At 39.7% G+C, this 144,179-nt stretch overlaps 5 protein-coding genes across 18 annotated transcripts in view; 4 read left to right on the top strand and 1 right to left on the bottom strand.

Annotated features, from left to right (window-relative positions):
* The window catches only part of magi3a (membrane associated guanylate kinase, WW and PDZ domain containing 3a), a 146,778-nt gene extending 78,849 nt beyond the window's left edge, over positions 1-67,929 (top strand). For 2 of the 3 annotated variants that reach the window (XM_058410535.1, XM_058410534.1), the window contains exons 3-22: positions 1,052-1,168; positions 8,153-8,272; positions 16,918-17,124; positions 20,709-20,877; positions 22,946-23,025; positions 26,280-26,337; positions 30,337-30,440; positions 40,017-40,208; positions 49,282-49,767; positions 56,886-56,917; positions 57,290-57,605; positions 58,623-58,717; positions 58,915-59,107; positions 59,612-59,794; positions 61,120-61,305; positions 61,412-61,508; positions 62,551-62,656; positions 63,027-63,164; positions 63,263-63,401; positions 66,015-67,929. In XM_058410535.1, the coding sequence (XP_058266518.1) occupies positions 1,052-1,168; positions 8,153-8,272; positions 16,918-17,124; positions 20,709-20,877; positions 22,946-23,025; positions 26,280-26,337; positions 30,337-30,440; positions 40,017-40,208; positions 49,282-49,767; positions 56,886-56,917; positions 57,290-57,605; positions 58,623-58,717; positions 58,915-59,107; positions 59,612-59,794; positions 61,120-61,305; positions 61,412-61,508; positions 62,551-62,656; positions 63,027-63,164; positions 63,263-63,401; positions 66,015-66,916 (3,920 nt within the window). In that variant the 3' untranslated portion in view covers positions 66,917-67,929. Of the gene's footprint in view, positions 1-1,051; positions 1,169-8,152; positions 8,273-16,917; positions 17,125-20,708; positions 20,878-22,945; positions 23,026-26,279; positions 26,338-30,336; positions 30,441-40,016; positions 40,209-49,281; positions 49,768-56,885; positions 56,918-57,289; positions 57,606-58,622; positions 58,718-58,914; positions 59,108-59,611; positions 59,795-61,119; positions 61,306-61,411; positions 61,509-62,550; positions 62,657-63,026; positions 63,165-63,262; positions 63,402-64,176; positions 64,244-66,014 lie in introns of all 3 variants that reach the window. The other variant, XM_058410537.1, reaches the window with a different exon arrangement.
* Positions 67,930-70,276: 2,347 nt separating this feature from the next.
* On the top strand, positions 70,277-80,630 carry LOC131366256 (lysine-specific demethylase 9). Its single transcript, XM_058410560.1, has 7 exons — positions 70,277-70,882; positions 72,737-73,338; positions 75,348-75,485; positions 77,647-77,789; positions 78,162-78,329; positions 79,221-79,329; positions 80,090-80,630. Exons 1-7 carry the CDS (start codon positions 70,318-70,320, stop codon positions 80,495-80,497), a joined length of 2,133 nt encoding a protein of 710 aa, XP_058266543.1. The 5' UTR covers positions 70,277-70,317; the 3' UTR covers positions 80,498-80,630.
* Positions 80,631-84,998: 4,368 nt separating this feature from the next.
* On the bottom strand, positions 84,999-108,056 carry ptpn22 (protein tyrosine phosphatase non-receptor type 22). Of its 4 annotated transcripts, none has more exons than XM_058410544.1 (29): positions 107,550-108,056; positions 101,346-101,454; positions 101,129-101,205; positions 100,194-100,289; positions 99,997-100,035; positions 99,776-99,847; positions 99,288-99,347; positions 98,996-99,195; positions 97,371-97,437; positions 97,154-97,231; positions 96,886-96,972; positions 96,139-96,260; positions 94,792-96,029; positions 94,577-94,660; positions 94,258-94,317; positions 93,641-93,745; positions 93,458-93,532; positions 92,697-92,824; positions 91,845-91,872; positions 91,675-91,722; positions 91,346-91,405; positions 91,175-91,252; positions 90,303-90,427; positions 89,892-89,919; positions 88,358-88,414; positions 88,157-88,269; positions 88,028-88,058; positions 87,814-87,879; positions 84,999-86,323 (listed from the first exon to the last, which is right to left on the bottom strand). In XM_058410544.1, the coding sequence occupies exons 1-29, from the start codon at positions 107,649-107,651 to the stop codon at positions 86,262-86,264; spliced, it is 3,495 nt and encodes a 1,164-aa protein (XP_058266527.1). In that variant the 5' UTR covers positions 107,652-108,056; the 3' UTR covers positions 84,999-86,261. The 4 variants fall into 4 exon arrangements, with proteins under 4 accessions (XP_058266527.1, XP_058266528.1, XP_058266530.1 ...); XM_058410545.1 differs by having other exon boundaries at positions 88,172-88,269; XM_058410547.1 differs by having other exon boundaries at positions 98,996-99,141.
* A 10,165-nt stretch (positions 108,057-118,221) lies between these two features.
* LOC131366274 (uncharacterized) lies at positions 118,222-122,051 on the top strand. Of its 2 annotated transcripts, XM_058410603.1 has the most exons (5): positions 118,222-118,331; positions 118,707-119,036; positions 121,018-121,329; positions 121,460-121,625; positions 121,746-122,051. In XM_058410603.1, exons 1-5 carry the CDS (start codon positions 118,298-118,300, stop codon positions 121,879-121,881), a joined length of 978 nt encoding a protein of 325 aa, XP_058266586.1. In that variant the 5' UTR covers positions 118,222-118,297; the 3' UTR covers positions 121,882-122,051. The 2 variants fall into 2 exon arrangements, with proteins under 2 accessions (XP_058266586.1, XP_058266587.1); XM_058410604.1 differs by lacking the exon at positions 118,707-119,036 and having other exon boundaries at positions 118,292-118,331.
* A 3,052-nt stretch (positions 122,052-125,103) lies between these two features.
* LOC131366259 (membrane cofactor protein-like) lies at positions 125,104-143,163 on the top strand. 8 transcript variants are annotated; one of them, XM_058410567.1, is made up of 14 exons: positions 125,104-125,241; positions 128,018-128,083; positions 128,255-128,440; positions 128,775-128,880; positions 132,232-132,305; positions 135,148-135,327; positions 135,465-135,641; positions 135,941-136,114; positions 138,621-138,797; positions 139,059-139,235; positions 140,655-140,831; positions 141,113-141,151; positions 141,388-141,439; positions 142,335-143,163. In XM_058410567.1, the coding sequence occupies exons 2-14, from the start codon at positions 128,026-128,028 to the stop codon at positions 142,429-142,431; spliced, it is 1,674 nt and encodes a 557-aa protein (XP_058266550.1). In that variant the 5' UTR covers positions 125,104-125,241; positions 128,018-128,025; the 3' UTR covers positions 142,432-143,163. The 8 variants fall into 8 exon arrangements, with proteins under 8 accessions (XP_058266550.1, XP_058266551.1, XP_058266555.1 ...); XM_058410568.1 differs by lacking the exon at positions 125,104-125,241 and adding an exon at positions 125,297-125,347; XM_058410570.1 differs by lacking the exons at positions 125,104-125,241; positions 142,335-143,163 and adding exons at positions 125,299-125,481; positions 141,802-141,886.
* Positions 143,164-144,179: the final 1,016 nt, after the last annotated feature.

Below are 144,179 nucleotides of genomic sequence, written 5' to 3'. Positions count from 1 at the left end.
CTTTTCAAATCAATAGGGTTCTGTTTTAGGCCACACCCACTTCAATCCGAATATAGATACAGACACCGATTGCAACAATGTATTACACCCCTACAAGATTGACCAGTGTGATCACTGGTCTCATAAACAGCACCAACTAGGACGTCTTGCCTCCTGTATCAAGTGTCTGGTAACAAACCTCTAAGAACACTCCACTTTTAACGCGGATGTTCGCCAAGCCCCTAAATAAAGCATGGAATAAATCATCTTTCACTGAGACCCGAGTTCCATAGAGAACACACAAACACAGGTCGCGCCCGAGCCTCCTTAGCCATGTTCCACATTAATAAGAGTAATTAATGCTTTAAAATGAAACCCAGAACACCGCGCCTCTTAAGTAATTGTAAGAGCGCATTAGTATGCGCCTCAGCTACCCAATGAAACGAGACTAATCAGGAACCCAGTAGGTCATCCTTTTAATCTCCTCCTGGGGGAGGAGGGGGAGCTACTCACATTGGAAAGTGATTTGTTTTGATTGCATTGCTTTCAGAATGAGGTGGGCGACACCATGACGGTGCGGTTCGTATTTATGCTACTGCAGGACAGCTCCTGTTTATAAATGCCTCCTCTCTTTAAGCACCTAGGAAAAAATAACAAAAAAAACAACTTCAGCTCCCCTTGTCTCAGGCATCTTTCCCAGGATGCTTTGCGCAGCCTCCTCATCAGCCAGCTAAACCCCTGGCGTTGGAGGCGATAAAGATCTACATTGTTTCAGGCTGTTCAGCGAGATGCCCGGTATAGACAAGAGAGACGTGATTAGTGGGACATATGTCCTTCCTTTAGGGTTCTGGAATCATCAGCCAATCAGATAGAGGGTTGAGAGAGGTCCTGTCCGATTTCTAATCGCAGCAGCACTAGGTTTATGATTCAGTCTGATTTATTCACACAAGTAGACGCTGCAGATGGTGCCTCCTATGGTCAACCGAACAGTTTTGTCCGTGATCTGATGTATAAACGACGTGATCTAGTAGTCCGCTGGCTTACACGTCTGCTGTTTTTGTCGTCTCTGTAGGGAAGGTGTTAAACACGGATCTGCGCCACTACCTCAGCCTGCAGTTCCAGAAAGGATCCTTGGACCACAAGCTCCAGCAAGTGATACGAGACAACCTGTACCTCCGTACCATTCCCTGTGAGTACACAAACACAACAATCCATATCTATTCATCCCATACTGCCCTGCATTTGTCTTCTGTTTTGTGTAGAAGTTTTACCATACAGTAATGTGCGCTAATGTTTACACCAATAATACAGCTTTTATGCTAATAACACCATCATGCACCAAATCTGTTTTTGAAAGCTAACAGTGAAACCTGGTCATTTGAGATTGAGATTGTTGTTTATTTTTTCTCCCCCCAGTGACATCAGCTGCTAACTTTACAGCAACCCTAAACCACAGCATTAAACGCATCAAAACGATTTCAAATGAACCGTCTTTAAAGTGTTCCAGGACGGAGTTTTCCTTTAAAGCCCCCACCTCTCTGAAGCTGTTTCAGTCCCTAGTGTATAAAACGTCCCCTAACGCTGCAGTACAGAAGTGTAAATCTTTGCAGCGTCTTGCATGCTGCTAGGCATCTTTAATCCGCAGCCTTGCTGCCTGTCCAAAAGCAGCTCCTGGGGAAGGAGATTGATGCCATCGCTGCTACACTTCACCTCCTTTTTTACTCTCATTCACTCACTCACTCACTCACTGGCTGGCTTTCTCTCAGTCGGACCGTCTGGCCAAGACGGACTTTGTTTCATTTTTCATTTGCAGAACGTTTCCGTTTTTGCTGAAGCTTCACGCTGCGAGAAGACGAATCCCTCATTTTCCCACAGGAGCTCCACATTAAAATCACTTTAAATCTGTACGGATTTTTAATGTCAGCCAGCCATATTTTTCAGTTAATGGAGTTACTATGAAAGCGGTAAACCCCATTAGTAAATAAGTGGGAGAAATTTCTTTTGTTTTCAGGTGGTTTCGGTCATTTCTACTGCTTTATTACATTCTGCTGTTTCAAGCTGAGGATCCTTGATGACTGTTGCAACATCTGACCTCAACATAACACTTGTTGAGTGTTTGCTTTAGACTGATGTCAGGTCTGTCATAGCAGTGCATCCTTCAAGCTCTTTCCAGCCAAAGGGAAAAGACCCACTTGTTTCCTCATAGCAGTGGCACTGCTGTGTGTATTAAGGTGCAAAAGCTTAGAACAGCGATAAGGATCTTCATTCTGATGCTCAGCTTCAGACTCACTTTATCCTAATGGAGAGTATCCATGTGTTTCTCTTTCCAAAAACACCCTACTGTAATCTGTTCAGTCTCTCTCTCTCTCTCTCTCTCTCTCTCTCTCTCACACAAAGAGACACAACTCACAATAAGACATAAATCTGAATATCTGTCAGCCAGTTCAACCAATAGGCCTCCTGGTGGTTCAGCGGCAGGATCCCGCACTCTCATTGCTGTGGCCCAGGTTCAATTCCCAGACAGGGCGATAATCCAGCCACTGAAGAGTTAACTCTCAGTACTGGTCCCAAGACGGGATTAAATAGGAGGGTTGCATCAGGAAGGGCATCCGGCGTAAAACCTGTGCCAAATAGAAACATGCAGACCAAATGATCCGCTCTGGCGACCCCGACCAGAGAGCAACTGAAAGAACAATAACCTGCTGGTTCGACCTAACTTTACCTCCTTCCACAGTTGACACTCAACAGCTCTGTTGCCACAAATGGCTTCCCATTGGTCTAGTCTGGTCCCTCTTAACATGTGATCAAGTCTCAAGGAGCTTTTCTTTCCATTGTTGCTTCTGACTTCATTAGGGATCTACTGCTGCGTTTGAGACTGAGTTGCACCTGAAATCGCCTTCCACTCGCCAATTTACCGTAGTCTTCTCAAGTGGCAGTGAAGTCAAATCAACATGGCCAATCCCTCTGTAAATACTACACTGCCCCTTCCCTTCTTTCAAATTAGTTTAAGTAGTATTGCCATTATTTAGGTCAGTTAATATACAGACACGTTTCATGGTTTTTGACCATAATAATGCTGTTTTGAGAAGATAATCAGTAACAGAGTTCTCGCTAATGTTAGGAGGCTAGCTTGTTGCTTAAGCGACGCACTTTGGTCATCTGTTAATGATGTGCTTCAGTTTAAGTCCAGATTGTTATAGGAATATTTGAATTTCACTATAGTAGACCAGCACCAGAAGCAACTCGGTCCTGGAGCTGTAAAAGTGCTCTTTTTCTGAGCTTTACATAATGTGACACAGCAAACAAAAGACACTCTTTAGCGGAGGTGTCCATGTGGAAAATGACATTATTGCAACTTGAAGAAGAAAAAAATTACCCGTTCAAATCACAGCCACAAGTCTACTGAGCTTCTTCTGACAGTGTCTGCTAAACGGAATTGAATTGTTACTTCCTGCCTGTATGGGCTGAATGTAGATCCCCAATGCCATGCTCACGCCGCTTTATTCTGACTCACAGATGACTCAGCTTTTCAATTTAACATGTCCTCCCATTGCGACACGCATCTGACTCGACATTGCATCATAACACCGAGGTCCTAGCAGTTCTCTTACAAACTGTTGCTTGTGTGTGTGTGAGAGTTTGCAAGCAAGTCACCTTTAATGGCATAAATGAGGCATCAGGCAGTGCTCCCTGCTCAAACATTCAGGTTGTTGAGTTGTATAATCTTTATTAAGATCGTAGTGTTTTAATTATGAATGACTTGCATTTTTAAGAAATTGTGATTCTCTGAGGATTATTCTGGACTCTGAGGGTGTAGATCTTGAACTTGTGTTACATAGGTATATATCATCTTGACACTTCAAGGATAAAGGATCAGGATGTTGATTTTAGGAAGTAACTGAATACGAAGACATGTATTAACACACACACACACAATGTGGGTGGTGTTGGAGGATGCACAATAAAACAAGAGCAAAACAATACTTAGTGTTTCTATGTTAATCCCGAGTAACAAAGGATGCAGAAGTTTAACTGCATGTTCAAGTCTTCCAGGGAAGTCGTAATTAGGACATGGGATGCGTCCTAATGGGATGCCGGTCACTTTGCTCGGAGCAAAATGGAGGCGTACCTTCTCTTAATTAACTATAAAACAGCCAGATTTTTGTTTAACTCTACTACTTCTACAAAATAACTAAAATCAGCATCTAAAACGAGTAAACGTTCAGTTTCAACATATTTACTACAGACGTTGCAGCCATTGATTCCACCGTGTTTCTGACTGAAACGGCCCCAACTTGGAATCCAAAGAGTTTCCAACTCATAATTACGACTTTCCTTGTATTTCCTTATGGGAAGTTCGTATAGACAGTTTGGGATATTGTAATTACGAGGTCAGGTGCATTTAAATCACTTTGCTCGGCGCATGATGGAGGCGTACCATCTCATAATCTCTTAATTATATTAAAAAATATAGGTTTTTCCTAGAACTGCACATCATGTGTGTGTTGGTTTTTTTCTCCATCAATTTATAGCTATAGATATAGTGCTATAAATATAACATCAACTACAGACTTTGTATCCATTAACTCCTGCATGTTTTTACTTATTGACACACACACACCCAACTCGGAAGCTTTGAGCTCAAAGAAAATCCAGTTTCCCCACTCGGAATTACAACTTTGCAGTGCGTAAACACATAAATACCGTCTTTCTGAGTTCACAGTATAAACAAAGCCACTATATGTGTACAGTATATAAACCACATGTATTTTGTCATGAGCAGTTATGTACTCAAGCCGCTGATGGTGTTTCTGTCTCTCGGATTGTTTCTAATTGTTTTCTAGAGGCTTCCAGAGTTTGTGTAATCTCCTTCCTTCATTTATTAATGACATTATTGCGTAGTTAGATTTCTCAGATACCTCGATCTGTCCAGTCGAGGCTCTAGTGGAGCTGGTCGGCGTCGTCCACTCCTCGTGAATCTTCCAGAACGACCTGGAGTGACCACACTAACAACCCCTCACGAGGCCTCTCCTGTTCAAGGCTGATCTAGTTCACTTCTTCGCTCTCACACATACCGCTCCATCATCACACCTCTGCAGCAGAAGTGTTACATGAAGTGTGTCCCCTCCCCCTGCAGACAGCAGGTCAGTGAAGTCATTAAAGTCCCAGAAAAAGAAGCGAGAAGAGAGATCAAGTGCCTGACGCCTTCCCATTCGGCACATAATCCTTGCCGCTCCGGCCATCCTCGCTCTCTCGCTCTCCCAGAGGCATTAATATCCTTTATAGCGTGGCGGTAATCTCCCTCCGTCTCATCTGCTGATAAAAAAGAAAGATGGCAGAAAGGAGGAAGCAGGGGGCTACGATGCCCAGGTGTTTAATCTTTGCCAATTGCCTTTTTTTCTTCTTCTTTCTTCAGAAGGTTTCAGGATCTCCCTTTTAAGCTTTTTGCCCTGATCGGTGTAATGAGGTGTCAGCAAAACCCGGCACTCCTTTGATGCCACAAATGAAATATTCCGCTGCTTATTAGAACTCCGGCTTAAATAATAACAGTCTCCTGTATACAAGTGCGCTGAATAACAAGGTGTCAAAACCTTTGTCATGCAAGCCTCTGGTGCAGCATCACAACCAACTCCTTCATCGTCCAGACGGGTCCTTCACATCTCAAAAGATTTTTCATTACACGAGAAATAAAATGCTTTGCTGGAGACCTTTCTTTTTAGCGCACATGGACATGCTGAACCCTGGGAAAGCAGGTCTAATGAAATGTCAGGAGTTGTCCTAGAGACTGAAGGGCACACTTTCTATATTCACATGCGAAGGTTTTCCATTTATAATAAGTAAAATCCAATACGGAATGAACTCCAGACTCGAAACTCCTCTTCCGTTTACACGCATTGTTTAAAGCAACATGAACCATGGGAATGCAAGCAGTGGCATTTAGGCTCAACCTCAACAGTTCCACCCATGGCTCACGCCGCGAGTCTGATATTAAGCTCCAGGCACTGATGAATGAACGACGCCTCGGCCAGTGTGAATTAAACGAATGAGTCAGCGGGCAATGGAAAGGAAATGAATGAGTCACGGGCAGTGTGAATTGAAACCCTTGACGTGCACCATAATTAAAGATTACAGCTCCGCTCCATTTGATGTTAAATGTTTTTGAAGGAATTTTACTGGACACGCCTTAACGCCTCTACGTTCACGCTAACAAGCGATGAGGCGTTGTTGCTTGGAGTTTCTTGAAGGAGTGCACTGCCTAGTGATTTTTATGATTATTATTATTATTTTGTTTACTAGTCAAACCATACTATACTACTATGCACTCTAGTGTTGAAGGATCTTAACGGTTTTTGCTAACCGGGAATATAAACCGTTTTCCCGCTGACAAACGCACCTACAGCGACATCGCTAGCTTCAGCCGATTACGGTGACTTTTAACGTGTTGAAAAATAAATCACTCAGTGTGCGAGGGCTAATTTATAAGATATCTTGTCCACCAGCGTGTCGTCAGATATAATAATCCTTTATTCTTTCAAGTCATGATATTTCTTTAAACATTGGTAAAGTGCCGTATTCACGATGCTTTTGCTAGACAGAAAATCTTTTACTGTTGCCGAAACCACAGGTCTCTGTCACTCTAGTGCAGGGTTGATGAGCGTGTTTGTGTCAGCTAGGCCAAATGTGTTGTGACAGTATGGGAATGAAATACACCCCATCCCCCCAGGATGACCTGTAGGACATTGACCTGCTAAGAAAAAATAAATAAAGCTGTTTCCTTCTTTATTCCACAATATATCTCTTTTTTTTTTTCATGCTTCTTTATACTCTATAGTATATTGAAAATCCATGCCATGGATCCTAGTCACAAAAAATCCGGAAAGCACGGAGCTGTGATGTACACTCTGAGTAATCGTTTGCATAATCTGGAAGAGGAGCCCAGGAAATCGACATGTCTGAATCTGTGTGTGTAAATTGTGGACTTGCTTACACAAGTGTGTTTGAATTGCTTTTTATGTAGTATGTAGCATCGGTTTCACGTGATTGAACATGAACACAGTTCGTTTTCTTACGTTCATAGGTTGCGAGTGTGTATTTTCTGAACAAAGGCAAACATCAGACCCGAGCTGAGAATGGAACCCATGGCACTGGAACCCAATGCGCTATTGTATCATGCGTTTAAATATTGCTTACATTTATTACTATATCTGTTATAGTGGAGTTTCCTTCAGCGGCGGCGGATTTCACAATGTTACGTTAATACTACATGAATTACTTAACATTTAATCTAGTCATTGAGTTTAGTTTAAGCAGTGAAATCGCACTGTATGGTGAAACGGAATACATATTTTCATGTAAATTACATTCACATAATTTTTTTTTTTCCAGTGCGATACCGACGTTTCAGCTCACATTGCCGCTGTTTCAGTCATTAAACAGGGAAATAAAGTCACTTCATAACAGAGCAGGAATGTGGATGTGTTCAAACATTAACAAATGTGTTAAGATAAGAAACCTGGGAAAACAGCGAGGAAGGACAAGCCAATCCCATAACACTGTTTATTCAGCGCCTTTTCAAATCCTAAGTATGTTTTTGTGATGTTTTCTGACCTTGAACGGCTTTGCATAAGTATCCCCCCCCCCCAACATTTTGTGGTGCTAATGGGAATCAAATTGGACTTATTAAAGTTTTACATGTTTAAGTTTTAATGTGAAAAGCGTTTGTGATAACGATGTCAGTAGTCTAGTGGGATGCTTGTCTCTATCAGCTTTGCACATCTGCATGCTGATATCTGCACTCGTTCTTAAATGTAGCTATCGGTTAAATAGTGTTGCTGTGTTTTAAACAACACTGACATCTGGGGGAAGAGTAACTCGAGGAAAAAGCAGGTCTGTTCCCAGAGATTTGGGCCATGATGCAGGCTGTAACATCAACAGACAAGATGAAAGGGTAAAAAAAAATAAGCCACTTTTCTTGAAAGTGGATCAGAATTCCATTTTTTGTTCTTCTCGGTGAGCAACGAACTCCACATGAGAGGCATGTTTTGACCCTTTGCACTTGCCGTTAAAAGAAAACAAAACTAAGAGCAATCAGAAGAGTTGCATTCTTTCATCTGGTCATTTCATCCGACTCCACAGAACTGACATGTCGTGTTTTTTTGTTCGTTTTTTTCAGGTACAACGAGACAGCCTCGAGAGGGGGAGGTTCCTGGTGTGGACTATAACTTCATCAGCGTGGAGGAGTTTCGTGTTCTGGAGGAAAGCGGGCTGCTGCTGGAGAGCGGAACCTACGATGGTGCGTAAGAGTGTGTGGGAACACAGCGGGGGTCAAAGTTCAGCCATGTAGGCCGAGTTGCTTCTTGCCGAACACGAACGCCTGCACAGTCCTCGGTCCGTCTTCAGTGCATCTCGAGATCTCGATCTCGCTGCCATGAATCTCCTAACAACAACTAGCAGTAACCAAAGACTTTTTGTTTTTACAGTTATCCACTATTTAGTTTGTTAGTGTTAGTGCATGCTGCTGTACGTCATGACTGCTTTATGCTAAATATAGTAGATTAGGGGTGCGTCTCAATCAATCAGCTCCCTAGTTCACTAGTCAGGGCACTGATAAGGGAGTCGTCCATTTTAAGGGCGCTCTCTCTGTGTGTGTCTCTCTCTCTCTCTCTGAATTTCATAATCTTTCCAGTGCACTGGAATGTTTGCTCCCCCCAAAAAATCCCATAATGCCCCACAATTGAGAGCATGAGTGCTCACTATGTTCCCTTATTACTGGAAATATTTTCTCAGCTCAGAAAAGATTGCGTACGACATGAGCCAGCTTCTTCTACAACTATAAGTACCTTGTTGTCGTCGTTGTAGCTTTTAAACGATTTTTTAAGTTATTCGATGTTCTAGATATAGTTTGCTTGAGCCTAATGGCTTTTAAGTGTTGAATGATTTAGCTATAAAGGTTAGATAATGGTGATGCTTTGTATGTGTAGTCATTTTGCTGGAAATGGAGTCATCGGCATCCCAATCTGTAGTGAGGCAGGCTCCTTAAAAGCGCCCCAACATGTGTACGTGATGCAGTGACTAACAACATAGTGAGCTCGGAAGCTGATTGAGATGCCCCCTAGGTTAAAATAATGTGAAATTTTCAATCCCTAGTCATGCGTTCCAGAGCGTTAAATCGTACCTACTGGGAAAAGCGCTGACTCATTATTTTCACTCTGATTTTTTTTTTATTGAATGGGTCTGTGTTTCATTCACGCAGTCTCACTCGTCCAAACCTCCAGTTCAACTCATCAAGGATGATGTTAATCAATCCATAGCGTTGTAATCTCATGGTAAGCTTCCGCGTCACTGATGCACTAGCGGTGAGTAAAACGACGCTTCTGTAGAGCCGTGTTGTTTCTCCTCAGCTGGCTCAGGAGGATGAGTTTAATGATGATCCCCTGAGTCATGGGAGGCGTTTTTTTCCCTGTACAGAAAGCAGAGTAGAAAGTCCAGCGAGAAAACTTAAATCAGGTCGACGGTGAAGTCACAGGGCCTGCTTTCAGACAGGATCCGTCCATCTCTGTGAATGATGCACGTTGCTTTTCAGTCTCTTGGGCTGAAGGATCATTTCACAGCGGCTAATTCTGGTCAATGATACCTTGTCTTTCCCTTGATGTCTGGTGTAAAAGTCAGCGCATGTAAATTAGTTTGGGCTGCCGCACTGCTATGTCATTCTGTCTTCTGTGCTTTCTGCTTGGAAGGTTCTTTAAGCTTGAATTACTAGAGCGCTAATTCGGATGTCTGCTGAGTTTCCAGAGGACGTCTGGAGTAATTATTGCTGATTCACGACAAGCGTGTAACCTCTGTGTAAATCACGTTTTGGATGGGAGTGTCGTCACGGTTTAGACGTATTCATCGCTAAACGTTCTACGTGCCCTACATTAATATGAATAGATTGTTTGATGTTTATTATAACTGCTTCTATGAAGGGTACAAAATTAAGGCTGTATCTGCCTTTTGATCTTAATAATTTTATATATATATTATTAAATAATTTTTATTTTTATAATATATATAATTTATATAAATATATTGTTTTTTTTATTTATTTATTATTTATTTTTTGGTCAGAGAAAGAGAATTGTCAGAGAGACCCTAACTTCCCTAAATGAATCTAATAATAATCTCCAGAAGTTAGGGCATCTCTGACAATTTTTTTTTTTTTTTTTAATGAAAAATAATATTTTTTTTAGGATTATTAACACAATTTAAAAAATGTTCATTTTATTGTTTTGCGTTTTTTAAAACATTGTTTTGGTTTCAGTAAGCGCTTATATCGTATGCCTTTACCAAAATTGTTAGTTAAAAAAAGAAATCTCCTGCATATTACGTAGGGATACATTTACTTAACCCTGCTGCTCATTTTATAGAAGGTGAAATACGGCGAAATCTTTCCAGATCCACTTAATACGCCAGTAATAATCCCACCTCACCATGTAGTCCAGTCCAGTCCACACTACACATCATTTATCACTCCAACCTGAATTTGTTAAAGAGCCTAAAACTCATTACCGTGATGATTATTTTACGGCACACGTATGAGTCCACAGACACTGGGGTGTAACCCCGCTGCCCCGTGCTCTCACTGTTTCATCTATACTTCAGGAGAAGGCTCGTGCTTACTCAATATTACATCAGAGTTGTGGGCAGGAGCTCATATGGATGGATGTTCTCAATTCTCCCTGAACACTTCCATTCCCGCAGTGACTAGTGTCTGCGCTGTGGGAATGTTCAAACCCAGAGGATGATTTGTGCAGGAGTAGGAGAGAAACTCTTTCTTTCTTTCTTTCTCACTCACTCACACTCTCTCTCTCTCTCTCTATATATATATATATATATATATATCTCACTCCTTCACTCTATCTGTGTGTCACTCTCTCACTCATTCATGCGCGCTCTCTCTCTCTCTCACTCACTCACTCACTCCTTCACTCTCTATCTGTGACAGTCACTCTCACTCATTCATGCTCTCCCTCTCTTACACTCTCTCTCACTCACTCTCTCTGTTTCATGCGCTCTCTCTCTCTCTCTCTCTCCCCCTCCCTCTCCCCCTCTCTCTCTCTGATACAGCAAAGAGTCAGGGCCTAAGTTGGGTTGTATGGGTTAGAATCCAGGAAAAAAAAATACGTCTTGCGTGTTTGACATGAAGGAGGAACGGAAAGAGCGTTTGACCTTCTTTACTTTGACTTCTCCGTGAGTATTAACTCATTACAGCGGCCGCGTATTTGGGTGGAATATCAAAACACAGCGCTGTCTGCCAGAGCAGCTATTTAATCCGTGCTGCACTCTCGAGCTCTGTAGTGTAGCACTGCATGAAAAAGTGTCAAGGCATTGCAGGGGAAAAAAGAACGAAGTGTAGGGCGATGAAATGTAGTGTGTTTTTACAGCCATCAGTCAAACCGCTCAATCAGTGTCCCAATCAGAGCAAAATGAACAATTAGATTTCATTTGGTTTCAGACTCCACATAATGGAGTGAGGGGAAAAAGCAAAAAAATAAATAAATCTCGCAAAACTCTTTCATTCATTGGTCAGAAATACAACAAGCGTTTTTGTAGCACTCCAGCACCACCCTTAGACTCTGTTCAGATTATCAATGTAATAAAACGAAAGGCTCGCAAGTACGCTGCATGTTTGAGTCACTTCCTGGAGTCGATTCAGAATCCAATCACTTTCTCTTTACAACTGAGGTGATCTGGGCCTGGTTATTTTACCCCACAGCACTCTGAGTCTACCTAGAGTCTTAAGCAGAGTGAAATTAGCGCTAATTTTTATTTGGTTTTGGTTTCAAACTGCACTTAATTGAGTGAATCGAACAGGCTGAGCATGAAGAAAACAAAGTTAGAGATTCAATGCCTTAAATTCAGACCTTGCATATGTGAAAGTGCCCTAAAATGGTGACATTTAGTCCCTGGAATAAGGTTATTTCCTGGCCCCCTTGCTGCGTCTTCATAAGGTGCTGTAATAGCCGCTGCTGTCTCTCAGTGGGAGCTCTTTCACATTATTGTGTGTTTCTCAGCGAGGGGGAAAGGTTACAGCTGACTCACACACTGATCTGGCATCTGTGACCCTGGAGAATTTCTATTCGAATTCTAGCGTACTCAGAGTTTATTCACCGGCCGCTCTGTTTACCATATAAACTAGCTCTCACGCGTGCCCCCCCCCGTTAATAAAGGCAACATGAACCCTCCCCTTATTTAGTGAATTTCTGCCAGAATTAGTCATAGTCCTTGTTGAAAATCTGCACTTCATTAGAATTCGAAATGCGTTCATTCACAAGGCTGAAAGAGAGAAATACAAACAAACAAGCATATGTCCTTTTTTTTTTTCTGCTAGGTCGTTACTCACAGGTCACAGTGTATTCGTTCCAATGCAGTGCTTTCTCTCGCTGGCTCTTGGTATGTTTATATATGCCGGGTTTGCCATATTGAAGTAATGAATATGATACTTGACTATATGATTGGATACGCTGCCAGACACAGCATGGAAATGTAACTCGGAAAGACGGGGTTGGTTTTGTTTGTTTGTTTTTTCCCCCCACAGCCTCACACTGATTTTTTTTTTTTTTTTTTTTGTCAGAGCTTCATGTCAGCTGTCCCAAAATAAATATGGAAATAATGTTTTATTTTTTTTTCTTTACTGCTAGAACACCAGCAATCTCGACTGGGTAGGTTATGAACATATGAATAGAGCTGCAACAACTAATCCATACAATTGGATAATAATAAAAACTATAATAATAATAATTATAATGATTATTATTATGATTAATAATAATAATAATAATAATAATAATAATAATAATAATAATAATAATAATAATAATCACATAGTAATGATGTAATTATTATTATTGATCACATCATTACTCAAGTTACAAAGCCATTAGAATCTAGAGGGTTTTTTTTTTATTGTTGTGGCCAAGCACATGCTTCTTCTTTGTGATTATTATTAGTGATTAGTATATTAGTGATTATTTAAGATGCGTTACTTAGTGACTTTACTGAATTTACTTTTTACTTTAACATTTTAGATACTGTACTTCGCTTCCCTGTCTGTGGTGACCCAATGATTTCTCTCACCACCTAGACATGTTCTGCGTCACCGGATGGTGTTCGGTTTTTTTTTTTTGCACCATTCCGTGTAAACTCCAGGCTAGTCATGCATGCAACTCCCAGTTGATCTCCAGGTCCTGAAATGCTCAAACCAGCCTGTTTTCCCCATTACCTGACTGCATCTGTCTGATTCTATGCACTGCCACATGATTGGCTGCACGGATAACAGCACGAATGTACAGGTGTTCCTGTCCTAATAAGTCAGTGGTGTCCGATCTCATCCACGATGGGCCGTGTGTGGGTGCAGGTTTTCATTCCAACTGAGCCGAAGCCACACCTGAGTCTATTGAAAGCCAAGATCAGTTGATTAAACAGCTGGGATTGGGTGTGGCTCCTGCTCGATTGGAATGAAAACCTGCACCCACACTTTGTGGATAAGATTGAACACTCCTGTATTAAGTCATCTATCCATTCAGGTTTCGCTTCATACTGGAGGTGTTGGGAGTCGATTCCCTTATTCATTGAAAGCACTGAAAGCTGATCGTCAGCCCCAAAGCCCTGGAGTCAATTCAAAAATCGGTTTTCCCTACGAAAATCAAAGCAAAGAAAATGAATTTCAAATCTGAGTTGTTTCGGTTAGTGAGGAGATAATTGAATGATTGCTGCTGAAGCTCTGTCCATTTCCATAAAAACATGGCCAATTAAAAAAATTGCAAAAATTTCCCAGTCTCCTGCTGATGAGTGGCGTTACGGATCTCGGGCGTCTTTTCCTCCTCCCTCCAGCATTCTTCTCCAGTATGCATCTCTTCCCTTTTTCCCTTCATGTCTCTCTTCATCTTTCCGTTGCTCCTCTCCTTTTCGCTCCGAGTGCGCTCATGCTCCTGAATGACTAATGGCATGTTTATGAGCGATTCATCACGCCGTAGCCTGACATCGCTAGCCCGATAACGCACGTCTCCACGATGAAGACGTGACCAGCTGAAGCCGCGTGCTTCCTCACATCTCCGTTCGGCGGTGATGGATGGACGCGTACGAGGCTGTGGCAGAAGGGAGCGATGGTTTGGACATTTCTGGGGAAATGGTGCAAGGTCTGGAAGTTGGGACTGGAAGAAAGATAGCCCACGTGGTGTTAATATATCATGTTGTGTAGCCGCTCTCCAGAGGTTTGCTTGATTGCTTATATGTGCTGTAACGTTTGTTAATTTTTCCAAGAAGCCAAACTTTTTCTTTTGGCCCAGATTAACTTCAGAAGTAGGTTGATTTTTACTGACCAGTCTTCCAAAATTAAAGTGCTGATACTTACAGTAGGTGGATGTTCTGAGTGATCTAACACACATACACACACTTAGAGAACATATGAAATCCAGGCCTTCAAGCCTGTTGTTCTTGATATCAAACAGCATGATATGGAACTGCACACTGAATCTTGTGACACAGCGAGATAAAAAAACATGCTTGTGGCATGTGAATGAAGCTATAATCAGCCTTTTTTTATTAGAACTTTATTCATTTAAATGAATTATTGCAAACAATGAACTAAACGTTTCTTTAGAATATCAGTGGCCCAGTAGCATGCAAGTGCAAAGGAAATAGAATGTATATCAAAAGGAATGGATCCAAGGTCAGTACTATTAAATTAATTTCCAATGCATGAAGCTATGTAATGGCTCTAATCAGCTATCAAGACTATGGTTACATTCAATTATACATAATATATGCACGTGGAGAGAAAAAGATAGTAAAGCTAGTCTGGCTCATTTTACATACAGTACTCAGGTGAGCTCCACTGTGGATTGGCTTTTTGTCAAAAAAAAGTGGCAAGGATTGTGGGGATTATTGGCAGTGGATGGTTGGATAATTTATAGCAGATTGTTGGATTATTGATGATGGATGCTGTTAATATTGACTGTGGATTGTGGGATTATTTGTGGCAGATGGTGGGATTATTGACTGTAGATGATGGGATTATTGACGGCTGATTGTAGGATTATTGACTGTGGATGGGGGGATAACGTATGGCAGATTGTGGGATTATTGACGGCGGATGGTGGGATTATTGACAGTGGATGGGGGATGACGTATGGCAGATTGTGGGAATATTGACAGTGGATGGTGGAATTGTTGATGGCGGATGGGGGGCTATCGTATGGCAGATTGTGGGATTATTGACAGTGGATGGTGGGATTATTGACTGCAGATGGTGGGATTATTGACGGCGAATGTTGGGTTTATTAACAGCGGATGGGGGATATCATATGGCAGATTGTGGGATTATTGACGGTGGATGGGGGATAATGTATGGCAGATTGTGAGATTATTGATGGTGGATGTTGGGATTATTGACAGCTGATGCTAGGATTACTGACAGCGAAGGTTGGGATTATTGACTGCAGATGGTTGCAGATTGACAGAGGATGGGGGGTAACGTATGGCAGGTTGTGGGAATATTGATGGTGCAATTATTGAGAATAGATGGTGGAATTAATGACAGCAGATGGGGGGATAAAGTATGGCAGATTGTGGGAATATTGATGACGGATGGTAGGATTATTGACGATGGATGGTGGGATTATTGACGGCGGATGGTGGGATAACTTATGGCAGATTGAAATAAATCAGATTTGTTTCTGCATGAACAAAGCCAGTCCTAGGTTCCATGCTTCCATGTAAAGTTCTTTACATGAAGAAATGGAAGTGCAGCTAATTCACTCCTGCAAATGACTCATTCAGTCACAGGCCGAGGCTCTGTGCTCAGATCCCCAGCTAGGGAAAAGCGCAGACATTAATTAATAGGTCTAAACCAACAAATCCCCTTTTGACATCTCCTGATGATATTACCATCCCAGCCTTGAATAAAGTCGCTAAAGCAATAACGGGTGTGATTAGTACAAATTAGGAGTGGCAATTAAGAAAATATTCGAGCCAGTTCTGCAAGATGATGACTACAAACACCAGTAATGTTTGGGTCTGACAGCAAGACTGGGCATAACCAAATGTTGTTTGATGCAGCATAATTAACATTTTAATACATGCTCTAAGTCACCAAAGCAGCTCTGAAAGCCATGTGATATGACGACCTCCTCTATTTTTATTGTTCGGAGCCAAAAAAAAAAAAAATCCAGTCACACTCTTTTCTTTACTTTTGTACTGTCGTGCTCGGTCTCATGTGATAACGTTACTGTGTAATTTAATAACACGTCTCCCGACGCTTCCAAGCGAAACGCAGCAAACGTGCCAGCTTGGGTAATGTCAAGAACACAACAGAGACCTCCTAATGCAAAGGAAAGCAAAAACGTATCCGTATTCCGCTTCTCTTAAAGACATGTTTGCACTCCATGAAGCCGTGTCACCATCTACCCACAATGCTTTTGCAGGTTCAAGCGTTTCCCCAAGCAGAGTGGACGGTAGGGGCCTCCCACATGCTGCTGTAAATACAGACGATAATAAAGCATGGAGCACTGGCTTAGCTCCAAGGAAGCAGTAGTGACAGACATCAAGCCCACACACACACATGCATACATACACACTTACAAACAGGGATGCACTGAAATTTTGGCCACCAAAAAATTTTGCCTGGAAAAAATCGCAAAGAAAAATGTTACTCTTTTTAATAACAATATATCTATTTCTCAATCTATATATCTAGTTAATTTTTATTACCGAGTCCCGCATTTCAGGTCATTATTTCTGCCGAGTTACAGCCACACCAAACACCGGATCCGACACTTACGGTGCTGTGAATTAGTTTCAGAATTACATTTCAGCCAGCCGCTATTCATCCGTGTCTCAACTTGTAAAAAACGAGCGTCCAGCACAGTCACGAGGCACCCAATCTGTTCTCCTATTCAGGTAATTACTACGGCACCCCCAAACCTCCAGCCGAGCCCAGCCCTGTGCAGCCGGACCTGGTGGACCAGGTGCTGTTCGACGAGGAGTTTGAGACCGAGGTGCAGCGCAAACGGACCACCTCCGTCAGCAAGATGGAGAGGAAGGACAGCGCAGCACCTGAGGAAGAGGAAGAGGATGAGAGGCCTGCACTTGTGAACGGACTTACAGGTGAGATGCTGTTGTTGGTATATTTGCAGTGTTTGGATGTCACGCTTGTCTCAGATTCCTGCTCTGGGCTGGCAGGAGCAGAACCTGATGTGTTTTTCTGCTGTAGCTTGTTCACCTGAAGGTTTGACATAGAGTAGTTATTTGTTACACTAGCCTTCCTGTCAGCTTGAACCAGTCTCTGATCTCTAATGTGAACGTTAACAGATCTCTATCTGCTTGACTTTATGCTTATTGGATCAGTCCTAATAAAGTGGGCACAGAGAGTGCAGTCTACACTCCATTCCAGAAGCTTGGGGTGAATACAGAGCTCTCAGAACATGTTGCAGTATATCTGTCACACTGGATGAAAAAGAATTGCTTAAATTGCTTAAAAAGAATTGCGGTCCTGTAACGGGTTAAACTGAGCTACATCAATTGGCTGAAGATAACAGAAACTTCACTTACTTTGCACGCTTATCTCCATACGTCCAACTCCTCTTCTCGGAACAGACGCACTTATCTGTATTTAAAAGACAACTCTAAATAACACCATCTATCTTACGAGGTAAATATTGAAAGAGATGCATATTGAAAGTAGATTATTTGTCTTATGATGTTGTCGAATGGATATTATGCACCTAAGCTCAGACAGGGCTTAAGCCTGTGCGTGTGCGTGTGTGTGTGTTGAGTGCATTAGGCTGCCAGGCCCTTTGATTTACCCTGCCAAGCCTCCATTGGAGCTTGTTGAGTTTTGCTGTGTCACGCTGGACGAAAGGAAGATTTAGGAACACACATTAAAGCCAAGGATGCTGTTTACTTTCACTCGGATCAGAGGAAGGAATAAGGAATGAATGCAATTCAAATGGGGTGTCAGTGTGCTGTGAACTGCGGAGCGGAACGCAGCCTTGTACAGAAATATTCATGTGTCAGAACAGTGCAGTGTTAAATATAAAGCCTCTGTAGCTGTGAAACACTTTAATTCTTACTGTGTAAAGTCTAGGGGCAGGTTTTGGTCTTGTTCCTTAGTGTCACGGACACCAAAATCATAATATATATATATATATATATATATATACACATTCAGGATACATATTAATTTCCAGGCATTTGGCAGACACCCTTATCACGAGGGACTTACAATTTTATCTCATTTTTATACAAATGAGCAATTGAGGGTTAGGGGCTTTGCTCAGGGGCCCAGCAGAGGCAGCTTGGTGGAACTGGGATTTGGACTCGCAACCTTCTGATCAATAGTCCAACACCTTAACCATTAACCTGCCACACTGACCGATCTGCAATCTTTCTAATACGTAGAATTTTTCTTCCACATACAGGGCATGTGATAAATGAAGATCTAACCTACAGGCCGAATCTCTCCTAATTACTCTAATGATCCTGACATTAAAATCTCATTAGCTTCATGCTCAGGATGTTGTTATGAAAATATGTCTCGCGTCACGATTGTCAGCCGTAATGCTGATCGATCGTTTGCGATGGTGGAGTGAACCTTGAAGTGAAAACTGCCTTAGCACTTAACTAGTAACCTTCGGGCAACTCCCATCACGTCTCAGCTTAGTGAGCAGCAGTGGCTCAGAGGTAAGAGCTCAGGCTTACTGAACAGAAGGTCAGGGGTTCGAGCAGCAGGATGCTGGACCAAGCTGCTTCTGCTTCTTAGCCCATTAACCCTCTATGCTGTAACATGGCTGACCCTGCGCTCTGACCCCAGCTTCTTCAAGACCACAAGCCTGGGAAGAAAAGTGTGCTGCAGATGAAATCGTCGTCTTCTGACGCGTTGTGGTCTTGCAGAAAAATGTAAGGTAGGATGGTTCACTTTTGGACCAAGTCATGAGCCATATTGATTCAGTCTTTTACATTTTAAGGAATGGTGAAGGACAAACAGCTCCACTGCTTGTTGAAGTCTTTATCCAGGTATACAGCTCAGAAGCTTTGGTAAGGACACCATGTTCCAGAGCTCCTCCGAGCATGACTAAAGCTTCGCAGCGCAGCCTTCACAAAGATATGGAGATGCGTGCACGTGTGGCAGAACAAACTTCCCATGGCTGTCTGAGCAGATGAGTCACTATCTGTCTACAAAAGAACGACTTACCTTTTCAACAAGAACTTAAAACAGCAGTAATTTAAAAAGAAAAAGAAAAAAACTTAACTCGTGTCTGCGGCTGGTGATGGTTAACTGGGTTACCATGGTAACAGCCTCAGTGACGATTAAAAAAAAAAACTCATTTGCTGACACTTCTTTTGGTTTGTTGTTTATTTCATGCGAGTCTAGACGCTAGATTTTTATGAAGACATGAAAATAATTGTTGTGAAAGTCCTTGGATTAATATTATATTTAATATTATTATCATCTAGATTGTTGTGGTGAGACTGGGTGAGCATCACGCTAACGCCTCTGTATCAGGAGTTTGGCTTTTAACCCCCTGACTTCCTGAACTAGCATGAGATGCTTGTTTTTGATGGAGACTACAGATGAAGAATGTACATGTAAAGGAAATGTCTATGTACGCTCCTGCGTTTGTTTTTATAGTAGGTTTCTATCGATTAGAATCTCTCTGGCTACAATGGCTGTGTGGGAGGCAGATCTAAAGCTTATAAACTTGCACCTATAGCATCGCTTTGTATTCAAAGGCGTCTATACCGCACCAGATCAGTGTGTCAGTGCGGTAGGTGTTTCTGTCGTTATGTAACTCCGTGTATTGTCTGGTTTTTCCTCTACAGGTTTTGATGGGTAATGTAGCACTGTAAGTGTAGCATTCAACCCTTTTTCTCATCATTTCCTACTTTCTTATGTGCTTGCATAAGTTCACAAGTTCGTCTCCAGTTAGACATTTTGGCTTTTGTTTTTTTGTTTTTTTGTTGCCAGTTTTTGATGCTCGTGGTCATGTGGGGAAATTTGCATCCAGTGGATCTGCCCATATGGCCAGGGCAGACAATAACACACACATTCATTCTCTCTCTGTCTGTCTGTCTGTCTCTCTCTCTCTCTCTCTCTCTCTCTCTCTCTCTCTCTCTCTCTCTCTCTCTCTCTGTCTGTCTGTCTGTGTCTCTCTCTGTGTCTGTCTCTCACTCACTCACTCTATCTCTCTCTCTGTCTCTCTCTCTTGCTCACTCTGTGTCTGTCTATTTCTATGTCTCTCTCTCTCTCTCTCTCTCTCACTCTCTCTCACTCTCTCTCTCTCTGTCTGTCTATCTGTCTGTGTCTCACTCTGTCTGTCTCTCTCTCTGTGTCTGTCGATTTCTCTCTCTGTCAGTCTCTCTGACTCATGTACTTTGTCTCTTTCTCTACGTCTGTCTGTCTCTCTCTCTCCTTCTCTCTCTCTCTCGCTCTCGATCTCTCTCTCTCTCTCTGTGTCCTCCTAGACAAATCTAGGTGAGTTTTTTGCGGAAGCACTGGACAGCTCTGCGCTCACCTGGAACGCCTCCTGCCATGCAAATCCACTTCTCTCTCTCTCTCTCTCTTTACCCATGCACTAACAGACTTCATATGAGAGAGTACTGCTTAGTGTAGCGATGCATTGTGAACCTGCATTATCTCAACCATCCAAACTTTCCCTCTCCCTCTTTTCCTGTTATACGTCCGGGTGCAGAACATAAGGAAGGCGCTGACTGGAGGAAGACCGTACCGAGCTACACACAGCCCGGCAGTGCCATGGACCTCGGGGCCTGGAGCATGCTGCCCGGGGACGAGAGCCAGGAGGCGCTGCCTAAGAATTGGGAGATGGCCTACACTGAGACTGGCATGGTCTACTTCATAGAGTAAGTTCGCCAGATCAGTGTGCATGCCTGAAAACTGCTTTACTATGGAAGTCTTTGAAATGTTGATAGTATATGGGTGAGCCAGTAACACGTTTTGAATGAACAGCAGCCAAAAACAAAGCGAAAAAACATTTTTTTAAAGTTTTTGATGCTTTCCACATGCAGCTAGTTCTCTGCAATTAACTGTATAGACTTGCTTCCAGTAAATAATCAGTAATCTAGCATTACCCCGATACCTTGATTTAACATTTCCTCATCTTATCCTGTTGCCAAAATTCTGCTTCCGTCATCTGCCTTCTAATTTGCAAAAGTGTAAATAAAAACGTCTGCTTCAGCAAGCGGGTTTCACTTCCGTGCTGCTCAGTCACACAGCTTATTTCACTTACCTGCGCCGGGCTAAATATAGACAAAGCCATAAATATCCGCTTTATAAATAGGGCGGGGTGTGCGGAGACGAGCCACGGGGCTGTGCTGAGAAGGACCGATGTTGACAGACCTGTGGCAGCACGAAGTTGAGACGTGTTTTACATGATACCTGGGGCCAATGCAAATGACAGACAAGGAAGAATACAGAGGCGGCATGGAAAGGTCGCGCTGGCTGTCAAAAACATATGGGATTTCTTTTCTAAGAAAGAAAAGAGCACACAGCTGACTCTGTGTTGCGTCATAGGAAATATAGAACAACATCTGGCCAGGGGTGTTTAATGTGTTTTGCACATTATAAGACTACACAGCATATCATGTGAGGAAGAAAACATAACTAGGAACGATATGATATTTGATAATTAGTGAAGTTGCTTATTTTCCACTTAAGGGCGTTTATCGTCCTCTCACACAAAAGCAATATGCCAGCAGTTAAATTTTTTTATTCATTTAAAAAAAAATTATTCCCCTCCTTCTTTCCCCAGTTTATTATATTACATGTAATGTTGTGAATCATCTCCAAGTGAGTTCCTGTTATGATTTACAGCAGGAATAAAGAGCTGTTGCTTCACCAGCCTCTCTTTCTTCCTTCTCTCGATAATTAGTTAATGCAGCTTGATATGTCCTCAGTCCTAAAGACTTTCCCATGGAGATAAACATAATTTGTTATTAAAGTGCTGACACTGGAGACTCCTTACTCTTATTATTACTTCACCATAGAACCGATTGTCCATTGGTCTTGTGTTTAAGTCTATTTTTTTAGTCTAGATTTTGCCAAATGAATAGAACAAACCCGAATTAGAGCCAGAACTACAGTCAGAGCTGCTGTTATAGAAAATGAATGACCACTTTCTAACCAATCAGAATGGAGAATTCATCAGCACTGTGAATAATGCCGTTTTCTAATCTGGCTTACATCTGTATTTATTACATTATGAACAGTTTTAACCCTTTCTTTAACCTGTATATCCTTTTTTTCCTCTAGACTCCGTCTGTGTATTAATAATTTATAGCAATTAATTATGCTCACATTAAGCTTGGCATGCCACACCAGAGTACCAGCGCTTTATAATATATGTTTAAAGCATAGTGCAGCTAAGCTGTGTGGCAGTGTAATTGTTTATATGCACATGTTTTTGGTTCACAACATGCAGCTTCAATCTGTATAGCTGTGGGGAAAAATATAGATAAAAAAAAATAAAACAAAAAATTCTGCCTCACTCTGACTCGATCCCCATGATGGTAGAAATTAATATTCTGTTCTCCTTTCCCATTGGGCCTTAAAGGCTGAAGCTTTTACTGCTCGCTAGTGAAGAAAGCTCTACACCTGTCACGCTCAGTTGATATTTCAAAGTCGTTTCTTTCTAATCAGACACCTTTCCCCCGAGGAATCCTGTTTGAAGCGCTGCCTCTTTAAACAAGTGCTTTGAGGGAGTTTTTTAATACATCTGGGGAGTCTGGGTGGATAATAGTGAATCCAAGCTTTGACCACTGTATTGATGGTGGTACTTGTTTTCTTGTGGCTGGGAAAACACAAATAAAATATTATGATATTTATGTAAGCAAGTGTAAACATAATGCTAATGCTGGGCTGCTGTTATAGAATTATGAGAAGGTTTTCCCTGTTTTTTTTCCCCTTCTGCAGTCATAACACAAAGACTACAACCTGGCTGGATCCACGGCTGGCCAAGAAAGCTAAACCCCCTGAGAAGTGTGACGAAGGAGGTGAGATGAGTTGCCTTCTACCATGCGCACACACACACACACACACACACACACACACACACAGGCACTAGGGGTTGCACAACCTTCCCTAGCTGACTAGGAATTATAAAAAAATAGTTGGCCAGTCATCATTTCCATAGTTGTAGGAAGAAAACTGATTCAGGACATCGCCAGTGGCTGTTTTAACAGCCTCCAACCTTAAACCTTCAAACATCCTCCACCCTCCAAATAACCTTAAACCTCCAAACATCCTCCACCCTCCCCATAACCTTAAACCTCCAAGCAACCTCCACCCTCCAGACAACCTCCAAACAACCTGTCCTCCACCCTCCAAATGACCTCCAAACATCCTCAACCTCCAAACAACCTCCAACCCCCAAACATCCTCAACCTCCAAACAACCTCCAACCCCCAAACATCTACCACCCTTCAAACCACCTTAAACCTCCAAACATCTTCCAACTTTCAAACCACCTTAAACCTCCAAACAACCTTCAACCTCCAAACAACCTCCATCCTCCAAATAACCTTAAACCTCCAAACATCCTTCAACCTCCAAACATCGTCCACCCCACAAATAACCTTAAACCTCCAAACATCCTCCACCCCACAAATACCCATAAGCCTCCAAACATCCTCCACCCTCCAAACAACCTTAAACCTACAACTTCCACACTCCAACCTCCAAACATCCTCCACACTTCAAACAACCTTAAACCTCCAAAAATTCTCCAACCTCTAAACAACCTCCAAACAACCTCCATACTCCAAAAAACCTTAAATCTCCACCATCAATCCGCACTTTATTGTTGTAAAATAATAAAGCTCCACGTGATGTTAATATGTGTCATCACGTAGACGAGCTGACAAATCCGGCTCAGGTGAAATTGTTGATTCTGAAATGGATTATACAGCATGAGTGCTCATGCTTTTCAACAGAGCTTTTATTGTAGCTTACTGACTGAACTTGTTTGGATGTTAGATGCAAGATGTTTCATCTACAGCAGCGTCTGGGAAGTTTCTCCAAGCTGAAAAATGACCCGGGTTTTGAACCGTCCTCAAAAACATCCAAAAAACAATTCTTTTTAAATGTCCAACAAAAATAACTGGGGCAGGAATTCCTTTGGGAATAAAACAGTCTTGCCACACTTCTCTACACTTCATCCAAAGTGATCTGAAAGCGATATCATTTTATTACTGCCAAAAAAAAAAGCATAGTCTTGCACAGTGTGACCGTAGAACCAACTCAGTCACTTTCAAATATTTGCAAATTTGCAAATGAAAAAGCACATTTATCCTGCTTATTTATTACCGTCTGCCTTCATTCATTTACCATCTGCCCCACTTTTTTTCCCCCATCGTCTCAACTAGTCAACATCCCGGCATCAACAACTAGTAAATATACATTTCCCTCCAAAAATATTAAAACAACAAGCCAAATTCGATAGTTTTTGCTGTAGATTGAAGGTGTTTGGGTTTGAGATGGAAAGACTGACTGACAAGTGTTGCATGTTACCCAGGTGAGTTTTCTTAGATTGATTGTTTAAACAAAAAAATATAGGTTTGAACATCTATTCTTTAGCTGTCAGTTTCACCCGTAAAGACTGCATTTGTTAAGGATAAGCTAACGTGAAGTTCGGAGCGCTCTCTGTGGGAGAAAAGACGAAGCCATTTTGAAGCTGAGAAAAGAGGAAAAAAGAATCAGAGGTATCGCATAAACACTGGGCATAGCCAATACAACACTTTAGAGTCTCCTGAAAAAGAAAGAAACCACCGGTGTACTGAGCAACAGACCCCAGGTCTGCTGAGGTAAACAACAACAGATGATGACGGTAACATTGTGAGAGTTGTAAAGAAAAAAACAACACAATCAGTGACATCACAACGTCCAAACTACAAACAATATCCACCCTCCCATCTATGAACAGTCTCCACCCTCCCATCTACAAACAACCTCCAGCCTATAAACAGTCTCCAACCTCCAACTTACAAACAACCTCCAAACAGCCTCCACCCTCCAACCTGCAAACAACCTCCAACCTACAAATAGCCTCCAACTTACAAACAACCTCCAAACAGCCTCCACCCTCCAACCTGCAAACAACCTCCAACCTACAAATAGCCTCCAACCTGCAAACAACCTCCAACCTCCAAATAGCCTCCACCCTCTAACCTGCAAACAACCTACAAATAGCCTCCACCCTCAAAGCAGCCTCTTCCCTCCAACCTCCAAACAGCCTCCACCCTCCAACCTGCAAACAACCTCCAACCTCCAAATAGCCTCCACCCTCTAACCTGCAAACAACCTCCAACCTCCAAATAGCCTCCACCCTCTAACCTGCAAACAACCTACAAATAGCCTCCACCCTCAAAGCAGCCTCTTCCCTCCAACCTCCAAACAGCCTCCACCCTCCAAGCAGCCTCTTCCCTCCAACCTACAAACCATCTCCAACTTACAAACAGCCTCCACTCTCCAACCTACAAACAACCTCCAAACAGCCTCCACCCTTCAAACCATCTCCAACCTCCAAACTGCCTCCACCCTCCAAACTGCAAACCAATTCCAACCTACAAACAACATCCAAAAGCTGAAATCCTGAACTCTTGTTTCATATCCTCCTTTTGACTAGTTTGAATAGTCTATGTAAACAATGCTTTCCCAGGTTAAGTTATGCTATAAGCATCACGTGTGCGCACACATACACACACACACACACACACACACACACACACACACAGGCAAACACAGACACAATACCCCCCACCTCCAAAAAAAAAAAAAAAAAGCTGAGCATCGTCTTCGTTTTCTTCACACACATTTAAAGTCAAACGGACAGGCAAGTGGGCGAACGTGACACTCGCGCTGTCTCACTTTGCTAATGGCTGTGTAGTGCAGACTCTAGAGCTTATCAGCGTGCCATCTAGCCCCGCCAATTCTTACACTGTTCTTGTGTGAAGAGTGTGCATGTCTCACAGTGTCTCACACTCTTTTCTTTTTTTTTTTACTCTCGCAACACAGGCAAATAAAACTGATGACTCTCCCTAGCTCATGTCCAGATCTTAATCAGCAACCTGGCCGATTTATTAGCCCTGCCTTATTTTTCCCCTCTGTTTTTTTTTACTGCTTCTGCTCATACACACAGGCGCTGGGATTTTTGACTCGCTCAGATAAAGCCTTGTTGCAGAACGCTTCAGTGATCTGACGTGGGAGTCTGGTTTGGTTGATGCTCATGTGTCTTCCTGTTCCTCCACAGAGCTGCCGTACGGCTGGGAGAAGATCGAGGACCCGCAGTATGGCACCTACTTCGTGGAGTAAGTTAATGGGATTACATTTCATTTGTCTGAACCAGTTTCCTCATAACATTTCTGACCTGTTTTTGTATCTATAGTGGGGGTCAGAATGCTTCATAATGATCGAAATAGGATTTCTGAAGTGCGCGTGAATTGAATGGGAGTAATCTGACTTAATATTTGAGACATAATCTGAGATCAGAGCTGAGGCCATGAGGATTTTAATTGTGTGCAGCTCATGTGATCACACGCTGGGCGAAGAAATTTGCTCAGGAAGAACCGATTTCTTGTCAAGGGCAAGCTTTCTTCTTTCTTTCTTTTTTGCGCTCTCTCTCTCTCTCTCTCTCTCTCTCTCTCTCTCTCTCTCTCTCTCTCTCTTTACTTTTTTCCTTTCCTTCCTTCCTTCCTTTCTTTCTTATTACTTTCTTTCTTTCTCACTTCCTTATTTACTTCCTTCCTTCCTTCTTTCCTTCCTTCTCCTTCCTTCTGTCCTTCCATCCTTATTTACTTTCTTCCTTCCTTATTTACTTTCTCTCTCCCTTCCTTCCACCCTCCCTTATTTACTTTCTTTCTCCCTTCCTTCCTTCCTTCCTTCCTTCCTTCCACCCTCCCTTTCTTTCTTTCTTTCTTTCTTTCTTTCTTTCTTTCTTTCTTTCTTTCTTTCTTTCTTTCTTTCTTTCTTTCTTTCTTTTTTGCGCTCTCTCTCTCTCTCTCTTTACTTTTTTCCTTTCCTTCCTTTCTTTCTTATTACTTTCTTTCTCACTTCCTTATTTACTTCCTTCCTTCCTTCTTTCCTTCCTTCTGTCCTTCCATCCTTATTTACTTTCTTCCTTCCTTATTTACTTTCTCTCTCTCTCCCTTCCTTCCTTCCACCCTCCCTTTCTTTCTTTCTTTCTTTCTTTCTTTCTTTCTTTCTTTCTTTCTTTCTTTCTTTCTTTCTTTCTTTCTTTCTTTCTTTCTTTCTTTCTTTCTTTCTTTCTTTCTTTCTTTCTTTCTTTCTTTCTTTCTTTTCTTTCTTTCTCTCTCTCTCTCTCTCTCTCTCTCTCTCTTTCTTTCTTTCTTTCTTTCTTTCTTTCTCTCTCTCTCTCTCCCTCCCTCCCTCCCTCCCTCCTCTCTCTATATTAATACATTTAACTAGCTAACTTACATTACACTATGCTAGTTATCCTAGCTAGTTTGGTTTCTGGGCTGCAAAAACATGAGCCTGGGCTGAAACTCTGTCACTAGCTTAATAAATGTATCATTTAGACACGAAGGACTTCTTGTTTAAACACTAATGGATCCTGTTCAATATGTTGTAGATAGCATATATTTCTTCATACTTACCAGATGGCACGTTAGACTGAAAGGCTGCTAATAGATAACTGGCAGTGTGTGTGAGAGAGAGAGAGATTCCCAGCTCAGCTATAAATGAAAAAAGATATTTTATTTATTTCTAAATTCCTTTATTTTATCCAAACTAAAATCTTGCTTCAGACCCTAAAGGTCTTGCTGTGCTGAAGCTCTTCGAGAAGGATAAGCGATAACATTCAATAATAACAAACTGGCTGGTAGCAACTGATGCAATTCTAAAGTGTTTTTCATTTTAGTCAGTTGTAAAATCAGTTGTAAAGGTCATTTTTTTCCCTTTTTTCTTTTTCAGTGTTAAATATTTATTTTATTGTATTTTTTTTAATTAAAAATAGTTTCTAAATATATTTATTTGCTTTTTGTAAAAAATAAAATCCAAAAAGACATTTTTTTTTTCTTTTTCAGTCTTTAATATATTTTATTTACATTTTTTTAAATAAATGTATTTTTAATATAACTTATTTATTTTTGCTAAACATTTATTATGAATTTGTTTATTAATAATAAACACACGTACTGTTAGTTCTAAGAGATCTTGAGTTAGATGAGTTATACTAATCATTAAGGATTTAACAGATAAATAAGTTAACTAGGACTCGCTCCTGGAAGCCTGTGGGAGGAGGAAGAACCACGAGGTGTAGCACAGTCATGTCTGCCATACGAGTGCAAGAAAAAAACCCCAACTGAGCCAGTTTTATACAGCTAGGTCAATGTGACCGTTTTGTTCTAGTTTCTGTTTGAGGGAGAAAAGAAAAAACACCTGTTGTGAAAAAGTTCTAGGGCCCTGTTTCACCTGGCCTTAACATGCGCCCCAGTGATGGGATTGCAAGCGGACAGCCGAGACTCTTAGCCTTTCACACCTGGCTACGTGAGCGTCATCGCTGGATAAAAGGCTGCCATGCACGTTTATTTCCTCATTCTTCCACTGCCTTTATTTCCAGGCAGAAATATCTCTTAGAACGTTTTAATCACGTGGTCTGACGATAAAGCTGATGATGGTCTCGTCTGTCGTTGTCGTCTCGTCTCGTATCAAGACGACAGCAAAAGACGAGACCATCATCAGCTTTATCTTAGACGGGAGACGACGAATAAGTTCCAGCTCAGGCAATGACGCACTCGTTAACTCGGTCCATCAGTGCTTTCCGAGACTCGTTCCTGTTCACGCTAAAAATGCAACATGGACGCACGCATCCCAGATATGGTTTGAGTGATCGGAGGACAAACGTCTTCGAGGCACGTTTGACCCCAGAACTCAGAACTGCCCGCTTGTGATCCAATCAGCTAGGACACATGCTAATGCACGGTGTAAACAGAGCTTAATACAGAAAAGGTAAAATGAGGTGAGCTCTCTCTCGCTCTCTCTCTCTCCTGCTCTCTACGTCTCTCTACATTGAACATCTCTCGCTCTCGCTTCTCGCCTCGTATGTCTTTTCTCAGTCTTGAATAAGAAGGAGAGATGAGGGTGACTCATAGGCAATGCAACAAGGGCTCAGAAAGCTTGCTCGCTCACCCACACACACACACACATATACACACACACACACACTCGAGCATGCTGTTGGCTCAGCGCAGCATGGAGCTTCTGTCCATGTGCAGAGCAGTCACGACCCGACTTAAGACAAATCTACGTCACACCGATCAGCTGCTTGCTCTGTTAAACACACAGTGTGGAGGAGTTCGGCTTGGACTCTCGAACACGGACATAAGTCACAAGATGTTTTTGTTTAGTTTTTCTTTCTGTTGTACGATAATCAAACGCAAAAGATTAGTTGTGACCCAAAAGATTCGTCTCTGAATAAACACGTGCTTGTCACTTTATTATAGGAACTCATAAAGTGACTCATGCTCATTCACGCTCAGCCAAATCATGTGGAAGAATAAAACCATGCAGTTAACATTCACAACAAATTTTAGAATGGGGAAAATATCTGTAAAAAAATATGTGAGCAGTGACTTGGCTGGTCTTCTGAATTCTTGGGATTTTCACATACACGGAAAGGTTGTACAAAAACAGTGAGCAGCAGTTCTGAGGGTGATGAATAGCTCGTTGATGGCGCAGGGTCAGAGGAGAACGGTCAGAGTCGATAGTATCCACTCTGATAGTATCCACTCACCCATCTGTGAAGAGCCGAAAAATAACATCTCAGAAAGCACAATATGCTGAAGCTTAGAACTGCAGCAAGGTCCACAAATATACTGGATTAGGTTAGAAATGCAGATGTAGGTGGGATTTGTTTGTTTTTGTTTTTTAAATAAGTGGAATTGAAATGAAAAATTTTGCTGAAATGCTGTAGCTTTTCTTGTAGGTGAGGCAGAAGGCTTATAGATTCAGGTATGTAGTATATAATGCTGTAGAAAATGGGAAGTATTTGATCATGTGGGGCTTTTTATTCCCCCCCTAGGCTGCAGAATATATTGCCCTGAAAATAGAGGAAAAAATTTCCCAAGTGAAAAGAGCAATCTTATTCCTTCTTTACAATCAGTAGTAGGTTCTATAGAGAACTTAATTATCAGAATAAATGGACAAGACTTTCAGAGAAACCTGGATCTGTAGTCTGTAGTTTAGGGGAATTAGCATAGTTTTCTCATTTGCTGGTTCTGTAAAGCGTGACTTGCCACTTTGTTGTGAAAGATTGCTTCTCTTTAAGATGTGTCCTGTTCCCCCCGCAGCCACATCAATCAGAAGACGCAGTTCGAGAACCCTGTGAGGGAAGCCAAGAAGAAGCACATCCAGGAGGCGCCCGCAGTCAGCCAGCCAGGACTTCCGCCCTCGGGTAATGACCGGACGTCCGTCTTCTTACCTCGTGTGTCCGTGGCGTTCTTGTTTGTCTGTTGCTCTACAGCAGCCTGCGCCGTTTGTGTTCAGAAGAAACCAGTCTGCAGTGTCAGCGTAGAACGTGTCAATTACAGAAGTGCCAAAAGCACAAGTGTTTCACAGACACCCAATTATTTTTTTTTTCGGCGCGTACAAACGAGCAAACCGGATGCCGTCACGGGTTCTATCAAACATCCGTGCCTTTAACTAGCAGAGACAGAATTTTCAGTTCCGGCTCTACCTGTCGTCAGCATTTAATTCAAAGTTCCGTGAGCCTTCACGAGCTTTTTTCCAGTGTCTTGTTTTGATGGGTGCCAGGCGACTCCGAACCCGGTCCCAACCCTCTAAAAACCCCTCGCCTCACTATGCTTTCTCTTCACAGCCTGCTCTTTTTCACGATCCTCAAAGCCCATGGCGTTGTTTCGGCGCTGAAAATTGAGAGTGCAGTCGACTAATGCGAGAGCCTGAATCCTTCAGCCCTCATGCAGAGTTCCTTTGCTCAGTGCGAATATATATATACACATTGCGAAATATATATAAATAAATTCCACAAACTCCATCAAATGTATCGTCATCACTGGTGGATTTGTTCTGCTCCCAGTGAAAACTCTAGACACACTTTCGAATTTCTGTGCGTATGCACTTTTATCTTGAGCGAACACTCGTTTTTATTCTTATTGCAGCCGAAGATCCAGCAATTCATGAGACTGTGTCAGATCGTGTATCAGAACTGAGAATGTCTGAGTGGTGTGTGTGTGCGTGTGTGGGGATACACTCTAAGACTAGATTTTTGGTTATGCTACTATCAGAATTTTATACTTTCTATAATATTAAACAGAAACACTATTTCTCACAGTGTAAAGATTTCCCCGGTGCTGGTGCTTGGTGCTTGGTGGTGTTGCTGTGCGACTAGAAGTCATGAAAACTTCCAAAACTTCCAAGATTTTTTCACCTTATATGCTGCTTTTTCCAAAGTGTTTTGAAATTTCAATACCTGCAATTAAAATAGTGTATATTGTTCCATGATTTAATTTATCATAATGTTGATCTTCTGTTATCTTATTGCCCTAATGCCCCTCCCACCAAGACTGCCAGGTATGTGAGGAGTTTGCTCTCGTAGTGCTAAAATAAAACATGCGTAAAGATCTTAATTTTTTTTTTTTTTGAGATAAACTGTTAATTAGTGAAACTAACAATTAAACATTTACCAAATCTGTCATCCGAATCCATTCCACTTTTTTACAGAAGAGGAAAGTAAATTTGAACTGTGCAGATTAGGGCAATTTATAGAAGAAAAAAGAAGGCACTCGAGCTCATTCAAGCTTGTAATTAAAGCATTTTTTTTTATTATGGAACACTTTACATTTCCTCTAAACTGTTATACCTGCGATTCGCATGCCCTTGGTTTCTCACTCTTGTTTTTGCGGTATTGATTTTGCATTACACAAGCCTCCTCCGTGCTCTGCTGCTTTTCCCTCCTCTCAAACCCCGCAGCAGGTGTGTGGCGGTTGCAGCCTCTTCGCTATATAATGCTCCGTCCTCCGGGCGAGCGATATTAACACTTGCTGCTGCTTAGCTAGCAGTCTGATCATTATTACAGCCGACCGCTGCTGACCTCAAGCTCCAGAGGCAGCCTGGAGCTAATGTCATTCAGGACACACACACACACACACAGAGCAGAGGATGAAACAGTGAAGCTGATCATTCTTTCAAAGCACAGAATTTACTCGTCAGCTTAAAAATTGAATCTGCCAAGTTAACTAGATCAATTACAGCTAAATCCATTTACCATGAGATTTCCATTTATTCATTTATTTCTGTCTTTTTTCACTCTAGGCTGTAATTCCTATATACTTCACTTTTAATACTACATTAGTGTATTTGGCTTATGGCAGTTTAATAGGTTAGTGTTAAAGAGCCAGCTAATTATAATTAATGCCAGCCGAAGTTTCTCGCACTATGTACCAGGCCACACTATGCAAGCTGCCTAGTTTTATCGCGTAAACACACACGCGTAAACACACACGTAAACACACAGATGCAGACAGACAAAAATGTGAGCTGTTTAACAAGTGCTTTGCGTTTATTTTCAAACCTCAGAACAGGAACAAAGTAAATATCCCCCTCAAATAAATTTCAGTGTCCCAATATTCAGCCCTATTGAGTACATTTATCCCTCCAGTCAAACCAATCCATCTAACCCGTCCACCCAGTCCAATCTATCTAACCCATTAAATCCAATCCAACTACCCAACCTATGTCAGTCAAGCCCTCCATCCATTCATCCAATACAGCCAATCTGTCCATCCCAACCCATCTATGCAATCCATTTTTCCATCAATCCTAATCCATCTAAACCACCAACCAAATCATCCAATCTATCTTTCCCACTCATTCAAGCTATCCACCCTTCCATTCAACCCACCCAACCCACTTACCTGTCCAACCCATTCATCCAATCAACCTACCCATCCATCTATTCATCCATCCATCCCACTTATCTATCCAAACTACCTACTCATCCATCCATCTATCTCTACATTCAATCCAATCCATCTAACCCGTCCATCAATCTAATCCAATCTGATCTATCTAACCCATTAATTCTAATCCATCCACCCAACCAATCTGTCAGTCAAACACTCCATCCATTCATCCATCCATCCATCCATCCAACACAGCATATCCATCCATCCAACCCATTCATCCAGTCAACCTACCAATCCATCCATCCAACCCATCTACCTGATCCATCTAAACCATCTAACCTATCTAGCCAATCATCCAATCTATCTTTCTCACTCATTCAAGCCATCCACCATTCCATTCAACCCATACTTACCTGTCCAACCCATTCATCCAATCAACCCATCCATCCATCCATCCATCCATACATACATACACTATATTGTCAAAAGTATTCGCTCACCTGCCTTGACTCGCATATGAACTTAAGTGACATCCCATTCCTAATCCATAGGGTTCAATATGACGTCGGTCCACCCTTTGCAGCTATAACAGCTTCAACTCTTCTGGGAAGGCTGTTCACAAGGTTTAGGAGTGTGTTTATGGGAATTTTTGACCATTCTTCCAGAAGCGCATTTGTGAGGTCACACACTGATGTTGGACGAGAAGGCCTGGCTCTCAGTCTCCACTCTAATTCATCCCAAAGGTGTTGAGGTCAGGACTCTGTGCAGGCCAGTCAAGTTCATCCACACCAGACTCTGTCATCCATGTCTTTATGGACCTTGCTTTGTGCACTGGTGCACAGTCATGTTGGAAGAGGAAGGGGCCAGCTCCAAACTGTTCCCACAAAGTTGGGAGCATGGAATTGTCCAAAATGTCTTGGTATGCTGAAGCATTCAGAGTTCCTTTCACTGGAACTAAGGGGCCAAGCCCAGCTCCTGAAAAACAACCCCACACCATAATCTCCCCTCCACCAAACTTTACACTTGACACAATGCAGTCAGACAAGTACCGTTCTCCTGGCAACCACCACACCCAGACTCGTCCATCAGATTGCCAGATGGAGAAGCATGATTCGTCACTCCAGAGAACGCGTCTCCACCGCTCTAGAGTCCAGTGGCGGCGTGCTTTACACCACTGCATCCGACGCTTTGCATTGCACTTGGTGATGTATGGCTTGGATGCAGCTGCTCGGCCATGGAAACCCATTCCATGAAGCTCTCTGCACACTGTTCTTGAGCTAATCTGAAGGCCACAAGAAGTTTGGAGGTCTGTAGCGATTGACTCTGCAGAAAGTTGGCGACCTCTTCGCACTATGCGCCTCAGCATCCGCTGACCCCGCTCCGTCAGTTTACGTGGCCTACCACTTCGTGGCTGATTTGCTGTCGTTCCCAAACACTTCCACGTTCTTATAATACAGCTGACAGTTGACTCTGGAATATTTAGGAGCGAGGAAATTTCACGACTGGATTTGTTGCACAGGTGGCATCCTATCACAGTTCCACGCTGGAATTCACTGAGCTCCTGAGAGCGACCCATTCTTTCACAAATGTTTGTAAAAACAGTCTGCATGCCTAGGTGCTTGATTTTATACACCTGTGGCCATGGAAGTGATTGGAACACCTGATTCTGATTATTTGGATGGGTGAGCGAATACTTTTGGCAATATAGTGTACATACATTCCACTTATCTATCCAAACTACCTACTTATCCATCTATCCATCCATCAATCCATTAATCTATCCATTTCTCCATTCAATCCAATCCATCCATTGATCTAATCCAGTCTGATCTATCTAACCCAGGAGTGTCCAATCTTATCCACAAAGGGCCGGTGTGGATGCAGGTTTTCATTCCAACCAAGCAGAAGCCAGACCTGAGTCTATTGAAAGCCAAGATCAGTTGATTAAGCAGGTGGAATCAGGTGTGGCTCCTGCTAGATTGGAATGAAAACCTGCACCCACACCGGCCTTTTGTGGACAAGATTGGACATCCCTGATCTAACCCAATAAATCCAATCCATCCACCCAACCCATCTGTCAGTCAAACCCTCCATCCTTCCATCCATCCAACACAGCATGTCCATCCATCCAACCCATTCATCCAGTTAACCTACCAATCCATCCATCCATCCATCCAGCCCACATGATTATTTCATATATTTATAGGCAAAAAAACTGTTTTTTTAAGTCAAGGATGAACTCAAACACAAAATGTATTCAAAGAACCTACTTTAAGTTTCCATGTTGGAGCATATTAACAGTCATGGCCTCAGTCGGTTGATTTTGTTCCACTGCAGCTCTGCTGGACTGTAACGGATTATCATCAAGCGTATAAACCCAGCTACATTTCCCAGGCTTGAGAAACAGCAGTGTAACTCTTAATCGCCGTGTTCTCTACACTACGGCTACTGAAATGTCTCACTTATTGGCTTTGTTGTTTTGATTTGTGCTGTTTTGACAAGGCACCTCATATTTGACCTTCCCAACACATACACACACATGCACGCACACATGCGCGCACACACACACACACACACGCACACAGGCGGTGGTTTCATACTGGCACCTTTAATTACACACTGACATTTTATAATCAGCTCGCCTTGAGACAGACACACTCATTCTCTTTGTGATGAGTTAATCAAGTAGATGTAAACATCATTCTGTTCCTCTCTTCACTTTGACACACACACACACACCTCTTTCTCTCTCTCTCTCTCTCTCTCACTCACTTACACACACACACACACACACACACACAAACCTCTGTCTGTCTCTCTGTCTCTCTCTCTCACACACTCACACACACACAAACCTCTCTCTGTCTCTCTCTCTCTCTTTCATACACACACAAACCTCTCTCTCATACATACACACACAAACCTCTCTCTCTCTCTCACACACACACACACACTGACTCCTCATGCTTAAAATAGTTACTAAAATATTAGTATTTGATTTCATTTAAATATTAATTGCCCTTTAATTTTATATTGCTACAGAACTGTAGCACTGCATGTCATGTTATTTGATATATATATATATATATATATTATACAGTTAGAATAGCTAAATACAGAAAATGTCAAAACAAATAAATAAAGCACTTATTGAAAATAAATTAATTAGTAGAAAACAAATAGGAAATAACATTGAGTGTAAGCCTTCACACTACCTTTTTTTTTTTTTTTCTTCCCCCAAGCCTACAGCCTGTCAGTTGTTCATGATCCTGTGCTTCACAACTCATCTAGCAGCAGGGTCAAAAAAACGTAAAGGTCACCTTTAGTTGGCACACGCACGTTCTCCATTTTCCTTCATTTGTCTCTCTCATAGATACTGACATGTTTAAACGTGAGTCCATCACTGCCCTGTGTGTGTGTGTGTGTGTGTGTGTGTGTGTGTGTGCGCGTGATTTCACCATTCACCCAATACAAAAGACGAAAACGAGCGATTGCTCCCGCAGGACATGCAACGTACGCTCTACAAGCCACGAACACTATCAAATGCTTATCTGTAATGATTAATATTGCACATTGTTTCCCGCTGAGCGGTTTTTTGCCAAGAACGTTTGGAGACCAGATGAGTTTTGGCGTTCAGCGTGCTGATGTAGAGACGAGTTTATTTCGCACTCTGACTGGCTGCGAGCCAGACCTGCTCTCATATTAAATTAAGATGATGCACACGATGTTCAGCCAGCCATTATTTGGTGTGACGGCGTTTTCTAATAAATCCGACGTTATTCCGTTCGCAAAAGTCAGTCCACAGGGTGAGCGAGAGCGACAATCCGACAATAAAGCTACGAGGGATGACCCTAATTACGCGAGGACTCGTGTCTGGCATAAAAATGACATCTGCGTATACTGTGCTGTCCAGAAATATTGGCACCCTTTGTAGTAGAAAAGAGCTTTAAATAGTCTCCTGGTGGTCCAGTGGGAGGATCTCATGCTCCAGGCAGGGAACCACCCCAGACATTGAGGAGGTAACACTCAGTGCCGGTCCCAAGCCCGGATTGCCTCCGGAAGGGTATCCGGCGTAAAATCAGTGCCAAATCAAATATGTGAAAGAATAACATTGTGCTTTAAGTAATTATAATTGTACTAAAAGAATGCACAAATCTACACTATGGGCTAGAAAGAAATCAGCCCCCAAATAGGTGCCTATATATATATATATATATATATATATATATATATATATATATATATATATATATATATATATATATATATATATATATATATATATAGGCACCTATTTTATAGATTTATAGAGTGGCTCGTAAAACAGAAATATTGTAAGGAATTCATATTCTGCTGCTATTTAGGGTTTTTTATTGAGAATGTCTTGGTCATGTCTCAAGCCACAGTGGTGGTTAATATGAAGCTCACATGAAAGTAGACACTCAGTGCTTTAAGAATTTCTCTGAGTTTTTTTGAATATTTTTCAATATATTTTTGTAAAATATTCATAGAAAAGTTCCAAAAACAAAACGTGTGTGTATATATATATATATATATATATATATATATATATATATATATATATATATGCATATATATATGCATATATATATATATATATATATATGCATATATATATATGTATGCATATATATATATATATATATATATATGCATATATATATGCATATATATATGCATATATATTTTCCACACAAATGTTTCTATCTTTAAAGTAAATGTTGATATCAAACCCATTTCTGCTCTCTGAGACGTCCCAAGTGTTTGTTCATAAACATCTAAAACGTGAAGGTGTTTATCTTCAAACACTAAAATTCTGTGTAAGGTTATCCAACAGAGGGAAAAACACACGTCTCACACTGAGTCCTGACTTATTTTTTTTTTTATCAGACTCTCAGCCAAAAAGATCATTCATTTCTTTATACTGATTGAAAACGAAATAAAAAGGAACGTTAATGTAGTAGGGGGAAAAAGGGTTAATTGCAACTGCCATGACAAACTGAGAATTCATATTAATGCCTCTGATTGCATCTTTTTTTGTTTTTGGTTTTAATTTTTAGTTCTTGGAATCAATCTGAATTCCTGCTCATAATGGTCATGAAACGTTTATTCTTTCAGGACTGACAGAATTTCTTTCAAAGAAACCACACACTGACTTCAATGCACTTAGATAAAAGGTCAGTGCTCGTGTATTCCGCCTCGCAGGGCTTCTGAATCCACTTCCAAATTTTTTCTTTTTCTTTTTCCGTGTAAAGAGAAGCCATGATAAATTTGAAAGAGGGAAGCAGTAGGTGACAGTTCTGAACACGCACCCCCTTCCATTGTGGTTAATAACTCTATTCCACAAACTAGTGCTCCTGCCATGTGGACTGTGTCGGTGTCGGAAGGGAAAAGACGCCTATAACCGTGTATCACTGTAGATCATCAGACCCTGAGGTGAAATTGAATATCTTGAAGGATTCTTTGGTTTTTCTCTAGATTGTAAAGAAAAAGATTTTATTAAAGGGTTCTCTGGATATTTCTAGCTTTCAAACCAACGAATGCTTTGGCTGGGTTTATACTGGCAAGACGACTGCTGTGTATATCATTGATTTTTAAATGCACATAATGTACAGCGGTGGCACGGTGAGCCTTTACGGTTAGAACGTTGGCCTCACACCTCCAGCGTCCTGGGTTCGAGTCTCGCTCCTGCTCACTGTGTGTGTGGAGTTTGCATGTTCTCCCCGTGCTTGGTGGGTTTCCTCCGGGTGCTCCGGTTTCCTCCAACAGTCCAAAGACATGCTACTAGTCTGATTGGAGTCTCTAAATTGGCCGTAGTGTGTGATTGCGTGAGTGAATGAGATGGGTTGGCACTCTGTCCAGGGTGTATCCTGCCTTGATGCCCGATGACGCCTGTGATAGGCACAGACCCGAGGATAGATCGGATAAGCGGTACAGACAATGAAATGAAATGAAATAATGTACAGCATTATATGACCATAAACTGATCTACACTACGTGTCAAATTACTGTTACTTCTCTACAATTTTTTTTAATGCCATTACAATGATCAACCTATATCTGGAATTTTACCCCACAAACCAGCCCATTTTACGCACCAGTCTCCAGAAGCTTCTAGACGAGTACATGCTTTCAAAATGTTTCAAGACTTTGAGACAGCTCATGACGACAATAACGACGACGCCCGCCAAGGTTTAAAGACTAACCAGCAGAGCGTGTCCATGTGAGCGTGTCCATCAGACAAATACGTCCCAAATAGCAGCCGTAAAATCATTAAATATCTGATATCGCTTAGCCGCTGTGTCAGAACACACACGACTAAACACGTGTCCAAGTACCACGTGACCCTTGAGTAGGGTCTAGGAATTGAATATATACTGTTAGACTATATGTTCAGAATGCACAGTCACAGAAAAATACATCATCCAAATAATTACATTATTAGGAATTGTTCTATTCTATACTATTCGAAGCTTTCTGAGATAACGTATAATACTGAGAGAATAACAGCAGGATGTGTTTTTGTCATTATAATTTCCAGACGCCTTTCAAGCCTGCTCTTTTTTTTTTCCTTCTTCTTCTTCTTCTGCTTCCTCTTTTTTGCGCATCAGAGCAGTGTTGAGAGTCTGATCTCTGTGCAAGTATCCACCTACACATTAAACAAGCTGTAGCACCCTCATCATCCTCCCCGCTGGTGCAGCACTGGTTAACTAAATCTCAGAAGAGCACAGTGTCATTAACAAAAGCTATTACAGTATTTATTTAGCAGTCATTAATTAACGGTGATTAAGCTGAGCAGAACTATTCATATGCTGGTAATTAGTGATGGGGATGGAATAATGACTTTAATCTGCTCTGATATCTAGAGTCCTCCCACATTAGGTATGTCTTGCTGCAAGTGTGTGTCTATGTGGTGTACCTGTCTTTTCTTTCACTTCCTTTATCTGTGTGATTCTGTCTGTTTCTTCTTGCTCTGTCTTTTCTAGGTCATGCTTGTACCATGTATGTCTCTCACAGTTTTTCCTTCCTCTTGCTCTGTATTCTGTGTCTTGACCTCTCTCTCTCTCTCTCTCTCTCTCTCTCAGAGGATGGCTCTCTGAGGGGTTTCACACGTGACCCATCGCAGCTACATGGGACGATGTTGCGCACGGCCCTGAGGAAGAGCACGCAGGGTTTCGGCTTCACCATCATCGGCGGAGACAGACCAGACGAGTTCCTGCAGGTGAAGAACGTGTTGAGGGACGGCCCTGCAGCGCAAGACAACAAGATCACCCCTGGTGGGTTCACTTTATCATAAACAAACCAGAGATCAGAAACCTGGCTGCATTCCACAGGAAAAACAGAAAAATTAGATGACTCTGAGTGTAAAGAGAAGTTACTGGAGTTTACCTTTAGATATAAATGATTTAAGGGTATAATGTAAGTGCTGACATTTTGGTCTGGCAGTGTAGCCTTTTTGCTTTCAGTAAAGGAATTTACACTCAGACAGGGGGGTGGTGGTTTGGCAGTGAGGGGTATGGTGGTTCAGATTGGTGGGATGGGGGCTGGTATGTTTGTTTGGATGGGAGGGGGTGTGATCTGTTGGGATGGGGCAATGGTGGGTTGGATGGGGAGGTATGGTCTGTTGAAAGCGGTGGTAAGGTTGGTTGGATGGGGCGGACGTGGATCGGTATAGTGGATCGGACGGGGGTATCGTGGATTGGATAGGGGTGTGGTCTGTTGGGGGGAATAGTGTATTGGATAGGGTATGGTCTGTTGGGGGAGTATGGTGGATCGGATCTGGTATGGTCTGTTGGGGGGAACGGTGGATTGGATAGGGGTATGGTCTGTTGGGGGGTATGGTGGATTGCATAGGGTATGGTCTGTTGGGGGAGTATGGTGGATCAGATCTTGTATGGTCTGTTGTGGGATATGGTGGATTGGATGGGGGTATGGTCTGTAGGGGAATTTGGTGGATTGGATGGGGGTATAGTCCGTTGGGGGATTATTGTGGATTTGATGTGGGGGGGTGTTCTATTGGGGGAGTATGGTAGATTGGATGGGGGTATGGCCTGTTGAGGGTATGGTAGATTGAATGAGGGCATGGTCTGTTTGCGGGAGTGGTGGATTGAATGGGGGTATGGTCTGTTGAGGGGTATGGTGGATTGGAAGGGGGTATAGGCTTTTGGGGTGGTCTTTGGATGGGGGATATAGTTTGTTGGGACAGGGATATGATGGGTTTGGGGGGTATGAACAGCTCTGTGGATATCTGCAGTGTGTTGTCAGTGTCTCGGGTTTATTACTTTTTTTTCTGTACCAAATTACATACTTTTCCAATCTGATGCTCTGTGTGTGTGGAGTGCTGTCTTCAAGATGTTGCTACCCAGAAGCTTTGTAAATAACCCACCTGGGGTATCAACTGCAGTCACAATAACAGTAATAATAGAATTCAGAAGCTGTGTGTGTGAGAGCGAGAGAGAGAGAGAGAGAGTGACTCTGCCAGCACCAAGGGAACTGGCATTACAACAGAACTGCACTGGGCGATAATTGCGCAGCGCTAATGCTCACCGCTGTCCGTCACAAAGAGTGGAAATGAATGTCCTCTGCACAAGCTTCCGCAGGAGACTTCAGGCCACGCATCTAATTGAAATAATTACTAAAATCTAAAATTGATGCCACAGTAAAGCTAGCTGCTTTCTGTCTACTGACCACAAGAGAGCTCCCACGTGGCGATGTTCAGAGTGAGGATAGTCCTGAATTTCTGTGGCTAGACTGGGAGTTGCTGTTTTATCAAATATTTCATCTTGACGCAGTTCTTCTGGTGAATCTGATGTTGAGTTCTTGAATCAGAATGTGCACCTGATGGTTTATATGCATCAACTCACTCGTTGTAGTCATCGGCATACACAGAGATGTTCTGGGGGACGCACCACAGTGGTTTTACCTTAATAATAATAGATTTTGTATAATGAAAAAAACAACTGTTTTTAACAAAGAAAGAACGTCTAATGCTCCTGTGAAGGGTTTTGTAAGTTTCCAGACATGAGAGAGAGTCTTCTGGACAGAGGAGTTTACATTATGTGCTTTTATTTTTAAATTGACATTCTGCTGGGGTTTTTTGTCTACATTTTTTAATGTTGAGAGAGAGAGAGAAAGAGGCAGAGACGGAGAGATGCAGAGAAAGAGAAATGCAGAGAGAAAGAGGCAGAGAGAGAGATACAGAGAGAGAGAGTCTGCGAGTGAGAGAGGCAGTAAGAGAGAGATGCAGAGAGTCTGAGAGTGAGAAAGAGGCAGAGAGAGAGAGAGATGCAGAGAGAAAGTGGAAGTGGGAGAGATGCAGAAAGAAATAGGCAGAGAGAGAGATTCCGAGAGTGAGAAGATGCAGAGAGAGAGAGAGAAAGATGCAGAGAGAGAGAGAGAGAGGCAGAGAGATAGTCTGAGAGTGAAAGAGAGAGAGAGAGAGAAAAAGGCAGTGAGAGAGATGCAGAGAGAAAGAGAGAGTCCGAGAGCGTGAAAGAGAGAGACAGAGATGCAGAGAGACCGAGAGTGAGAAAGAGGCAGAGAGAGTCCGAGAGTGAGAAAGAGGCAGAGAGAGAGAGAGAGAGTAAGTAACAGGCTAGTGAGTGAGTAAATATTAATAACTGCTGTGACCAAACAGAAATGAACAAAGAGAAATAATTTGTTTCCACAACATGTCAGCAGTCCAAAATGGTGGACTAAAGCAGAGATGTGGAACAGAAGACGATGTTACTGAGTCAATATCAGGTGGAAAAAAACAGCTAAGACTGAATGATAAACTTTTTTTGATTATACATCATGTATCTTCCAGACTGTTCTTGAGGACAGCTCTGTACCTGAGGTGTTGTTGGTTGTGGTGTGGTGAGTAGGGGCAGATGACTGATTCCCACGTCGGTCCTTTAAGATGCCGTGATCCTCGGCACAGCCGCCAAGTTCTCACACTGGATATAGTGGAGCCGAAAAGGAACGTGCGATCAGCAAGTAGCAAGTGATAAGTTAGAAAGTTTTCACAGGTTCGCAGTCCTGAAAGCTTACACACTGCATTTATTTTTGTTTGACATCATACAGCGTCTTTAAAGTTTACTTGAGAAATGAGTTTTGTTTTTTTTTTCCTCTTTGCTACACCACATGATGTAGATTCTGCAGGGATGAGGTCACTTTGTAGACCAACCAGGAAGTGATCAGAAGCCTGGTTCCTTTGATAAAAAGCAGAAAGAAGGAAGAAAACATTGTGGAAAGGAAGCTGTGTGACCAGAGGAAGTTTATGATATAGGTTTTTGTCATCATGATAATCTTCATAAATGAATATAAGAGTTAATATAAAATGAATATTACTATAATATGACTTAGAAAGTTAGGCTATAAATGAGCTACACTGCAGTCACATGACTTCAATGTCACCACCACTAAACTGCAACACTTTCAATCTTCATTTAAAGAAATTATAACATCTCTGCTGATGAGATTATAAGAGTATGATTGTTTATATGAGGATAAACACACCGAGGCTGAAGTACATCCCCAACAATCTCTGTAGTCCCATTTAGCTACTTGTTAGCAAACGCCTTTTTCAAGCCATGTAAAAGCTTTAAAATATGACAAGTAGGGTACCACTGATTCCTTTTCATTTCAGCTTTCACATACACTATATTGCCAAAAGTTTTGGGACGTCTACCTTTACATGCACATGAATTTAATATGGAGTTGGCCCGCCCTTTGCAGCTATAACAACTCCAACTCTTCTGGGAACGCTTTCCACAAGGTTTAGAAGTGTGTTTATGGGAATTATTGACCATTCCACTAGAAACGCATTTGTGAGGTCAGGTACTGATGTTGGACAAGAAGGCCTGGCTCACAGTCTCCGCTCTAATTCATCCCAAAGGTGTTCTATGGGGTTGAGGTCAGGACTCCAAACTCACTCATCCATGTCTTTATGGACCTTGCTTTGTGCACTGGTGTGCAGTCATGCTGGAACAGGGAGCGGTCATCCCCAAACTGTTCCCACAAAGTTGGGAGCGTGAAATTGTCCAAAATATCTTGGTATGCTGAAGCATCAAGAGTTCCTTTCACTGGAACTAAGGGGCCGAGTCCAACACCTGAATTCAAGGATTTGGACGGGTGTCCCAAAACTTTTGGAATTTGGTCAAAAGTTCTATTCGGGAAAAAACATAGCTTTTGCCGCATCCGTTGACGATGTCGCTTACTCTGCTGTAGTCACCGGTTCGAACTAGGAGATGGAGTTGTAAGTGGTCAGTACAGATGAGTGGAGCCATGCACACAGTAAAAGTGCGGTTCTAGTGAGGATGAGAACCGTTTGAACACAACCAATCCGATTAGTGGAACCGGACTAACTGTTATATAACTGAGGAATAAAACACAACGATGCAGCATGCTGTTCTAGGAAAATAAACAACGAACAAAAGGGTGGTGGGATACCAGGTCAAAAGTTACTCATTTATATGAGTTAATGAACTACAATAAGGTACACAATGTATAAGTCTGCAAATAAAAAGCAGCTTATATATATATTCTATATATATATTGTAATAACAATTATATATATTGTTATATATATATATAGTTAAAATTTACCTTTTTGAGATTTCTTTTTATACCTATATATATATATATATATATATATATATATATATATATATATATATATATATATATATATATATATATATATACACTATATTGCCAAAAGTATTCGCTCACCTGCCTTGACTCGCATATGAACTTAAGTGACATCCCATTCCTAATCCATAGGGTTCAATATGACGTCGGTCGACCCTTTGCAGCTATAACAGCTTCAACTCTTCTGGGAAGGCTGTCCACAAGGTTTAGGAGTGTGTTTATGGGAATTTTTGACCATTCTTCCAGAAGCGCATTTGTGAGGTCACACACTGATGTTGGACGAGAAGGCCTGGCTCTCATTCTCCACTCTAATTCATCCCAAAGGTGTTCTATCGGGTTGAGGTCAGGACTCTGTGGAGGCCAGTCAAGTTCCTCCACACCAGACTCTGTCATCCATGTCTTTATGGACCTTGCTTTGTGCACTGGTGCACAGTCATGTTGGAACAGGAAGGGGCCAGCTCCAAACTGTTCCCACAAAGTTGGGAGCATGGAATTGTCCAAAATGTCTTGGTTTGCTGAAGCATTCAGAGTTCCTTTCACTGGAACTAAGGGGTCAAGCCCAGCTCCTGAAAAACAACCCCACACCATAATCCCCCTCCACCAAACTTTACACTTGGCACAATGCAGTCAGACAAGTACCGTTCTCCTGGCAACCGCCAAACCCAGACTCGTCCATCAGATTGCCAGATGGAGAAGCGCGATTCGTCACTCCAGAGAACGCGTCTCCACTGCTCTAGAGTCCAGTGGCGGCGTGCTTTACACCACTGCATCCGACGCTTTGCATTGCACTTGGTGATGTATGGCTTGGATGCAGCTGCTCGGCCATGGAAACCCATTCCATGAAGCTCTCTGCGCACTGTTCTTGAGCTAATCTGAAGGCCACATGAAGTTTGGAGGTCTGTAGCGATGGACTCTGCAGAAAGTTGGCGACCTCTTCGCACTATGCGCCTCAGCATCCGCTGACCCCGCTCCGTCAGTTTACGTGGCCTACCACTTCGTGGCTGAGTTGCTGTCGTTCCCAAACACTTCCACGTTCTTATAATACAGCTGACAGTTGACTCTGGAATATTTAGGAGCGAGGAAATTTCCACGAATTTCAGGTGGCATCCTATCACAGTTCCACGCTGGAATTCACTGAGCTCCTGAGAGCGACCCATTCTTTCACAAATGTTTGTAAAAACAGTCTGCATGCCTAGGTGCTTGATTTTATACACCTCCGGCCATGGAAGTGATTGGAACACCTGATTCTGATTATTTGGATGGGTGAGCGAATACTTTTGGCAATATAGTGTGGCTATATATATATATATATATATATAGGTATAAAAAGAAATCTCAAAAAGGTAAATTTTAACAATATATCACGATATGAATATTATATCATCTTATTGTTCACTCCTTTGTACAAGACAATATGAAAGCGACGGTGTGATGTAACAGGAAGTGTTCAATTTCATCTCTCTTTCCATGAAGGATTAAAGAAGTGCTGAGCGTGCTTTCAGCTTACTGAGCCGCTCTTCTTTCTTTCAAGCGGAGCGTCATGAGATCATCATTTTTTTAAAGCTCGAAGCCGAAGTCAGCATTTTATAGATTAGTGGAAAGAAGGAAAATGCTTCACGCAGTAGGTGAGGAGAGTACAGGAGATCGGGATTAGCTGTTGTGTCGAAGGTCCCCGATTACGCGCCGGCCCTTTAAGATGATGTCAGCGATGTTTGTGAAATGGGATAAGGAAGGGCAGGATGTCAGCAGGTTTCAGAGAGAGATCTCGGGAAGGTAGCACTTCTGTGAAAGTTCTCTGGAAGGTTGTACGCGTGAAAACGTGCATTATAAATGAGTTTTATTTATAAATCCGAGTTAAACTTTCTCCTGAATCTGACTTAACCCGTGGTGCTGTGGAGGCTAGTAGCAGGATCTGATTTGCAGGTAAAAAAACAATCGTCTCTTGAGGCATGGACTGTTCATGCACAACTATTATGCAAAAGTTAGAGATTTAAAAATGTTTCAGATTTTCTTTCTACATTGTCATTAAAGGCTTGTTGAGTTATGTATTGTTGACCATTTTGGAAATGAATAAAGCACATACTGAGAGAAGACAAACAGAAACAAATCCAGTTTGTGGAAGACATGAAAAATCTCCTCCCTCCATCATAGAGAGCGAGTGAAGTGTGGAGAGAAGCTACAGCTCACGCTGCACTTTAAACCACAGCTTTGCGAACGTTCCAGGTCTGACCTCTGAGCTTCCAAGTTCCTGAAATGCAAATCGCACGTTTGTGTTAATGCACTCGTTCTAACATGGTATTGTTTCTATAGTAACAACAACTTCACGGCTTCGAAGATCATCTAAACTAACAATCTAAACGTAGCTCTCATCACGTGTGTTTCATAATAAACAACTCAACCAAAGTGAAATGTATGATCTAATAAATAAATTTCGTGGGCTGTACTTAAACATTTATGGAAGGAGTCTCCAGTGTCAGTGTTGTGTGACGGGTGGAATTTTTACGGACATGGCAACGTCTTCAGAAGGGAGATGTTTCCAGGTTCGTCACTAACATTTAAAAGCTAGGTTTTTCCTATTGTTTTATTTTTCGGATTATTCATTTTAATAGAAGGTTTTTCAAGGTTATAACACCAACCTCTTCCTCGGCACACAACTTGTTGCTCTTGTTGTCACAAACACCACAATCGCATTAGATGATGGAAAACTCGACAACAGCGACGTCTGGGTTTTTTTTTAACGACTTTTCTGTTCCATCAGCAATGGTGCGGAGAAATATCCACACCCACGTGGTGCAGACTTTCCAGTCTGATTGCTGGAAAAACATGTTCTAGTTGAAGTGTGTGTTCCAGCCTCTCCATGACTGTTTGTGTTTGACACACACTCGCAGTGTTTGTCGCAAACTTAACAGTGACTCATGCGGGCAGGTGCGCATTTAATCTCTCATTTCTAAGCCTTCATAATTTTCGCTGTTATTCCTGAGTGTCATTAAAACGCATCTCTATTCTTAACAGGTTTTTGTTTCTTTTATATTCTTATTGGAGTGGCTCTCCAGCTCACAGGCCAGTTCCAGTGAGCGGCTGTTGAGACTCATAAAGCAGATCTCATGTTTGTACTTCTATTCTGTAAACTCCTAATAGGACGTTTAGCAAAATAAAAAAGGGGAAGTATTTTGCACATAAACACAAGCGGATGTTTTGGTTTTTTTCTTCAGAACAAGTCTTTTGGAACCCATTTTCGACCTGAACAGGAAAACGCTGATTCATTATTTTAATATGTGTAAAACGAGTCAGGTGCAGTTCACTCTTGCAGGTTTTTCTACAGCAATCCCGAGAGAAATGAAGTGGTGATGAAGTGAAAATAAACTTTTTTTCAAGATATTATAGAGAATTTGCAGGTGAAGCCGTGTCTTTGCCACTTTGCAGCAGGAGCAGAACCATTTCTCCAGACCTGCTCCACTCAGCATGTTGAGTTCAAAGTGTTCAGACATGGGAATCATGGCTCTTTTCACAGATGAGTCGACTCTTTCGGCTCCCAAATGATTCGTTTGCTATATCCACCCTCTTCTGAATGTGACCTCATAGACATCATAAGATCCGCTAATGTCATTATGACGGACAAGGTTGAGAGCATCAGAGAGAGAGTACACCATCCCTCTCACAGATTTGGCTCAGCTCACCAACGAGTCGACTCTTCCCAATTGAATCATTTGCTACATCATGCTCAGAGGAAAGTGCTATCTGTCCTCTTCTGAACTCAAAGACAGCATGGGATTGGCTAATGTCATTGTGACAGACCGGGACGAAAGCGTACACCAGAGAGAGAACGAACACACACACACACGCACGCACAGTCATCACGGCTAGTTATTTTCTACACTGTCACTGCAGCTGACTGCAGCATTGCTGGAAATGGAACCCGTGATCTCCCAGTGATGGGGAACAAATCAATAGCTAGACCATGCAGATAGATCCTCCCTGTCACGCTACGTCACACATCACATATCAGGATTAACCCTAATTAATTAACAACTGTTCATTTTTAATAGTTTAGCTATAGAGAAGGAGCCATTCTGCGGTTTGAAACACACACACACACACACACACACACACACACACAGCCAGGGACCAATCACAGCGAGTTATTCAAATGAATATTTCGCATGACCTAGATAGAGAGATTTTGAACAGGGTGTTAAAATAGACTGAGCGTGTAAACTTTAACCTGCAACTTCTTATAGTGCGTAAAAAAACTCGCATAAGAAATAAAGTGAATTGATTTGTGTACCAAAGGGGAAAAGTTGCATTAAAAGTGATTTAAAATTTAAAACAAACAATAAAAAACAATTATCTCAGTGCCAGATTCATAAGTTTCACATCTAGATCAGTTGTGATGTCTTTATTTCTTCTACTTTGAATTAATATTGTAAATTGTACTTTTTTTTTTAATAATATACATTAGAAATCTAAGTTCTTTCAATTAATATAATTTTTCATTATTATTTTTTAAATAATTTTATAATAATTTATCATTATTTAGATATCTAACTTCCTTAGAAGTAGATTAGAAAATGATATTTTTTAAAAGATTTTTATTTAAAAAAAAAGTGTTATTTTTAAGCCTTTGTAATTCTTTAGATATCTAACTTCTTTAGGTATGGATTAATGAACCAGTAACTTAGCAGCTTGTTTATAATTATTGTCTTTTCTCTCTTCCAGGGGACGTCATTGTGGACATCAACGGCACATGTGTGCTCGGTAAAACCCACGCCGATGTGGTGCAGATGTTCCAGTCAGTCGCCGTGAACCAGTACGTGGACATGGTGCTGTGTCGAGGCTACCCCCTGCCCGAGGACGCCGGTGACGAAGCTGCAGGAGACACCGCACCGCCAGCAGGGGGCCAGCCGCTCTTACCCGAGGGCCGACAGGAGGACACCCCCGAGCTGACCCTGCTGCAGCCCGAGCTAGTGAGCGTGACTCTGGCCAAGGGGCCGAGCGGATTTGGATTCGCCATCGCCGACTGCCCGCTGGGTCAGAAGGTGAAGATGATCCTGGACGCTCAGTGGTGCCGCGGCCTGCTCAAAGGCGACGTGATTAAAGAGATCAACAGGAAGAACGTGCAGACACTCAGCCACACGCAGGTGGTGGACATCCTGAAAGAGCTGCCGCCTGGATCCGAGGTCAATATGCTCGTGCTCAGAGGAGGTAAGAGCCGGGATCGTGTCCACGCTTATCGTCTCATTATAACATTTGTTCCAGGCACAGTGTGTGTGTGTGTGTGTGTGTTAAAATTAGAAAAATTAAAAGCAACAGGTGGCCTGATATTATAATCCACAGCGCCGTGGAAATCTCAAAGCTGATTGGTCAGTAGGGGTTGATTAATTTTCTGTAACAGCAGCTCTGACTCACTGGCTCTAATACAGAATTGTTACTATAGTAACAACTCATTCACAGTGTATAATCTGTGACTAATAATAAAGTAAAAACAGTGAAATCTTGTCTTGTGGATGTTCCAAAACATTAAACTATAAATACTTCAAGAATACATCATTCGTTAATAAATGAAAAAATCTAATGGTATGTAAGGTGTTGGAGTATATGATGCTACTACTGTAGTGAATAATGCACTTCAGGACACACTTGATCTAGGTGATGAGAGTAAATCCGCTTCATGTTCACCATGTCGTTTATTATTTTCCTATAACAGCACAAACCTTGGGATTTTACCTTCTTTACATTTTTACATTATGTAATATTACATATTGCATACTTTTTTTTCATATTTCTTATTTTGTTGGCAATTTTTTGAAAAAACTTTTTCCCTTTTTTTTGGCACATTTTTTATTTTAACTTTTTTTTTTTTTTTTTTTTTTGCTCTTTTGTTTTGCTATAATTGCTCACATCACATCTCCTCTTTATTCCCAATAGTCATGCTGTTCTCCCACAGACCTGCATTCATATGTATATATATATATATATATATATATATATATATATATATATATATATATATATATATATATATATATATATATACATTTTTATTTCACTTTTTTTCCCTTATATTAAATCCTATTTCATTCTATTCTTATCATATTTAATTAAAAAAAAAATTCTTTATTGTCTTTTATTCATGTTGATTAATCATTTCATTAGGAGAGCATTTCACCACGTCATACTGTGTAGGATTGTGTATGTGACGAATAAAGTTAGAAAAAAAATAATTTTATGCAAAATTCCAACTGGTGCATTTGGATCCGTAAATCAAAATGCATACTAAATCCCCTAAAAATCCATTGTGCCCAGTCGAGCAAGGAAGATATATATAGAGAGAAAGAGACAATGCAGAGCAAATTTGCTGAATGTTGATGACTATTCTCTGCTTTCTCCATGACTTTGGCTGATGCACTTTTGATTACATAACACTACAACGCTCTCTCCACGAGCTTCACACCAACCACTCACGTGCTACAGTGCCACGCTTCACATATGCAAAACGCTCTTCGAGAACGTGATAGACCGTTAAGTAGCTAGCGAGAGAAAACGAGAACGCTGTACTGTGTGTTTGTGCCTGAGCAAGAAAAAGCGCTGATTGCAACACATCCAGAGAGGTGAGAAGTAACACGAGTGATGGAAGATGGAGCGAGAGAGAGAGAGAGAGAGAGATGGAGGAGTGAATTAAACCAGAAGAACAGTGCGTTCCTGTTCGAGATCTGGGATACAAACTCTGCTCTGCAGCATCATTTATCGGCTCTAGGTGCCGAAGAGCAGCACTACGGACCACTTTACAGCCTAGTTACCAGGGCAATAGCGTAATTATTTTAATGACAATAGTAATAGCGACATGGATGATAAACACTCCACATTGCGTCTAGTCCATCCTTGTCCTTAATTATGCTCAAAATAGGTGCAGCAGGTTTAATGGCGAGTCTTAGAGGAGCACTTTGTAATGTTTATAGCCTGCTGCTGCATGTGAGGTGAATTATAATTGTACTGAAAAGGTTGACGATCCTCACACTTCCACACCATCAACCCCACCTGCTCGCTGGGCGCCTGGGGAGTCAACCGCTGCCTGGATTTGATCCATTTTATCCCAGATTTGTGATGAACAGCTCTGAATGTGTCTTTTAAGAGTGTATGAATGTAATTGGCGAATCCAGCTGCATAAAATTGGCCCTTGGATAAGGAACAAACATGAGGACTGTTGCTTTTTAATGCTTAAAACTTTAGGGATTAGTTTATGGCAGGGGAATTAAAGATACCCAAGATTGTAATCTGACCTACCTAATGAATTTAGAATAAATCAAAAATCGATAGATAGGTAAAATTTGAAGGAAAAAAAAAAAAAAAATCAAAAGCTGGTCCTAAGCAAGTCTTTGTTGCTCTACTATGGGGGCAAAATAGTGCAACAACCTCAGGGCCATAAACTCAGCTACTGACTCAGCTAATGTCGTAATGTTTAGCAACAAAAAAAGTGTGTTTGCGTGTGTGTGTATGATATATGTCCAGACAATTTGCAGTAAACATTTTTTTTTCCTTCTCTGGCCCATTTGACTTGACTAAATGTGACTCGTTATCTAAAAGACTGACACTCCTGATTTATGGCTGTAAGTAAGTCACTGTCTTTTCTGATCACAGACTGGCAAAACATAAAAAATTTTTTATTTTTTATTTAATGGTATAAACATTAAAAATTATTAACTGTATATCTCCAACTTACTTATTTAGATTTATATTAGAATCTAAATATTAATAATTTATTATTATTTTTTATTTATCATTCTGTAATTATTTAGCTCTCCAACTTTTTAGATTTATATTATAATTTTACATTTTTTAAATAATAATTTAGATCTTGAACTACTTTAGATTTAAATTATAATTTATGCATTTTTAATTTTTGATCATTTAGATAATCTCACTACTTTAGATTTATTTCAGAATTTATAATTTTTTAATTTTTTATAGTTTGATATTTCACTTTAGATTTATATTATAATTTTAGAACTTTTTTTATAATAATTTAGATATCTATTTATCAATAATAATAATTTATAATTGCTTAGATATCTAATTTATTTACATTTCTATTAGTGAGTCTAATGAAAGGTCACTAATTGGATTTATTCTAACAACACTGTCTCAGTGATTCACTGCCTTTAGCTAGATGATTTATATAAAAGCAGGCGACTGGAAGAGCATCGAAGCACAAAAAGTGAATCTGCTACAGAAGCTGTTGTGGTGATTCGTGGACAAAATTTTAAAAAAGTCATTAGCTAGTGCATTAGCGTCTTTTTTCGTCACTAGAACACCAGTTTACACATCAGAGAAAACATCATCTGTTGTAAGACAAAGCTCTCCAACTGAAGTGCTCTTAAATCCAAGAGAAGAAATCACCAGAGAGCGGAGTGTAGTGGCTGTGGGTTTTCTATACGTTTCCAACAAGACAGCGATGGAGAAACACTTAGGGTTTTGATGATTTTGTGCAACATTCGTCCTTCAGTATAACACACTGTGAGAGACTCTTCAGCTTTCAAATGGACCTAATTCTGATCTAGAAAACATTTAGAAAACAAGATTTGTGTGAATAAAAAAAAAAAAAAAAAAAACTTTACATGATTCCAATGAAATTTTTCTTTCCTGACAAAGAAACATAACCATCTGAACCTCTTTTGGAGGAAGATATGGTGCATGTGTAAACAAATGTGGGATATTTAGATGATAAATAAATCACTTTCAGTTTCCAGCTGCAGTTGTCCAAATATCAGGTCATTAACTTTTGAGATGGTTATAGACGGCCAAAATGTGCTCCCGACTACGTTACCCATCAGCCCGTGACACTCATGTCACATGTCCCACTCACCCTCCCCTGCATCCTGTTTCACCCTGACGATCACCTCTGTTTAATTTCCTGTGGTTCTGCATTTCATTACCTCTTCAAACTCGCACTTTGAGTTGTCTAAAATCTGCACTTGCATCACTGCCTCTACAGTTACCTGACAGAAGCAGACATGCTATGGGTCTAGCTTTCTGTCACGTAATTGAAGAGGTAGCAGATGCAAGTGCCGACGTTATTAGGGCTCGGTCCAAACCACGACTAAAACTGTGAGTGTAAACAAAACAGTGAAAAACCTACAGGCTAGGAACGAGACTACAGCAAACACCACAGCAGCAAACACACAACAGCTAGACAACAAAACGCTGTAAAACAGGATTTTAAATAGGATGTTTGTGGAGAAACAGGACGCAGGTGAGGGTGAGTGGGACGTGTGATACGTGTGCTGTGATCATGTGAGGTGTGAGGGCTGATGGGTAATGAAGTCCAGAGTTTGTTTCATGATAACCATCACAATTAAGCTTCATTAATTAGAGCCTAATTTTTGCCTAAAAAAATGTCATTTGCCTGGAGGAGGTGAAAAAGATGCATCAAAAATGCACCTTGTCATATTGATAGTAAATGTTTCTGCCCATGAAAGGAATTTGACATTTTAAAGCATCAGAATGATGTAGACATTAACAATGAAGTGTAATTCTAACTGTTTTAAGAGAATAATCAGTGGAGTTACTGATACCAACCCAGAGTAGATTAAGTTTCCATAGCAACACATCATCTTTTTCAACATCTTTTTATTCTTCTTATACCACTTATAACAATTTGCCAGACTTTTTTTTTTTTTTTTTTTTTTGAAAGAACATGTCAAAATAAATTTCAGAATTTATTTTATGTTGTGGAACATCCACGAAACAAGTCAGTCCCTTTCATCACTTCCTCTAGGGGCAGTGGTGGCTCAAGTGGTTAAGGCTCTGGGTTGTTGGTCGGCAGATCGGGGTTCAAGCCCCAGCACCACCAAGCTCCACTGTTAGGCAACTGAGCAAGGCCCTTAACCCTCTCTGCTCCAGGGGCGCTGTATCATAGCAGCCCCTGCACTCTGACCCCAACCTCCTCAGCTGAGATATGGGAAGAAAATGATTCCACTGTGCTGTAATGCATGTGTGACGATAATAAAGGAATCTCGCCCTCAATTCTTATATATCAGATGCATCAGTAATTCTCTCTCTCTCTCTCTCTCGAAGTTAACAGTGTTAATAAACAACGAAGGGTGTCACTTTCCATGTTCCTAAATCCCCAAAATGTAAACCCCCACTGTGCTGAACGTTTACAAAACGTCACACCAGAGATTTCTTCCATAAACCTTAAATGAAACTAATCCACACCTTCTGACCAATCACAATCCAGAACTACAGAGCAATGTGGTATATTGATTAAAATTTATTAGTAGATATCGACTAGTGTTTTAGCATGCAAAATATGATATGTAAGATCTATAAAGCGCTGCTCTACATAAGCTAATACACAAACTGTAGGAGAGAATGTTTCATTACACAATCTTCTTAAATCTTATATACTAACATTATATGCTGCCATTTTATTTTTTTAAGGATTTGAGCACACATATTCCCCTGGCAAAGAGGACTCGCTCAGATTGGGGAATCGAAAGTGCATGTAGTGTTTGAGACAGAGAATAAATGTGTATGTGAACATGGTTAATTGTTAAAGCTCTAGGCTGGACTGGGCAAGTCACCTGACTCTCGATTGACCCCAGTGTTTACATATTCAATTATTCAACCACAAAAATGTGTCTGGCTGCTTTGTGTAACCTGATCTTGTGACACACACACACACACACACCTCTCCCTGAGTGCAGCAGCTTATGAATCACATCATTCCTCCTTCAGTATCATGTAGGTTACACACTCAGTGTGGTGTGTACTGCCACTTAGTGGTCTGTCAGCTTGTTGTACACACTGAATAGATCATATGCGTATGTTTATATAATATATATATACACACTGGGTTTATTCATTACTCAGACCCCTTGATGTTTTTGCATGTTTTTATAGTGTTATAGATTAATTGAAAAATGGATTGAATTGACTTTATTGCCCTTTATTCCAAAATGTTACATGCAGTATTCCATAACGCCAAAGTTAAAACATCTTTTTAGATTTTTTTTTTAAAATTGCAATCGTCAATAAAACTAAAATCTCTCATTTAGATAAATATTGAAAGTCTTGGCACTTTAAATTGAGCTCAGGTGCACCTTTGATTTGATTATCTTGGGAGGTTTTCAAGAACTTGACAGGAGTCCAACTGTGACTAATTCAATTGATTTGACATGATCTGGAAAGACACACACCTGTGTGTATAATCTCTCACAAGTCACAGTGCATTGTCAGACCCAAATCCAAGCTGTGAGCCAGAGTGTAAAACCATTTCTCAAGTTTTGAAAGCTCCCGTGAGCAAATTGGGCTCCGTCATTGCGAAAGTGTAGAGGTTTCGAGCCCCAAAAGTGGGAGAGGCACGCTAACAGATCTTCAGAAGAGCTGAACAGAGATGGGAGAACCTACCAGAAGAACAACTACCTTGAAAATACTCCCATCAGACAAGAGCATAAAGAAAAAGTTTTTTTTTAATTAATTTTGAACTCCCAGCGCTACGCCTGGCAAAAATCAACTTGCTAATACTATCCCTGTGGAGACGTACGGTGGTGGCAGCATCAAGCTGTGGGCCTGCTGAGAGAGGGACAGTGAAGCTGCTCAGAACTGAGGGAAGGATAAAAGCAGCCAAATACAAGAAAAAAGACGAACTCTAATACAAAACCTAGAGGTAGAACACGTACTCCAGAGTGTACATGACTTCAGACTGGGGCAAAGGTTTATCTTTAGGAATGACAATGACCCAAAGCATTCAAACAAGCTAATGATGGAGTGGCTTCAGGACCCAAATCTGTGAATGTCTTTAAGTGGTCTAGCCAAAGCCTAGACTTAATCTCCATACAATATCTGTGGAGAAATCTGAAGGTGGTACTTCACATATGCTCCCAATCCAGTCTAATAGAGCTTGAGAGGATCTGCAAAGAACAATGGGACAAACTGCCAGAAATTCAGATGTGCAAGCTTTGTGGGAGGTTTGACTTCTTTAAGAAGACTGTAAAAGCAAAAATCCATTAATCCATTTTAAATTAAAATTATAACAAAAGCGAAGGGGTGTGAATACTTCCCAAACCCATTAAATATGACTATACTTGTACAGCATAACAACAGGCTTCTTGTGTATGTCAGGAATCCAGTCAGACCTCTTGTTATTGGTGTCAGTTCTTCTGAGTGCACTTGTCTTATGAAATAAATGCTCCTTTTTTGCCCTATTTCCCAAGCTTTTAATCTTTTTTTAGTCCGTGCCCCTCTGTTCCTTCTCCCCCCCGTGACATGTTCTGTTCCTCCATTCTCATTTTCTCTCTCTCATTCGATCTCTCCTCCCGCAGGTCAGACGTCTCCTGTGAAGTCTCTGAAGCCTGTAAGTTCATCTAACCACTTTTAATCACAGAATTTTTGGGAATGAACATGCACACGCTTCAGGGTTTGGAGTTTAATGATATCAGGCTGCGCTCTTAATGATGACGCGTTTGCTGAATAATGAATCGCCTGTGCCTAGGCTGGGCTGAGGCTCGGCGTAGTGCTACATTATTCACTATCTCCTAATTCCCAAAGCTTTAATCATGGAAAGTTATTGATGCAGGTTTGAGTCGAGCTTGTGCTGTAGTATGGTAGAAATTTCTGAATATAAAGCAGCACAAGCTTTGATCACATGACTAAAGCAGCTGTATTATGCAGTATAGTAATATTTAGCAGGAAATGTTGGAGCTTAAGTTCTGTGTTTGTGTGTTAGTGTGCCACGGCAGTGCCGATGCCAGTGACTCAGAAGCACGAAGCAAACACCAACGCAGTCAGCACGGACAGTCCGAGTCCTGTCGAGCCGCTTCCCCAGACTCTTCCTCAAGTTCTTCCCCAGACTCTGCCTGTAGCTGTTCCCCAGACTTTACCTGTAGCTATTCCCCAGACTCTACCTGTAGCTCTTCCCCAATCGCTCCCCCAAGCTCCTCCCCAGTCGCTGCCTTTCCCTCCCAACATGATGCGCTCCAACTCACCCAAACTGGACCCATCTGAAGTCTACCTCAAGTCCAAAGCCATTCTTGACAGCAAGCGTGAGTAACATTTATATATAACACCCACAATCACCTACCCGTGCCAGTGAAGAATATACTGTAGAATGTACTTTATAACTGGATACAGTGGTATGTTGGGTAGATGAGCATAATGTTATGCATATAGCATAGTATAATGATGGGTAGATATGTTTGATATGGTGTTGTTTATATCTTCTGCCCACTTCCAAAGGAATTCTAACTGGTCTAATTTCCTAACAAATTAAGCTGTCTCTGTTTCCCGAAATACACAATTTATCAGGAATTTCTGTACACATTTGTGGACTTGTCCAATCTGCCAATCATGTGGCACCAGTGCAATAAAATCATATAGGCACAGTTCAGTAGCATCAGAATTGGAGGGAAAAAATGATCTCACTGACTTGGACGGTTGTTGATGCCAGACAGGGTTATTTTGGGTATTTCAGAAACTGCTGATCTCCTGGGGCAGAGTTTACACATTATAGTGCAGAAAAATAAAAAATAAAAAAAAACATCCAGTGGGCAGCAGTTCTGGGAAAGGGAAATGCCTTCTGGACAAAAGAAGCCAGAACCGAATGACTGGATTGAGCTGACAAGACGGCTATATAGCAACTCTTTGTGGAACAGAAAAGCATCTCAAGATGCCTAATACGTCAAACCTTGAGGTGGACAAGCCACAACAGACTTACAGGAAATTGAACTTTTTAAGACTTTTGTAGAAAGAGCAGGATTATCTTGTAATCTTTAGCTGATTTTATGTTTTGCTCTGCTGCTGCTGCCACGTGATTGGCTGATTGGATAATTGCATGAATGTGTAGATGTACAGGTTAACCTGACTGTCTTGATGTAGTTAGTTGGTAGGGTATAGTAGCAGCCCGGTGTAGTAGTATAGTAGTATCTGGTATAGAAAACTAGTTGGTGATAGTATAATAGTTAGTAATGCTATGATGTAGTATCTTTTATGGAATACTAGTTAATGATCATACAATGATGAAGATGGTAGAGTGTAGTAACTCTGTCCTCTCGTACCTGCAGCTGCCAACACTAAGGAACTGGACGTGTTTATTAAAAGGAACCAGGAGTCCGGCTTTGGTTTCAGAGTGCTGGGCGGGGAAGGACCAGAACAGCCTGTGAGTGTGCTGCCTTCACTTTGGCATATTCTGTAACCTACAAAAAACTTTAGAAATGGTGATGGTAAATATTGTTATATGTAGAAACTGAGAAATAATATACAACCAATTATTGTTCATAAGAAAATAGTTCAAAATCTCCCTTCTCTCTCTCTCTCTCTCTCTCTCTCTCTCTCTCTCCTCCTCCTCCTATGTAGGTGTACATCGGTGCTATCGTGCCGCTGGGTGCAGCAGAGAAGGACGGGCGTCTGCGGGCAGGGGATGAGCTCATGTGTATAGACGGTGTTCCTGTAAAGGGAAAATCCCACAAGCAGGTCCTGGAGCTGATGACCAACGCAGCACGCAACGGCCAGGTCATGCTCACTGTGCGCAGGAAGCTCATCTACACAGGTGTGTGTTTAGTGTACACACTTCCTTATTTACATACACACTGAACATCGATGTAAGACTGTCTGGTACCAGGAAAAGCAGCACTGCGTCTCCCTGTTTGTTGAGACTGTCTCTACACTGTTTTTAAGAAAACAGATCCACATCACAGAACGAGGCAGAAGAAGGGCATGTAGCAGGGCACAGGAATGAAGACAGCTCATAAATAACATGAATAAAAAAAAAAACAGATCAGATTTTTACAGCTGGAGCAGTCCACATATACTAATAATGAAGCAACATCTGTGAAAACGGACACACTCCAAATTCATTTCTACATATTTCTCATTTCTGCATATAACTTCCTGGTAAATTTGTAAAGCCATGTAGCAGTCAGCAGGAATGACTTCCTGTACATGCTGAGCGACTCAGCCCCTGCATGCCTTCTTGTAACAGAGTTAATGAGTAATAATGGATTTGGCACGATGCTCTGCACCCTGATGATGAATGTGTTTTTCGTGGACACAGAGGATGCAGACGGTGGACAGTCCCAGGCAACTCCCCCTCAGGTTAACGGCTCTCCCAGGCCTCCTCACGCAGACGCTCCCGCTCTGTTCCAGCCGGAGCCGTACGAGGTCACGCTGCAGCGCAAAGACCACGAAGGCTTCGGCTTCGTCATCCTCACCTCCAAGAACAAACCACCACCAGGAGGTGAGAGGCACACTGACACCTTCAAGGCGTCTTGTTCACTGCCTTTTTGATAATGAGATGTACAGTGGAACCTCAGCATACGAATTTAATTCGTTCAAGAGGCGAGTTCTTAAGGCGAAAATTTGTATTGCGAAAAGAATTTTCCCATAAGGAAAACATGTAAATTCGTGAAGTCGCTTTTTAAGGCAAAAAATTATAAGAAAGGGAATTTGTATGCCGAGGTTCCGCTGTATGTCCTTTTTTAATCCATTTATAGATTCATTTATTTTTGTGTAGCTATAAACAGTTGTTCCTTCACTTCCTCTTGAAGACAAAAAAATGCAGGTCGCAACACACATCCTTAGAGATGTAAAATGACAGCTTTACAAAGTACTGACACTAGAGACTCTTCCATAACTTTACCCTATCAGCAGTTACATTTTTCTTTCTAAAATAATACCATTTTTAGATTCGAGAATTCACCAGCTTTGTGTTAAAAAGTAAAGGATAATGCATATTGTAATATACACTGATCAGGCATAACATTTTGACCACCTGCCTAATATTGTGTTGGTCCCTTGGACGCCCATGACCCTGTCGCCGGGTCACTACTGTTCCTTCCTTGGACCACTTTTGATAGATACGGACCACTGCAGACTGGGAACACCCCACAAGAGCTGCAGTTTTGGAGATGCTCTGATCCAGTGGTCTAGCCATCACAATTTGGCCCCTTCGTCAAACTCGCTCCAATCCATACGCTTGTCCATTTTTCCTGCTTCTAACACATCGACTTTGAGGACAAGGTGTTCACTTGCTGCCTAATATATCCCACCCACTAACAGGTGCCATGATGAGGAGATCATCAGATGTAGATCTCAGTGATGTTGTGATGTAATTTTACACTGGAATTGCAAGTGAACAGCTTCCACATGGGAGAAGAAAAAACTAAGATTACAGATATATAAGCATCATCATATCAGCAGCTCAGCAGTGAAATATACCTTCATAAAGAGAGTGAGGATGACGAGCACATCAGGGACATGATGTGTCTACTGCTGAATAATTCAGAGTGAATGATAACACTATTGTACATGGCATTATGACAGCAAAGTGACATCTGTCTAAATAGTAGCTGGAGGGAAGATGCATGAAAGAGGTCTGTTTGTCAGGCGGAGTTGCATTCACATGCGTTTCATATTCACTTTTTAGAGCTTTAAACCAAACCCAATATTGTGAATCTCCGAACTTTTGTAGATCTTTATATATAAGTGGCTGAACATGGTGTGAGGATTGTTTAGGTAGTGACACGTGAAGCAGGCTTATTTGAAGTCTCCTTGAATCTGCAGTAATTCCTCATAAGATTGGACGGATCATCAAGGGCAGTCCGACAGAACGTTCCGGAAAGCTTAAAGTGGGTGACCGCATCTCGGCAGTCAACGGGCAGTGCATCGTGGAGCTCTCGCACAACGACATAGTGCAGTTGATCAAGCAGGCTGGCAACAGTGTCACCCTCACTGTGCTTCCTGAAGAAGGTGAGCATTTCAGGAATTCTGGAAATTTCTGTTATTGCTCTCGCACTGCGTGTTGTGTGTTGATATTGAATGTGTGAGTGAGATGAAGGTTTTTCTTTTTTTCCAGAGCACAGCGGCCCTCCGTCAGCCACCAGTTCAGCCAAGCAAAGCCCAGTGGCTCAGCACAAAGCTATGGGACAGCAGCCTACCAGCCGCGATGATAGGTACAAGGCTGATACACACTGTTTACACACTAACACACACTCCTGTCTTAATTAATGCATTTTTAGTGCCATATTTCTTCCTAGTAGACGCCAGAAAGACAAATTTTTACCAGTCATGGCTGTACACACATGTTCAACTCACTGCTCTGAGAGAAACAGATACAGATCATATAAATGTAGAGAGGACAACAGGACTCAGGTGTGCCTTATTCATCATGTTTTTAGCTCATAACCCAAACGCCTCCATCCCGCTATAGATCTTAGCTAAGCCACACCCACATCCGCAAAATGAGTGGTGGCTCAAGTTGGGTTGTTGATCAGAAGGTCAGGGTTCAAGCCCCAGCACTGCTAAGCTGCCACTGTTGGGCCCCTGAGCAAGGCCGTTAACCCTCTCTGCTCCAGGGGCGCTGTATCATGGCTGACCCTGTGCCCAACTCTGACCCCAACTCCCAAGGCTGGGATATGTGAACAAAGAATTTCACTGTGCTGTAATATATATGTGACAAAAATAGAGGCTTCTTCTAAATAATGTATACAGAAATTCACCTAATGTAACATGGTTCATAAACCTTTGGACTAAATGTAGCTTGTATACTATGTAGTAAGCATTTATAGGGAATAAGAAACAATTTGGATAATATAAAGGTTTTTGTTTGTGTCGAGGGGGGCTGCAATCATCTGAGAAATGCAGTCTAGCTAAATATAAGCAACAAAGGGCAATTACTGTGGGTAGATAAATATGAAAGCTTTATGATAATCTTTATATTGCCTGTAGCTTTTTTCTAAAGAAAGAAATCCATTTTTTACTTTTCCACAAACAACAAAAGTAAATACCAAAATTAGTGTTTCCATAAAGTCCAGTGATCCGAAATGGGTTCAGTTGTGACATGTTAAGCGATTTTTAATGCTTTTTTAATTGTATGTGTGTCAACCTGTGTGGTAATTTGTTAAAGCTAATTAACATCCACACTTTCTTTTTAATATGGCTTAACATCACCAAGCTGCTGAATTTTAGACTGATGGCTGCTTTAACTGTTCTCAGCAACGGTCCCGAGACGGAGGAGAGAGAAGAGGGCGTGGCTTGGGGTAACTACAAATCCCTCCCCAGGAATGAGACGGGCACCGTCATCAACTCCGGCCCCAAGCAGGTAACACAGGACGGGATGTAGAATCATTCACTTCTTGACTTCACTTCATTTCACTATATCTCCTGAACGATTTTCATCTGCCTTTTCAGCCACTGGATGGAAAATTGAAGTCTTCAAATGACATTTTTGCACGTCATGTCTTTTTAATGATTAAGTAATAACTTTGCCATTATCTGCCAGTCAGATATCAGCATGCATTTGACAAGAGCAATTGTCATGAAATTTGCCACTCTAATGGGGCATGGCTCCAAAAATCTCTTCACCACAGGGTACATTTGAGCAGATGTGGGATCAATTATGTAGATCTCCTTTGGCATCGTGGTGGAACATGAGAACGGTTTCATTTACACTGTATGTGCATATGCGGCAGGGCTGTTTCCCGGTGGAGCTGGAGAGAGGGCCACGCGGCTTCGGCTTCAGTTTACGGGGAGGGAAGGAGTACAACATGGGCCTGTTCATCCTGAGACTGGCCGAGGACGGCCCAGCGCTGAAGGACGGAAGAATACATGTGCGTTACGCAACACTACAAACTTGAATCAATCATCTTTGTTTGTAATGAAGCACTGGATATTTCAAAGAGGACTAATGGAGTGTTTGTGCTGATAGGTGGGAGATCAGATCGTAGAGATCAATGGCGAGCCAACCCAAGGCATCACACACACACGGGCTATCGAGCTCATCCAAGCCGGAGGCACCAAGGTGCTGCTACTGCTGCGGCCGGGCCAAGGCCTGATCCCTGACCACAGTAAGTTACCATTGATCTACAATAGTGCTAGTTAAGAGTCTCAGATTTAACTCTTTAACTACCAGAAGGCAAAAAATGGAATTTAGCGAATGTTGTGTTCAGCAGTGAATGAAAGTAGACACTCAGGGCTTTATTAATTTTTAATTTTTTCATAGCTGTTTCTGTTTTTACCTAGCATACTAGGTAAATATATTCATGTAAACTTCTAAAAAATCCAAAAATGATTTGTTTTGAAAAATTATCTTCAAAGTAAACATTGATATCAAACCCGTTTCTGTTCTCTGAGACGTCCCAAGTGCTTGTTCATAAGCAGCTAAAATTTGTGTTTATCTTCAACCACTAAACTTGTGTGTAAGGTTATTTCTATGTCTGAAAGCCAATAGAGTCCTGACTCGTTTTATATCAGACATGCAGCCATAAAATCATTCATTTGTTTATACTGATTGAAAATGTCCCCTAAGTCGATTTCCATTCTGCTGGTGAAATAGAACACCAGTGTAATGGTAAAAAGGGTTAATTAGTGGCCTCAAATAATTCATCCTACATCAGGGACCTAGCTGCTCATGAAATTGATTCCTTGCACACACACACACAGGTTTTTTTTCCCAGTCTAGTGCTTTATGCTTTTGTTTGTGTAGGAATGGTAGCATTGCTTCAAATTTCATGCATTTGTCTCTTTCTCAGTCTGTCATTTCCTGACTTCCTGTCCCTGTCTCACTCTTGCCTCTGGTCTCTGCTTTCTCTCTGTCCATCTCTGTCTCTGTCTCCTCTTTAGGTCTGAACTCTTCCACCTTGTGCTTCTACATGAAACCAGAGCTTCACTAAAGACTCTACTTTTCTTGGTCTGTCCCTTATTAGTCTTGGTAAACCTTCTAATCCTCACTTCATGAAATTTATTCTTTCTTATTTCTCTTTATCATAATCAGAAATCATGCTTTCACTGTTAAAGGCTGTATATGTTTACAAAGTGATCTGACCGATGACAAATCTGAATGCTTAAGATTTATGAGAATATATTCCAGGGTTTATCATTAAAGGTGGAGTTCAAATGTTTTCACATTTAAGCCACTCAAATATGAAAACATTTTGTCATTGTTTTGCAAATGAAATTACAGAATGTATGACCCTGAGTACACTAATTACATTGCCAACATCAATTTCCTCAAAACATGAAAAAGAAAAGATAAATAAAGTAAGAAAGAAAGATCTACTTTTCTTCGTGATGGGAAACGTATTCCCGTTGCGATTTGATCTGTTCTCTTCTTCGTGGGTCGTGGTTTCAGGGAGTCGGAGGAGGGACAAACTGCTTGGTTTCAAAAAAGGAAATTGTGTCAGTGGAATACGCTTGAAGACATGTTGTTTAGGTTGCAGTAACTGGTTATTTCAGTCATAAAAGCAACATGAGGTGCATTGTAGGCTGTGGAAATGCTCCATCGAGAGCATGTATCAGTGATGTGGCATATAAGAACGACGTCATCCTCAAAGGGACACATTTCAGAAGTTTCCTCCAACATATACCGTATATTCGTGTGAATACCGATCACTTAGCAACCCAGTCAGGAACACACGTCCTGGAAGTGTCCCCGACAAAGCGGATGAAAACATTTGTATGATTTAAGCGTACAAAGGCTGGGAGTTAGGGAGCTGGGAGCCAGGAGTTAAACAAATTATTTAAGCGTTTAATATAAAAACTGCCTGAGGCGTCTAGCAATGTAAAAAAAAAAAAGGTGAACTTCTCCCTTTAAGCAGTTGTTTTTTGGGGTCTGTATGTACTAAACTAAAACAACTGAATGTTGTTGGTTCTCAGACATGAACGCCTCTTGTTGTGTCTCATTTCTGGTTTATTTTGCCATGTTTGCCCTCTTTAGCTCGGGCTGCCTTCTTATCATCCTGAAGGAGAATGAACACTTCAATGTTCAAAGACCGTCTTTTATCAGTCAGATGAAATCTCAGCTTCTCGAAACTTGAAGTCAGACAGAGTGGTGATCTGGTGAAGTTTAAAGGAAAACTCTAGCCTGAAGAAATATTAAATATGTTTATGCATAAATATTTCTGACCGATGTGTCAGTGTAAGAAGGCTTAAACTTGAAGAAAAAAAATCAGCTTAAAATTACAATGCAAGTGGAAACTTGGACGTCACTGAAGATTGTTCAGGGTGCAAGTTTAAGTCTAAGCTGTTTTCCTTCATAACCAAACTGAGAGAAATCTCTAGATAGACTGTGTGGCCAAACCTGTCTCAGCAGGACAATGCCCCTGTGCACAAAGCCAGCTCCATGAAGGAGCTCATGGTTTAAGAAGTTTGGAGTGGAAGAACTTGAGTGTCCTGCCCAGAACCCTGACCTCAGCTCCACTCAACACCTTGGGATGAACTGACCCATCAACCACACCCCAGACCTTCTCACCCACAAAGGCATTTGTAGCTAGGGGAAACATATCTGTAATGGGATGTTCCAAAAAAAAACCACGTGTTGGTGTGATGGTCATCTGTCCACATACATTTGGCAATATAGTGTTTCTAGATGAAAATGAATACAGATTAATCTTATGGTCTGCTCTTCTTTCTGAAGGTTTCAAGAGACGTATTTTAATCATAATTCTTCCTGTTCATTACAGATGTTATGGAGATGGTGACAACTCCACCTGCAAACTATCCAAAGTACCCTGTTCCTGATGAGCCATCAATGATAACATCTCTGTCCTCCCCTTCTCTCTCGCCCTCTGAGGGCACGTCAGCCCATTCTCCCACACGCGGTCTCCATCATCAACCCCGAAATCCCAGAGAACCCAGGACGAGCAGTTCCAGCGTGTCTATCCGTGACAACACACCCAGCCCACAGAAATTGGACACTTCGCGCACAGAGGGGAAAGAGCGTTCACATAGCCCGAGGAAAATGGAGAAGAAGCCTTCTGTTTCGGGGATAAAAAACGTCAATGCCAGCACTCAGAGTCTGGATGCATACACGGAAAGGAAAGCCCAGGGGCAAAGGGACAGAGGTGGACGATCAGCAAGCCCTCGAAAGAGTCCCAGGAAGGAACAAGAGACAGCCAGACAGCCATCTAAAGGATATGAGGAAGCACAGAGGTATTCTGATGGGCACCAGTTTCATTATGGATCTGGAGGGAACCTGTACAGGGGGGAAGAACTTGACATCCACCAGGACAAGGAGACAGGAGAGATGAGGCCTGGGATCGCAAGATCAGATAACGAGCGGCGTCACAGGGAGAAAGGGGTTCAGAGAGAGGCAGCACCTCAGAAGCCCCAATCCCAAATCCTCAACGACTGGACCATGCCAGAGCATCAGCCTGCGACCTTAAACCGGAAAGGCCATCGAGAACCCAAAGAGGGCAGGTACAGAGGCGGAGAGGAGAGCAAAAGAGATGCGAGGGGATCTAGCAGTGGCCCACCAGAGACTTCCTGGAATGGGAACCCCAGCAGCAAGAAGTCTCCCATCACCCCTGGTCCGTGGAAGGTCCCCAGCTCTGCTAAGATGCAGTCTCAGGTGGAGGGGCTCTGATGCTTGGTGGAGTTCATCAGAAACGACGGTCACTCGGAATCACTGTGTAATCGATGCATATTTTTTACGTGACTTGTACAGCATTCTGTATCTTCGCCGACTTTGAGACGGTGCATTCATGTTCGTGGTATTCCATGTTTTAAGTATCTGTGTCCTCCTGTCTGAGTTGGTGGGTTCGTCCCATCCTCAGTGACACCCGTCTGTCTCGTATCCGTGCCAAGCAGAGACTCCCGCTGGAAAGACTGTGAGGTGCGACCACTGAATGCTTTGTATTCCGGAATTGTGAAGGAGTGTGTTTATTGCTTTTGCTGTAGTTTTTTTATTTCCGATTCAGTATGTACAGTCTTTGTACCTTTGTTCCAATTGCAGCGTGTCTTTAACACTTCGTCAATGCATGTAGAATTCAACCGAACCATGCTAAATCACGTACACGCTGAACGAAAGCCAGATTTAACCTTGTTGGCTCTGATTCATTGTGAGCTGCGTTGTGATCATATTATTTAAGCTTAACATTAGTTATCAGCTTTGCAGTGTATTTTAGACCATTTTAAAAAAAACAAAGGTTCCTCCTTTAACTGACCAGATACTTGTGCTTAAGTATATTGTTTACTACATGTGAGCTTATGAAGAACACTATGTAATTTATTGAAATGGAAAAAGAAAAAAAAGAAATTGCAAATATCTTAAATATTTCTGTAATCATATCTAAACATCGTGCTCCAGATCCAAAAGAGCTTGACTCGTCCCTCCCTTCATTAGGGTTGCGAACTCGGTGCACTACATGCTTTAAGGGTATGTATTTTTCACATCGTTGTAGCTTTCACAATTATGCATTGTGTATCATATAGCAAGGTGTGTACATTGGGGATGAAATCTAAATAAATAAACGGTCATATCATTAAAGGTTTGAATGAAGGTAAAATGGGGATGGCTGGGGGAAATCATATTTTTTCATACAATCTAACATATATTTTGTCCTATTTCTTTAAAAAATAAAAAGGATATAAAGATCACATTTTTGGTAAGCAGATATTATTGTTATTACTGGAGAACAGGTCCAATGGGAATAATGTGAATAATGTGATGGAATTGCTGTCTTGGTAAGGTCTGTGCTTGTTTAAAAGCCAAAACTGGTTCTTACTTTAAAATCTATGTAGCTCCCCCATATGTAGCTGATTTGGCTGTGTTTCTGTGTGGGATTTGTTTTATGCTTCAGGATTTATATTTCCCACTCTGTGTCAGTGTGATTGTTATTATATGTGCACAGGTTTGAAAAGAGTGGCAGCTTTCATATTTGTACAGTTGATTTCAGTTCCATCCAAAAGCAAGACCGTGTTGACCGTAACAAACATTCAGACAAATTTCGATCATTTTGCAATACAGAGTTGATGTAATGCCATCGCATGGTGTTTCAGAACCAAAATGAAAAATGTGAAACTTTTACAGACTGTTGGAATGATTTTACTGAAAATGAAACTGGGTTTGTTGTTCGATTCCTGTGGTCCATTTCTGTGTGTGTGTGTGTGTGTATATGTGTGTGTGTGTATATATATATATATATATATATATATATATATATATATATATATATATATATATATATATATATATATATATATATATATATATATATTGTGTGTGTGTGTATGTATGTATATATATATATTATATGTATATATATATATATATATATAATATGTATGTATATATATATATATATATATATAAACATGTCTCATATATATAATATATATATGTGTGTGTCATCTCATCTCATGTATATGAAACTGTGGCCTTGCTTTGCTTTATTTTAAAGAGAGAAAAAATAAGCCTTCCGGTCTCTACATTGTGGTAGTTGTAAATGTTTATATAAACTGTACAGCAACTGTTTAAATACTTGCTTTCATTCCGAAAAAAAAAAAAAAATCTGTAAATCACTCCATTATTTTTTTTAAATAATTAAAGACAGAGAATATATATGTAGTGGTGAAACTGAATCTGGTCATGACATTCTGTTCATGCACTGAGAAATAAAATTTTAAAGGAAGCTCGTTTCGTTGTGCTGTTTGTCATTTCTTCTCGTTTATGGACATATTTATTTTTATTTACATATGCTGTCAAATTGTTGGCACCCTTGAGGGAATAAACAGGAATTGTTGCCATTCCGACTGAATGTTGAAATAAATGCAAATTTTTAATCATGCTTAGGAACAAAATAATAATTGAATGCCGTCAGTCACGAGAAACCTGACCTAGCATGTTCTGTGTTAAAATGTGAGCTACATGCAGTGTGTAAAATCCCTTCATCATCTAAAATCAGGAGACTTTTAACAAAAGGCTGTTAACCTGCACAAGTCAGGGTCATCAGTGTGATCCTGGCTTATAATTAAAAGAATAGGGGTTAATGAAATATTGCACTGTATGTTAAAATTGTATTATATGTACTCATGGAAAAAATCCCAGATGGTGTATAAACACAGTTATTTTGAGGTACCAAGACGCTCCATTAAGGAACAGCTCCAAGAGAGTTAGTAAAACTCTGGAAAAGTTCAATAAGTGTCTGTCATATAACACATGGCATATGGTTAGACATACAGATAAAACTTGTTTGTTGCTAACAGTCTGCTATGAGAGACGGGAGGCGGGATATGATCCAGAGAGCATTTCATTGGACAGGAGTAAGTCTAGTACAGAATGAGTCATCAAAAAATTTATATATTATTTTCCTGAGAGACAAAGTACAAGACTTTGTTTTAAAGATATTTCCAGATTGTTTTATTCAGTTATACTGCCCTATTGGTGTCCATAAAGACAAGGGACAGATACATAAACACTCTTAAACACTGATTTTAAAGTTTTAAGTGACTTTACTCAAAAACAAAATTAATGTTTGAAATAAAATTACAGAACAGTGGTTTTAACCTCAAATTGTCACTTATTGCCTGTGAAAACACCTCATGTGCTTATTTTTTAATGCCAATAATTGTGGATTAGTCGTGGCTGTATATAGCGTCTCTCACATCCTTAACATTAACACAATGCTTCCTTTCCTCGCGCCGTCTTCTGCCATTAGCAGTCGCCTACTGTACAGCGCGTGCCTGCAGGAAGCCCCGCCCACCCCACCAAAAAAAAAAGCGTCAGTTACACGCTGACGTCAGCTACTGGACAAGGCGCGTGCAGCAGCGCACGCATCTTCTCAGCCGAGCCAGCGCGGAATACCACGGCTCCCAGAAACCATCTCGATGCGCGCATGCGCATTTTGGCAAGCGCGACAGGAAGACTACAAATGAAGGGCTTGTGATAAGACGCGGGGTGTTAAGGACTACATATCCCAGGTGGCGCAAATCCCGAAAAGGACATGCGCCGTTGACTTTTCGAAGGCTTTTAAATTTGCGTGCAAAATGGCTGCGCAGGTCGACTTGCGTGTTAAAGTGGAGGAAAAGCCGAAGGACGGTTTGGAGACTGCGAGCAAAGAGAAGAAGAAGAAGAAGAAACGCGAGCACTCGCCGTGCACAGAGAAGCACTCGAGGCCGGAGAAGGAGGCGAAAAAAATCAAACTACATCACCACCAACACCAACACCACCATGCTCAACAACAGCGAGTACCTCAACAGCAGCAGCTACAACAACAACAACAGCAGCAGCAGAAGACTTCACACGGGATAAACTTCAGCAGTAAAGAGCTAGCGCCTGTGCAACACCGCAATCACCACCATCACAACCACCACCATGGCCCGAAGAAGGACGCGGCTATGGTTTGGCCGCCTCGAAAGGCGAACCCGCTGCCGCACAAACCCGCTCCTGCCCCTGCTCCGCTCTTCACTTTCACTCCGCTTAAAGTAGCGAAGGCCGAGAGCCGCCACAGCACCAAGCCGCATAAACACCCCGAGAAGGACGTGAAGCTAAAACCTAAGAAGGAAAACGCAGGGGTTAACGTGAAAGTCGACTCCTGTAAGAAACAGACAGGTAACAGACCTCTAAACCTTAAACCTTGTCGGTGAAACTTTGTTGAATTTACACGTATTAAACCTGGTAGCCGTATATGCGTGAAGGAGAGCGCGAGCGAGAACGCCCACCCGTGCGCGCGACTCTGCTAGCTTTATTTTCAGTTAGTTTCTATAGACCATTATGTTCTCAAAAGCTTTCTTTTGCAGTTAGATGACTCGGGTTAACTTCACCTAAGGAAGTTGATAAACTGTATATCTGGCTTTAGATTGCATAAATATCACCGGTTCATGTGAACACTGCCATGTTCAGATTTCCCTTTAATTTTCTGTCACTGGTAGTGACCCACAGCTAACCTGTGATTAAGCTGCGTTCACAAGCACTTTCTGATAATCTGTCAAAAAAAATGATCATTGACTTATATGTTTAGTTGGTGCTTATTAAACGTGTTTGCAGGCGGAAATTGCTCTTGAATGGCACGTTCACTCACTGTCCATTTTATTAGGAACACACTCATACGGTTAGCCAGCTGGTCAATCACGTGACAGCAGTCCAGAGGATGAAATAATGAGAGAACGGATCAGGAGATTCAGATTATTTTAATATCAAACATCAGAACGGACAGGTAAATTGTAATTGTGATTTTTGACCATCGGTCTATAACAGCAGAAGACCATATTGGTTGTATTTCTGCCAGCCATGAACAGGAACATGATACTACAGTGGGCACAGATCCCCCACATCCAGACAGTGGCTTTTCTGCTGACCGCGGTTGTAAAGAGTGGTTATTTGAATGGATACAGCCTTCCTGTCTGCTCGAACCAGTCTCCACAGTCCTCTGTAATGAACAAGCCTCAAAACTGACACTCGGTGCATGATTTCCATCACACCTTTCTGTAGAGATTGTGTGTGGGGGAAATCCCAGAAGAATGAGGCAAGATTTTCACATACTCAAACCAGCCCATCTGAAACCATCAACCATGCCACGGTCAAAGTCGACGTGCTCACATTTCCTTTCCCGCCACCATTCTAATATATGATGTGAGCATTAACAGAAGCTGTTGAATCTGCATGAATCTGTACACGGCCACATGATTACATATTTGTATGAATGTGCGCTTGAACAGATGTTCCTAATATTGTGGTCAGCGATTGTATGTATTTTGTACTATTAGGACCAGTTTGAATGTTCTGAAGACTTTTTAACAGCAGACAGAATATAGATTTTCATCCGTGTGAAGACATGTCACCGAGAGGCTTGAACAAAATTACCTTTAGGTTGATTTATTTGTTATGGGAGAGGAATGTAGTAAGTATAAAAATCTTAAAGACGACGTGTCGCATCTAACCTAACTGTGCAGAAACAAGTGCGTGTCTTGGGTTGGGATGCCTTGATAACATTCACAATACGATGCCAATGTCTGCGCACTTCCGAAAATACTTGACACTGATGTGTTTTAGGTGAAACAAGGCAGGACTCGGTCGCTGTTTGTGAGCTCTGTAACATTCCAGTAACATAAAATCCAGTTATTTAGTTTAGAAAATGTGTGAAATCTGTGAAGTTTTTGCGCTGTACTATAACTCGGATTAGCACAGCTTTCAGTTTAGCTGTGATGCTTTCTGTTCTTGTTAGAACTAGGCATGCACCAAACACCATGGTAATAGGAGGGCTGATGTAACATTTATGGCTGCGAAAAAACATACTGAGGCTTTGTACTTTTTGAGAAATTTTCAACGATAGTTTTACCCATCAAAGAAAACTAACTAGGTAGAGTAAAGCACAGGTCATTACTTGCCACATGTTACTTAAGAAATGCACCAAGATCTCTTGCCTGCTTTAACTTCACCTCAACCAACATTTAAATTTTTTTCCAGAGGCCAATAATGAGAATGGAAAACCTCAGACCTTGGAGGAGTACCTATTGAAAAAGAAGAAGAAAAAGAAGAGGCACCGGGAAGACGAGCAGCGCAGCAAGCGGTTGCGGACGTCCGACAAGGCGATCCAGACAGATGACTGCTCCTTGTCCACCGAAGACAAGACCGTTCTCGCCAGCATCAAAGATGAAAATCTCGATCAAGTTGGCTCGAACGAGGGTTCAAGCTCACCCTTCCTCTCGCCTCAGGACCACTTCATTCGCAGCTCATGCCTGAAGACAAGCTCCCATTTTAGCAGGCTCATACATGAGGAGGTGCAGCCTAATGGCGGGGCATCCATTCTGCACGCGTATGCTGATGAACTCTCGCTCTTGCAGCCAGGGGAGAAGGAGAGGTTTGCGTGCGAGTTTCTCGAGCTGGCTTTTAGCGAAATTTCCAAAGGAGCGGCACGGTATGCACTTTCTGTGGTCCATGGCGCTGCTGCCTACCTCCCTGATTTCTTGGACTACTTTGCCTTCAACTTTCCCAACACACCGGTCAAGATGGAGATTCTTGGAAAGAAGGACATTGAGACCACCACTATCTCCAAGTTTCACTCCCAGGTAAGGAGAAACATTTCTTTTTTTCTTTGATATCTGACACTTTGCTGCAGGATAATATGCAAACTGCATTACTGGACTGCATCCGAGTTCTTAGACCATACTGTATTTTATGCCCTTACACTACTTAAATGCACCACACAGATCATTCTGCTTGTAGAAAAGAACAAGAATCATGTGGAAAAGACTTTCTAGGCGGATAGAGTCGACGCACCTTGCACTCGGCTGGGTTGAAAACACTGAGCAGATTCTGATGAAAATGGCAAAAAAAATTGCGATTATTAGAAAATTGCACAATTGACCAATCAGTAAGAATGAAGCTGGGAAATAATCTACCATTTGTCCTACCAGCTGAGTGTGATAACTAATCAGACCTAGCTGCATTCTTCAGGAGGGTAAGTATAGCTAGAGAGGGTGAAGACTAGCATATGAGACTTGTGAAACCTTTTGAAACTGCTGCTCAGAGCAATTGAAAACACTCTGACAAAAGCATGCCTGCCCTCATCCGCATACATGAGCTCACACACACTCCCAATGCTGGTGTGATTGTAGTGTTGGTGTGACTGACAGTGATAATAGCATATGTTCTCCCTATCGTACAGAACGCATGGGCAGTTTTGCTGTGTTGCAGAACTTCGTCATGTTCAACCTCCTCTGTGTTTAATATTATACCAATTAGGGCATGGAAGGGTAGTCCAGGTTAACCATTTGAGGTACTCCTGGATCTCCATGAAGCCTGAGAAAATATAAATAAGAAAAGACAAATCTGGAAGTATACTGACGTGAAGAGAGGCACTTTTATGTTGTGGAAGTTTGACGTGAAAAAGTCTTTGGGGGCAGCTGGTTTTTATTCTCATGCTTGTTGGAGAGGCTGGATGGATACACCAGATAGCCAAAAGTATGTGGACACCTGTTCCTCCCCGACCCATGGGTTGGAAGCACAGTTGGGTAGAATATCTTTTCATGCCGTAACTTTTACATTTCGTTTCAGTAGAGCTAGCTCGTCCAAACATTACTTTGGTGAGATCCGTGGTTTGCGAGGTTGGTGTGGCCTGCACGAAGCCCTGACCCCACACCCCCCAACTTTTTTTTATTGGACATAAGTACCCAAGCTCTTGTGGCTGAATGAGTACATGTCCCCACAGCCACAATCCAAATTTTTTTTACATTTTGAAAACCTTCCCTGAAGAGTAGCGACTGTTCCAGCAGCTATACAACATTAAACCTCTGCTTTTGGGAATGGGATGTTTCAAAGCAATACTTTTGGCCATATAGTGTATAAAGCTCATGGGATAAGAGATGACTTTTTCAACAAAGCTCAGTGCGACATCAATAAAATTTATTATTAAACAGTATTAAAATACCTTTTATGGAAATGATTTTGTTTGTACTGTGCTGGACTGGACTGTGCCACACTGGTGTGAAAAGCACTGTAACTGTACACCATTGAGGCGGACGAGCCCAGTAGGTGTGTTTCGACTGTGTTTAACAATCCCAGCACGCTGCTCTACAGGCATGTTTTAGTAAAAGTGGTTGAGCCAGCATAGCAGAGGTTTCCCATTCATCAAGTGCAATATTCCTTTCCTGCTCACTGCATCACACTAGGTACTTTTCTTATTTACTTAAGCCTGGCATCCAGCGCAGTCCAAAGTGCATTAACCATCTACGGAAGTGAACAGTTCCAAATTCGCCTGCACTGTCTTGGAAGGCAAATGTTTTTTCCGTGACGTTCTGGGCTAGACACTTAAATATTAACAAACCGATGTTTTGAACCCGGTGGCAGCAGGTCAGTTGCTATTTGATACTGAACAAGGAAACAGCTGAGGATTTGCTGTCAGCCTGGTTAGTTGCAATTGCTGAGAGAAATCCGTCAGAGGTATAGGTTTTTGGTGATCAAAATGCTTGGTGTATAAATGACCAAAATGAAGGGGGGGGGATCTGAACATTATTTGCGTTACTTTGAGGTTATGAGTTCAGGTCACATGTTTTAATATATGTGTGTGTGTGCGCAGGTGAGTCGAACATATTGCTCTGGGACATATCGAGCTGGACCCATGAGACAGATCAGCCTGGTGGGGGCGGTGGACGAGGAAGTAGGAGATTATTTCCCGGAATTCCTGGACATGCTGGAGGAATCGCCGTTCCTCAAGGTCGGCAAACATCCTGTTGTCAAAACACAAAACAATGTCTTGATGACTCTACTTACTGAAGGTTGGCTGTTATGGAAACTCTGAACAACAAATGTTAGCACTTTGTCACGATTCAGAGATTTCTCATTATTTTGATGCAACTCGTTACAATTTTGCAATACACCTGAAAATCTATTCAGTTTGTTGATTAACAGTCATTTTTATTCCATGTGAAGTTTCCATTGTTGAGGGTCGTATGTGGTGTAAATGGCTGTAGAGCACATTTTCATTATATAAGGTACTTATACAATGTCAAATATATGCAAAGGGAAAAAAAATTGTTAAGATGACTTTCAGTTTAAAAAAAAAAAAAAGCCAACATAACAAATAATAAATTAATAAATTGTGTGTTTTGATGATCATACAACCCCTGGCAAAAAGTATGGAATCACCACTCTTGGAAGATGTTCATTCAATTGTTTAATTGTGTAGAAAAAAAACCAATCACAGACATGCCACAAAACTACTTTCATTTAACATTCCAACCTTCTGGCTTTATGAAACACTTACAAAAATAAAAACGAAAGAAAATTGTCAATTGCAACTCTTTTTACAGACCAAACAGAGGGAACAAAATATGGAATCACTCACTTCTGAGGAAAATATTATGGAATCACCGTGTACTTTGCAGTTCTAAAACAAACACCTGTATCTTTATTACATCTGCTAATCAGTCTGCGGTTAAAAAAGAGTGCTTGCACACCATAGTGAGCTGTTGAACCAAGCTGATTGACGTAAATCATGGCTCCAACACGAGAGATGTCAGTCGAAACCAAGGAGAGGATTATAAAACTTCTTGAAGGTAAATCTTCACGGAATGTTGCAAAAGATGTTCCCAGTCAGCTGTGTCTAAAATCTGGACCAAGTACAAATCAAATGGGAAGGTTGTGAAAGGGAAGCGTACTGGTAGACCAAGGAAGACATCAAAGCGTCAAGATAGAAAACTTAAAGCAATATGCCTTGAAAACAGAAACAAAACAAATGAGGAAAAAATGGAGTCAATGTCTGTGACCGAACTGTAACAGAAATGGGGTTTACATACAGAAAAGCCAAACGAAAACCATCATTAACATCTAAACAGAAAAAGACAAGGTTTCAGTGGGCTAAAGAAAAGCAATCATGGACTCTGGATGAGAGTGATATTCGGTGATGAATCATGAATCTGCACTGGGCATGCTGGAAATTTTGTTTGCCGTTCCAATGAAATTTATAAAGACAACTACCTGAAGAAAACATGCAAATTTCCACAATCATTAATGATATGGGGTTGTATGTCAGGTAAAGGTATGGGAGAGATGACAGTCATTACAGCCTCAATAAATGCACAAGTTTATATTGAGATTTTGGACACTTTTCTTATTCCATCAATTGAAAGGATGTTTGGTAGTGATGACATCATTTTTCAGGATGATAATGCATCGTGCCATAGGGCAAAAGCTGTGAAAACTTTCCTTCAAGAAAAACATATAATGTCAATGGCTTGGTCTGCAAATAGTCCGGATCTCAATCTATGGTGGAAATGAAAGAAAATGGTCCACGACAAGGCTCCAACCTGCAAAGCTGATCAAGCAACTGCAATAAGAGAAAGTTGGAGCCAGATTGATGAAGAATACTGTTTGTCGATAGTTAAATCCATGCCTCGGAGAATTCAAGCTGTTATAAAAGCCAGAGGTGGTGCAACAAAGTATTAGTGGTGTTTTTGTTTGGTGATTCCATAATATTTTCCTCAGAATTGTGTAATTCCATTTTTTTTCCCCCTCTGTTTGGTCTGTAAAAACAGTTGCAATTGACTAGTTATCTTTCTTTTTTTATTTTTGTAAGTGTTTCATAAAGCCAGAAGGTTGGAATGTTAAATGAAAATAGTTTTGTGGCACGTCTGTGATTTGGTTTTTATTTCCACACAACTAAACAATTGAATGAACATCTTCCAAGAGTGGTGATTCCATACTTTTTGCCAGGGGTTGTAGTAATAATCATGATGCACAGTACTTTTTATACACTATAGAATAGGAAACTTATAATATTTTATTTTAAAAAAAGCAACACATCCTTAGGTATTATTACAACGTTCTGAAATAATAAGTGGCAGAAGGTTGATTTGTGTTTGTGTGCACATGTACAGATGACCTTGCCATGGGGCACCCTATCCAGTCTGAAACTGGACTGCCGCTCTCAGAGTGACGACGGTCCCATCATGTGGGTTAGACCAGGAGAGCAGATGGTTCCCACAGCTGATATGCCCAAATCTCCGTTTAAGAGGCGCAGGTAGGCCTGGATCACTTTTTGCTTACTCTGGTACAAGGGTTCTCAAGCTTTTTGTTCATCAGTGACTGCAAAATGAATTCCATAGACTCAGTTAGGATGGATTTATATCATTATTTAATTACGTGCAATAATTATTATTCCTGAGCTTTTCACTGACACAGCACAGTGGTGGTTATATTTTCAGTTAAGAACATTCGATTCTAGTAACCCATCTAGCTCTTCTTATTTTCAAGCTTCCGATCTGTTCAGTTTTGTGTGTTACACCAGCGTTAAGCAATTAGGAATAAGTCCTGTATTGTGTGCAGAACTCCTCTTTAGTGAAGTTATGTAAAGAGAAATCCAGTGTGTTAACGGCTTACGTTCCACCTGCAGGTCCATGAACGAGATCAAGAACCTGCATTACCTGCCGAGGACGAGCGAGCCACGTGAGGTTCTGTTTGAGGACCGGACGAGAGCGCACGCCGATCACGTGGGCCAGAGTTTTGACTGGCAGAGCACGGCCGCTGTGGGGGTCCTCAAAGCCGTGCAGTTTGGAGAGTGGTGAGTCTGGTACAGTTACCGTGTACACATTTTAACAGCACTCCTATTATCCGGAGGCAACATTTTGAAAATAAATGCACAGACATTAAAAAACCTTGGTTTGGTCCGTGTCTGCAATAAATGACAAATTAATACAAAGAAAATGTTTTAGAATTTTAAATAAAAAAGCTATTATATGGTCCTTTTAAGTTGCTTAGCAAACCCTTTCACCCTATTTACTGGCTTAAATTGTCACAATTTAAATATGTTCTGATTGCTGGACAATTCAGTAACAGCTGAAATGCAAGCCAAGTCTCTCATCGGTCAAGCTGGTGCATCTGATCAGGACTTTGTGGGGGAAAAAGTCCAAGAAAAAAACTGGCATTATTCAAGTCAGTCACAATACAGCAGGTGTAAATGAAAGACTGGTCATTTTTTTCAGATCATTTTTTCTGAGCTGATGTTAAAATCATTCTTCCTGTACATTCTTCTTAATAATAGTGTTTTTGGTCATATTATTACGGTGGACATGTAGTGCTTGAACCTGGGTTGTCTGCGGTGTAAGGTGCTGCCTACGCCGATGTAGAGGTTATTTGTGTGCTGCTTTCTTGGAAAGTGTAAAAGTGAAATAAAGAGCGTCTCAGGTTCCAGTAAGCAAGAGAGAGTTCCTGTAAGAGTGTGTGTGTGTGTGTGTAGGTCTAACAGCATTAATATTTTGCATTTGTGTCAAATCTGGACTTAGTATTGAGGCTAAAACTGCAGGTGATTTATGTATTTTTTGTGTTTGTTTTTTTAATTCCAACAAATATGAAAAAAACCTGCGATCTTCAGAACACCCGCACACTCTGTGCATCACTGAGCTGAAATAAACCAACCCTTTCCCACTTTCTGTCTCTGTTTCCTGTCTCACAGGAGCGACCGGCCAAGGATAACCAAAGATGTTGTGTGTTTTCATGCAGAGGATTTTAATGACGTTGTGCAGAGGCTTCAGCTCGACCTGTATGAACCGCCTGTATCGCAGGTAAGAGCAGTGTTTCTGTTCACTGTATCACACAGTTCAGTAGGTTGTAGTGTAAATGGCTCAAGACCTGATGGAAGATCACTGGCCTGATGTTGAGTGGGTAAGACTGAGAGAAGGGGAGAGATATATACACTTTCCTTTTTTATTTTTAATACAATATCTATCAAAATTACATGTAAACGTTTTTATTTTGCCATCTGTCTGTGAAGACCATGTTGGGCTAGCAGCCAGAATAACAAACGAGGCAGTAAATGTGTAAATTCAGAGTGCTGAGCTTGCTTTCCTCACAATTTGAGGAAGTTGTTGTATAGTTACACGCTGGAGCAGAACGCTCATCTACCTAATCAGAAGCTGGCTGTCAAAACGCAGAACAGCAGAGACTGAAAGAATCGGTGATTATGGTGTAAACAGCGTCGAGATCGACGACAATGATGCTCGTGTTTAAATGCAGTGACTTGCCTCAGTGGTGAGACGGAGTCTGATTGATTTTATTTTAATTTCATTGTAAATTTATAATTGTTTAAAATGGATAGTAATGTTCTTTAGTTTAGTTGTCAGATCAATATATAATAAAAGGTGAATGATTTCTCCAGACTGGCACAGGTATTGGACAAGAGGATTGCTCTCCTCTCAACTTGTCAGATAATGAGGGAGTGGTCTCCATTATATGTGTAATGTTTGTTGATTGTCATTAGAATCATTCAGGCAAATTGCGCATGATTTCATATTGTAATACCCATGATGCGCCTGTGTCCTGCAGTGTGTGCAGTGGGTGGACGATGCGAAGCTGAACCAGCTGCGGCGTGAGGGCATCCGGTATGCGCGCTTGCAGCTGTGTGACGACGACATCTACTTCATCCCACGCAACGTCATCCACCAGTTTAAGACCGTGTCGGCCGTGTGCAGCCTGGCGTGGCACATCCGCCTCCAGCAGTACCATCCCAAAGGAGAGGAAGCAAGCGGTCTAGGCTCGCCCGAGCCGAATAAGCCGGATGAGCCTGTTAACCAGAAGTCGGCCACGCCGGACGCACCTCAAGCGGACACTTTGCACCCGGAAAACACGCCCTCACTTAACACCACTCCTCAAGCTCCCTTAGTTCCTCAGGCTTCCCTCCACCCAGCTCCAGGTGACTCTCTGAGCAGCAGCAGCTCCAGCAGCTTTCACTGATTTCTCCTGACGACCTGCAGGTGACTCAAACCACTTTCACCTGTTAATCCATTGAACAAACTTGACTGACATTCCAGGAAAGGATTTGATCTGTCTGACAAAAACAAGACTCTAAAAATCTGACGAATATATAAATATAAATATAAATATATATATATATATATATATATATATATATATATATATATATATATATATATATATATATATATATATATATATATATATATATATATTTTTTTTTTCTTTTTAAAAGAAAAACATTTTGTTCGAGAATCAACCCCTGTAAGTACTTTTTAATTTTTTTCACTCAGCCAAAGTATTTAATTTTAATAATATTTTTTGCTGATTGTTCAGTATTGTTTTATATTCGTTTCTATCTCAAATGGAGCTCTTTCAAGAGCGAATCTTCATTACTGTCTACCAAACTGTGCATCATGTGGATCCATTAATTGGTTTTTGCAAAAGGAAAAAGAAAAAGTGCCTAACAGCAATCATGTCTCCTAAGAAGAAACAAAAAGTCCTGTTAATTTCTGTGCTTAATTGTTTTCAATTTCAGTGTATTTTATCCCAGATGGAGAATCAGTACCCGTGATTTACTTTTCATCACAGAGCAGGATTTGATCTGATTTTGCTTTTATGCTGTTTGGCATGGAAAGTAAAATTGTGTCCAAATGAGTAATAAAATTACAACTGTTCCCAAAGAGTAAGGCTGTGCAAAGCTGGATCTTGAGACGTTTAAATCGACTAATTTCCTAGCAATTACTATAAATCTCTAGATTTTTCTTTGGTATGAATTTCTCAGGGTCCCTTTTTATTTGTTTGCTTGTTTGTTTTTAATTGGACATTATAGGTCAATTTGTTACAGTGCCACAACTGGATCATACTTATGGCAGGAATACATGTGTACTGCACGAGTCTTTCGCTCAAGCTTCCTCTGAATTTAGTTTCCGATGCAAATCGCAAGCTTAATTACATGTTTAAAAAAACGTTTCCACAAAGTTGACCATTTTGTGAGTCCTTTGGATTTCTCAGTGCAGATAAAATGCAGGCACAACATGCCTGGGTAATTTACTTGATTTCTTATCTTCGAGTATACTAATTAAACGTCTCTCATGGGGTAAACCATTAAAAGGGTAATCGGGGGTGGACAAATCAGTAGCCTGGACACCTGGGACAAGCTGGGTTGTTTAGTGCAAGTTGGCCGTGACGAGTTGGAGAAGATTCAACATCCATAAAAGAAGGAGGGGGGGGAATCCCTGATCCTTTTCATCTTTCACAGATAATGGTTCTTTGGTATTTAAGGCTTTGTTTTTTACTGCGCTGCACCGACATGCTTCCTAATGGCACCTTCCCACACTACACACCGGACGCAACATTGTCGAAAGTTCTGGAAAAAAGAAGCTTTTCTTATTTATTTATATTTTTGAATGAACTTTTCGACAGATGATCATTTCGCTCGGACCCGTGCTACCCAGACTCAAACAGCTATCTTTTTCCTCATGATGAAAGAACAGAGGAAGTCTTAACTCGCAGTCGATTTTCCAGCGACTCGGCCTACCCATGTTGGTGTAATCCTCAGGCTTTTCCTCAATTCTGATTCCGTGTTTGACAGCATCTCTACATCTGCTGCGATCTCATACCATTTGATGTGGGAGACTTTGAACAGCTTTGCTCAGATCCTGTACAATGAATGCTGTGCTGATGTCGAGAAAGGGCTATCAGACTTCCGTGTAAAGTAAGAGTACTAGCTAGTTATATTATTTACACATTTATTTAAAAAAAATTGAATTATTTATACACGCCAATCATCTCCTTTTTATGAACCGATTTGTATTCAGTTTTTGGTCTTTGCCTTCGAAACTGGATCAGAAATGTTTCATAAACAGTGTGTTTCGACACACCTTAACTTTTTTTTGCGCTTTAGTTTAGCTAGTTTTTTTTTTGTTGTTGTTGTTCTCAGGCAACCTAGAATTGGACAGCAGACCAGGCTACTACTAAGTGTATGATTTCTCCACCCCTGCATAATACTGGATCCTCATTTCTGTCCGCTCCAATTACACACCATTTTTCAAACAGAGCTTCCTCACTGGCTGCTACATTTGCCTTTTCCATCACTGGCCAGTTTCCGATTCCTCAGAACTGATGCTTTTAAACTTGGCTGTTTTTATCCAAATCAGTTATTTAACACGGCACTCGTTTACCTCTGGGTTTCTACAGAACGTCATATGATCGGGAGAAGTGAAGGAAGGGGGTGATGATGATGATGATGATGATGGTGATGATATGACGATGATGACGAGTCTTTTTAATGACTAATGTACTGTTTCATTCATGACTTCTGTTCTGTTCTGAATCCCCCATTTCCTTCAATGTTTTATCTTATTTATGTATGTACATTAGGAGGTACAGCAGGGGGAATATTGTTTGTATTTCTACGGTGAAAATTAGAGCAGAAACATTTTTAGGAAGCCGAGAGCAAATAGTTGGTGCTGTGGTTTGTTTTTTTTGTTTTTTCCCCCTCAACAGTTCTGTGTTGCACATGTCACTAAGGTCATCATTTGCCTCAAAGCAATTTGCTCCCCCCCCCCCCATACAAATGACTGTACAGTAAACCTTTTTATTTTTATTTTATTTTTAACTTTTTAACTTAAACCTAATTGTGTCGATATCCAGATTGTAAAGTGATTTTAGTTTTACACCAGCAAAAAAAAACTAGTTCGAACTCGCTCACTTAAAAATACAATAATTTTATACATTGCTAGAACTTTCTAACCTTTTCTCATAGTCAAGGAAATAAAAATGTAGGTTTACCAAAAAAAAACAAAAAACAAACCCTAACCTGGCTCATGGTTGGCATTTAAAAAAAAAAAAAAAAAAAAAAAAAAAGAAGTAAAAATTCATGCACTTACAAACGCTAGCGAGTACCGTATGCAATATGTTCAGAAGATTTCTCGGTCCTGAGCGGAATGAAAACGCAGGGGTTTTTAAAGTTTCCACAGTAACACATTGTGATCTCGTTTAACTGAAGAACGGTTCGATGGACGTCGTTCTCTGATGCAGTAATCGCCTCCTCCATCCAAATGAGTGCCTTCTTACACGTCTAACACTCGGTGTGTGTTCTTACTCAGAGGTGGCGAACACAGCAGAGCTGCACAGAGTCCAGTCTAGCAATAATTCAGCTACTCCTGCTTTAGCTAGACCGTTAGTCTATCAGTTCCGAGAGCGACGCATTTAATCTATAAAAAAAAAATAAATAAATAAATAAGATTTATACATTATCACAAAAAAAGCGTAAAAGGTCGCAGGTGAGAGATGTAAACTTGGCTGAAATGTTTCTTTCAGGACTCTATTTCATTTTCTCTCTCTCATGAATTCAGGCATTGAGGCGAGTTTAATAATCACTTTTTACGGTGTTTTTTCTGACAAATAATTCGATTCAAACCTGGCCGTTTTAGCAGCCTGTCTTTTTCAATAAACCCCTTCCCCTGCACATTAATGGCATCACATGTACACACAATGTGCTACTTCTGACTACTGGCAGCTATTTTATTTTATTTATTTTTCATTTTTTTTGTCATTGTTGATCAAGCTCTTTTTTTTAAAAAATAAATAAATAAATAAACTAGTAATTTTTTTTGCACTGTAGGAATATCTGCTATGGAATCAAGGCATGCTTTGTGTGAATTACATTTAGCATCACTAACTGTTGGTTGCTGACTTTTATTTTTTAATTTTTTTTCCAAGGTCTCCGTTTTCCATATTTGTTAAAGGACGTGATGTAAATAATCAGCAACGTTTTAATAGAACAGTTCTGTGTACATTCTTAATCATGTGTATAAAGACATCCGATGGAATGCATAGACCTTTTTTCTGTATTTTTTTAAATAAATCATTTTATGAGTGCACTAAAGTTGTGGGTTTGTTTGTTTTTTTTGTTTTTTTTTTTTTTTTAATTAGCTTATACAAATGATAAAGATCAGTGCAGGATTTAGCACTCTGGCTGAAAACTCACCAACCTTTGACTGCAGACACAGATGGGAAAAAAATAAATAAATAAATAAATAAAAAGATTTATGTATTTACATTAAAGCAACAAAGATTTGTTGTGAACCAGGTACAAATCATTTGGCTATGGATCAATGACTTTTGGGGGTTTTTACAGGGACAAAAAGAGACAATTGTCACTGTTGACCGTTATGTCCTTGTGGTGAAATAACATTTATTCATCAAGTCGTTCTGTAATTAAATACAGATGTACACTTGTATTGCACAAATCTAACAGACCATAATGTGCTCAGAAACTTCTTTCTTTTAAATTAGTTTCAGATACTCATGGATACATTGATACCGTTACCAGTTTGTTGGTCTGATTCCCTGCTCGTTTACTCAGGTGCACGTGACATCTGATATGACGTGCTGTGCATCGTCACGCTGATAAACAGCGATCTAGATCTAGTTGCTCATTTTAAATCAGAGCTCTTACCTTGGATCATTGAAGAAAAATTTTTTTTTTTTTAGCTGTACTGTAATTGCTGACCGGTGATGATGTCACTCAAGTCACAAGAACAACAAAATCGTTTCCTCGTGTGGATGTGAGGATATTCCATGACCATGATACCGTTATTCATTATCTACATACATTCATATAGATTTTTTTTTTTTTTTTCTTTTGTTAGGAAAAAGTGAAAAAAATAATTCCTGGAAAAGATTCTTAAAACCATAGCATAGTTTTTTTTGTTTTTTTTTTTAAAACAGACAAAACTGTATTTGTACATTGTAAATTAATATCATAATTTAATACTTGCACTTCCGTCGGCATTAAATTGCTTAAATTACTCGTTCCATTCCACTTCTAATTTGCATATACATGTAAAAAAAAAAAACACCCCTCAATTTATGCTATTTACACACACAACAAATGAAATAAAATTAACACGAATCAAGCATACAAAAAGTTTGTTTTTCCGGTTCGTACCAGTCTGGATTTTCCATTCAAGCTAGTAGTCACCCAGGCAGTCCACACTGCTACAACCCTGTCATATATGAATATACTGAGAAGTTATAGTGCAAATGACCATCCACGTGGTAGCATCCACGTTACAAAGCAATGCAGCAGTCCTTCGGTTGGTCCTGATTGTCTAACAGAAGAGGATCCATCAGTAGTTTGAAAGCTAAAATCACTCGCTAATTTACGCTTTTATAAATTGAACATATAAAAAGAACGAAACCAAAAAAAAGGACTGTTTTTGATAACAGCTGCAATGAAAAAAAGAATGATGAATGAGCAGGTAATAAAGGAAAACACTTCTATGCGGAGTTACGGAGCTACTATGGTGACCTTTTGCTTTTTTTTTTTTTTTAAATAAGGTGTGGTCACAGATTCGTATATCAAGGCCACAAGATTCTCTTCATTTCCACAAAGTACTTGTGTCAACTACTGAGACACAGAAAAGCTTTTCACTTTCCCTTTCAATCAGTTTGAACAATACCTCTTGCAATGATTTGTGGGATTTTACCTGAGCCCCATGAAAAGCCACTATATAGTAAATATAGAGCATTTTTCAGTGAGAATAACCGCCTGAGTTATTGACCAAAAAAAAGCCAATTTCAATAACACTTGTATCCAATGAGGTTCATTCATTAATTAATCCCTTTTTCTTGTTTGTCTTCTGGTATATCAGTCATTTTTTCCATCAAGCTGATGTAGGCAGGCATCACCATAGCCACTGACCACCATGAGGCATTTCCTGTTCTGTCTGATTTACACCCATGTTTCAGGCTGCCCCCTGGGTCCTTTGGGTTTCCCAAAACGTGTTCCAAAACCTACAGAAACAAAAGCAGACTTTTTATGTTCACACATATTCACTTAACAGATGTTTTCATTTATTACTACAGTGATTTCAGTGGACCAAAGAGTAACTGACTAGAAACAGGAGCTAAATAATTGATGCAGGAACACATTGACAGAGGATTATTATTGCTCTTTGGCTTGTCAGTGCAATTCACATTTATTTCAACAGTTCAGTTAACAGCTTTATTTTGATCCCTAAAGCAAGCCAGAGGCGACAGAGGAAACCTTGAGAGGAAACCTCGCCTGGGCAAAATAGAAGGATTATAAATCATTACTCTTCCATGAGTCCTAGGATCAAATCTACAGTATCCTGGTGAATCATGTGAGGGGTCCATATTGAACCATCCACAGAGGTATGTTTTTAAAGAGGTTAATATCAAGCTACAGTAAAATGACATCTAATATCTTGTGAACCTTTCATTTAAACTAAACTTTCAAACAATTTAAAATACACTACAGGGACAAAAGTTTGTGGACGACTAACCATCACACTCATGGTTCTTCTCCCAAAACGTTGATACCACACAAATATATAGAATGTCTTTGTATGAAGTAGCATTGCAATTTCCCTGAATCTGTTCCAGCCTTGTCTTTCAAGTGGTTTGAGAAAGAAGGAGTGGAAGAACTCGAGGGTCCTGGACAGATCCCTCATCTCAACCCCACTGAACACCTTTCGAATGAACTGGAATGCCAACTGCACCACAAACCTTCTCACCATCTCAACATCAGTACCTGATCTCACTAATGCTCTTGTGGCAGAATGAACACAAATTCCCACAGCCACACTCCAACATCTAGTGGAAAGCCTTCCCAGAAGAGTGGAACCCATTATAACATTATGGGGATTCAATCTGGAATGGGATGTCCCAAAAAGCACATATAGGTGTGATGATCAGTTGTACGCAAACCTTTGGCCATATAGTGTAGAGTCTGGTTCTAAAATCCAGCCAAATGACAAGCCTCAGTAGTTTTAACTGTCACTATATTTACAACATTATGGTCTCTCATGCTTTACTGCCTAACTCTAAAACATCAAGTACCAAAGTGAGCCCTGCTATATAAATGGTTAGTGCGTCTTATTCTGTACAGGGTTGTTGGCTCTCCATAACAGGGTGAGGAGCTTGGTGATCCACTAGTATAACCCCTGTGCAGTATCAGGTACATCCCACTAGATGGAGATCTCAAGCCATACCAAGGAACCATAGGGAAGATCATATTATAATAAGATTTAACTTGGGAACATCAGGAAAACCCCCAGAGGAGCTGGAATCAGTGAATGGGGATAGAGATGTCTGGGCTGACCTTCTCACCATGTTCCATCACAATTCAGACCAGGAAGTGTTTTTTCTTGGGTTATTAATGCTGAAGATCTTTCAATCATAAATATTCCAGTAAAGCACATTTTGGCAGTACATTGGTTTTGAAGAAAAAGGTACATTGATTTTTAGGAAAAAGTTCTTACTGAATATGAATCCTGCAGCAGCTCCATGGTTCGGTTGAACAGAAGTAGACACAGAAGCCTCTTTGGCTGTAAAGGAAACATCACATGCTTTATAGAAGCTTTATAGAACGCTAGACCTATAGATAAAACGTTCTTAGAAATAAACATTTACAAATTCTACCATTTTAATAGTAGAATAGAAAGTTGAAAGGTGATTTATTCTCACAATACTCACTTTTCTGCTTTCCTTTCCACAACCTCAAACTCTGTAAGGAGCAAAGAACATAATGCTTTATAATCGCCATACATGGTTTTGCCAATCTACAGCTTTTCATATGGTGATCACTACATTTCTGGAACACACATCAAACAAGAGAACCTTGGTCCTGCACTTTTTGGGGAGCGATGTCTTCTCGGGCTGCTCCACTGCAGGACGTCTGCTGTCTAATGATGTCTGGTCTTGTGCTCTAGATAATACTTCAGGGGGAAGAAAACAATAAAAGTATGTGGAGCTGAGCCAGGAAGAAAATAAAACAGATTGTCAGTTGAGAATTGTTTCAGTTACCAGGCTCTGCTGAAGCTCCACCATCTGGATCAGGCAGAGGAACCACAGATAAACAATCTGCAGAAGGGAACACAACACATACTTTAATGACTCAGGCACGAATAAACAGGCAGAAAATGTATAATATTTTTTTCTAATGTTAAGATAAGGACACCTAAGATAAGGAAATCTCAGGAAGCCTCATCCGCTCCAGGCTTATGATTGAGTTAGTCCTCCACAACTCTTTCTCTCTGACTAGAATCTGCCTCAGGTGTAAATCACACTGGATATAATGTTGCTAGATACAGTATATACAAGTAAATGATTTTGAAGAATAAGTTTATTTGGCATTGTTGGATTCTCGATTCAAATTGGCCTGAAGGTGTTAATCTAAATTTCTGACCATAGTTCCAGCTACATGGTGTAGAGTAATGCGTTCATTCTCAAACCTTATTGTTTCTATAGTAACAACTTACACACAGATTTGTATGGAGAACTCTCCACATACACTGACATGGTAAAGTTTGCATTTGAGGAAGGAGTCTCCAGGATCTATGCTTTGGAACAGTCACCTATAAAGCTGTTCCTTTAATTATTATTATTTTTAACCCACAAGAAATTCTTCAGGGATCTGAACTGGCTGTTTTTTTCTCCTGTACCATGACAAGCTGTGGTTTTTTTTGGTTTTGTTTTGTTTTATTAACTTCATCAGAAAAGAAAAAAAGAGACTGGTGAGGGATAGATGCTATGACAGCAATGATAACAGGAACTAACTTGCAAATTGTCCATAATGTAAATATAAACGGATAAAAGAGTATGATGTGTAAATTATACACACATATATATATATATATATATATATCCAATACAATATTAGGCAGGTGGTCATAATGTTATGCCTGGTCAGTGTATATATACAGTATATATATTATTCTCCATTCTGTACTGTACAATTATACATCATATTCTATTAACTCTTATTTGAATTAGTTCTATTTCTTCGTTTTATCTTAATGTAATCTAATCTTAAATTTCATTTATTTGTATGCTGTATATAACTGCGCAAGAGACAAAAAAATCTTGAACTTTGAATCGGGAGAACATGTTGTTATAGGAAAATATATAACAGCAACTCGACACCACCACATCAAAGATTATTTTCCCGATAGCACATACACTGTCATCATTTCTTCCTAAATTCACTCTTCTGAATGTGAAAACTGGGTACGTAATATGTAATGAATATGACAACACATTATGAAACCAAGTGATGCAAATTAAGATGTGACTCAGTATGATGTATAATATTCAAGACATGAATCTTGTGGATCTTGACTCATTATGGCATGTGTTCTGCAGTACCTATTCTAACCGGTTAACTTCTGAAGAATCAAAAGAATAAAACAATGGCGTGGCAAGTGAAGTATAAAGGTTTTACACAGAGCTACTTAAATACAGTATTAATTCAGTCGCTTCAGTCAGGAGGCACATGTTCTTTGGAGCTGTTTGACTAATTTCACTTTAGTGGAAATTGTGACTCAGTGGAAATGCCTACCTTGTTTTGAACTTTTCACTTTAACGCTCTGTAGGAAAACAGAAACACACACAAGTATATGCTTAGAAAACATGAAGCAACAGACATATGTGAATCATTCAGCACATTTAGAACGAGCTTGTTTTCTTCACAGCTGAAGAAAAAAGTATAAAAGAAGTGTGAAGGCTTTATACTTAAAAATCTTAAATAGGATTGAGGCTGAGCGTTCCAAATGAGGCTGCACTGATGATGCTACGTTGCTTTTTGGATCAAATTATTGCAATGAGTATTACATTATTTTCCACATTGTTAGCAACTTTCAGGACGTAACTAGGATTAGAATTGCAGAATCAGGAATGTTGCTTTAGATGCAGTGTCTGCAATTTTCTACACAAAAATCCATATCTAAGAAATAATAGACATATGAATCACCCTGCTTCTGGACATCACTTCGTATGATGGCCTGGCCTGGGAGTTTCCTGCCCACTCAGATGACATTCCCAATTTGTGCTTTTGCTGGACTGTATCATCCTGACAGGGGGCGCTGTTGCTCTGAGCTGTAATAAAGTGAAGTGTGAGTACATTAGGGTCCCGTGGAAGCTTTTAAAATCAACAAGTTGATCAGAATCACACCCATGACATGTTTGATTCCACTTAACTGTTTCTCGAATCTATTTGGGGTCACATCTACATGTGGCCATTTTTCCATATCTTTATTCCATGTCTACGTTAACACGAGCGATTCTGTGATTGTGGTGTCGTTACAAATACGTCAAAAATGATAAGTAAATAACTTAATAATATCATTTAACATTAATAAATCCACCCACAGCATTTTCTAGGAGCCATCTATTAAAGGTTATGAAAAATGTACATTTTGGTTCCATGGCCTTTTACTCAGCCCTGTTACCTTAAGAAATCCACCACTAGGAAATATTTGGTCACATGTTTAACAGGAAGAAAAGTTTTTTTTTTTACTTTCGAACATATTAATGAGGTCACATTGAAAACAAAGCCCCGTAATGTTTTTTAATTCTTTTTTTTTTTTTTTTTTTTTTTACGAAGTAAGTAAATCATTAAAATATTAAAATATTATAATATAAAGAACCTGTATTCAAAGATACCTTATAAAATCTAGTTAAACTTTTTTGGTTAGACATTTTGCTTTATGGTTTTATAAAATAAAATGACAAATTTGTGATTTTTGTAATGGTTCAAGGCATGTTTTCCTATATTCAATATTGAAAATTGCTCAAAGTCACAAGACCGAAAGATGAAATCACTGGTATATAACCTGATCGTACCTTCTTCAGTGACTACGATGTAAGATTCTGGGGTTCTTCTAGGGAGTGGAGGAGTAAGAGAAGCTTGTGTATTTGAAGCTGAAAATGCAAAGAAGGACAAGAAGTTGAATTAGGAAAGGAAAATGACTTTAAATAATGATTATGTTAGACACAGATAAAATTCCACTGTACCTTCCATCAGGAAAGAATCAGGTGTGCGATCAGAAGGAGGAGTGAGACTCATGGTACGTTCTGTGAGAGATCGATGAATAAGTTCAAGAATCAATCACATTATATTTGTATAGCACTTTTATTAAAAGACATGGTCACAAAGCTGCATCTAGATGTATATTTAGAATCTTAGTGACCTCACATGGGGTTTTAATCACTACTTTTTAAAGGTGTAGAGAGACAGAAGTGGTTTAAACAGAAATTCCTTGATTTTCTCACAAGCCACACATGAAGGATGTTGTTCAGGTATTTGGTATTTATGGAAACACATCTGGAGAAGTTTGTTTTACCTTTTGAAGGTATGTGATCTGGAGCAAAAGAATGGATGTTGACTGGAACTGGAGGGAAAGGAGACCACAGCTTTGGTTAGGATTTTTGTTGCAGAGTAAGGCAGACTCTTTCACACCATCGCATTGCTCTTTATGTGTTTTGTAACATGATATACATTTATTGGACTCACCATTAAGTGACAGTCTAGCTTTTAAACTCTGTAGGGGAGAAAGTATATATCTGTGAGTCTACTGTGTAAGGGATACCTTTACATTCACATCTGAGCATGTCGTAGCAAGAGGTTTTAGAATTTCAGAATTAGACCTATGCATATTTGTGAGCCAAGCAACATGGCCTTAATGAGATCAAGCACATCAACATAAAGACTTGTGACTAATTGGTAAAGTGTTGGGTAACTACAGGCCACCCAATCAGCTTCAGTACACTACTACTGGAACGATTAACAGCATTAACAGCAGGTGAAGTGAACTGATTATCTCTTGGGATATATTAGGCAGCAAGTGAACATTTTGTCCTCAAAGTTGATGTGATAGAAGCAGGAAAAATTGGCAAGTGTAAGGATGTGAGCGAGTTTGACAAGGGCCAAATTGTGATGGCTAGACGACTGGATCAAAGCACCTCCAGAACTGCAGCTCTTGTGGGGTGTTCCCGGTCTGCAGTGGTCAGTATCTATCAAAAGTATCCTTTAAGTCCTTTAAGTTCTCTAAGTATCCTTTAAGCCCTGTAAGTTGCACCTTGCATCTTACAGGACTTAAAGGATCTGCTGCTAACATCTTCATGCCAGATACCACCGCACACCTTCAGGGATCTAGTGGAGTCCATGACTCTACAGGTCAGGGCTGTTTTGGCAGCAAAAGGGGGACCAACACAATATTAGACAGATGGTCATAATGTCATGCCTGTTCAGTGTATGCTCTCAGAGTATTGTATATGAATGCATTTCATAGAAACATCAAACATTTCCCTACATCCCAAATTCGAATGTCTTGTTATGAATCCTTATTATTTAAATCCTACTGACCTTGCTCCTGGACCAGGATCTCTTAAAGTCTGGCACCTCCAAGTTTGAATTTCCAGACCATTCAGATGATTTCCCGACCCTGAGAACTGTTTCCTGGGGCTTTTCTTGTACTGCATTCTGTAATAAATCTGTTAGGAGGCAAATTATTTCAATTATTTAACATTCACCAGGCACTGATATTTAAGTAATATCTGTACGTTCATGACATTATCCAACCATGGTCCAATTATCCAATTATGGTGTAGTAAAATGCATAAAAATGATGCATAAAAATGCATAAAATCATGTAAATACAGGTCAAGATGATTATTGATTATTGGTGGTTTGAATATTTCAGAAACTGCTGATTTCGAGTCGGTGGTAATTCTGTTAGCAGCAACACCTTGCTGATAAGAAACATCTGAGGCCAGACCGGTTCAAGCTGGCAGAATGCTACTGTAACTCAAATAACCTATCTTTATATCTGTGGTGAGCATAAAATAAAGCATCTCAAAATGGATGGGCAACAAAAGTAGAAGACCACAATTAGGTTACACTGATGCCAGCCATGAACAGGAAGCTAAAACAGTGGGCACAGGTTCACTGAAACTATACATTTTTAAGATCACCCAGTTTCGACTTGTATCTGTATGATTTTATGCATTGCTCTGCCTGCTTATATCGATGATTGACCAGGTGTACAGCTGTTTCCGATAAAGGGGACATGAGTAAATGCATTCAGATCTGGGACATTCAGTAGATGACACAAGGTGCATTTCTACCTTCATCATTAGCCATTTCAAAAGATTCTGGAGTTCTTTCCGGCAAAGGTGGTGCAGGAGAAGGGGGGCTTCCACCTGTTAGGAAATAGCACTCTTACTAATTTAACCAGATCCATAAGTAAAAGTATTATCTTAGTCCCAGTAATAGCATAAGTCTTTGGATAAGTATTTTCAGCCTCTTACCTCCGTTGGTTGAAAAGGTATCAGGTGGGATGACCAATGACAAGCTCTGGTCGACGTCCATGTTGGCAGTGTCACCTTTATCACCAATATCATCCACATCTGTGGCTAAAAGATACATTGCAGATTTTAAGCACAAGCTGCTACATTTGTCCATGTTAACAGTCCATGGAAATCTACAGTGAGATGGATATGTCTAGGGAACCAGTGACCGGAACAAATGCCACAGAAAATGGAAGGAAAAATTCACCCTGAACCACATGCATATTATTCTTTATAAATAAAGTTACCACCAATAGCATCCAAGTTTTTTTTTTTATTTTGTAATGAAATTAGTGGTGGCAGTGGAAATAGACCTTTCTTTAGCAAGGAGAGTGTTGTAGACATTACAGGCTTATGTCTTTTATTCAGTCTAGCTCTCTCCTATATTCATCTGTACACTCAGATCACATGAGATCCCTGAGTTTTCCTTTCCTTAAAGTGAAACCTGTAACTTTAACTTAAAAAGGGCTTTGTGGAGAATTAAGTGTATGCAGTTTAGTAGGAAATCAATACCAAACAAAATAGTATCTTAGCCACTGAAGTTCAGTTTTTAATGAAGTCCTAGATATATACTGTACCATTCAGCAGAGGTGATTCAGTTGGCAACTGAAGAGTAGGAGTGAGAATCTGAGGACGTTCTGGGGTCATAAATAAAGGAAAAGTGATAAGTACATTCTTTGACTTTTATTTATTTATTTTAAAGACTGTACATTTACCTAGTACAAACCCAGGGTTGCAAGCTTGCTTACATTTACAAGGCAGATGAGAGGTGTGGTCAAGCAAATGTTTTATAAGAAAATGTTGTAGAAGATCTTGGTAGAATTATTTCTTGCATTTAGAACAATAATCTTGGTTATAATGAGACAGTTAATCAGAATATAAAACACTTTAACTAACCTTCATTAGCCAAAATGTAGGATTCTGGGGTCCTCTCTGGTAGAGGAGGAGGACTGTCATCATCAGATATAGACGTAGTCACACCTGGTCACCGACACACAAATGCAACTGTAGTATTAGACTTATTTTTCTAGCTGATAAACCTGCCTCTGCTAATCTTCATATGAATGAAAGTTTGATCACCATGGAAAAATATGACAAATTGGTATTCTCACCCGTACAGTTGTCCTGCACTGGCAGTTCACTAGTCAAAGTGGGGCTAATGTAACAAGGGTTTTCCATGAAGAGGGGTGCTGCTTCTGTAAACTCTCTAGGCTCAGGGGACATAGCAGAATATGGGCCAAAATATGGATCCTCCACTGTAAGACAAACAGAGGGAGTCTGGACAAGTGCACCATCATTGCACATTTCTGTCTGATGTGTCCGATGTGGGCTGGACTCCTGTACTGGTGTTGGTCCAATGTAATTATTGAATTTCAGAGGGTCATTGTGCTGGTTTTGATTTGTTGTAGCAGTTTCAGGTATTTGGGGATTATGGCATCCAAGATCTTTTTTCTGAGGTCGAGGAGGTTTCGGTATCTGGGACTTTAAGTATCCAAGATCCGTTTGCTGAATTGGTGGAGGTTCAACTGTCTGAGACTTTTGGCAATCGATATCTGTTTGCTTTAGAAGAGTATGTTCAAGTATCTGTGATGTCTGATGTTCAGTATCTGTTTCCTGAACTGGAGGAGGTTCGAGTGTCTGCGACTTTCGGCATGCAAGATCTGTTTTCTGAATCCGAGGAGGTTTAGGTATCTGGGCCTTTCGGAATCCAAGATCTGTTGGCTGCACTGGAGGAGGTTCGAGTATCTGCGACTTTCGGCATCCAAGATCCGTTTGTTGCAGTGGAGGAGGTTCTAGTATGTGAGACTTGCGGTATCCAAGATCTGTTTGCTGCAGTGGTGGAGGTTCAAGTATCTGGGATTTTTGGTATCCAAGATCTGATGGCTGCATTGGTGGAGGTTCAAGTGTTTGGGATTTTTGGTATCTAAGATCTGTTGGCTGCAGTGGAGGAGGTTCAAGTATCTGGGACTTTCGGTATCCAAGATCTGTTGGCTGCAGAAGAGAAGGTTCAAGTATCTGGGATTTCTGAGGACCAAGACATGCTTCCTGAAGTGAAGGAGGTTTAGGTGTCTGGGACTTTTGGTATCCAAAATCTGTTTCCTGAACCAGATGAAGTTTAGTTATCTGGGACTTTTGATATTCAATATCTGTCTTCTGCACTTGACTTGCGGCAGTAGCCCTTGGGGAAATTTTAGACATGGCCCAGTTCTTCATGCCATTCAGCCGATCTGCTGTTGTACGTTTGGGGTCTAATGAACTGGAAGGTTGCAAATGAGGTGGTAGTGGCTGTGAAACTGCACTTGGAGCAACATGGTTGGAAAATTCTCTAGGAAATTCCTTTTCTTGATACCTGTGAAGATAATAGAATAATTGACCAAACTGCAATGTTCTCAATGAAACCTGCACATCTATGTCTCAGATCTGTACAAGATGGGAGTTGTGGCACAATGGCACAATACCTGGCGTCATAGCGTGGATGCAGTCTATTCTCTTCTACAGGCTCTATCTCTTCCTCGGACTCACTGAAGTCTGAAATCTCACTCTCACAGTCTACAGGGATGGGTGGAGGTGCAGGTGGAACCTGATTTATGTTAAAAGACAAATGCTCATCATTTGGCAACAATTTGAATTCTGAACAATAAAGAATTTTCAGAAACTTGAGTTTCTGAAAATCCAGGACAAGTCATTTAAATGTTTGATTTCATATCCTGTTTAAGTATTCCAAAGATTATGTAAAATTATATAAAAGAAAGAGCACGAGTAACATACAGCTATGGTGTACAAACCAAACCAATATAAATTGTATATTATAATGTTATCATGCCATATGTTACTAGCTAGCTGGTTTTACTCCTTTTAGAAGGACTATAGAAGCACTATAATGGCCACCATAAAGTTTGAAACCTTCCACAAAGTTAAGCTTTCCACAAAATGTTGACACAAAGTTGGAAGCCAAAGTCTGTATAAGATATCTTCGTATTCTGTAGCATTACAATTTTCCTTCATTGGAACTAAGGGGCCCAAATTTATTTCCCAACATCAGTGCCTGACTTAACTAATGCTCTTGAGGCCGAATGAGCACAAATCCCCACAGCCAGATTCCAAGATCTAGTTAAAAGTAAATATCATTGAACCTGTTTAGTTAACTGGAATTGTATTTGCTGCCATAGTTCTTCATTCACCCCAAACAACTTGGTTGATCTCACCTCTTTTTTCTTTGAGCTTGACTCCATCAATTGCAGATGCTTCTCAAACAAGAATGTAATCGCCCTGTACACCAGTTCATACTGCTCCTATAGACAAAAAAACAGAAGAAATACAACTGAGGAAACTAGGTCTGTTTCTTCATTCATTAGTGGCATCCAGGCTACCCACTGCACTGCACTATCATGTGGCCATCCACCAGGTTGAGTTTTATGCTCTAGGATAGAGCATAAAAGATAGAAGATAGAAAGAACAAAATATGATTTTTACCTTAGTCTGGACTATGGAAGGCCTCTGTGTTCTCATGTCCTGAACCAGGTCATAGATGTTGAAGTCCTCTGGTATCATCTAAAATTGGTTTAAACTGACAGGTAAATATCTAGAAGATTATTGTGGATTGATGTCAATAATTATGCCAAAATGTTTGCTCTTCTGGCTCTTTCCTGTACATCAATAGCCTATGTAGTTTAAAATCGTGTGCTCTTACTTGTTTTTTCAGTAGGTTCCAAGTGTAGTCAATGACACACAGCACCCCTGTCCTTCCACAGCCAGCACTGCAAATCCCCATGAACACCACATTAGATTAAGAACACCAACAAAATTCAATATATTGCCTAATGATTGTGTACCTAAACATCACACCCCATAGGAGCTTGTTGAACAGACAAGTTTAGTCCCTGAAGGCTTTCTACAAGATGTTGAAGTATAGCTGTGGGGCTTTGCTCATTCAGCCACAAGAGCATTAGTGAGGTCAGGCACTGCTGTCAGGTAAGGAGGCCTGGGGTGCAGGTGCCTTTCCAGTTCATCCAAATTGTGTTCGGTGGGGTTAAGGTCAGTGCTCTGAGTGGGCCAAAGGAGTTCTTCCACTCCAACTTTGTACACAAGGGCATTGTCATGCTTTGTCATGAAGAGATATTGTATTGCTACAGAATACAAAGTCAAATAATATGTATAATAAATATAATAATATAATATAATGCTGTATTTCCAACAGTTTGAGAAAGGCCCACAAAGTGGGTGTGATGGTCAGTTGTCTAGAAACCTTTCACAATATAGTGTACATTAAGACTGCACATTGCTCATGAGTCAGCAACAGAATGAAATTAGAGCAACACCCAGGAGGCAGGTTTTAAAGATAGCAGTTGCATCTCATCATGCCACTTACTTTTAAATTGGCATCATTTTAACCATAGCATTGGAAATAATGTAGTAATTGGAAGTACGTGGTAATAAATGGAACGCAGTTATGTAGTAATTTGAAGTAATGTAGTTTTCTACTGGGACTGGGTTTTTTTTTCTGCAACAAACTGTTCCATTAACTGGGACTGAAGCTGTGTCTGTCTCGTACTGGGAAGACACTCTTTGGTCATTTCAAAAGTTCTATGATTGAGGCACATGTAGAATAGAAACATTGCAGTTTCTTTAGGTATACAGACTTATATATAGTAGGTCATATAGTATAGTAAATGTCAAAATTGCGAGCAAAATTGATTATGACTACCGGGGCATTCAAATTATTATTGAGGCATCTTCTGTCTCCTCTCTCCTCTTTACAGACAAACCTAAAAAAACCACACACATTTTTTCCATCACGCTTCATAAAAGATTTGTGATGCTTTTGTATGTGTCACAAAGCCCCAGTGTAGTTACTCTTAAAATAAATTGTCAGTGATACCCTCAAGGCTTTTCATGCTGATCAGAAACTAGGACTGGAAGTCACGTGATTCTATTGAGGTTTTTTTTTTTCCAGTTCAGGTGAACAGCTTTATCAGACAAAAATCACACAGCAGAGGTCATATCAACATGCATGGCTTTATAATGAAGAACCTAAGCGATCATATGACAAAAACATTAGACTATTCTGTTGATTAGCTTAGAATTGTCAAAGCATTGCAAGCTGAGACCCTGAGTTCGACTCATGTTTCTGCACTTACTGAGAACACTGACAACTTTACATACAGCATGTTTTGGCCAACCATGTGCATGCATTTCCTGCGTGACTACAGCTCAAAAACCATATAAAGCCAGGCTCAGGGTCTGCTTCTTTTGTAACCACAAAGGGGATGTTGTTTTTTCTTCTCATTCTACATTTCATATTCAGCTATGATTCACCTGCAGTGGATGCAGAATGGCACATTGTCCTGCTTTTGGAACACATGCATATCCTGCAGCATCTCTAGAATGGGAGGGATGGAGTCTGGTACACCGTGATCAGGCCAGTTCATATAGTGCAGCTGCTTCAGTGTGCGAGATGACTGCTGGGAGAAACAGGGTTGCATATGTTTATGCTCCTCATCATGCTCTCTAGAGCACTAAATGCAAAAAAATTAGAACAATGTATCTGAGCACATCGCTCCACTGACATTCTTTTCCTAAATTTCCAACTAAAAATGCAACTACTTACATTTTTAAAAGTCACCTTCAGGCTCCTTATCAAATAGTCTCCTTTATTCTCTTCTGATTCCTGCACAAGATTGAGCAGAACATCTTCAGCAACAACTTCTTATAGTTTTCACCTCTGAGCACTGTGTTATGCATGGTGTTTAAGCCTGCATCTCTGCTTCCTAGTATACAAAATGTAGAAGTTCCCCTTTTTTTTATCTTTTAGCAGAAGTTTCAGTTCATACGCTAGTCATTACAGGTGCTAAAGTACTAAAAATCACAAAGGGCTGGACACATGAAACTGTAAATCTGCGGTGTTATTACGACTTCTGGTTTACGTTTCACTTTAAACTGACTTTAAAACAAGAGTTTCATCTCTTGTTTCTTTGAGGAACATAAAAACAGGCACTATTAGTCGTATATACTACAAAAAACGGCTCTGAGTTTTATTGCATTTCATAACACCAGGACAGGAAATGTGGTGTGAGAGAGACAGGAAGTATTACTTACACAGTATATGGTAAATGGTTCACACACAAATACATCCACCAAGGTTTCAGGCCAGTAGCGCTCACATTTTTTCTAAAAAATAAGATTTGTTTGCACTTTATGTGAATTCACAGTATTTCCCAGTGTGTTACATTAAAGCAAAAAGAGCTTTTTTATTGTTCTTTAATAAATAACAATGGTGAATGTTAGCAGAGTATGTCACAAGTATGTTGCAAGCTTACCCTTCCCATTTCAAATTCCCGGCAAGCCATTACAATGACCTGAGTGAGTGAGAGAGAGCGAGAGAGAGAGAGAGAGAGTGTTCTCATGTTTTTAATGATGCTGATCATGTAAAATAGTATAATTTTTTCCTGCAGGTAATCAGCTGATAGTAAAGGGGTCCCACACAAATTTAAAGAAATAAAAGTTAAATGCTCACCTGCACATTGTATTCCCAAAGCATCCTCCAGAAGTCCAGGACTGTGTGTGGAAGTGGGCCTTGAGTGGCAATATACTCTGTTGGCTCAAAAACTCCCTACAATAAGTTAGAAAACGATGCAGATGCAATGATTTATACCTGATACACATAAGTTGTCAATTATTATTATTATTATTATTATTATTATTATTAGTAGTAGTAGTAGTAGTAGTAGTTATTTATATATTCATTTCTCAGACTGAGACTCATAACACATTACATCTGCCTTCTTGATGTACAGTATATAATCAAAACAGGCTTTTCCACAGTTAGTTCATCTCCCTCATGATACTGGTCATCATACCTCTACTCGTCATACTGTCTTCTCATATTTGTCATTGTGACTGACTCATATTGAATATTAAACACAATCAGTTCAGTTTAATTTTATGTGTACAGCGCTTAACAAGAGCCAAAGACACATTTACATTTACATCCATGGCTTTATGGCAGATACCCTTTTCCAAACGCTTTGAAGTCTCTATCACTGAATAAATACATCAAGGTCAAGGACTAAGACTATTTTTTTGCACTGGTTTTGACGGTATGACACAAATTTCTGACTTCACAGAAATCGTTCATACGGTGATCTAGGATCAGTCACTTTTTGTTTTGATGTAAGTTTCTATCAAAGACATGGTTTCTTGTCTAAATGTGGTTAATAATGACATTGCGTGCAAAAATGATGAAGCGTTTACCTCAAAAATGTGCCACTTTCAACAAGCAAAATCGGCTCTGTATTTAATTTGACGGCTGTTATATTCAAGGCTTTCAAATACGCTAAATTTGCTCTGTACTAAATTTGACAATTGCTAATTTGTTGTCGCTGTGTGATATTGTTTTGTATTAAAAGAAAAAAAGCACTTGAGTGGCGATAGTAATGTAACTCCACATACCCGGATGAAATTGGCATTGATGTAGTCCGTGTCATTTTTTGAGGTGATTAATGAGAGTTTCACTCTGCTGTGGTCAACTGTTGAAGAAACACAATCAGTGAACTTTCTTCACCATGCTCAGGAAGGGAGAGAGTGGTCATGTGCTCACAAGCAGTGTTAGCGATTCACAATGAGCGCCTACGTCAGTAATAGTAGCGAAAGAGGGTTCTTTACTCACATGGAACAATGTCCTTGTATCTGTTCTTCTTCACGTTCTCCTGCCTATCAGCAGCCTTGGTGGAGTAGGTCTTCTCAGTGCGGTATTTAGTGGACTGCCTCTTCAGTCTCTGATTATATTGAGGCACAAAAAAACAAAAACAACGCACAAGTTTTATTAGCTCAATGTCTTATCTTTTACTTAGCTACATTACGTTTTATTTAGCTCTAGTCCCATTTGTGTTAACCTAGTTATGCTTTACTTAGTTAGCAAAGTTTTTCGGTAGTCTTTTCTTTTAGTATTTAGCTTATTGATGTTTTATTTAGCTTAATTATGTTTTCCTCGACTTTAGTGTTGCTTTACATAGCACAGTTATGATTTTACTATGTTTAGTCCAGGTTTATTTAGCCGATAAATATTTTACTTATATTAGTTTCTTTTACTTAGCTTTGTTATATTTTACATAACTAAATTGTGCTGTATTTAGTTTAGTTATAAGTAGTAGTTATAAGTATTAGTCATGTTTTAATTACCTTAGTCACATTGTTTCAAACTGACATGAATGTTTATTTACTTTAGTTTTACTTAGATTGGTTTTGTTTTACTTAGTTATGTTTGATAATGTTTTGCTTAGCTTAGGAAAGTTGTACATAACTTAGTAAAGTTGAACAAGTTTAACAAAGCTTATTGTTTTAATTAGCTTAAATACATTGCATATAAACACCAGGCATGTTTCACTTACTTGCATTTTACATAGCTTAATAATAGTTTACTTAGCTTAGCAAACTTTCACTCAGCTTAGTTTGGTTTTATGTAGCTTACATAAATTGTTCAAAAACAATATCCCTGGTTTCATTAGCTTAATTAATTTTGCTTAGCTATGTTTTATATAACATCTTTTCTTTTTTATTTACGACATGCGTCTTTTACTTAGCCTATTAATGTTTTCTTAACTTTCTAACATTAATCAGCTTAGTCACGTTTTACATAACTTAATTATTTTTTACCTAGGATTTATGTATTGTAGTTAATCTGCATGTTTTATTCACCTTAGTTACGTTTTGCATAACTTATTTATATTTATTTTTAGTTAAGTAGTTATAGTTATGTTTAGCTTAGCAGTGTGCATGTTTTACTTACCTTAGTTATCTTTCTTAAACCCAATAATGTTTTACTTATCTTAGTTGTATTTTACTTAGCTTAATTACCCCATTAACTACCCCCCTTCTTTAAAACTATAAGCTGCTGCTTTTGATAATTACTTTTGGTAATGCTAAAGTTGTTTTTTCCTCCTTTTTAATATCTGTTTTACAATCTGCACCAGCACTCTTTCACGATTGAGGTTTGAAAGTCATGTATGTGAGATTGTGTTTGTTTTGCATAACTAAGAGCAACTGTTTCCCCTTAGTTTGTTTGTCCCGCAAGAAAAAAAAAAAGGCAATCGTAATTTGATAACTTTCCAACCACAGCTCACTTTTGAAGTAGTGCACTAAGACAAGCCGTCCTCTTAGTAAGTGGCTCTTAACCAGCAATGCAAGGCTCACTTACTGACGAAGCACCCACCATTAAACATTTATAAAGCGACTGAACTTCTTCTGGTTCTGGTTTTAGGCTCGGATCTGCATTTAAGAATATTTCATTTTTGTTTTTTTACAGAAATATGTCAAAGGCAGCAAAGATCTACATATGATCATGAACAGGTTTAGTCAGATCTGTGTGTGAAAAATCCAGTTTGGCAGAATTGTTGGCTTGTGGTTAAAGGACGCAAATTCCTCTTTGCACCAAGACACTGCATTCCAATGAGAAGGCAGCATGTTCTAGGTACACAGCATTTTTTTGCACACTCCCAAGAAACGGCAGACTCTACAGTCCCATTCGGAAAGCAGCGGCCCACTGACATGCTTCATTTTGGCCAGACAGAAGGTCTACATATACCATTCATGTTCATTTATTCCATAGCTATATTTACCCGAAGTGACATACAAATCAGACAGAGAACAATCCGAGCTAAATCAGCTCTAGTATAGAATCATGAGCCACCACTGCCAGCAAAGCAGTTTTTATTTAACAGGAAGTGATAAATGATATTAGTCGCAAAAACATGAGAAACATGGCAGACATTTCGTGGCATATATAAAAATGAGGTGAAGGTGCTCTGAGTGTGCTTTTCAAATAATGAGACGTTACTCGTGCAACATCACGTATGGGCAGAATGCCTGTTAACATGAACAAGTCTTAAATGCTCTAAATCTTTGTACTAACTCTTCTTAATTAGTGTATCACTATTAAAGAGTCTCAGTTGCTTTGAATGATGTGTAAATTAGCTTATAATTGACATCTTTTTAGATTAAAACTTCATCAGGACTTTCTAGAGGCAGAACCGATGCTGAGGTTCTCCAAGATGTCTCCAACTGGTTGATTTAGATTTTATCTGGACCAAAGACAGCTCATGAAATTCTCAGACAACATTGAAAATCTTGGAATTGTTTTCATGTTAAAGCTGGAATACAAAAGATCAGATTTTAGTCAACTTGTCCATGACAAACTAATCCATGTACATAGGAATAGGGACATAACAAATCAATTTTGTAATTCTTGTAAATACAGTCAGGTCCATAAATATTTGCACGGTGACAAAGATCTTTAGCTGTCTACCTCAGTAAACTGGTGTAAATAAATAAAGAAAACTAGCTCAACTTTAATTTAAGGATATGTCATTCAAACTTTGGAAAAAATGTCTAGGTTATATTTACCGTTCCTTCTTTTTTAAAAGGAACCAAAAGTAACTGGACAAACATTATCATAAATATTTTATTTTAAATACCTGATTAAAAATCCTTCACAGTCACTGTCTACCAGTTAATCCATAGAACCCACAGATATCACCAAATGCTAGGTTTCTTCCCTGGTAATGTTCCAACAGGTCTTGTGGCTGTCTTTAGATTCTGTATGTTTCTGAGTGCTTTGCCTTCATTTTTGCCTTCAGGAAGTGAAATGTATGCTCAATTTGATTCAGGTTAGGTGGCTGACTAGGCTGTTGGAGAACGTTCTGCTTCTTTGCTTTAAAAAAATTTGGCTTGATTTCAGATTGTGCTTCGAACTGGGTTTGCATTTGGCTGAATCTGAGAAGATAATATAGCCATATGTACTTCAGAATTCATACTGTCCGCAGTTATACCATTAACAAATACAAGGTAACCAGTTTCATTAGCAGCCATATATGCCAACATCATAAAATGAGGTTGCTTCATATCATGGGCATGTCCATGTTGTGCACTTCTCCATAATCTTTTCTGATTAATCTATCACTCTGGTACAAGTTGAACTCTTGATGGGATGTTCCAGGACTATACAGGCTTTTATTTTTGGTATCTGTACTTTGGAAGTAGCTCCATACTTTGGTGAAGGCTTCTCCTGACTGTTGACTATGACACAGATATGCCTACCTCTTGGTGTTTTTTGTCTGGCCAACTGTCATTAAAGGGTTATTCTTTTCTATTTATCCAAGGAAAGAATTCTTCTTCCACCACAGTTGGTTTCTTCTGGGACTTTTGGCGTTCTTGAGCTCACTAGCATGTTCTTTCATTTTAAGAAGTTGTTTGATTTGTTGATTTGGCCACAACTAATGTTTTTGCGATCTCTTTTGTTATCTCTCTGATTAGTTTGTTTTGATTTTTTAACCTAATGATAGATTGCTTCATTGTCTTTGAGAACTCTTTGGACTTTATTATTGAGAGTTAACAGTAACAAATGCAATTCTAAATGAAAATATTATACTTGAAATCAACTCTAGATCATTTATCTGCTTCCTTGTGTAAGTGAAATAATGAGTGAACAACACACACCTACACAAATACGTATAGACCTGACTGTACTTCGAAGATTCTATTTTTTGCAGATAATATAATTTATAATGAAAACTTGTATTAAATTAGAAAAGAAGGCATTTCACCAGGCTCTGAAAACTCTATATCTAGATTTTTTTGATAAAAATCTATAACAGGCTAAACTAATATGTCCATTAAGATATCTTGGTTGATAGTGCAAATGTGAAATTCAAGTCCAACGACAAGCAGTATGTCAGTGACCACACTAGTCACTGCTAATTCTGTCCTAGGATGCTTCCTGAAAAGAGAGAGACAATTTCTAAATAAAGTCTTCTTAGAAAATAGAAAACATCATAACTGCTGGGCAGTATTTCCCTTGAGAACATTGGCTGTCTTTACAGTTTGCTACTTAGCAAAATAGCCCAAGCTGAGAGACAAGAGACCAAAGACACTCTTTGTTGTCTGCTGGCATTCTTTCATGTCTGCAGCTCATGAACCATCCTTTCAAGGGTCTAAACGCGTCTCTTAGGAGGTGAAATGGCAGTATGTGTTAAGTGATTTGCTTCTGTTCAATATATTGCAAGAACTGCTTTTCCTTTTTAATTTAATTTACTTTGTACTGTCTAGAGTACAGATGCTTGTCTTTAAATCCATTTACTGCCTTTCTTTATGAGCAAAATAGAACAACTGATGATTCGAATATAAGGAGCTAAGAAAAACATCGTCTTAGAAAAGGAGCATGCAGAAAGAACATCCAAGTCCATGTTAGCTTGTCCTACATCTTATTGAAAGTAATTTCTGGAAATATTATTAGGAATATATACAGATAAGTGACAAATTAAAGGAAAAAAGGACAGAAAGTGTCTTAGTAAATGTCATGATGCACTAGAATAGCTTTACTGTGCCTAGGACCAATATTATACATTTCTTTTCGAGGATGAACATGATCTTCTTCCAAAAGACATAAAAGCTGTCACCCATAAGTGTTTGGTTGAACTGAGATCTGGTTATAGCATTTAATGTATATTATTTTTTTCCATCCTCCTGTGGTGGAGACTTCCTGAAAAAGAGCACAGCCACCTGAATAGGGGGAAAGGTGATCAATCAAAAGAACGTCTGAGGAACGTCTGAGCAGTTTCTCACTGTAAGAGAGACACCATTTTATTCCTTTCATTTGTCCCTCGTCTGAATGTCAGGTCTTTTGTAATGAACTGAACTGTTTTATTTGTCTTAGTTGTCATTAGTCAGTGGGACATTTGATGCAGTACAGGACTGTTAGGAAAAATGTGTTCATATAAGTGTGAAACAGTGAGGATAAGAGAGACAATTTATGTATTTGCATATTTATGCATAAAACGTAGTCTAACATAAATGTGTATTTTGTATAATATATATAAATGGTCTTTCTCTTATCAACATCTCCTTATAATTTTATTTGGAAAAAAAAAATAAAATAAAAATAAATTAAAAATACTGTTACAAAACACTGACACTGGAGACTCCTTTCATAAATGTTTTAGAAACATTTTCTTATGTTTATCAAATACCATATCAATTACTGACTTTGTTTAAAAAATAATGTTTTTAAAATGATCCATTTATCATTAGGCTAAATTCTTTGATACCTCTGTCTGCGTTACACATTCCGTTTATATAGCTTTTACCATAGAAGTGATAACGTATTCAAACAAGTCATGGTAAAAGAGCATGATTACAGCCAGACTGTCAGATCTGCTGTTAACGGAACCTAATCAGCACTGTCTGACCATTCTGATTTGAGAATTCACACTCACATTCTGGTATTAAAAATCTAAAGTTTAAATGTTTTGTTATTCAGAGAATAACCCAGAAGAGACTATAAATGGGTTAACATCCAGCAGATTTTGAATGATGGTGGAAAGAGAAGGCAAGCTTCTAAGTTCTCTTTTTTGAGACACTTCCCTCTCCCAGAAGAGGAAGTTTATGTAAAGATTGTTTAGCCACCCAGTTAGTCACCAGCTGGCTAGTTTTAACTGATTTCTGAATATTGTTTCCCTTTTGGCCAGTTATTTGAGCCTGACATAACACTATCACGACTGTCTGCTTGGCAACACACACACACACGTTTATGAATTTCAAATATCTAGTTGTAGGAAGTCAGTACAACCGGACTTATCTCCATTTATCAGAGCTGAACTGGTGGTTAATATTCTAAAGCAAATATTGTTGTCTTGACTGCTCGACAAACACTGTCACTGTCTCTCAAGCTTCGCTGATCAAATATCAAGTGATCACACCATTGATTCTAATGGTTCTGTTGTATGTAACCTGTCTTTTTAAGCCCCAGCTGTGTGACACTTTCATTCCACAGGCTATCAACAATCAACCGTACAATCAACAGGTATTGAAATGAACTCACCAAGAACTCAACAGCGTAGGCACTATCTTCATGAGCCGATGTGGCCTCTTTGCTGGCAAATTGGGTCAGGAAGCTCCTCAGGAGCTGAGCTTGGAGTTCCATGTTGAAGCAAGTCCCCCAGCAGTGCCCTCTGTCATGTCACATGGCTTTGAAGGCCCCAGTGGCTTGAACTCTCGTTGTTTCTTGCTGTCTCTCTCTCTTTCTTTTTCTTTCTCTGTCTCTGTCAAATTTTCTCGCTCTTTATCTTTCTTACACTCTCTCCTTTTCTCTTTCACTCAGCCTTTCTGGCATCTTTCCCTTCAGCTGAGATGTTGCCTAAGTATGAGGAACCCGAGTGCAAAAGCACTCTAGATGGGCGTCACGGAAGCTTGTCAACGGGTTTCTGTGGTCAGAATAAAAATACCACCAATGTTCTCATCTCTGCCTGTTTCTTGCTAACTCTTCTCTCACTTTGCCTGTCTCACTCACTATTTTTTCTGCTCTCTCTCTCTCTCTGCCCCCCCCCCTCTCTCTCTCTGCCTCTCTCTCTCTCTCTCTCTCTCTCTCTCATTTTGTCCAACTCATAATCTGTGCTACTGGGTCCTAGAGCCACCCTTGCACAGGAAGCATGCAGTGGGTGTGATTTTGTTTTTGTGTCTAAGACAGAGCGTGCAATAGAGAGAAGGAATCTTACACTGCTATGGCACTCGGCAGGCAGCTGAAGTTGCACGGCCTGTTGGACGACACTCAGGGTGCTCTAGGGTGACATTCAGGGTGTAACTGAAGTAGGAACATTTTTAAGTGTGACAGATGGCTGCAATAGATGTCATTGTTTTCCCAGCTACCATACATTTAAAATACGATCATAGGGCGAGTAAATGGTTGCTTATGTATTTGGGTAGACAAAAAAAACATTTCAGCTTTATGTAGCAGAAAGTCTGACTGACTAGGCCTGAAGTTTTGTACGGCTACCAAAATCTTTTTTTTGGCTCCATCTAGGGGGTATTTATAGAAGTTACTCATAGTTGAAGAATTTTAGTTCCATATTCAAACATGTACATTTTTTTGAAAATGCTTGTTGGGGAAAAAAGCGGAGAAAAAAATGATAGCATCTGTCCAAACATGAATGTACTTGTTTTTTTCACTGTTTACTTTTTTGAAATATATACACAAAAATATATACAATCCACTGGACAAAACCAAACACTAAAAATTTTCTAAACACGAACCAACTAAACCAATCAAGTGAAAAATTCAGGTTCACAAAAATTCATTTGTGTTGAACCACACCAGTGCAGTATGCCTAGAATCGTGTCAGAATGTGAACTTCTACCACAGTCTCAAATCTCTTGCAGATTTGAACAGGGATTTTGTCTAGATAATCAGTATGTATCAATCTTGACCTCAACCAATTTCCCAGTTCAGAGTGATAAAAAGCTTTCTCACAACACAATGCTACCACCACCATGTATGATGTTCTCAGGGCGATGAGAAGAGTTATACAGCTCTTTCTTATTTATTTTTTTTTCGTTTCTTATGTTTTGTTTCTTACAGGCTCATGTTTTGGTGAGATGAACAGTTTTGTTTCATTTTTTGGGAACTGCTGACAATATTTCTCCTAAATTCAAAATATAACTATTGTTATTTAGAGTGTATATTTAAAGGAATTGAGAACATCAAAATAACCCAAGATCATGCAGTATTTGCAGAGCTTTAATAACTCAAATAAAACAAAATGCAAATAATTTGTAAACAAACTATGTTAATGCTTTGGCGAAATAACATTAAGAAATCAGTATTTGGTGGAATAACCCTGTTTTGCATGCGTTTTGGCTCCATGCTCGCCACCAGTTTTTCACATTGCTGTTGGGTAACTTTATACCACTCTTTTTGCAAAAACAGCTCAGCTTTGTTTGATAGTTTGTGATCATCCATCTTCCTCTTCATGACATTCCAGAGGTTTTCAATAGGGTTCAAATCTGGAGATTGGGCAGTGGTCTCTTAATTTTTTTCCAGAGCTTTATGTCTGCAATAGATAGCACTTTGTGCCAGGGCCAATAATTTCTATTTTGGTCTGATCAGACAGAAGAATCCCTCCTACATGCTTGCTTTGTCAAATGGCATTCATTTCATAGACCATTTTCATAATGATGGAATTTTATATATATATATATATATATACTACCAGTCAAAAGTTTGGACACACCTTTTAATTCAATGTTTTTGTTTAGAGATTTATTTTCTACATTCTAGAACAATACTGGAGATTTCAAAACTATGAAATAACACACATGGACTTAAGTAATCCATATGTAATGACAAAAAACAACAGTCAGTTGTTATTTTAAGACACGAAGGTCAGGTGTTCTGGAATAGTTCTTGCAAGAACAGTATTGTCAAGTGCATTTGCAAAACCCATCAAGCACCATGATGAAACTGGCTCACATGAAGACCATCCCAGTAAAGCAAGACCAAAACTTACCTCTGCTGCAGAGGAGAAGTTCATTTAGAGTTACCAGCCTCAGAAATCACCAATTAACAGCACCTCAGATTAGAGCCGTTATGAAGGCTTTACAGAGCATAAGTAGCAGACGTATCTCAATATCAACGAGATTATTGTGTATTTCAGCCGCCTTCAGCATTTTACAATGTAGAAAGAAATAAACACCAGGAAAGACCATGGAATTAGAAGATGTGTCCAAACTTTTGACCAGTAGTGTATATATATATATATATATATATATATATATATATATATACACTATATTGCCAAAAGTATTCGCTCACCTGCCTTGACTCGCATATGAACTTAAGTGACATCCCATTCCTAATCCATGGGTTCAATATGACATCGGTCCACCCTTTGCAGCTATAACAGCTTCAACTCTTCTGGGAAGGCTGTCCACAAGGTTTAGGAGTGTGTTTATGGGAATTTTTGACCATTCTTCCAGAAGCGCATTTGTGAGGTCACACACTGATGTTGGACGAGAAGGCCTGGCTCTCAGTCTCCGCTCTAATTCATCCCAAAGGTGTTCTATCGGGTTGAGGTCAGGACTCTGTGCAGGCCAGTCAAGTTCATCCACACCAGACTCTGTCATCCATGTCTTTATGGACCTTGCTTTGTGCACTGGTGCACAGTCATGTTGGAAGAGGAAGGGGCCAGCTCCAAACTGTTCCCACAAAGTTGGGAGCATGGAATTGTCCAAAATGTCTTGGTATGCCGAAGCATTCAGAGTTCCTTTCACTGGAACTAAGGGGCCAAGCCCAGCTCCCAAAAACAACCCCACACCATAATCCCCCCTCCACCAAACTTTACACTTGGCACAATGCAGTCAGACAAGTACCGTTCTCCTGGCAACCGCCAAACCCAGACTCGTCCATCAGATTGCCAGATGGAGAAGCGCGATTCGTCACTCCAGAGAACGCGTCTCCACTGCTCTAGAGTCCAGTGGCGGCGTGCTTTACACCACTGCATCCGACGCTTTGCATTGCACTTGGTGATGTATGGCTTGGATGCAGCTGCTCGGCCATGGAAACCCATTCCGTGAAGCTCTCTGCGCACTGTTCTTGAGCTAATCTGAAGGCCACATGAAGTTTGGAGGTCTGTAGTGATTGACTCTGCAGAAAGTTGGCGACCTCTTCGCACTATGTGCCTCAGCATCCGCTGACCCCGCTCCGTCAGTTTACGTGGCCTACCACTTCGTGGCTGAGTTGCTGTCGTTCCCAAACACTTCCACGTTCTTATAATACAGCTGACAGTTGACTGTGGAATATTTAGGAGCGAGGAAATTTCACGACTGGATTTGTTGCACAGGTGGCATCCTATCACAGTTCCACGCTGGAATTCACTGAGCTCCTGAGAGCGACCCATTCTTTCACAAATGTTTGTAAAAACAGTCTCCATGCCTAGGTGCTTGATTTTATACACCTGTGGCCATGGCAGTGATTGGAACACCTGATTCTGATTATTTGGATGGGTGAGCGAATACTTTTGGCAATATAGTGTATATATATATATATATATATATATATATATATATATATATATATATATATATATATATATATAAAAATCTTGGTTTTAAAATTTCAAACATGAAAACTTTTTTTCCCGTCCGGAGAAAAGTCCGGAGTATTTGTGAATATTAATTTAAAAACTTTTACTTTCCATTTAACACCTTTTTGAACATAATTTCCAAAATAAGTCCTAAAAAATCTCATTACCGCAACACTGTGAAAACATTAACACTGATAGAAAAGCAAATACATTTTCACAGTTTTAAAAATGGATTATTAATAGTCACAGTTACTTCAAGTTCTGAAATAATATTTCAGAGGATACAGGGAAAACCGCTGGGCCATAGACTGGTGAAGTGGATCACTCCTGAGCTCTCCCTCCGTATCGGAGTGTTTCACAAGGAGACCTTGTCGTTTCTGGTACTGGAGGATTTTCATGTGGATATCGTTCTCGGATGTCCCTGGCTGGCTCTTCACCAACCCAACATCCAGTGGAGTGAAGGAAGTATCGCCCAGTGGAGCGACTACTGTCTCTGGTCATGTCTGCGCGCACTTCCAGTCATTGCTCCCATACAACTGGCGCTGGGATCTACAACCATAGAGAGCCCCCAGAACTCCACCTCAGTGGACCTCCCGAATGAATACCGAAACTTCCATGATGTCTTCTGTAAGACCGCCGCCACTAAACTTCCTCCACACCGGCCATGGGATTGTGCAATAGAACTGCTTCCCGATGCCAAAATGCCAAAAGGGCGCATCTATCCTCTGTCTGTCCTGGAACACAAAGCGATGGAGGAGTACATTCAGGAAGCGTTACACCAGGGGTTTATATGCCCCTCCACTTCTCCAGCGGTGTCCAGCTTTTTTTTTTTGTGGCGAAGAAGCATGGGGGGCTGCGACCCTGTATTGATTATCGAAACTTAAATTCCCAAAAGGTAAAGTTCGCTTAGCCCCTGCCTCTAGTCCCCATGGCACTCGAAGAACTTCGAGGGGCTCGGATTTTTACCAAGCTTGATCTACGGAGTGCGTATAACTTAATCCGAATCTGCCGAGGTGATGAGTGGAAGACAGCTTTCATTACACCTGCCAGACATTATGAATATCAAGTCATGCCCTATGGTCTCGCCAACGCACCCTCCATCTTTCAGAATTTCATGAATGAGATTCTTTGGGACATGCTAGATCGGTTCATGATGGTGTATATTGATGACATCCTGATCTATTCTCCCAACCGAACCAAGCATGTCCGTCACGTCCGGCAGGTGCTCGCTCGTCTTTACCATCACCATCTTTATCTGAAATTGGAGAAGTGTGAATTCCACCAGTCTGTGATTCACTTCATACATCATCTCCGCCAAAGGGATTCGGATGGATCAAGCAAAAGTAAAAGCAGTGAAGGACTGGCCGCAGCCGCAGACGATCAAAGAATTACAACGCTTCCTGGGGTTCACAAATTTTTACCATTGTTTTGTGGCAGGTTACAGCCAGTACACTGTGCCTTTTACTTCCCTACTACGTAACCAACCCAAGAAACTTAGCTGAACCGCCAAAGCATGTGAAGCCTTCCAGAATCTAAAAGCCGCCTTCTGCTCCGCACCAACCCTGCTACATCCTGATCCAAACCACCCATTCATAGTAGAGGTGGACGCCTCCGCCGTTGGTGTCGGAGCAGTATTATCTCAGCGAGGAGGTGTGCCTTCTGTACTCCGTCCATGCGTTTTCTTTTCGAAGAAACTGTCCCCGGCGGAGCAAGATTACGATATAGGTAATCGCGAATTACTGGCTATCAAGTTAGCTCTAGAGGAATGGTGGCACTGGTTGGAGGGACCCCCAAACACCCTTTCGAGGTAATCACCGATCACAGAAATCTTCAATTCCTCCGGGAAGCTAAGCGTTTAAACCCTCGCCAGGCACGTTGGGCTCTGTTCTTCACGCAATTCCAATTCACGGTCACTTATCGTCTGGGGCATAAAATACGATGCTCTGTCACATGTTCATGCTCCAGACTTGAAACCGGAAGATCCAGAGCCCATATTACCCCCAGACCTCTTTGTCTGTCCCATTCTGTGGTCCCTCGATGAAGAGATCCGCGCCGCCGCCTCGGAAGAACCTGCTCTGTCGGGAGGCCCGGAAGGGAAAATTGACGTGCCCACATCCCAATGTCTACACCTGCTGGATTCGCTGCACTCCTCTCTGGGCTCCGGGCATCCGGGCAGACAGAGAACCCTCTCACTTCTTAGAAACAGGTATTGGTGGCCTAACATGGTGCAAGAGGTTGCGCGATTTGTGAAAGGATGCTCGGTCTGCGCCATCATTTCCACGCTACGCTGGCTACCTGAGGGCAAGCTCGTACCACTTCCCATTCCACATCGCCCCTGGTTGCATCTGGGGATAGATTTTGTTACCGACTTGCCCTCCTCCGAGGGTTATACCACCATTCTAGTCGTGGTGGACCGGTTCTCCAAAGAGTGTAAACTAATCCTGCTCAGAGGTTTACCTACAGCCTTGGAAACGGCGGAAGCCCTCTTCCACCAAGTCTTCCATCACTATGGCCTCCTGGAGGACATTGTATCAGACAGAGGACCCCAGTTCATATCCAAGGTATGGGAGGCTTCTTTAAACGACTTAATGTGTCTGTTAATCTCTCATCTGGTTATCATCCACAGACTAACGGCCAGACTGAGTGCAGAATACAGGAAATTGGACGATACCTGTGCGCCTCGCCTACTGCCGAGATCATCAAAATACGTGGAGCCAATACCTGCCCTGGGCCAAGTACGCACAGAATTCGCTCCGCCAGGAAGCCACAGGGCTCACTCTGTTCCAGTGGATACTCGGTTACCAGCCACCTCTGTTCCCGTGGTCTGGAGAACCATCCGAAATTCCTGCGGTAGACCACTGGTTCAGAGAGAGTGAGAGGGTCTGGGAATTGGCACACACGTGCCTGCACTGCCCCGTGTAACAGCACAAACATTATGCTGATACATGCCGGCTGGAGGTCTGGCTCTCCACACGAGACCTGTGACTCAAACTTCCATGGAGAAAGCTAAGCCCTCATTACATTGGACCTTTCACCATTCGACGAGCCATGAACAAAGTGACTTACGAGCTAGACCTGCCGGCAAGCTTCCGGATCGCACCCACCTTTCACGCTTCGCTTCTCAAACTGTACATTAATCTCATTCTCCCTCCTTCCACAGAAACAGCCGAGTCGCAACAGCCCGATGTGGATGCAGACGATGCAGTCTACCAGGTCCGGGAGATCCTCAACTCATGATGGTGGGGCAGCCGAATCCAATACCTAGTCGACTGGGAAGGCCACGGTCTGGAGGAGAGGTCATGGGTGAATCGCGAGGACGTCCTCGACCCCGCGCTCATCTCCGAGTTTCATCAACGTCGACCGGACCGCCCTGCTCCCAGAGGCCGCGGTTGGCCCCGTCGTCGGTCCCGGACGTCTGGAGACACCCGTGGGGGTGGACTGTCACGGATCTGCAAGACTCTGTGACGTCATCACGCCCCAGTCACCTGAGCGCCGCTGGTGCATCTGCTGACAATTAGCCCAAAGACTATTTAAAGGCCATACTCGTCAGAGACGGTGGCAAGTATTATTGACTGTTTTTGAGTTTGCGTGCTTGTTATTATACTCTGTGACTAGTTATCCTTAAGGCCTGGTCACACTACAAGACTTTAACCATTGGCAGATCGCTTTGCTGTTCAGACTAGGTGACTTCACTGTATGTTTTTTTGTCCTTGTGGTGTTCACACTACGTGACACTTCATAAATGAGAGAGGGGGTCGCACACCACACGATCTGACAACAACTCTTGTCACTCAAGACCACCCCAAACCATGTTTTGTCACGAAAAAAACACACATGACAGGTGGATCCGGAAATGACGCGAGACTTTCGGTAGAGGTTTGTTTTGAAAATGGACGTCAGCAGGAGTCTCGCTCTAAATAAATGTTAACTTATTAAAATAAATGTTGTGTCCACACTATTTTTGAAGCCATGTTGCTGCTGCTGCATTTCTTCCAGTGACCTCAACTCTGTTGACTTGCTCTCTCATTGGCTGGAGGTCGTAGCTACAATTGACACCACGTGATGTTGAGTCGGCCGACCGTCCCCGATATTTAACATGCCAGATATCTGGATTTTGTCTGCGAGGTGTCAGCGACGCTTCAGCGAGCCTCTTTGATGCGTCGTTGAGTAGTTCACACATAAAGATTGCCGAGCGCTGATCACCCGCTGATTTTCCCACGATCACAGCCCGATCTGTCGGCGAGCTCGTTAATTTGCAAATCAGGCTTAAAATCCTGTAGTGTGAACTAGGCTTTAGTTTCTCCTGCAGTAGCAGTTACCTAAGTTTTGAAAGCTTTTCAGTTTGTCTATTCACTTCCCTGGTGTTTAATAAAGTAAAGTCTGTTTGGGCACTGTAACCTGAATCTCCTGACTCTTCCCTCGCAACCTCTAACAACCTTCCACAATTTACAACCATTTTTTCTTTATATTTTGAAGAAACCTGACATTTTTTCAAAATGACATGACAAACCTGAGAAAACATAATTTGTAGATTCTGCACATGCATTTAAAATCAAAGTACTATATTTCTATTAATTAAATTAACATCTAATAAACATGAGTTTCGGTAATGATATATAGGTTTCGGTAATGAGGTTAATTATTTCGGTAATGATAATAACTATACTAGTCTGAGATTTGTACTGAGACTTGTATACTAGTCTGAGATAATGCAGAAAGAAATAGATAATACTTGCACAATCATGCATTCAAGTTCAAAAGTGTAGTGCTTCAGAAATACAAAAGCCAAAAGTAAAAAAAACAACAAAAAAAACCCATTAAAACAGGAATAAACAGGACAACATTTCAACATTTACCTAAAAACATGAACCATTTTACCATGGCACTAAAAAATAACTGACCACTGTCTTTTTTTCTTTTCACGTTGCTTCTTAGTCAGCTCTTCAGTTTTCTTTATTTTGCCAGTTTGTTTTGGTTTTTGATTCCTGGAAGCGGAAAGAAAGCATTACATTAAATTAGTCTCATAACATGGGGGACATATACATCATCATATAGTATAGACTTGATGCTTACTCTGTGTGTGTGTGTGTGTGTTCTATACTGGTCCTGAAGTTGTGGGTTGGGGTAGAGCTTAATTTTAGTCTTTGAAATGAATTGAAAAGTAAAGTAAACAAGAAAATTAAAAAAACCAAATTACTAACAGAAGAACAAATAACTGTTTATTTATTATGTAATTAAATTACTAAATTATAACAAAATTGTGCAGCAATTTATTAGGCTGCTGTCACTTTAAGAATCACATGACCTACATGCCTTAGTGTGGCGGGAATTTCCCACAGTATGAACAGTCCACTCAGTCCAGCACCAAAGTCCTATTATAGTAGTGGCTAAAGGGTTTTGTGTGTGTGTGTATACTCTCACGTACATTTCCTAACACTGTAGGGTATTTATTGCTAATTACACCTGCTGTAACATCTCCAAACCTAACCTCTCTCTCTCTCTGTCTCTCTCTCTCTCAACCTCCCTCTTTTGTACTCCTCCAGCAGTTCTGGGTTTCTGTATAATTTTTCCCTGAACTTTGTCACCCTGACCTTTGCTAAAGCTTTTTTTTTTCTCACTTGCTGATTGTCTACAATGAAACAAATAAAGCAAAATATCAACATTTAGGAAATTTGAAATTAATATTAAATTCATAAGAGATATTTAAAGTTCTCTTTACCGCAACTGGCCTTAAATGGTTGCGGTGTATGAGAATGGTGTTGCAGAGGATGAGGTGCCTCAGGATGTTTTGCTAACAATAGAGAAGCCATGATGGCATTACTAATTTTTTCTCAATGCATATAATTAGACCTTAATAAAGTACATTTTCATAAAAAAAATTGTAAATCTAAATATTTTAATGTATAAAACTTCCTGTTTCGGTAATGATAATCAAAAAGTCGTGTTAACATTCTGACAATAGAATATTTAACATTTAACTGTAAAGATATAAAAACATGATCTTACCAGGTCACCATCTTGAAGTAACTGTCCCATGTGCTCCATCACTCATAATCAAACTTTATTTACATTCTGTATGTGTGTTTAAACAGTCCTCAAAAAGTGTTGCGGAAGATGAGAACATCAGGCATGGATCATTTTCCTACTTTTTTCCATTATTATTATACATGAACATTCAGTAAAAAAAAAAATCCTGTCATCTAGAATAGTCTAGTAGAACATCCATTTATTTTTTTTCAAAAAATTTTTTATGTTAATTTGTTTAAATTAAATCATAACACACATTCAGACACAGCCAGGCGCATTGCGGTAATGAGAATTTCAGCAGAAAATGCAGCAAAATAGAAAAATAATTCATTCTCATGTTGAAATTACACATTGTGCAAGGTAGAGAACAGTACTGTCTTCATTCTGATGCTTTATTATATTACTAAATTATACATTTTATATTTAAAATCATTAGTGCCATGGTGTTTCCATGGTTTCGTGAGAATCACCCATATATGTGTGTGTGTGTGTGTGTATGTTTGTATGTGTGTATGTAGGTCATCTGCAATAGACTTACAGTATATGCATACTATATGCATAGCCACAGGAAAAGATCTGTTTTGCTCCTCATGCTTTGTGTGACAAAGGCCAGTTCAGACAACCTCAGGTGAGACTGCATTATATCCTGTCTCTGAGGTCTGTATACGTACAACGAATTTACACAATGAAGGTCGTACACCTATTGCTCATGTTTCAGGGTAAGCGGTTTATTGTTTGCTAAAAGTTATATTACAACACCAGGGTATGAGAAGACATTTGGCATCGGGGGTGTTGGAATTTTAAGCAACACTGTTGTGACGTGCTATATATTTAATGTTATTTTTATTATTTTACTAGTTGCAGTAGCAGCACATCAGCACCCCTACTTCCTGTGCCTTATTTTTTGTACTTTGAAATCCAGTGTTTTATTTATCTTTACCAATATATATGGCACTTTATACAGGAAATAGCAGCTACCTCTGGTTTGTAATAGTATTTTCAACCATTTCAAACAGAAAATACGAATACTTTGTTTCCCTATACACATCGAACCTGCTTTTTTTCATTGATCGTTCATCCACATTATTTTGCAGTTCATGCCATACTGCAGTGCGATAAAACCAGCATGCATACCACAATTGGGAGAGATATTAATGTTCTCTGCAGTTATCATGAAAATCAGTTTCTATTCAGTAAAAAGTACTGGTGCTTTGGGGAGTCCAGAAGCACTTGTGAGGTTCTGATGGATACGGAGGGATTCACAACACATCGGCTCAAGAAAAAAGCAAAGATATATCAGAGTTTCCGAACTATTCAGATTCACATGACAGAACTCCAGCTGGAAGACACTGGAATCTATTGGGTTGGGATTGACAAAATATATGCTGATATCATGTTCAGGATAACAGTCAAGGTAACAGAAGGTAAGGTGTTTACCAGTATGTCTTATATAGCACAACTTTGTATTCTGAAATTTAAAAAAAAAAAAGGTCTATTATATAAAAAAAAAGAACAACACGTGATATTACATATTTGCTGAATTAACAAAACAAATGACTATCATTGTCCCATACTTTCTTGTCAGAAATCAGTCAGTGTGTAGTTTAAACATACTTTTGTTCATGCAGTGGTTTTGTTGCTATATAGGTCTGTTTCCTGTCAGATTTTCATTTAAAAGATATGAGATATGACATATGCTACAACACATTTCACAAAACTTGAAAGTCTAAAAAAAAATGGATTCATAATAAATGTGAAGTCTTTTCTGTGTATTTGACAGTTAACAATGAATCATATTAAAGCAGAGTGCTCTGTAAAATTATCTACAGCACCTTTCTGCAATCTCATGAGATGAAAGTGAAAGTCAGCCCGAGGCGCTCATCACTGACAGCAAATGCTAGTTAGGTGAGAAAAAATGCTTGACTAAAGATATTGTGGTCCTATAAAAACACCATGACTTAAATCTACAGCTGCTCAAACCTAAAAAATAAATAACTAAATAAAAAACAACAAGAAAAACTGCTATATGACAAAACAATAGTTAGTACAATATTATTATAATATCATGTTAGCCGAAAATTTCTGATTTCACTCAGCCATTATTTGTGCAGTGTCTGTCAATAACAATAACACTTTTCATAATCATTTATTTATTTTTAATATTTTAAAATATGCATCTTTAGAACAAATATCATGTTAAATATTACACATAAACATTACGAATATAACACCACAAATACTGGGTGTTGTAGATCTAGTTTTGAAGCTGCTGTTTTAATGATTCCTTTCCAAACTGCAAAATTCAGTTAATCAGTTTTGTGGGCATTAGTCAGTTAGAATGGTTTGATTTTTATAGCTCCTATACAGCAAGAGGCTACTGAAATCAAGTACATGGTGAAAGTGGTTTGTGATGAGGTTGGTTGATTTTCTTTTTTTGACACACTTTAGTGGCAAACTGCAGATGTTTCCATGTTTCAGTGACACAGATCTTCTGAGTTGGTTCTCTTTCTGATGTCTGAACTTATCATGGCACTTTTGACCAGAACCAGAAACCAAACCGCTTTGTCACAATACACAATGTCTCTCTCTCTCTCTCTCTCTCTCTCTCTCTCTCACATACACACACACATTATGGAGCATTATTAAACAGCACTGTGCTTTCAAAAAATAAAACCCTGATAAACTTGAAAAAAACAAAAATACATAAAAAAAAAAAATACAATACAAAAGCAAGTGCTTACCTTTTAGAAGTTGTGTCACCAGGATATACAAAATTCACTTCAATAAAATCCACCCTCTGAATTTTCTGATCACTGGACTGAAAACCTAAATACTTATTCATAGCTTTTGATCAATTTGATGGCTCCCTTTCCTCCCTGCCCAGGTTGGTATCTACATGTGGTAGCTGAATGGTTAATGCTCTGGTTTGCTGCAGTGATGAGAAGGTTGGAGGTTCAAAGCCCAACACTATAATGCTGCCACTATTAGATGCTTGTGCCAAGCCCTTAACCCTTTCTGATCCAGGGGTGCTCTGTCCACAGCTTTCTAAAAACAAAAAAAGAATTCTGCTTTGCTGTAATGTATATGTGATAAACAATGTGGTCTTCTTCTGTAAGTCTGGGCCTGGCTCTCACCCAGTACGATGTTCTTGATGCTTAGCCACAATCAGTCACCAACAATGAGATAAACATTACTTGCAGATGTACTTTTCCCAAGTGAAACAAATATCCACTACAAGTCATCTTTAGGTAACTTATTTCGCTAGCTAATTCAATTCATTTAAAATCAAAAATGTTCTCGGGCAGCCTCATTGATTAATTCTAAATGTCATTTGTTTCTGTATCAGTATTGCTAATCAATAAGTTGAACTTTTTAATAACTTTTCGATACTGGTCTGAATTTCAGAAGTAGTGAGCAGACCCCACGTTTTTTTAGATGGCTCGCCTACGGTGACGTGCCAAGGACAGCCGGTTCTCCTGCGCTGCCGAACTGAGAGAGGCACCAATGTGAGGTACAGCTGGTCCAGAGAGGATAATTTTCAAGACAATCTTTTACAAAGCTCTGCGGATCTTCTCTTCCACTGTGCCTTTCTCACCGAGGACGCTCAGTACATCTGTTCGGCTCAGAACGCTGTGAGCAGAGAACAGAGTAAACCTATTTCCCTTCACCTTGTACAGGCTGGACAGGAGAACTGCATTTATTCCCTCATGTCTGATGGTGAGTTATGCACATACTTACTTATGCTCTAGTGGGTGTTTCATTGATTCCAAATATAACTTACTCATGCCAAAATTCTAGTACATTTTTACGAATTTTTATTAAATCTATCATCATATCCTCATTTCAGAGCTTGAGAGTTACGACTGCAGGACAACAACAGCCTCACCAGTAATAAGCACAAGTACTAATGTGGAAGTTCCAACCTCAAAATTTGTCACACAGACCAGTTCAGGTGGAAATCAGTCACTTTGCAGCAATCATACCCAGAGCTGGATTGAACATGTCTTTCTCAGGTTTGAACATATGTTATACATTCAGTCTGTTGTGCAGTAGGCATAAAAGCTAAATCTAACTGTGTGTGAGGTATATGTGGAACCATTTTAAAGAATTCACTTCAGTGCTTGTGTTTTCAGGCCATGGTCAGGAGTGCCACTGTGGTATGAAATAGTTCGCTGGCTTCTCTTCACTGCTATGATTACCAGCACTGGATTGTCATGTGCATGCACACAGACCAGAAGAATGGCTTGCAAACACGACAACCAAATGTGATGATGGAGGACCTGCTTTTCTTTCACAAATCTAATTTAGCATTCTTACTTTTTCAGCGACACAGTTCTCGTTTCTACACTTAAATCAATGTCTGCTTTACATCCCTACTGTACTGTACAATGTTGCTGTTTGGTGACATACCCTTTCTTTTCAAGCAATTAAAGAAAATCCTTTCGCCATTTGGCTTTTTTTTGTGAACACATGACAATTATGTCTCACACTGTCCTCCTCTTTTATTATTTCGAGCTACCAATGCAAATGTCTCTGATTCATCAATAATGGGTATATTTAAAAAAAAATGGACTCCTCATTAGATGCTTGTGAGTACAAATCCCAGGAATGTCAAGCTGCTTCTCATGGGGCCTTGGGCAATGCCCTTCGGTTTCATCTTCTTTGCTCATCGGTAAGTCGTTTTAGATTAAAAAAAATAAATGTGTCTGCACAATTAGTAAATGTTAAATTTATTAAAGCTTTGGCATCTCAGGGACTCAGGCACATGGTGTGCCAACCCAACACAGGGCACAATCACACAAACACATTCCCACACTATGGTAAATTTAGAGATTCAGCCTACAACACTGACGTTCAGGTTTCTTTTAACTGCAACAATGACGTGGACTGGGGGAAGAAAGAAGTACTTGGTGGAAACCCCCAAAGTACAGAGAGAACACTCGAAATGCACACAGAGGTGTGAATCCAACCAATCAATTCCAGAAGTACGAGGCAAATGTGCTAACCACTAAGCCATTGCACACCAAAAACAAACCCACATCACCCAGTTTAGCAACTAAAGTCTAAATTTCATTGGTATGAATGTGATTGTCATTAGAATGACTTCCATTGATTTTGTAAGTTTTCCAGTGATTTTGTTCAGTACAGGAACAAGGAAATGTTTGATGAACATCATATAAAAAGGGTAGCACCGTTTATTCCTGTAGAGAGTACTAAGAATATGTTAAAGCAAGGATACAGAGCTTATGGCCAATGGGCCAGGACAGGCATAATAAAGTTTCCAAGTAAACCTACCTACCCACCCAACCTGAGAAAGAAAATAATTTCTTTACACCAGAAAGGCTAAAAGAAGATCAGCAAAGCTTTACTTATCAGTCAGAATACTGTAGCAAAAGTTGTACAAAAATTTAAAAATGATGGAACTGCAACCATCTCACAGAGACGTCCAGGTCTTCCATGGAAGTTAACACCTCGACAGGAGCGTCTTCTGATGAAAAGGGTTGAAGAAAAGTTCACTGCAGTTATCTAAAGAAGTAGAAAGCCAAACTGGGGTGACTGTTTCCCGTGACACAATACGGCATACACCTGTACTTTGTTTTTGTTCCATGTAGCACCTCTGATCTAGGAGGAATGTTATTTCACTTCACTGTGTACTGCATCAGCTATATATGGTTGAAGTGACAATAAAGATTCTTTGACTTTGACTTCACTTGACACTGCAGAGGAATGGCATGCATGGGTGCCATCCACAAAAGAAGCCTCTCCTAAAGCCCAGGCACAAAAAGCCCGTCTAGAATTTGCCAGGACCCATACTGACAAACTCTATAGCATCGCAAAGGTGAGGAATACAAAGAAAAATGCATGGTGCCTACAGTGAATGGTGGTGGCAGTGTCCTTGTGTGGGGCTGCATGAGTGCTGCTGGTGTCAGGGAGTTGCATTTCATTGATGGCCTCATGAATTCACATATATACTGCTCTATACTGAAAGAGAAGATGCTACCATCACTCCGTGCCGTTGCTCGTTGTGCACTTTTCCAACATGACAATGATCCTAAACACACATCTAAGGCCACTGTTGGATTTCTGAAGAAGAACAGGGTGAAAGTGATTCAGTGGCCAAGTATGTCTCCTGATCTGAACCCAATCGAACACCTATCTGGAATTTTGAAGAGACAAATTGAGTATCACTCTCCATCCAGTATCCAGTCTCTAAAAAAAGTCATTATTGAAGAATGGAAAAAGATAGATGTTGCAAAATGTCACCAAATTGTTCATTCCATGCCTAGAAGACTTGGTGCTGTCATTAAAAACCATGGAGGCCATACAAAGTACTAGATGTAGTAGTTTTTGTTGTGGGGTGTACTCATAAAACGGAAAAATGTGTAATCTAAGTCATATTATTAACCTTACTTTCATGTTATAAGTTAAACAGATGTTATATTAAACTTAGTCTTGTCAACACTTTGGAAATTGTTTTTGTGTTCACTGAGATATTGTTTAAAATGTTACTTTTCAAAGGGGGTGTACTCATTTACGCTGAGCACTGTATCTCTCTCTCTCTATATATATATATATAAATACCAGAGCAATAAAGTTAGTGCCATAAATTCATAGACCATTGATGTAATTCTTCAACTGATGAACATTTGATTTTTGAACGATTTTTCTCATTTACTATAAATTCAAGACACATCATCACAGTTATGTCCATGTCAAGGGACTAATAACTAATTAATTGCAGTCACTTCGTCTGGCTTGTAGGTGATATACACCTGTACACCTGTGTATTCATGGAATTATCGACTCAGTCAATCATGTGGCCACAGCACAATGCATACAATTATGTGGATATACAGATCAAGAGATTTACATCAAAAATTAGAACAGGCAAAATGTGATCTTAACGTCTTCAGGATCTCAGTGATCTCAGTATCTGGGTGACAGATATGCTGATTTGAGAACAGCTGAGAATAATTAAGAATGATTTCAGAAATCCCATGAGCTGGATGTAGGAACCCCTGCTATGTAGATGATAGAAACGTAGTCCTCTTTGTTAATTGCAACAGTAGCTTATCTACTGTCAATAACGCATTGTTTTACAAATAGCGGTCTTTAGTTATAGGGCAAGAAGCCTTTATAATCACCACACATACATTACAGCACAGTGGAATTCTTTTCTTCGTGTGTCCCAGCTGAGGGAGTTGGGGTCAGAGCACAGAGGCAGCTATGATACAGCGCCCCCTGGAGCAGAGAGGTTTAAGGGCCTTAGATAGTTGTCTAACAGCGGAGTTTGGTGGTGCTGGGGCTTGAACCCCGATCCTCCGAACAACTCTTAACCACTTGAGCCACATCCCTTTAATTGTCTCTATTTGTCTTCTATTATTCTTGCCATTCTGAATTTGCGCCCCCCCCCATGAACAACAAACTGACCAATCAGCGCTCTCGCACCGTCCTTATTTTTCTCTTAGCCAGCGAATCAGCAGCAATCTAGCAAAACCCGGAAGTAAATAAACAGTGTGGCTACCAGGAGATTTTTTTGCTATGTAAAGTTTTTGAGCACGAGTTTACGATTGGAGTATATATTTATTTTTTATTCACGTCCAAGATTCTTGAAGTTCTAACCTTAAGGTAAAGAGGTACATTTGGTCCAACATATGCAAATACACACGCGCATGCGCGTGACGCACGCAGCCACAGTAGGTTTATTGCCGTTGTTGTCACTACGACAGATAAGGTGGGCAACGTGATGATCTGAAGTCTGTTTTCTATTTTGACATTTCTTCAAATTAGAGACTGAGCAGAATTTCGGCTAGTATTCACACTGTGGTTTTGACCCGTCCGTCAAGTTCTGTGCTTGCGGGCCTGTGTGTAAGTCTTATTGCATGCCTTATTGTTTTTTATATAGTCCTTAATGCTGTTTTTGATATTTATTAGAGTTTCTCCCAGCATGTGGCAATATGTTGCTGTACAGTCATGGCTTTGTATCTCCTTAACCACAATAGTTTTTCAGGTTACAAATTATGAGCAGTTATCAAACAGTGGCGCCATAATACCTTATTATTCTCAATTTTGAGGCTAAAATTATTCAAAATAATTGACTAACCTTACTGATGTACAGTGTATATCGATACCATGCATTTTCCTCTGAGGCCAGGCCTTCCAATGTAGCCTCAAGCATCATAAGGTCCATATTATTGAGTGTAACATTTTATAAATCTCCTAAATCTTTTAATTTGTACATTCTTCTGTCGTTTTATCAAATGTCTTGCAAGTAGACGGTAGCTCTTATTTTACTATCATAATGTCTTACCCCGCACCCTGTTCATCAATGGAAAGCCATATGACTCTACAAGACAACATAATAGTTAGGTCAATATTTATTATTTTATTTATTTTCATCTGAATAAATCAGCATACAAAAATATTCAGCCTATGTTTGCATGATGTTTGAAAATCCCAGCAGTGCTGCTGAGCTTAATTCACTCATACTGTACATACCATCAGAAGATCGTGGTTCCCATAGAGGAATGAATAAAAACCTTTAGGATGTATCCCTTAGGATCAGGCCAGTTCACACTGACCCGTTATGTTTTAATCTGTACATATTTATCCATACATACATTACTGGAATTTGACATTTCAGTGTTTTGATATTATGGCTGGCTTGTAATAATTGTAATAAATGCTACTGTGTTACAGGGGTTCTTGTTCAAAGGGAAAACATTTTTTAGCTTATGATACCTCTCGCAAGATCCTGAAGATTCTGTATTATTTTATCAATAGCACACTTTACTTAATGGTTGGAAACACCGATGGGTACAAGAAAAAGGTCTAAATGATTCAGACAATTGAAATAAGCGCTTGTTATGTGTACATGGTAGCTACACATTTATTTATGTATACTTTTTTGTGAATTTGTTTTAAAATAGATTAAAGGCATAAGACACATATGACTACACGATCAATTTGTTAAACAGTAAACTACAGGTATACAGCATTGCACTTTTTAATTTACAGTTCATATACCAAGAGTTAAATAACCCTGAATTAACAGGGCATGTTACTACACATGACTTTCATTTACCAAACCCAAGGCTTGTTGAACCATAGTCAAATTTTTTAGAAACACATTCACACCCTGCGTCACTAAGAATGAGGAAGTGACTGACATTTCTACTTGTGAAAGATAAAAAGCCATAAGTAACTTGATACTAGATATTATAGATATATTATGATAACTAGGACAAAGATAAGTGAAAGGACAATAGTTAATAAATATCTACAAAATATAGTTTATGAATAAATTGTTAATAAAAGGCGCAATGCTCTATCTTGTAGTGTGTTTTTATTTATTTATTTTTTAAGTGGTGGTTCCTGTAGTCACATTAGTTCTAGGACTTTGATTGTTTAGGAGTTTGGACTAGTCGTGATTGTTTTTTAACCTGAACTTTCCCATTTTGGTACAATCTCTGAATGTTTCTTTTTTAAGACACATGTTTATTCTCACGAGTTTGGCCCTGAAAGGCTTCCGTAATCGTCGAGTTCTCCAACATGTTAATTAAAGCATTTCCGTGTGGACAGTCACGAACGCTTTTAAACCGTTTAGACGGCCATAACTAAGGCTGACCTCTAAGTCAGTGTTTACTGACTTTGTGTAAGAGAGAAGTAAGAAGAGAGGGAGGCAGTGTGATTGACAGAGCAAGCAGCGGATAACGGTGAGTATTTACATGACTTAAACTGGCGCTAACATTAACAGTGAGACTGAGTGTATGGTTTTGACGTGACATGAAATCAAATCTCCCATACGATGTCATCAAATAAAGCTTGTTTAGTGTATCAGAAGAATCATGAGGAAAAACTCTCCGATCCGGAAACTTTTCTCACCTCCATCTGGCGTCACCAAACTACATAACTTCCACTAAATGCTCTGTAGGTGGAGGGAATGGACTGTTTACTTGCTGCCGAATATATCGAAATAATCAGTAATATTCACGTCACCTGTCTGTTTCAATATCATGGCTGATTGGTGTATATGTACTGTATATCCCAAATGCCTTCAGAAGTAAAAGGAAATGAAATGTGTACAGGAAAATGTGCTACAGCGATAAAGTGAAACATTAAGATTAGATTATGTCGATCATATATATTCTCAGGAGGATATCAAGGGAAAATAATATCTATACACATAATTCTACTCCTTTCTTATTTTCCTCCACCTTCTTCTTCTTCTTCTTCTTCTGAATCGTAGTCTTCTTTTTCATTGCTTGCTGATGTTGTCATCTAATTATTGACTCTCTGTGTTTCAAAAGTGAATTTAACATTTATCAAGCGCACATATTTTATTTCCAGGAGATGTTCTAGGACCTGGATATTAACTAGAGCCTTGCTTGTGTCTAATATTTAGAGTTGAAGATGTTGCGCTACATAGTCATCTTCTCTACGCTTCTCATGATGGCAGTACAAGTCCGAGGTGAGTTCTGTTTTATACGCCATGAGGTACTACTGCCTATTGTCTGTATCTAATTGTACTACATATGAGAGAAAAATGTTTAGAATCTCTCTTTTAGGTCTAGTGAAGATTTACAGCTTGGTGTTTTCGAAACCCTGCGTTCACTGATATGTCTGAATTGTTTTCTCTCAGCCCAATGTGGGAGCCCGGATATTGGAGAAAATCGGATTATGATTGAAGCATCAGAAGAAGACACTTTTCCTGAAGGCTTCACTATAAAGTACAAGTGTGCCACCGGTTATGTTTCTGTGAGAACAACTTCCAAATCAATCACCTGCAACGGAACCCAGTGGAGCGATCTGCAACTTGAGTGCAAAAGTAATTGGACTAAAGCATCTTTTTTTAGCATGATATTTAATTTGTTCATAATGTAGATCACCGATGGCTAACTTGACAAAAATATCACGATTCTCAAAAACATTTGTTATACATGATATGTATCACATATGTTAGTTTTGCTAGAAATGACAAGACTTTGATCATACTACATTTAAAGAAAAAAAATCTAAACTGTCAGAGAATGCCTACAAAATATATAATTTAAATTGTATTAAAAAGCAGAAGAAAAGCTGCACAAAACATTTTAAACCTTACAAAATCATCATCAAATCAACATCAAACTTGAAACATTTTATTTCATTTTATATTCCAGAAAAGTCCTGTGGAAATCCTGGTGAGCTTCTCAGTGGGAAATATATTTATCAACCTACAGATGGAATTTTGTTTGGAGCAGTCATCACAGCAGAGTGTTTAAAAGGGTAAAAAAAAAGTGTGTGTGTATGTATGTATGTATGTGTGTGTGTGTGTGTGTGTATGTGTATGTGTGTATATATATATATATATATATATATATATATATATATATATATATATATATATATATATATATTTCAGAAAAGTTATACATTGATTTGCATTTTAATGAGTGAAATAAGTATTTGATCCCCTATCAATCAGAAAGATTTCTGGCTCCCAGGCGTCTTTTATACAGGTAAGGAGCTGAGATTACAGTAGGAGCACTCTCGGGGAGTGATCTTAATCTCAGCTAGTTAACTGTATGAAAGACACCTGTCCACAGAAGGAAGCAATCAATCAGATTCCAAACTCTCCATCATGGGCAAGACCAAAGAGCTGTCCAGGGATGTCAGGGACAAGATTGTAGACCTACACAAGGCTGGAATGAGCTACAAGACCATCGCCAAGCAGCTTGGTGAGAAGGTGACAACAGCTGGTGCGATTATTCCCAAATGGAAGAAACACAAAAGGACTGTCAATCTTCCTCGGTCTGGGGCTCCATGCAAGATCTCACCTCATGGAGTTTCAATGATCATGAGAGCGGTGAGGAATCAGCCCAGAATTACACTAAAGGATTTTGTCAATGATCTCAAGGCAGCTGGGACCATCGTCACCAAGAAAACAATTGGTAACGCACTAGGCCGTGAAAGACTGAAATCCAGTAGCGCCCACAAGGTCCCCCTGCTAAAGAAAGCACATGTACAGGCTCATCTGAAGTTTGCCAGTGAACATCTGAATGATTCAGAGGAGAACTGGGTGAAAGTGTTGTGGTCAAATGAGACCAAAATCCAGCTCTTTGTCATCAACTCAACTCACCGTGTTTGGAGGAGGAGGAATGCTGCCTATGACTCCAAGAAGGCCATCCCCACCGTCAAACATGGAGGTGGAAACATTATGCTTTGGGGGTGTTTTTCTGCTAAGGGTACAGGACAACCGCACCGCATCAAAGGGACGATGGACGGAGCCATGTACCGTCAAATCTTGAGTGAGAACCTCCTTCCCTCAGCCAGGGCATTGAAAATGGGTAGTGGATGCAAAGAGGAGTGGGCCCAAATTCCTTGAGATGTGAGATGTGTGCAAACCTGGTGGCCAACTACAAGAAATGACATCTGTGATTGCCAACAAGGGTTTGCCACCAAGTACTAAGTCATGTTTTGCAAAGTGATCAAATACTTATTTCACTCAATAAAATGCAAATCAGTGTATAACTTTTTTGAAATGTGTGTTTCTGGATTTTTTTTGTTATTATTCTGTCTCTCACTGTTCAGATAAACCTACCATTAAAATTACAGACTGATCATTTCTTTGTCAGTGGGCAAACGTACAAAATCATCAGGGGATCAAATAATTTTTTCCCTCACTGTATATAATACTCACAAAAAGTTAAGGATATTTGGCTTTCGGGTGAAATTTCAGGATGCACCTAAAATGCACTATAACCTTTCCAGCTGAACTTAATTTGACCTTCTCTACACTTTTGAATGCACATGTCCAACTGTTCAGTGTTTCAGTAGTTTTTGCATAACTTGCTTTTCTCTAACAAGATGCTTAACAGCAAAATTCACAACTGGTGTTTGATCCATGAATTGACCAATAAATTTTCTGGTTCAATTAGAATTGGTATTTAAACAGTCCTCTTCATCACGCTGTTCACATTTTGACATCATGAGACCAAGGCGACATCTAACAACTGATCAACAGTACCTCGCCATTGCGAGGCTTCAAACAGGTGCTCAGTGCTGTTCTCTGATGAAAGTCGATTCACGTTGAGCAGAAATGATGGCCGCCAACGATGTTGGAGACGTCAAGGAAAGCGCTATGCATCAGCCACTGTTGTGGTGGTGTTACAGTCTGGGCAGGTGTGTCTACTCAATTCAGAACTGCCCTACATCTTGTGAATGGTACAGTGACAAGCCAATACTACCTGAATAACATCATTAATCCAGTCATTGTGCCCCTGCATGAACAACACAGGCCTAATTTCATCTTCATGGATGACAATGCTCCAGCTCATGGAGGTTGCATCATTAGGGAACGGCTGCTGGAGGCTGGGGTACCTCAAATGAAGTGGCCTGCACTTTCTCCAGACCTGAATCCCATAGAAAACCTATGGGATCAGCTGAGTCGCTGTGTAGAGGCTCATAACCCTGCACCCCAGAACCTCAATGACCTGAGGGCCGCCCTTCAAGAAGAGTGGAATGCCATGCCTTAGCAGACAATAAGTTGATTTGTGAACAGCATGAGATGTCGTTGTCAAGCTGTAATTGATGGTCAAGGGCACATGACAAATTATTGAGACACTGACATTTTTTGTTGTGGTATACCACCACTGTTGGCTTTTGTTTCAATAAATTGTTTGAGATGAGGAAATCACCATTGCATGCTTCTACTTAAATGCCCTACTTTCATGATACAATATCACTGTAGTGTGAACTTTTTACATTTTCCATATATATATATATATATATATATATATATATATATATATATATATATATATATATATATATATATATATATATAAAATGTATATGTATGTATGTATTCACAAATTTTAATAACAGACTTAATTTTTTATGAAGAATTTAAAAAAGCTTCTCTGGTGAAGCTTCACATAAAGTTAGTTGAGCAAATGCCAAACGTGCATCAGAAATACTGTTGTATTTTAAAGTAGAACAGTTTTTATATTGTTGAACACTTTTCGGTCACCGCTTAATAGAATAATCTGTGTTAATGTCATGGTGTTATGCTGCCTGCATGTGTATCTGAATTTTTCTTTTACTTTAATTTTTTTATCCCATTAACATGTTACTTTTTTACTTGCACCAACTATTAGCTGTGAAACTGTACTCTTCTCTGCCATGTTGAAAGTTTAGGACTCGGCATGTCTCAGAATCTTGGGTATTAAAATAATCACTAATTGAGTTTCACTACTTATGATTTGAGTGGTCATTGACATGCACCTTCCAGGTGGGTAACTTGTGTTTATGATCATTTTGTTAGGATGTGGAGGCAGTTTTATTAATTATGCCTTTATTATTATTATTATTGTTATTATTATTATTATTATTATTATTATTTGAAAACATAGTGCAAAAAAATTATTCAAATTTAAGACTTTATTCGAAAGAAAATGGAAAGAAAAACATGACTCCATATTACTTTTTGCATGTTGTTTTCTTATATTTAGTATCTTCTTCTTCTTCTGCCCCCCCCCCCCCCCCCAAAAAAAAAAAAAAAAAAAATTGTCTATATTAGTACTTGTCTATTTGGAAAGTATATTTTTAAAACAAATCTGCCAAATCTATTTGCAGTTACCAGCTTGTTGGAAACCCGACTAGAAATTGCAGAGAAAATGGCTGGGATGGGAGACATCCTACATGTGAAGGTAATGTCTAAAGTCAGTAACTCAGATCTTATTAGTAATCAGAGTATCTGCTCAAAATAAATCAAATAAATTCATTCATTCTTTGCTCTCTTTCTCATATTCTCTTTCAGGTAAGGCATAATAAATGAATTGTTATTATTAAATAATATTTACTGTGTTTATGTACTGTTTGGGTTGCTTTCTTTTTTTTCCTACAATGTCTTATGATTATTATTATTATTATTATTATTATTATTAGGGCCCAAGCACTGAAGGAGCAAGGCCAGAGGCCTTGCACTGTAGGTGCGGAAGCCCTATTGTTTTCGTTAGAATTTATGTTTTATGTTTTATTTTTTATTTTTTTATCAACCTTTTTGGGCATTTTGGACCCCTTAACATGCTCAAAAACTTAGGACGTCACCGTGGCTTGGCCCTGGGCATGGCACACACCCGTTACAGCGCCCCCTGGAAAATCTAGCTGATACACACTTGCACGTATCCATGTACAACTTGGTACACACTTAGATCTCATTGCACTGAACAACTTTCACACTGCATGTCATTAAGTCCAATCCACAGGAAGTGAGTTATTTTGAGTTGTTTGCAAAACGCACCCAATGGAATTTGAAATACTCCTCCTAGGAAATTGATACAACCGCCACCAAACCCAGGCTAAAATGATCTCAAGACATTGATAATGAAAAACTGATGAGGGATTTTTGATACCTCAAACGGTTCAGCTGTGAGAAGCCCTTAAACTTATGGCGAATAAAAGGAAACAGGAAGTGGCTAATAACTTCTGTGTACATTAAGTGATCTATCTGAAACCTTAGGATTATGTTAAGCATTGAAAGCTGATCACACTGATATGACACCTGTGAGTCTCAGTCATAGTGCCACCAACTGGCAGCAGGAAGTGTGTCACTTTTTTGAAATCTCTAATATTTTGGCTCTTACTTTCACCTGATTTGGGTCAAAATCAGTCAGAATAATGTCAAGACATGGCTGATGTGAAACTGTGAAGGAATTTTTGATAACCTGAATCGTGTTACTATGGTGACGATTTACATGAGAACATAATAGAAGAAAATGAATCTTCTCATATCTTACGAGTGGAAAGGCCTAATGTTCCAAAATGTTTCCCATAGAGAGTGTAAATGTTTATGAGAAAGGCCAGTGGGGCTGGTCCCCAGGCGTGGCACAGGGCTGTCACAGCGCCCCCTGGACCTTTGTCAGAAATATAGCTGCGCAGCTCATATTCACTTGGACGTATATACAAGAGCTGGTATACATTTAGGTCTCATTGAGCTAAATGACGTTCATCCACCTGTCATGGGATCTGCTTAACAGGAAATCAGTTATTTTGGGATGTTTGAAAAACGCACCCAATGGAATTTGATATACTCCTCCTACGGGATTTGTATGATTTTGACCAAACAGGGTCCAATATGATCTGAAGACATTGAGGATCTAAGATTGTGAAGGGGTTTTTGATATCTCAAACGGTTCAGCCGTGAGGAGCCCTTAAAATTATGGCGAATAAAAGGAAACAGGAAGTGGCTAATAACTTCGGTGTATATTGTGTGATGTACATCAAACCTCAACTTTATGTTAAGAGAAGAAAGCTGATCACATGGACATGACTACTGTCACTGTCAGTCATAGCGCCACCAACTGGCAGGAGGAAGTGTGTCACTTTTAGAAATCTCTGTTTTCCCTTACTTTCACCTGATTTGGTTGAAAATCAGAATAATGTCAGGACATGACTGATGTGAAACTGTGAAGGAATTTGTGATATTGTGAATGATGTTTCTATTGTGAGGACATAATAGAAAAATATTAATGTTCTTATATCTTAACAGTGGAAAGCCCTAATGTTTCAAAATATTTTACATAGAACAAACAACTGGTTGTGAGTGATTCTGCTTAGTTTCATGATTTTGTGATGCTCTAACGGCTCACAACAAATTTCTACATTTATCGGTCCATTGACTAGTCCATTTTCACCTGACTCCTGCAGTACTAGACTATGTCCACTAGTGGCTCTTATCCCGTTATTTTATTTTATTTTTTTTTACAATATTGCTTCATTTTCACAATTCATATATACAGAGTCAACCAAAAAATGTATATACACTTCAGGAAAAGAAAAATAGTATGATGTAAATAATATTAGTATAATATTAATAATATTATCATATCATAATATAAATCAATCTATAACATATAGCAATAAATTTAGTAATACAATATTTATACAAATTTTTGTATAAAAAAATTTCTTAAATCCTGAAATGTGTACATTTGTATAAATGTGTATACATTGCATACAAATGTATACGTGTCTATACTTTATATATATAACTGATATATTAATATAGTTTAGAGGGAGAGTCATTGTCCCTTTGGACATCACTGGACATTGCTATGATCTATTTCATTACACCCAAACAGTCCCTTTTGACCTTATATAGTTTAGAAGGAAAGTCAGTTTTCGTTTTGCCATCAGTGGACTTTGCTGTGATCACTTTCAGTACACCCAAATTGTCACTCTTGTCCTTTTGGTATTTCCCCTTTTAATGCATGTACCCACTGTGCTCACTGTGTCTGGTGTGCCTGGGCGGTGATGGCACCGTGTAGTGATGGCCCATAGTGCGAGGGCCCGTCATTGCTGCTTGCATTATTATTACTATTTTTATTATTGTCGTTGCTGCTGTTCTTATTATATTACTGCACAGTATACTAGTTTCTGGCATTTTCTTTTCTCATTTTTTTTAGAAATTACATTTCCCCTTCACTATTATTCTAGAGTAAATAAAGAATTCCTGAATTGTTGTTTTGATTGACTGTTATTGTCTTTCAGTGGTGAAGTGTTTACCGCCTCCCGGTGTAAAATCTGGAATGTTTGAACCAGAAGAAGATTCTTACCAATTAGACGAAACAGTACAATACTCTTGTGAAAAGGGTTTCCATCTTTTTGGAGCTACCCTATTAACGTGCTCCAGTAATGGAACTTTTGAGCCTGCTCCTCCTCGGTGTCTGCGTGAGTTCCACTCAATTCAGTGGTCGAAAAAAATTTCCTTTGACATTTTTATGTTGATCATCATGATTATTATTTTTAGTTATAAGCTGTATAAGCAAAAACAGGAATATAAGATGTGCATTATTTTTTTTATACAGGTGTGAGTTGCGAGAGACTCGAAATCCCACACGCAGATCGAATCGAAGGAAAATCACCACCTTATACTTACAGACAATTTGTTCGCTTCCAGTGTCATATAGGCTACAAAATGGAAGGGTCTGATATCCTGACCTGTGAAGAAGCAGGATGGAATCCACCTCCTCCTCGGTGCAATGGTACAAATAATGAATTCTTCAGAATAATAAGCATAATTATATATTCCCTCTGTGAACAGTGTTCGTTGTGACTGGTTCACAGAGAGTCATGCAATCAGAATATGTTTTTGTTTCCTTTTTTTTGTTTGTGATCTAGTACCTTCCGAATATGATTTCAAAAGGGGGAAAAAATGTAGATTTTCTCAAAATATAACTGCAGATGTGTAACTGTCATTCTTTTCCTCCTCAGTTATAACGTGCATAATGAACTTGTCATTTGAGCTCTTTTCAAATTTCTTTATTCTCTTTGTTTTCTCTAGCGATCGTCTGTGATTCACCGGTTATCTCAAATGGGGTTGTCAGTGGAGGCTTAAAAACTTACAATTACAATGACCAAGTGCAAATCAGCTGCAATAAAGGCTACAGAATAGTTGGGCATAGTAACCTGACCTGTAAGGAACAGGGGTGGTCTCCATCTCTCCCACACTGTATCGGTAAGAATACTTAGTACTCAATACGCAGTTTTTAACTTTGTTAACTGAGATTTTCATAATAATCCGCACTGGAAGTAGCGAGTGAATATGACAACAGTAATACATAGGGTTTAAAAAGGAAGTAAAAAAAGAGGGAAGAAAGATAGGGGTAAGAATAAAGAAACAAAAGGTCAGCAGTTTAATTAACCACAGAATTACTAAATTCATCCTGTGAGTACAGTAGCATTTAAGGATACATAAAGATATTGAAATCGATGCCAAGACAAATAAAGGGACTAGCACAGATGACTCAGATTTCCCTATTAGTATACATCCAGTCTTTTCCAGAAATATTCATATCAAGGATATCTGATCCTTTCTCTGTTGGCTTCAGCGCTGTCCCATTTATTTTTAATTCCTATCCAACATCAGCAAGGTTTAAAATACATCTGAATAATCCTGGAATAAAGAGGGCAATATACCCAGTAAACAAATGAGTGGGGAGGCTCTAACTTTCTGTTTACATATTATAGACAGTTTAACAAACACTGTTTTAAGACTCAGAGGCCGAATACAATGGAACACTGTGCTAATACTGTTACTGGATTTATGGCATTGGGGAGTAACTGTAGTGGTTATTTTGCTGTGTTTATTTGGAGAGATGTAAGTTGTGTGTAATATCTGAGTGTAGTCTAATGATATTTTCCCAGAGATTTTTTTTTATCACTGTTGCATTTTGTTGTTACGCCATGTCTTTTGCAGTGAAATTCACTTATCTGCTTTAATGAGTTATCATAAAGTAAAATTTGGATATGAAATGCTTGATTTCAGCATTCATAAATAAGAACCTATCCAGTTCAAGTTCACTTAAAAAGTCTTGAACGAAAAGTCTTATCTGCAGAAAATAGGAGTTACCAGTCAGTGTGGACAGGATAGGTAAACTTTAATGATATCTGAAAGATCTTCTGATTTATCACCATGTTGAAAAAACACCAATAAGGCAATTTGGACTTTCTGGTCTAATAAATTCATCAGGGAAACTGGATTACAAAATTGTTGTTCTGTTCAACTGATATTCTTAAGACCTACTAACAGAGCATCTTTAGGTTTATTTGTCCAGCCTAGAAGAATCCTAGCCTGTATTGCCCACATATAATATTTGAAGTTTGAGAGTGTCCATGCATGCAATTTAACATCATCTGAGGTCTTCTTTAATGTGAGATGTTGATGTTTTAATATTGCCATGATAAAGTTGTGATAGTTTAGGTGTAATATAGATACTTAAATATGTGCTACCTTCAAGGGACCATTTAAATAGCTTAAAGTTTGTCTTCGATACCTTTTTTGTGTTCCTAATGACATCACTGACATGTGAAGGTTACCTTTGTATCCTGACATGGCTCCAAATTGGCTAACATGGATAACAACGTTTCTGGGTCAGTTACCGTCATGGACTGTGGTTCATCTGAGTTTGAAAAGCCATTTCCGATTTCAGCCTTACTTGCTTGCTTGTTTTTTTCCAAGAAACGTGACAGGAAAGCTAAAAAAAGTCTTTTGGCAAGTGTCATTTCCCATGAGTCAGTTCATTCTGTAATTGTGTTTAATACTGAGTGACTGCTCCTTCTCATTTCCTTTCTCATCTGTTCCATTGTGTGTCTGGAACAATGAGAAGGCATGCACCGAGTGTTTCATCTCATGTGGTATTCTGATGAAGTAATGAATACATTGATAACTGATGTCTGTAATTTCAAGTCACTACAATATTAATAGTTCATGAGTGATGTCATGGGTTTATTTGAAAACTATTTCCCCTATGATATGGATAGGGATAAATGTTAAGGATAAATAGTAACTTATCATTAAACATAGTTTTTCCTATGTTTCTAAACTTCTGTAAAACTGCTTTGAGACAATATCCATTGTTAAAAGTGCTTGAAAATTGAATATTATTTGGCAGAAAGAGAGGTTCTAAGCAAGGCATAAAACACAAAGGAGTGTCAATGTTTAAAAAAATGAACCTTCTCATGTTACAGAGAAACCACAAAACACAGATATCCTGAAGACCGGAAAATAATATTTTAGAAGATAAGGAAAACATTATAGCTTACTTCCTCCTGACCATTATAAATGAACATCTCCGCATCTAAAAATAAATACACGTCATTTAACACATTGTTAAATAACTACCAGTTTTTTTGGGGGGATTTTTCTTTGTCTTTATTATTTCTTAGATCGCCCTGAGCATCCACCATAATATTAAATTATGTAGGATAACCCCGTGAATTACTTTAATATATTATTATGAGCACTGCTATTATACTGTACTACAAAACAGTATTAAAATATTGTATACATTTTAATCCACTCATCATGTTTTGCTAAATTATACTGGCTAAATGAATAATCCAAGATATCCACGTTAAATAAACAAGCAATCCATGAACATACTGTCCTTGTACAAGATATAGAACTGGTATAGTTGGCTGATATAATGCTTAATGCTTCTGTTAACCGTTGTTCCCCCCAGAGTTGACCTGCAATGCACCCAAGATTACAAGGGCAGTCATAGTTGGAGGAGAGGCACCATTCTATAAATATAATTCGTCTCTCCAGGTTCAGTGTAATAAAGGCTACCAAATAGAGGGTACTGACCGCATGACCTGTAAGGAAAATGGATGGAATCCACCTCCTCCAAAGTGCAACAGTAAGATTAATCAGCTCTATACAATGAGTCTTATATAAAGTGTTAAAATTCATAAACATTAGTCTTCTGAGAGTAAGTTGTGATTTGAATCTGTATATTATTTAGCCTTAAAATATTTGCTGTTTGATTGACTTAAAGAGTAGAAATATTATAATTCATATAAAAGATTTGCCTTTTTGAGAAAAATGACCTACAGGAAACACTTCTCAAAAACATCACTGCAAATATCTGTTTGCTAAATTGCAATTCTTTCCTCCTCAGTTGTTACCTGTTCACCACCTCCTTCTATAAACAACGGGCAACTTAACCATCCGAAGCAGTCATACGAGTATGGACAAACAGTCACATACTCATGTAATAAAGGGTTTCAATTTGTAGGTGACTCAAAAACATCATGTAATGAATATGGAAGATTTTATGATCCTCCTCAGTGTCTGGGTAAGTCTTTGAGAAAAATCCAAATAATCGTTTCGGTCGTGATTCTATTAAGGCTTAATAAAAGGATGTTTATATTTTTTTCTCATGTTCAATCAGCTCAGACCAACCTGGCTCTTCAGAATGGTTAATGATGTGTGTTTTGGGTCATTTTATGTTCAAAGCTGAAAAATGTTGTTTCCTTGAATAGTCACATGGTCAAAACTCACATTACTAATACAGACAGTAATAATACATAACGACTAGGGAAGCATTGATACAATTTTTTCAGACTGCATATGAATGAGTTTAAATACATTTTTCTTAGGTAAAAATCAGTACTGCCACAGAATTGAGTAACCTTCTGAGTCATGGATGCTGTGACATTTTATTTCGCTCTGTTTATGTTTCCCTATTTTACATGGTGGCCATGGACACTGCATGCCACACAAGTTTTTTTGTAGTGTTGGTGAATTGATTTTAAATGAGGTGCTTTAGCTAGCTAGATTATGTATTGACTCGTGATTGTGACTGAACAAAAAGTGCTCCTTTATCTAAAAGTCCTACAGATGATGTGAGGTAAATAGGCGGTGAAGGGTGCTTTCGTTGATGGTATGCTGTGGTAGTGAGTTCCAGGCAGCGCTGACAGCAACGAAGCAGGACCCAGGGAGCTTGCAGGGCACAGCAGGTTCAGGGAACAAAGTCCTCACTTGCATCAGCTGATTCTGGAATTCTGAGGCAAAGATTTGCCATCATAAGACCCACTGTGTGTGCGCTATGCCCCATGATACTCTCCCTGCTTCTCACTGTGGGTACGGAGTCTCTGATTGTCTCCTGGCTTTCAGTGCCTCTCCTGACAGTCCTGTGCTCCCTTGCTGTCCACGACAAGAGTGCTGAAGTGGCACTGTCCCTTTCAGCGTCCGGGCAAGGAGCATGTTTAGGCTGCTTGTGGGTACCGTTGTCACAATTAGTTATCTGAAAAACTTTTCAATTGTCCTCTTTGGCAGTAACTGAAGGTGGTTGATTATCTCGAATAACATACTGATTGAGCTGCTTTTTTCTTCACCTATGCTGCTGTTTTGCTGGTATTGTAGAAAGATGCTGTAGTTCATCTTCTTGATATTTTTAATCGCCATCATTAATGAAGTTCAGATCTTTCTGATTTTCAGTTTCATCAGTTCAATAATGAGCCAATGAAAGTTTTCTTTAACTGGATTATCATATTAAATAATTTTTTTTTAAAAAACACAGATGCATTGAATACATAATTATTTTTGTCATTTAAAGTTTCTGCAATATTGATTTCTCTCAGTTTTGTACTTACTACATGAAAAATCCTTTCATTCATTTGTTCCAAGCAATTAATAACCCCATGTTCCATTAGCAGACTGATATTAAGTGTATGGTAGATATTACCTTTCTTTCACGCTTCTCTTTTTCCAGTGGTCTGTGATGAACCCAAAATTGATAATGGATTTATAATTGGAGAGAAATCTACAGTTTATGTAAATAAAGCATCAGTCCAGGTCCAGTGTAAGCGTGGATACCACATGAAGGGGTTTGATACTCTGACCTGTGAGGAAAACGGATGGAATCCAGCTCCTCCACAGTGCCACTTCAGTAAGATTTATCAGTGTTTCTAGTGATTGATTGACCCATTGAAACAGAACTCTTAATGCTAAAGAGAATTAATGTTTTAAAATCAGTGAAAAATAGAGTATGACGAATGTTTATTGGTTTTGTATCACAGGTCTTTGGTGCCACTTTTTATGTTTAGTATGGAGAAGGCTGGGGCTTTTGGTCATTTTTATGTTTGCATCCACATTATTGTCTACAGTCTAAATGCAAAGGGTTAATTCAATGAAAATAAAAGCAAATTTCTGTTTAATATTCATTTATAGGTTATTGGATTTGGATTCTTGTAATTGTAGTTATACTGAGTAAGTACGATCTCTCTCTCTCTCTCTCTCTCTCTATATATATATATATATATAGAATGTGTGTGTGTGTATATATATGTGTGTGTGTGTATATATATAATATATATAATATCAGCAAGTTAAATAACATCAAACTGAATAGAAATATAAAGCACAGTGGGATTGCTTGATTGGTGCAATATATTATTTCTACTTACAAATGTGTGTTGATTTTTTCCCATTATTTTTGTTTCCAGTTGTACTTTCTTGTGCTGTTTGCTGTTATATAAAATTCCAAAAAAGTGAAGAGTAAGTTGTACAATTTTTACGTTATTTTCAAGCTTCACTAATAATCACATGGTGTTCTTACTGTTTGTTTATTTGTTTTCCTAATCATGTGTGAGCACTCACTGGCTTTTTTTGCATTAACCTGCTTATCAGAAATTAGACAATTTTTTCCTTAAACACCTACACACCCTGCTCAGTGACACATGAATAACACTAAATATGGCTTTTACTTCTATAGGATGTAAATGACAGTTGGATGGTGTGTGTTGTGCACTAACATGTGGGAAGTAGTGCAGCTCTGTAGCTTTTTAATATGCGGAAACTAAACTTAACTGATATTCAGCAATACCCAAAGTGACCAGTGGTGGACTTTTGTGTTGCAGATCTACACATGGTCTCTGGGCTGCAGGATCTGACGATGGGATGTTATAGCTTCCTTACTGTTCTTTTAAAAAAAAAAAAAAAGAATATGTATATACTTCACTGTGTAAAATTAACTGAAATAGAGGGCACAATATTCAGAGCAGTGGATTAGCAACAGTTTGATTTCTTTAGCTAATTTTTTTTTCTTTGATGGTTCAAGAAATCTAGGGTTAAAATGTATCACAAGCTTGTTGTTTGTGACACAGCACCTGTTGCGTTAGATTAAAGGAGAATATCTGAACACAACGGAAAGCCTTTTTCGATGTGACCAGTCAAAGAACTTTCAAATGGCATTGCTGAATAAAATTTCTATATTATACTATATTTATGTAGCTGGATTCTCTAATTAAATGAACAGTTCAACAAAACACAGTAACTTAGGAAGGGATGAAGGTGCATTGTATTTAAACGCACAGCTCCAGCTACACCACCACTTATTAGCATATTCATGTTGGTGTAGTTTTTCTCAATTTACTTTGCTTCTCTGTTCCAGATCTAAAGACTGCCTCAAACCAGAAAACTGTACACTGGTCAACATATCCTCCAGAGTTCCTCCAACAGAGGAAACCTCAGGGAAAAACGTCTACTGATACACTTCCCAGAGTCTCTAAGGCTAATTTAAACATTTGGAGACATATTCTGCAGTGCTGGCAACTCGCTTTAGGTTATTAAATAGGCTTAGCATTCATCTAAACTGTTCAAAGGAAACTCTGCTCTATATTCAGTTCTGCAAACCTCATATTTGTAATCTACCACCGACTTGATTTTTGCAGTTTTTGTATTATGGTGTGCTAAATATTTGTAGAATGAAGTTTTCTGTGCACTTAGCATCACAAAATTCAAAAAAGTTCACAGACTGAGTTGAATGAAATATATCAATGATTAGCTGTTACTTTGCACTATAAAGGATACATGTATTATTTTGACCAAAATATTTCCTTTTTTAATTATCAGCGAGCAGCTGAATTTATATTCACATTGTAATATGTTGTAAGGCGATAAGATTCTTTGAATTGGAAAAGAGATGTCCTTTAAGCCCAATTTCTAAAATGTGAAATAAGGTGTGTATATGTAAGTAAATTTACTACCCCTAATGGGGAAGGATAATATTGCAGCATTTCAGATGTAAGGAATAAATCATGACAAAGTATATGTTTTAATACTTTTCTGCAAGAGATTTTGCCAAAGTTAGATTTTTATTTTTGTATTTATTTATTAATGAATGTAGGTTTAATGTTGTAGACCTTTCTTGTGCTAGAAAACCTACTGAATGTTGCACATAATCTACAAATGTTAAATAAACATTATCAAAAGCTTCTCAATATCTGTGATTTTTCTGTGTGTAACAAAAGGTAGGCTTTTTATTTATTTGTTATTAGGATTAAAATTATTTGTCTTCTTCATCTTCGTTTTCTACTTCGCCTTCATTTTTGTCGTCTTCTTCGTCTTCTTTTTTTTGTCTTCTTCATCTTCGTCTTCTACTTCATTTTCATTGTCTTCCTCCTTCTTCATATTCATCATCTTTTTCTTCTTCTTCTTCTTCATCTTCACCTTCTTTTTCTACTTCTTCGTATTTTGCATTTTCTTTGTTGTTGTCGTCTTTGTCTTCTTTTGCTTCTTCTGCTTCTTCTTCGCCTTCTTTTTCTTCTTCTTTGTCTTCTCATTCGTCGTCTTTTTCTTTGTCTTCTTTGCCTTCTTCCTCTTCATATTCTTTTTCTTCTTCATCTTGGTCTTCTACTTTGTCTTCTTTTTTTGTCTTCATTTTTGTCTTCTACTTCGTCTTCATTTTCGCCTTCTTTTTCTTCGTATTCTGCATCATCTTCTTCGTATTCTGCATCATCTTCTTCACCTTCTTTTTCTTCTTCTTCTCCGTATTCTTCTTCTCATTCGTCTTCTTTTACTTTGTCTTCTTTGTCTGCTACTTCTTCTTCTCCTTATTCTTCGTCTTCATTTTCTTCATCTACTTCATCTTCTTTGCCTTCTTTTTCTTCTTCTTCTCCTTCATCTTTGTCTTCTACTTCATCTTTTTTTGTCTTCATCTTCTTTGCCTTCTTTCTCTTCTTCTCCTTCATCTTTGTCTTCTTTTTTTTGTCTTCTTCTTCTCATTCGTTGTCTTCTTTTTCTTTGTCTCCTTTTCTTTTTCTTCAATTTCGTTGTCTTCCTCTTTGTATTCTTCATCATCATTTTCTTCTTCTTCGCCTTTTTTTCTTCTTTGTATTCTGCATCTTCTTTTTGTTCTTCTTTTTTTGTCTTCTTCATTTTTGTCTTCTCATTCATCATTTTCTCTGTCTCTGTCATCATCATCTTCACCTTCTTCATCTTCTTCATTTTTGTCGCC

Source organism: Hemibagrus wyckioides, linkage group LG15, assembly GCF_019097595.1.
Source record: "Hemibagrus wyckioides isolate EC202008001 linkage group LG15, SWU_Hwy_1.0, whole genome shotgun sequence".
Classification (NCBI taxonomy): Eukaryota; Metazoa; Chordata; class Actinopteri; order Siluriformes; family Bagridae; genus Hemibagrus; species Hemibagrus wyckioides.
This window is presented reverse-complemented; position numbering and strand designations above follow the sequence as displayed.

Coding starts and splice junctions, on each gene's coding strand:
- LOC131366256 (XM_058410560.1), top strand. CDS start 70,318: ATGGCTGCGCAGGTCGACTTGCGTGTTAAAGTGGAGGAAAAGCCGAAG. Junction 70,883..72,736: donor CTCCTGTAAGAAACAGACAG/GTAACAGACCTC, acceptor ATTTTTTTCCAG/AGGCCAATAATGAGAATGGA. Junction 75,486..77,646: donor AGGAATCGCCGTTCCTCAAG/GTCGGCAAACAT, acceptor GCACATGTACAG/ATGACCTTGCCATGGGGCAC.
- ptpn22 (XM_058410544.1), bottom strand. CDS start 107,651: ATGGAACTCCAAGCTCAGCTCCTGAGGAGCTTCCTGACCCAATTTGCC. Junction 96,030..96,138: donor CATCCACGCTATGACGCCAG/GTATTGTGCCAT, acceptor TTATCTTCACAG/GTATCAAGAAAAGGAATTTC. Junction 88,059..88,156: donor CCAAGGTTCTCTTGTTTGAT/GTGTGTTCCAGA, acceptor TGCTCCTTACAG/AGTTTGAGGTTGTGGAAAGG.
- LOC131366274 (XM_058410603.1), top strand. CDS start 118,298: ATGAAGGTCGTACACCTATTGCTCATGTTTCAGG. Junction 119,037..121,017: donor AACAGTCAAGGTAACAGAAG/GTAAGGTGTTTA, acceptor TCTGAATTTCAG/AAGTAGTGAGCAGACCCCAC. Junction 121,626..121,745: donor ATTGAACATGTCTTTCTCAG/GTTTGAACATAT, acceptor TTGTGTTTTCAG/GCCATGGTCAGGAGTGCCAC.
- LOC131366259 (XM_058410567.1), top strand. CDS start 128,026: ATGTTGCGCTACATAGTCATCTTCTCTACGCTTCTCATGATGGCAGTA. Junction 128,084..128,254: donor GATGGCAGTACAAGTCCGAG/GTGAGTTCTGTT, acceptor GTTTTCTCTCAG/CCCAATGTGGGAGCCCGGAT. Junction 138,798..139,058: donor ACCTCCTCCAAAGTGCAACA/GTAAGATTAATC, acceptor TTTCCTCCTCAG/TTGTTACCTGTTCACCACCT.